The sequence below is a fragment of the Xiphophorus maculatus genome, chromosome 20 (assembly GCF_002775205.1).
Source record: "Xiphophorus maculatus strain JP 163 A chromosome 20, X_maculatus-5.0-male, whole genome shotgun sequence".
NCBI classification, from domain to species: Eukaryota; Metazoa; Chordata; class Actinopteri; order Cyprinodontiformes; family Poeciliidae; genus Xiphophorus; species Xiphophorus maculatus.
This window is the reverse complement of record NC_036462.1, coordinates 19,901,760-20,043,226: the sequence shown is the minus strand read 5'-3', so window position 1 is coordinate 20,043,226 and position 141,467 is coordinate 19,901,760. Positions and strand designations below refer to the sequence as shown.

Sequence of the window (141,467 nt, the reverse complement as noted above, 5' to 3'; positions counted from 1 at the left end):
CAAACAGGATGACTGATTTGCAACAAATGTTGGTTTGCAGAATGCAGTACCATCCCATGTTAGTGTGTGACCAAGCTGGTGACCAGCGTCAGGAGGAAGTGCCAGGCTGTTTGAGTTGTGAACACATTACTGAGGCTCCCTTTTTGGTGAATGTATAAATTGTTACATTTCCAATTGTTTGTTCAAACTTCAATAATCCAATCCAAAAAGTAGATAAAGTAAGAGGCAGTTACAGAATAAGCTATTTGTAAGTCTGTTGCTTAATAAAAACAATAGCATTTTCATAAAAAGTGCCACTCTATAAAAAAAAAACTAGGCTTTTATTGCATAGAGGCGTTAATTAATGCATCGTTTACCTGAGACAAATTTTTGTGTTTAGTTTAAATATGGACTTAGTTCATCCATGTATTCACATTTCCTCCTGCAATATAATTATAGGCTAAATATGTTGCTGATAAGAGTAAGGAGCACTTGCAAACAAAAACATGTGCATGATGAACTGACAGCTGACTCAAAAATAAACTGTATAAAGTCTGTTTGAAGAGCTGGAAGCACATTTTGCATAGCGATTACACTGAGCTTACACATAAAAACAAATATTTTTCCTATCCTCACAGTCATTTATGTCTGCAGTTTGATGGATTTTAGCATAAGTGGAACAATGCGCAACTTGCGTGGAAGCTATTGCCTCAGTCTGGTTTGAAAGGAAGAAGCGATGGGATGAATGAAGAAGTGTGAATGCAGAGAAGGAGAGGGCGAGTGTTAACACAGTGGAAGTGGCGCTGTTCATTTGTCAGCAGACGGATTGTAGCCATTGAGAGGAGAAGCTTTTAATTTGGCTCTGGTGTAGTAATTAGGTTTCAAATCATTGTGCATGCTAAGAGGAATGGGGAGGGTAATGAAGTTAGTCATCTCACTGCGTGTGTGTTTTTACAAAGGCAGAAGCCTGAGCGACATCGGAGGTTAAGTGTGCAACGTCTACATTTTTAAACGACCCTCTCCGGCTCTCTGACTAATTCATTGTGTAATGCTTTTTATTGCAGGTATCACTATACTTGTATACATTAGTTAAGTGGTCTCGGCACATTACTGTAATGGGAATAGACCATGAAAACACAATGAAACCCGATCCAGTGCTCCTCTCAAGCTCTTTCCTCTTCATCTTATTAGCCTGTCTCTTCACTCTGGACAAAATATTTCCTTTCAGTCTTTATCATCCTAATTATAGGCTGTGCTAAGGCCTATCATAATGCAAGTTATTATTCGATGTCTGTGTAACATTCATGTCCAGAATTTAAAAGTTGTGAATCTTTGCAGATGTGTCAGGACAGATGAAACGTAACATGTTTTAAGGGCTTCAAAAAATAAAACAGTTTCAACATAGGACCCCTTCACTCAGTTTGATATAGAGCTAGCAAAATTGTAATATTAAAGCTTTTCAGTGAAGACAGGGAAAGTGTTTTGGGATGTACAGTATAGACCAAACGTTTGGACACAACTGTGTGTCCAAACTTTTGGTCTGTACTCAATACAGACCAAAAGTTTGGACACACTTTCTCATTGAATTCAATGAGAAGGTGTGTCCAAACTTTTGGTCTGTACTGTATGTCCAAAGCCCAACCCATTGTGAGGTTTTACACAAATATTAATTTAATCCTGTTGAATAAAAAGGGATTAAGATGATCCAGAGGTTTTGAAAGATTGTGTGGCTGTGGCTTAATGTCAAGCTTTGTCACCTTGAAGCAGGAAATTACTATAACTCTAGACAAGAGCACAGGAAGCAGTGCAAAGACTGACTGAAATGCAAGTGTTTATTACTTTCTTTCCTTTTCTGTCTGAGTCGTCCTTGTGGAGCTCAGAACCTTCCCAAAATCTCATCAAAGTGTGAACACATTCCAGAAAATCAAACAGGAAATCAGCTATTTTGGCTCAAAGCTGCTATTTTAAGGTTTCACACATCGTTCTTTTAAAACCTCTCCTGACCTATTTTCTCATCAGCTTCAAACTTGGTCAGTATCCTCTTAATGTATGAGGCACTGACAGTTTTTTTTAAAACTTGTGTACACCAATTTGCTTCAAATCTCTAGTCCGGTCATGCAACACAAAGCTGAACACTTATTAGGGCTCTCGAAATACAAATGTTTCTATTTTGTTTCTTCTTGTGTTAAATTAATTGCATTTTTGGAGGCCGGTGTAGCATGTCTGGGTGAAGTGACATTTGTTGGTAATTGGGGTTTTTAGTAAGAAAAAAAAAAAAGTCAACAATTTCTAAACAGCGCCCCCTAACCTGCAGTACCTTGGATCAGTTTCATGTAGAGCTATGAAAACTAATAGAAGCAGAACTTTTATTTTTCGTTCACAGTTTTATAAAATTTTTTTTTGCTTTTATTGATATAACAAGCAGTCACGATCCTTAGGTGTTTTTCTTTTGTGTTTCTAATTACACTTGGGTTTATTATTGTTAAAGTCTTGCCATATTCAGTTGTTGTTGCCATATTAGTTCATTCTTTTGTTTAGTTTCTTAGGTTATTCTTGTGTTCTTTTCATTGTGCATTTGGACTTACTGCTCTTATATCAGTGTCAGTGTTTTCCCCTGGGTTTGTAGTTTCTTTGTCTGGTTCAACTTCCTGTTGGGTTAATATTCATCTTCTCTCCGTCTGCCTGTTTGCTCTTTTACAGCTGTTTCTGTCCCCTGATTAACTCACGTAAAAAGACGTTCAGGCTCTTTCTCCAGTTTTCTCTCGTTACATAAGTTAACTGATTTTCATTCTTTATTGCTGGTTCATTTGCTCACTCTGTTCAACACTGATTGATTCTGCTCAGGGTTTGTTTTTTTGATATATTTCAATTGTCTGCAGCTCAGGTGTTTTGTCTTTCTGGACATTGTTTTCAACCGCTGCTTTTGTGAAACAAACAAGTCTTTTAGGTGTTTGCGGCAAACTCAACAGGAAATTGTCCATTTTGCATCAAAGCCACCATTTTGATTTATTTTAATAAATCCGTGAGGCCAATTTTACAAGTAGGGAGAGCTGATACAAAAAATTATGCACTCATATTCTGACATTAAAGTCAATCAATCAATCAATCAATCAATCAATCAATCAATCAATCAATCAATCAATCAATCAATCAATCAATCAATCAATCAATCAATCAATCAAATTTGATTTGTTTAGCAAATTTCAGCAACAAGGCATTTCCAGGTGCTTTACATTATAAAAACACAAAAATACAAAATTGTTTACACACAGGTTTTTCAATAACTTTGCTGATGAATGGGAGGTTGGAGATCGGCTTGTAATTCTGCATTAGTGATTTGTCCAGATTGTTCTTTTTTATCAGTGGTTTGATTACTGCTGTTTTCAAAGCCTGGGGGAAAACGCCTGACGAGAGCGATGAGTTTACTATTTGGATCAGATCAGTAGCAATAACAGGCAGGACTTTATTTATTTATTTTTTTTAGGTTTTGTGTTGGCTCTAGTGGCCTTTATTTGAAAGTAGTTCGACAGGAAACAGGGTAATGAGAGAGGGGGAAGACATGCGGCAAATGTCACCAGACCGGGAATCTAACCTGCGACCACTGCCACGAGGACTAAGGTCTCAATATGTGGGTCGTGCTTTGCCTCTGCGCTACCACGGCACCCCAGGTAGGACTTTCTTAAAGAAATGTGTGGGTAGGACATCCAGGCAGGAACTTGAGCTTAATTTATCTGTAATTTCTTCTAAGGTTTTATAATTAGTTGAAATTGGGTTGTTTTGCCTGCATTTGTAATGTTTGGATATATCATTGATGATTTCTTGTCCTACAAAATGACAAGAAATCACTTGTTTTAGTTGGTGACGCCCTTCATTGGCCTTCTTCATTGCAGCAACTTTAAACTGAATCAGATATTGTATATCATGTTATATCAAAATCTGTAACTTTTAACCAGAGGGCTTGATAAGTGTGGCCATTTTTTCCATCTCCTTCCTTTTATCACCTTTCCTAATTTTGAACTGGTCTCAGACCAGTTATTGCTCTGAAAACATGGAGAAACGACAAAGCGGGCTCATACTGTGTGATGATTTCTGCAGGTTGTAGAATAAAAATAACCACTGGAGGCAGATGAAGACACAAAGACAAGCAATGACATTTTCTGTATTGATATGAACATAATATATGTAACAGAGCAGATGGAAAATTAAAAGCATTTTAACCCAGAGGGACAAATAAAAGTGAAACATGTCATGAGAACAAAGGGAGGATCTGTCACTGTTCATGTGATCTCAGTTTGCATATTAGTGTCCTCTTGTTAAAAGGTAATGTATCATAAGTGCCTTTATGTGTGTGATTGTGGGTGCTTGTGAGAGTATGCGTTTTTGTTTGCATTCGGCGGTGGGCACAGTAAGCGCATGACGACCCCAGCGTGACCTCCGAGAAGCGTGTAGGCGCCGGGTCCAGTCTGACTGTTGTCACATGATCCTCTGCTGCCCTCCCTCTCCGTTCACAATCGAGAATTAATCTGAACAGCACACATGCTCACGCACACCGACACACACACACACACACACATAGTATGTCTTACTATCTTCATAAGGACTTTGCATTGACTTCCATTCATTTTTCATCAATTTCTAAAGCCTAACCTTGACCTTCATCCTAAACTTATTCATCACTCGATTTGCATCTGGGTCCTAAATCTATCTCATAAACCAAAACCAGCATTTCTTGTTATGGGGCCCAGGCTTTGGGACCCATAAGGAAAAGTTGGTCCCTATAACATAGTGTGTGTCAGGAAACTAGTCCTTACAATATATCAAATTCAAGGCCACACACAGACATACACACAATGCAATGCACTGCAAACTAAAAAAGGTCCTGAAGTCTTTAAAAATTTAAGTTTTATGCACAGGCCTACTCATTCTTTTTGCAAACTTTCCCTCTTTCTAGTGTCTTATTATGAAAGTGGGAGTAAAATGTGTTGGACTTGTGTCTTCTCTCAATCATATTTACTTTCTTACTATTCAAAGTCCCCAAAATAATACAGTTTCTTCATTTACCCGCAGACAGGCCACTATATGCAACATAGCAACTTGATTCTTACTTCCTCTTACCTCTTCAGTTTCTCCCACGGTTGGGGGACAGGGCCTCCAGTGTCCCAGCATCCTTGGTGTGTGGGCTGACTCCAGCCTGGCTTCCTGTCATAGAAATTTGCGGAAAAATGTGTCACACACACACACGCACCCCGCCCACCCCCACACATATGTAAGAACGATGCAGTCATTGGAGAGTGTGTGCCATGTAATCTGTGTGTCACACAATAGAGGCCACACGTAAAAACGAAACCAGAGAAAATGGAGAATAAAGGGTGAATGGGTGATTACCACAAAGTCTCAAGGCACGTAAAGTCCTTGAAGATGTTCAGAAACAAAAGCCTTAGGTTAAAAGAGCATCTTTTTTCTTTTCTGTACCCTACAATTGATATTTTTATGTACAAAAAAAATTGGGACACTTTAGTGAATGTTAAATTTTTTCAAATAATATGTTAGCATGTTGATTTCTACTCTTAGAAAGAGGAAGTGACTGAAAACAGATCATTTAATCTTTGGCTCATTAAGCAAAAAATATCAGCAAACTGAGGAAAAAATTGGAACAATAAAAGCCAATATTAACCCCTGAAGTTGAAGTAACTTAATGGAGAGGTTTTATGCAGCCCTCTACCAGTTTTTGATGGTCTGAGGAGAGTTTGCTTTTAGTCCAGGTCCTTCTGCAGCAAAGCATCTACAACACCAAGAAACCTTCACCTCCATGCTTCAGTTTAAAGAGTTTTTTTGGAAATAAATGTGGGGTCGATCTAATTTATTCCTTGCCAACTTTAGCATTCCTTTGGCACATTTAATACTGCCAACGTTTATATTAAGAAATTATATTTCAAAATATGTTAGAGAAATACAGGCTGTTTCAAGGAGGGCATCCTAATTTTGTGCAAAATAGAGAGAGAGCAAGGCTGCTGAGAAATAAGCTGCAAGTTGCAGAAAAGTCATGACGTTCAAAATTCTGAACTGTCATCAGCGCATAACTCTAGAGCCAATAAAGAAGTCAGAGATCTTCACTGACCCCCAGGGTGAGAAACACCCCACCTTTGACAGGTGGCCAGTCCATCACAAGCTTCACATTTCTTTTGACCAACTTTGTAAGTAACTTAAAGGGGACCTATTATGTAAAATTCACTTTTTGTGCATTTTTATACATTCATTTGCATTTTAGCTGCTTAAAAAACATCCAGCCATTTTTTTTGGCAATAAATTAAAAAATTTAATGTCCAGAAAATTAGCCACTTCATAACCTTCTCTATTGTTGAGTCACACAGTATTGTTACCTAGCAACCCCAGTCCATCACTTAGCAACCCAAGCAGAGTTCATGTACATTTGGTCAGCTGGTTTTTCCGCTGCATGCACCGTACAATGTCGACTGGAAAAGAGAAGTGTATTGTTGTTGTCTCACCAAGAATGCAGAAACCACTTGCTGCATTCTTCTTGGATGTGCAGGAGGCTCCACTTCTGCTTTTCAAATAAGTATGGTGTTATAATTGAGCATCTATTTGCAGCCATTTTCGTGTGTGTACACGTTGAGTTGGGGGCGTGGCCAGCAGCAGCTTATTTGGATTTAAAGTGACAAGATGCTCTGAAACATCTCATTCTGAAAGTAGATCAAACTAGGCTGAACTGACCAGACTGAAATCTCATTACCTAAGAATGATTTTGTGCAAAAAAATGTAATGAACATGTTTTATATAGCCCATAGATTTATTCTAAATTGTTCAAAGAAGCATAATAGGTCACCTTTCAAGTAATCTATCATCACTAGAGAAAGCAATTTAAGCAAACCAGACATTTTAAAGTTAATATGGTCAGTTTCAAAGATAAGCCTCGGTTTGACTACAGTCTTCAACATTAACCTGAATTCTCCTGTCAGGACACAACCTCATGTAAGAATGACAAGCTCAGTTAAACTTCCAGTGAAGGTATGGTTATACTGCTGTGCCCACACTCTCATGGTCGTGAGGTGTAAAAGTAGCACATCACAGAACAAGGTTTAATTTACAGGTGGAGATGAATGGAAAAGCTGAGTATGAGATTTCAGAACATGGACTAATAACCTCAGTGAGTCACTCAATCCACAGCGATTGTCCTGAAGCCCCTTAGCTGCATTGTCACAGCAATCTGAACAATATTCTTCCCATATATGCCTAGGGCACTGGTGCATGAAGGAAGTATTTTTTTTAAAATGACAATAAAAAGTACAAAAAGAAGGTGTAAGTGAGCACTTTGATCGTGCTTTATGCACTAAAGATTGAGTTTAGAGAAGTCAGGTGGATTCCCTTTCACTCAGTGAGCTTGAATAAGGCCAGGCTTACTGTGTGAAACTCTCACACTGAATGCGTGCTCACATTGTAGATGTGGGGTTGTAACTCACACGTGCCTGTTTGTTGAGATGAGGTTTGCATTACAGCATTGGATGTTTTTGTCACATCGCTGTTTGGATTTGACTCTAAATTTTGTGTGAGTGAGGTTCTTCAAGGCCAACGTCTGATGGGGGTCAACCTGATGTGACATCCTAAGCGTGGCCCCTCTGCTTCAGCGCTGGTACAGTAAGCACATTGTGCTGAATCCGGTCTCCTACCCCCATCCGTCTGCTCGTTGCTTGATGGAACAGCGTAGAAGGAGGCTGCTGGGACGCTATCTGACTCTCACATCAGGTCTGGAGAACAAACCTGAAGAAGGATATGAATGGAGAGGAATGTAAAAAAGTTTTAGATGTTCACTGGGAGCCTTTCAGATTAAAGAAGAAATAGGAAACTGCCTGATATTTATTTTGTAATGGCTGATGTCCAAATCTCGCCCACTTTGTCGCCACCTTGTCCTATGCACTATGATAAAGTGCTATGTTAAAGTATTTACACTTTTTCACTTTTTGTTACAACCAAAAGCTTCAATTTATCTTGTTGAGATTTTATGTGAAATAAACACAAACTTGAAAAAATATATACATGGTTTCAGTATCTTTTTTTTTTTTTTTCTCAAAATGAAGTCTGAAAACTGTGGACAGTGTTCAACTTTATGTTCACAATCAGCAATGGAGATTGTCTTGAATAGTTTCAGTCCATCACAAAACGCCATACTTAAGTCTTAATGTGAAATTGCAGCCACCAGTTAGTCTATTTTCAGACTGTGGTAAGAAACTAAAGAGGAAAGTAGTGTGCATAAATTCAATGTAAAAAGAAATAAAATAAGAAAGAAGAAGAGTAAATGGGTGCGTGATTGAAAGAATTACAAAAATAAGAATAACCAGCACTCCAATAATATTCAAAGGTTTTAATGAGGGGAAAAATTCCTGTGAGTTGCTTGATGTCTGAGTTTGTAAGAAACTGTAAAACGTGGTAAACACTTTGTTATACTGGGAGAAAACACAAAAACAGCTTGGCAACCATTTTTATTTGTTTTTTTTATAGACTATGATAGATTTGTAATATAAACTTATATCTCTAACACAATCTACTCACCAAAACAAAACTGTAAAGTAAAAGAAGGAGGAAGGATTCTTGGTAGAGTCATAGTACAGGCATGGTACACTCTGTACTGGTCACCAATCCATCGCATGGCAACGAAGTAGACACACAAGACAAACAACCATGCTCACACTCACAATTAAACGCAATAAAACCAGCCATGTTTGTGGACTTTGGGAGGAAAACAGACTGGGCTTGAACCCAGGACTTTCCTTCTGCAAGGCAACAGTGCTACCAGCTCATCCACAGTGCAGAGTATATAGTCTTTAAATTATTTGCTCAGAAGAAGCTGCTGGAGCTGTAGGAAGGCAACGTCAAAGATGCAGCAGATTCTACAGCAGAGGAAGATCTATGTCTGTTTCTGCTGGATCTTTTTCTCTCCAAACTCACATCTCTGGCTCCAGTTTCTTTTGGCCTGGTTTCCATCCCTCACCCCATTTAACTGTGTTAAGCAGGTGTCAGTGAGTGAACAACCTGTTTTAAAGGGATCCATGATTAGTTGAACACGTTGGCTTAAATATGTTGTAATTGTTCTATTAACTAAAAAAAAATGCTGTTTGTGAAACGTAAAAACTCATAATTACTTCAAAAAAATTTATAATTTTTGTTGTATTTTTCAACCATGGCGGTCGCCATTTTTTCATCCACTTGGTTGATGATGTGACTTGATACATTATGTACTGGAATCTACAGAGTAAACGCAGGAAGGCTAACTTTACCCATTGTTTTTTTTAATCTTTTTTATTTAGTTGTCTTTGACTGAAGGTGGGGGCAGCAGCACAGCTTCTTTAGCCAACTCTTTCCTCTTCCTCCTTTTGGCCGTCTTCATCATTTAAATTTATAAAAACCAAACAGCCTAGAGTTTTTTTTACTGTACTGTTTTTGCATCTAACATAAATATATTTCATATGAAGTACTGTACAACTAAATGTGGATGCCATTAAAGCAATGCTTCATCACTGCTGTGCATTTTAAAAAATAAATAATATCAATAATTTGTAAGGAAAATGTAAAAAATGCAAAAAATTATGGAGCTGTACACATTGATTGATGGGTTAAAGAATCATATCTTGGAAATGATGAATGGAGAAAAAAAAAGAAAAAAAGCAACACAAAGGAGAGGAAATGAAAGGTAGCTTGATGAAAGTTGATAAGAGATGCACTCATCAAAAAGGCAATGAGTTCAAGTTTTTAAAAAGTGATGTGAGAAGGTTATGCATGTCTGTAACCAAAGTTGAATGTAGCTAAGTTATAACTTTGTGTGTAATTCTGGATATTATTTGGACCTGTTGTTTGGGGGTTTTATAATATGGAAAATTTTGCCCAACCCTAATCATATATACTTGTTTTTAATTTAATCAAAATGAACATAAATATGAAGTTCACTACTAACAAAAGAGTGGAGGACAACTCTAAATGTAAAATAAGAGTTTTGTACCATATTTATATCTAGTGGATGCAAATGCTGTGATTTAGTCTTCCACCTTTCCATAATCTAATGTTACAATTTAAAAGCTTTTTTAAAGTCCTCATCCAACACGATGCAAATGTCAAACTGATGTCATGGAAATGTTTAAGGTTATCAGTTTGAATATCTGATTATTTCCGTATCCAAGCTGCCAAAAATCCCTGGTTACCTGGCCAACACAGCCTTTGTTGGTGGTAAACATAAGTTTGAGATACAAGACTTTCAGACTTGTATCTGAGTTTCATAAAATGCACTAAATGCAACTTCTTGAGCAAATTATAAACATTTCAAAGTTTTTTTGTAAATAGAATTTGAGCTAGAAGTTCTCTTTTGTCTTAAAAATTAAGTTTAAGTTGATTGCATCCTGTTGGACCTGCAAGTCTGCTTTAAGCTCTTTTTTTATTAGCAACATGCCTGGGATCAAGTCTCACTTTATGACAAACAATATACAGTAAATATGATGTATTTTTATGGTGATAATACAGAAATATAAGATAAAAATGCATAAGATGGTCAAGCAATTCTGATTAAACAAAAGCTGTCTAACAGCAAATGATGTCTAATCTAATGGAAGATAAAGTTAGGACACCTTCCTCTGCAAGATGTTTGTGGGTTTTCATGCATATTCAGCCTAATTCAAGTCACCTAATGGCATTTCTATGAGATCAAGATCTGGACTTTAACTAGGACAAGACCTTCCATTTCTTGATTCCGGCCGGTATGGTTTGGGCCATTGTCTAGCTGCAAGATCCAGTTTGTCTTCACCTTTACTTTTCTTAGGTTTCTTCCTTCCACATCTTTGATGGAACTGTCCAGTATGTAGATATTTTACATAAATACTTTATATAAATACTACGGTAATTATTTATCTTACTGTACCTGCATGCACTTTCTTATCAGCAATTATATGTTTCGACTGTTTTCCTTACAGTACAATGGCTCACTTTCATTTCTTTTGACATATCTTATAATCCCGTACCAGACTAATAATCAGCACTTTGGCTCTCACTATGATGGTCACTCTCACTTCAACAATCAGAAGTAACTATCAGATGTAGAAACAGTGCAAATTAGTCGCCATATAAGGCACACAATGTTCAATCCAAGGAGAGGGTCTCAATATGGGTTTGTATTATAATTTATTTCTTAAATAAAAAGACACACACTGAATAATTTAAACTTTGTTATTGTTATTTTTTTTTCTTCATATGTCCAACTATGATAGTAAAAAGGTCAGGCTATCATAGGGTTTCCTAATCTTCACATGGCTGCATGTATCTAGCACTCTAAATGATTACACAAACTTTAGATGTTTTAAACACTGCCAGAGCATTCAACATGGATTTTTATAATTATACTTTCTAGTTTGGACACTTTGTGTTCTTTGACTGAACAGTGCACACTAAGAGTCAAAATAAGCGTCTTTTCTGGGTGCAAAAAATGACAGCTGCAAATATTACGTAAGCGTCAGTCAGGGCAGATTGTTCCTCCAATGTGTCCCTGTGTCCGAACGTATCCAGGATAGATCCTGTTACTTCTAACATGGGAGGGGAGGCCTGATGAGAAATGAAAAGCTACATCCAAAGAAGAGCTTTTAATAGTGAATAGAGCTTTTAATAACAAATAGTTGAAAAGCCTGCAAAAAAGGAAAAAAAAGTTAAAGGAATATAAATGTTTTATATTTTTTTTTCTCTGTTCCTTTTTCTTCTTTTTTGGCATTGGGTGTCTTGGTTTTGAAATCAAAGTTTTTTCTTAAAAAATAGCTTTATTTCTGCTCGACAACAGAAATAAAATTTAATAGTAAGCAAGAAAAACTAATATGTGATAAAAATAAAAGTAAAATAAAGAAATGTAATCTTCTCGGTTGTTTATGGCTGGAACATTGTTTGCTTTGTTCGTGAAAAGTCTCCAAAATAGTTACATTAATTTAATTAAAGTTACTCTGGCTTGATATTTTTTTCTCTATGGTCAGCTAATCTGGACTTATACAAAAAGAAGACCCTGAGAAAGTTATCTACTGCAGGCAAGACATTGACTGCTCACCACCTCTTCAATAAAACATATTCATTTAACTATCTAATCAATAAACCCTTTTAAATGAATTAAAATATTGCTGCACAAGCATAACCAAATTTCAAAACCTTCAAAAATTTATATTCAAACACTGACGGAAGTGTTTGAGTTTCTGTGGTGAGGATTTTTCCAGCAGAACAAGACAGGAGTTCAGACAAAAATGACAAAGACCCTGAAACATGCAATCATCTCTATAGTTAATGTACAGTAGATACTCATGTTACCCTGGGATGCAGGGTTTCTTGATGCTGTAGGAACGGCATGCATGTTCGTCCCCAGCTAAGATTTGCAATGAGCTTAATTGGACTGTGGACTCTGCAACTCATATTAATGTCATAAAACTGTTCTTTGACCCAGCTTATTCTAGTCACTTTCAAAACCAGAACCTGTAGATGAAACCCTATCCACACTTTAAGCCATTAAAACAATTCACAAATTGATGCATTGTTAAAAAATACTTAATGTTTAATATATAAAATAATAATAATATATAAAATGCTTAGATGGATTATTAAAAAATACTTAAGCAGTTTTGGAGACACAGCAAGCAAAAATGAAAAGACAGTCTTTATAATAATTAACATATAACTTAAACAATATTTCTGGGCCACAGTGGCCACTTGTGCCTTAGGCAAGTGATAGTTGAGGCATCAGAGAAACCTCTCAGTAAATTCACTTTAAAGTATTCGTTCAATTATTAAACTGTAGAGAAGATAATGAAGTATTTAACAGGTAACAGATAACTAATTTATAAGACTGGTTTCAGTTAGCTTTGTAGCTGTTGAAGTTGGCTTAAAAGTAAGCAACACCTACTAGATTATGGTAAGTGATGCTGACCTCTTTAAATAAAAAAATATTTTTTATCTAGACAGTGTTTGTAAAGATTTTCAGCGGAGAGCAGGTGTGTTCAAAATGCCCGGGTAACCCTTGTTGACATAAACCATCGTTTTCTAATAGACGGGCTGTTTCAGCGGGCAGCAGAGATTAGCCCTGTTGATGGAAACTGATCAGGATGAGCCATATGTTCCCCGTGTTACTCAACCACTTACAGCTGCTCTTTGAATAATACTTTTATGAAAGTGAAGCTTTCCGTTTCACGGAAGGTCAGTTACATCAGGTCAATGCAGTCATGATTTAAGATGTTGACATAAAACTGAATTCAGTTTATATCACCACTGGCATTGTTTGGGAATTTGGACTGGGACATGAAGTTCATTGGGTCTGGTGACTGAAAAAGATCTACATTTTAATATGTAGATCAACGATTCTCATTTATTAACAAGAACTGGCTCTGACTATAAAGGTTTTCAAGCCCTACCATACACTCACACGTGTTTTAAAAAGTAATACAACAGAAGTTGGATATTTTTAATTTTTTAATTAAAATACGTTTTTCTCTTTCAAATCCTAAATGTTTTACACAACTTCAGTCATATTCAGAAGAAAAACATTTTTATTATTTTTTTAAATATTTTTTAGTATTTTCATGTTGTTGTTTTTTTAGATAAAACCTTGTTTTTTTCAATCTCATTGCATTGTTTAGTTGTCTTTTGAGAGAGGCCTGTCTCATTACCTATCAGAAAGAAACTTCTTGATTGAATAAAAATCTTTTCATCTGAATAACTTTGTTTTATTTCTGCTGCTTGGTTGTGATTAAAATTAAATTGCAAGAAAGCTTTAAAAAAAAAATCCCAGAAGCTGAAACTTAAAAGTCGCAGGTATCACCTTCTTGGATGGTTCTAAATTAAAGTATCTCTAAAAACGTTTTGAATGGGCATCTATTGGGACTCCCTTAGATGTTCATAGGAACCAGTTCAGTCGTGACGGAGAACTTTCATGACTAAACCGCTGTGTGTCAAATTATTTTTTACTGGCAGCATCAAAGTCAGTAACAGTGCTGATTTCGGCTGATTCTGAATTGGTCAGAGCTGATGAATCGCATTGGCTCAATCAAAGTTGAGGTCTCCTTTTTTCTTTTCTTATCCAAAATGTTCCTTAAAGTCATGATGACATACTGGATGTTTGGACTTCCAAATGATGTGCTTACATTTAAAAGAGCGACATTGACTTGAAGCTGTAATCAGCTTAAAATGTTTTAATTCTCAGCTCTTTTCACAGTTTCTCACTAACTACTTTTATTTTATGTTATTTCTATAGCTAATCAATATATATCCATTTTTTAACAATATGCTTAATTAATTGTTCTACTTGTAAACAAATTCAATATTGAAGTTACTAAAATGTCAATATTATGAAGTAATAGTCATTTATAATTGACTCATTTATATTTGTGCACATTGTTTAATACTTTTGAAAGCTAAAGGAAAATATTTCAAATGACTAATACATTTTGTGACAGATAAATATACTTAAATAGCCTGATAAATTCCTACATTAAACCCATTGTTTGTAAGTCTTCATCCTTTCACACGGAGGGTTAAAATGCAAAAGTATCCTAAAACACTGACATTTATCTGGCTAGCATCAGTATAAATGTATTTACATCGTCAGCTTAATACTGTCTATAAAAAATGGTGGAACAATTTTTATCTTACTAATTCATTTATGTGTTGTTTATGCCACTTGTCTTGTTAAGGACTTTGGGTTACATTTGCGCTCGAAAATTACTATAGTAAATAAAGTTGAGTTAAGAAGCAATTAGTAATGCAAGCATTTAAATCAAGTTTCTTTTAAGCCACAAGTTTAGGGTCCATTTAAGTGCAGCTTGCCTCCTCTTTTGAAGACCTTACTGACCCCTTGTCCTGGAAGCACTTACTGTGTCATTCACCTGAGGTCACATACTTACTCTGGGATCCCATTAAAATGCCATCTTGTCGCTGAAAATATGACTTTGTAGTTTTCCAGTAAAGACAAGATAAAGAGAGGCCAGGTGCCAAGTGGAATGAGGGCTTTAGGACTGGGTGGGCATACTAAATCAGCTCCTTAGTGAAATTTATAACTCCCACCTTTGTGTGACAGCAACTCCTTAGACCGTTTGTTTCTCTAACAAATTAAATTACTGGAGTCAAAAACAAAGGCGGTCTCTAAAAGGGTAGATTAGAAAGCAGATGGTGATGTAGGACATGCAAGAAAAAAATGTTTTATTTACTAAAGGAAGCTGCAATAGATGTCAGAGTTGAGGGAAAAGTAACCCATCTGTATGGCGTCCGAATCAATGAATGCTAACATTTAAACTGCGGCTGGATGTTAAGAGGTAACAAATGACAAAGGAGCCAAGTGAAAGAAAAAGCTTGCATTACCAGTCTGCAGGATCCCTGGGGAAAAATTAGAGCCACCAACAAAACTCTCAGATCCTCTGGGGACTATGTACATACCTCGACTGTGTCTGGAAATGTGTCGCTATTTGTTCTGTCTTCCATCAAGGCAAACCACAATCATGCCTCTTAAAATTGGATATTTGAAAAGCAGAGACAATAAAATCAAAATATGACTGTGTCCAGGTAAAAAGATTTTCTTTAGTAAAGGAACAAAGCAGCTGAAGGAAGCTGTGTTCAGCCTTCAGCTGAAGGTAGCTATATGAAATAGTTCAAATGAAATATGTAAGTTATAACAACTAGGGATCGAATTGCATATTTTAATTCACACTGATGCAAACACAGAGTGGCTGTAGACTTGGCAGAAAGAGGTAGAACGTGCTGACACATGGTGTGTTTTCTCTGAGAAGTGGAACACCCTCCAACCACCTGATCCACGACTACTGACAAGTCCCTTTCAAACGGCCTTTCTTCTCCTGTCTGAGGCAGACAAATTCATCCCTCTTGTCCCCAAACAATCACCTCTTTTCTTTTGCCTGTTGCGCCAATGAAAGGTGGAGGGAGGCTCCAGGAGAGAGAGAGGGAGGGAGAATTACATCTGCCTGACAGTGCTACACTGTAGGCACTGGGTTAATGTCCTGTGTGTTAGGGCCCGTGGGACTGGGCGTTTGGGCCCCACTATCTTATAACACAGTTGACAAAGAGCCCAAGGCTCAGCCTTGAGGAAATCTGAGAGGCGGGCTATCTAGGCCGGGACGGGAGGACAGTGGGAAGGAAGGACAAAACATCTCAGGTACTTAGCTCTTTCCTTGCCCCATATATGTCAGTGTTTGCTGGAGCAAAGCAACTTGCATCCTTTGTTCCTGCTTCAAATACCCAGACCCAGTGACAGAACAAAATGCACATGCAGTGCCCTGCAAAAATATTCAGACTCCATGAACTCTTTCACTTTTTCTCATCTTATATTTATTTAATGTATGGGATAGACCAACACAAAGTATCATCTGAAAGCTGAAAGTCTTTTGGAGAATGTCTCTATTGACATCTAGAAAGTGAAATTTCTCACTCAATCAGACTTGATGGAGATAATCTCTCGACATGAGTTTTGAAGTCTTACTAGAGATTTTCATTTAAATTTAGGTCTGGACTTTGACTGGGTTATTCTGGTACATGAGACTGCTTTGAGCTACACTAATTGATTGTAGCTCCATCTGCATGTGTCATTATCCTGTTTTTAGCAGTATCCTGTTTCTAACATGAACACACATCAGTAGCGTGTACAGGGAAGTATAAAATGTTTTCCTCTTGGGTTTTGTCTGCTTGGCAACTCCCTTGTGATAAAACTATTCAAAGATTAAGTCCAGCAATCTGTCTTGTCTCAGGTCACTTAGTTCGGTGCATCAAATGGGTTTAAAATATGATAATTGACATGAATAAATTGATAAAACTCATTGCAGTGTTCTGATGTCCTTTCCTTCTAAGAGGTCTTCTTTCCAGAAACGCATGAAATTAGCTCCATCTGTCTTTCCAACAACTTTGACCACTTTCCTTGACCTGCCTGATAATAAATATTCCCACAGCTGCCGGCATCAAGACTGAGTACTGAGTGTGATCTGGAGTGTTAATTTTTCCTCACACATAGCATTTCACATGTAGGTTCCTTCTTCTCCACATTTGCTGCGTCCACATGTGGGAACCACGATGTTCTTAATACCGCTTGTCCAATATAATTGTTACAAAATTCCCACCCGAGCTGTGGATTTCTGCAGCACCTCCAGAGTTTCTAGACCTCTTCGCTGCTTCCCTCCCCTTGTTTGGCTGGATAAATGTTTCAACCTCACTCTGCTTCAGCCTTATCCCGCAACTTTAACTTGTTCTTGTATTTTCATTGGTATTCACGATAAGGTTTGATCACAAGTGTTTGTGGTACGGTGGCTGGCAGGTGTAAATGTGATGCAAACATGTCAATGATGCAAATTCCAAAACATATAAAACAAATGCAACAGAGAAACGCTGCAAGCAAAAATAGTACTGCAACCGCATAAAATTGAAGCAAAGGGAAAATGCTCCAAATCACAAAAACAAGTATAAAATGCTGCGAGTTCACTTCACAAAACGGAAATTCTGGCGGGAATCAGGCCTGGTTGTCGTCGGTGAAATTGAACTGTGCGTTCCCAAAAAGATATGGTTAATATCAGCTAATTTCAGTGACGGGAGGTGAGGTTCACAGCTGGTGAGGCACTGACTTAATCATAATCAGATTTACAAATATAGACCCCCTGCATGTTATTGTTTACATAAGGAAATTTCGCGCATGCGGACAACGCTGGAGGGCAAAAAGACAATTCTTCTACATGTGATGTTAAGCCGCGCTGCCGCCGTAGAATAATTCCGTTAACTCAGTCAAACTTGGAAATGTAGATATTGTTAATTCCGTGCTGTGCTCCACAACAAAGGGAGAAACCGTTAAAGTACAACTCAAAATCACGTCTTTCTCGCTCTCTGTATCAGCGCAGATACTGTATTGCTAGCTCGCTGTTACTGTCTCTTACTCTGCAGTCGTGGAGTCTCAGTGTCTGGGATCATGAGCGCCCCCTGCCATGAGGCAGGAGAACTGCCTGCCTGGCTCACCTCGAATCTGTTCTCTGCGGTTTCTGATCGCTCCTCTACGGTGGCCGACTACGGTGGCCGACAGGTGCAAATGCGCAGCAAAAGAGAAAACATGCAAACAAAAAAGAAGACACCCCCGAATGAAATGCAGCAAATAAAAAGAGAGACGCAAACACCCCCGAATGAAATGCAGCAAACAAAAAGAGAGACGCAAACACCCCCGAAAGAAATGCAGCAAACAAAAAGTGTTGAAAACGGAAGTGCTCCAGACCACTAGGGGGAGTCAAAGAAAATAGTATTCATTTCTATGGGACCAGATGCAAGATTCAGAGAAAGAAATTTGAAAGAAAGTAAAGGTATCTCTCTGAATCTTGCATCTGGAAAGTGTGATTATTGTGAGAAGTCTGAAACAATAGAGCATGTTATTTTAGAGTGTTGTAAGTATGAAGAAGAGAGAAGATGCATGCTGAGAGAGTGTGTAGGTATTAAAGAAAGGTTTAATTTAATAGAATTTTTGAGGAGAGATTTCGGGAGTAGACATATTCAAATAATTATTCGGTATCTTAAAAAAAACAAAGCTATTTCATAGGATATGAGTAGAGCAAGTTGGGTGTGAATGTGTAAAGAATATCAAAGAGGGGTATATAAAGTTATAAGCAAGTTGGATAATATAAGCAGATGTGTATGTGTGGGGGTATGTTTAATCAGGAGTTAATGGAGGGAAAAGGTAGAAAGTGAAAGTTTATAGACCATCTCGAACCACACTCCATACTGGTAAGTGGCGGTAATGCTACTGTAAGTTTGTTGCCAACCGCCAATAAATACCAAGAAGAAGAAGAATCTTGCATCTGGTCCCATAGAAATGAATGCTATTTTCTTTGACTCCCCCTAGTGGTCTGGAGCACTTCCGTTTTCAACACTTTTTGTTTGCTGCATTTCATTCGGGGGTGTTTGCGTCTCTCTTTTTATTTGCTGCATTTCATTCGGGGGTGTTTGCGTCTCTCTTTTTATTTGCTGCATTTCATTCGGGGGTGTCTTCTTTTTTGTTTGCATGTTTTCTCTTTTGCTGCGCATTTGCACCTGTCGGCCACCGTACTCCTCAGCACACGAATCACGTTACACACACAGTCGGTGACAAAAAACATTGTACATTATACACATAAGCTAAATTATGGAAAATCAGTTCATACATTAAATGTTTTTTTAGCCATTTTATTGGGGACTACAGACAGGAGGAATATGCTCTCATAGGATGGCAGCCAGTTAGCGAGAGTTTGCGCAATCGAAGGTGATCCTCACCGGCTTCGCTTCTGAGCATTTGAATGGGAAAATGCGAAAATCCAGCTATTTTGAAGAAAAAAAATAATCAGAATTGATTAAGCTAAATGAAAAATAGTTACTTTATAGTACAAACTACACGGTGAAAATAGCAATATAAACGATCTTATTATTATATATTATTTTCCATAATGACAGGTGAGGCTGCCTCCCCTGACCGCATATCACTGGCTAATTTATAGTTTATCAAAAAGGTAGTAACTATTTTTCCACAAGTGGACAGAATGCAAAATAATTTTCTGCAAAAAAAAGTAATGAAATTATGCATTTACTAATGTTATCTTTGTGATTTAAAGACAATTTCAGCATTAAAGAAAGCACACATCTATAAACAGCAGCAGTGTTTTTGTTGACCCAGTCTTTTGCACATCAAACAAGCAACTTTACTGCAAGTCAGCAAGGCCCTTAGGACCCAATCACTGAGAGGAGTTTATGCTGGAGGCCAAGTGTCTTTGCTGTTTATGTTGCCTTTCAGATGACCTTTAAGTGACCTGCAGAATATACAACAGCTCAGAGCAGACGTCCCTGTGGCACTGAACAAACCAGTGGGGAGAGAACAAGATGAAATCTGAAACATGGTACACCAAGAACACATAACAGACAGAAAGAGGAAGTCATGATGACAGACAAGCAAGGAAAGTGGTTGCACTGAGTTAGAGAACGATGCGAGAGTTTTGAAGGATTGCGTCCACTGGTTTATGCGATCAGATCGTCTGGAGTCTTTAGCATTGGCTGCTCCAGCAGTTCTTATACCACTCAGCCATTTGAGTCAGATTACGACTCTGATTAACACAATTTGCTCTGCAGTGTGTGTTTCACGTAGAAGCTCACTGGTAGCATACCACAGCCAGGAGTCCCTGTTGGCTGACTAGTGGCTGGCTTCAGTCTCTGGGAGCAACTAATCTGGATTATTGCAGAGAAATGAGAGTTTTTATCTACAGCAGGTAAACAATTGACTGCTGATAATGTTTTAACATAATCTTACTTAAAGAAAGTCAGAGCTTCAGTTTCTATCCACCCTTGGGAAGGTTTTCTACCGACTTTGACAACTAATGATTTAAAGTACTCTATATTCCACTTGTATTAACTTGTATCGTTATGATACACAAGACTTGTCACTCATTGTGTGTTGTCTTTGCTCTTGTCTCAGTCTGGACCCCACTGTTCTCCCAAGGCCCAGACGTCTCTCTCTCCAGCCACTTGGGCCAGTTCCTCCAAGGGATTCCCAAGATGTTCCCAGTCCTGCCAGGAAACATAGTCCTTCCATCGTGTCCTGGGTCTTCCTGCTGGAACCTTCACCTAACCAGGTATAGCACTATATTGTCCCATCTTACCGCCTTTACCTGAAGCAACTTTAGTTGGAGATTTCTACCAGTCTAGTGTGGAGGTAGGAGAAAGTTTCAAAATTAGTTTTGCCTTCATATTATTCTCAGAGAGCAAATGTTTCCTCACTGCACACTAGTGAAGAAAACAGGCCCAAACCTTTGCTATTAAAGTTGTTTTCTGGGGTTTCAGCTCATGCTGGAGGTTTTCATTTCACCAGCTTTCAGGCTGAACTTGCTGGAAAAGCCAGACCTCGGCAAACAGGCAGTTGTTTTGAATTTCCTTTTCTTGTCCACTTGATGATTCCAAATTATTTTCAAAGCCTCATAACCTACAACGACATTCCTTGTGAAGGCTTTAAGCAACTCTTTAGACAATGCTGGATAATTATGTTATGTTCACATGCACCTGATGTGTCCCATCTCAATGTCATTTATATAATTTTGAATGAATGTGGTGGTGTCCCAACTTACACCTCACCACATTTTTTCACATTTCACCAAAAAATTTAAAAGGTTTTCATTGTTTATATATTACTTTAATTCGCTAGTATTGCTAAAAGTAATATTACAATTCCACATATCCAAATAAAAACACATAAAGTTGTAGGCTTCTTCATAGGAGTATACAGAATAGCACCAATTATTTGACAAACAAATTATTTGCGAAACAATCGTTTATTTGCAGTTGTATTTCATCGAGCATAACTGAGATATTTGAGAGAAAATGCAGGTTGGGAAGCTGACATATCTAGGTAAGATGTTACTTAAAATGCTATTGGCATTTGCAAAGTCATTCATTTTTCTTGACACTGATTAGCTGAACCCTCATAAAAGGAGATCAAGAAAACTGTAGTCTTTAAGTTCTGCGATAGTACTAAGAAGGTTTCCACCGTGCATGTTAATGCATATCAAGATGTATTTGGTGTGTGAATTAATAAAATAGACAGTAATAAGTGTTCTTAGAAGGGAACTTAAGTAGTTGAGAATTTCAGCTATTTGCGGGCGGCTGTGGTTCCTTTCCCCCACGAATACAAGGAATCCACTAAAATTGACAAAACTAAGAATGTTTCCTTACAGCCAAGAAGTAAAATTTTACTTCTTTTGCTACATTTGGTACATTGTTACCTTAGAAATAAATGTGAAGAAATTATTGACACACTCTTCCATGATGATAGTTTTAAAGACTTTTTCTGAAACATATTTTAGAAATAAAATGCACATAGAACCAAATCCGTCAGACTGATACTGTAAATTGGTGATGGACTTCTATGTATTTAATTATTCTTTTCATCTTTGTACATTTTTGTCCATATGCGTCAGAATCCATTCTCACCCCGAAGACTCGCAGCACTGAACAGGCAGGAAAGATGGTATAGTGAACTTAATCTCTTTATTTGTTAGAGTATAAAGGTTGACCAGTTCAGACAAAGCGCCTCAGCTAAAAATATACTCATAACTGTGATAACAGTATCCATATTATAAATCAGATGATATAGACAAAAGAGGAAACAATAGTGAAAATAAATTATCTGAATAACAATATTAATTACAATAACAATATTTATAGTAAACAGTGTTAACATTAAAGTTCATAAACCTTTATTGTTTCCTCTTGTGGAAAACTGCTTTTAAAATCGTCCATGAGCCAAAAAGCCAGCATTTTTTAAGTGGTAAAAGGACTTTTTTTCTGTCTGGGATGCACCCTCCAGTCTCACACATTTACAATATTCACAGTTACTAGGGAACCTGCTCAGTACATGGTGAGCTGTGCCAATGTTCAGGCAGTCAGTGGGGACAAAACTACATGGTGCAAATACACGTTTTATGTGCCTGGATTAAAAAAAAACGTAACAAAAAATAAGAAGGCCCAATGTTTCTCCAGCAAATTCGGTACCTGTTGATAGAGGAGAAAAAGGGCCTTTCCTTTCACAATGTGTGACTGCTATAATCAATCAAGACACATGGTCAATAAAGACATGTGTTGCACGTCAGCAGGTCTTTACGTCCTGTTTTTTACTCAGACTCTTATCCCCTCATATGAAACCATTTCAGGATGCTAAAATCCTGTCTCCTCAGCCCATCGCCGTCACCATGTTGGAGTGGTGCGGGTGTCCGAATGACGGGTGAATAGGGGTGGGAGTGGGGAGCATGTGGTGTCCAGTGTGACTGAAAGGCGGCAAGTGGCCCATGGTCATGTGACCGGCCAGAGAGGTGAAGGAGCTCTTGTCATGCAGACTTTTGGAAAACTCCTCGTAGCTGTCGCTGGCCCGCTTGCTCTTTTTGGACTTGTTGGACATTTTCCGGTTGCGAGTCTGTATTCCTTCCTTTTTCATGGTAAGAGGCCGGTTCACCTGTTGAAACGAGGATAAGAAGAGGAGGTCAGTCATGCCTTTAATTAGAAATTGCATAAGAACATTTGTATAAGCATGAGCTTTTATCTGAGTCATATCTAATTATCTGTCATCAGAGAAAAAGATTCATTTTTAAGACTATAAAAAGATTTCACCCAACAGAATACAAGTTTGTTCAAGTGGCGTTCAGATACGTGCTGGTTATCAGTATCAATGCATAGCAAGTTTTTAAGTTGAAGTGCCAGAAGAACTAGAGGTTCCCCGGCTGTATAAAGCATAGAGTAAGTCAGTGCCGCCCCTCCCCCACCTGTTGCTTTGCACTACTAGTCTGCTGGCTGATTAACTTGAGTGTTTGGACAGGTATAGATGTGGAAGCTGAATGAACAGTGTCCAGCTCTTTTGTTGAAGCAACACTGTAATATTATTGGTCAACTATGATCAGATTGTTCATTAAGCTGCAGGATTGATACCTGAGAAAATATCCCCCCAATTAACCAATTAACATCAGGATTTGTTTATCTGTAAAGAGCAGCAAAGGTAGTGCTAAATTTGGATTTCTGCTTTAGTTTATTCATCAAAACAAACAAAGAAAGAAATAAACGTGATGTGTGAGCTTGTGGAACTTTCTCAATGTAAATTGCCTTCAAGGCAATGCCTTGAAGGCAATATGCGGTAGTATGCGTTTGCATGCGGCAGTATACGTTTTCTCCTCTAAAAAGAATGTAAAAACCCTTGGTTTCATATTGTGCTCTAGTAATTTTCCATCTTGTAATTTTTCAAAAATAAGCTTGATTCCTTTCAGATTAGGGTGGGTTTTCTAATTGCTATCACATCAAATTTAAATTGAAATTCAATTTGTCCAGAGTGTTTGGTCAGCTGGTTAACACAGAAACTTGATCAGAACTGGACATAAGCAACACTCTCAAAAACAATGGTTGTGTATCTTTCTAAAGCATTATGGGCCTTTAAGTTTTAGTAAGTACATCTCAAAACCAAACTGTGCATTTTTTGAGTCCACTCAGCTTCATAACGAGCCAACACCAAGGACACAAAGAAAACTTACGTTATGCAGCTTGTAGTAGAGGCCGCAGGCGTTGCACACCGGGTCTCCGTTTGCGTTGCGCCGCCAGAGTGTGGTGGTGCTCGTCTGACAGTTGGCGCAGCAGGTCCCCGCTCGTCTGGCAGCCGACTGCAAATTAATTAAGATTCAGGTTTGATTGGGGCTGAACACCAAAAGCAGACAAGCAATGAGTCTTTGAGAGAACACATTTACTTTTCTATTTCTGTTCATGTTTTTTTTCTGTTTTGCCAACTTGATTACACTGTTGTTAAATACAGGAGTTGCAAAAAAGTGACTTGACATAAACTAACCATATGAAGGCAATGACTACATTTTGACTGTACCTTGCAGAATCTGAACCTGTCTGTGTGGCATAACTGTTATTAGTGAACATGCACTAAATTCCTTTATTTATGCGTGTTTTCATATTACTAGAATTGAATTGGATCTGTGTGTAAAACATAAAACAATAACCTTTATAAATCATTTAGTTTCATGCAAACATGCTAGCTCCTGTCTTGAGTCTGAGGAACTCATTGCAAAAATACATTGGCGGTTCTATGCCAAATTTAGCAGGGGGATCCAGGAAGGACACAGTGTCTTGTCCATGGATGTACAGGACGAACAAACAAATCAATATTTCATTGTTTATTATAATAAATGAGGCACAGAGTCAAAGAGCCACTCATGGCTCCGGAGCTGCAGTCTGCAGACCCCTGACCTAACAGATGAGAACTGTGATCCTGTCTCAATATGGCTGAAGCTAAAAGTACAACATCATAATTTTTAAATCATTGTTCAAGTGAAACTCTGAAGGTAAAAACTTAATTGGTCAAAGAGACTAATTATATATTGTTTCTGTGCCAGCGCATAAAATAAGAAACTTATTTAGTGTTATTTCTTCCATACAGGGGCCACAAAACAGGCCAGAACCAGTTCTACTGGGGCACTGGCCCCTGTTGGCCCCTGTATGGAACAAACCATGCATACACAGCACACCGTATCTATGGTTTACATTAATTAGGTATGCATCCTAACTTACATAGTCAATTAAAAAAGTTTAACATTTTAGAGGTTATATGCAAATTCTTATTTTTGGTCTCTTTAACATCACCAAACAATTACAATCTGATTGAATGACACTGTTGCAATTTAGCTAATTTTTTGAAGTATCTTTAGCTGTTTAACTTAAAATTATGCTCAGAAGTATTGATTGGAATCTATCAATCAAATGAATGCACTTTGTTAATTTTTTTTTATTAATTAAATCCAACAAATTGTTTAGTCGGTGTAGCAGCAGCTTTACAAATCAAGCCTTGTTTATTTTGAGGACCCAATAATTTGACTCCTGATTTACATTATGTTAGAGGATGTAAACATAAAATCTGTTTTTGTTGTTGCTTTTTTCGCATAGTATAATTAAACGATGCCCTCTGACACATATGTCATCTTCCAAAAATGCCCTGCTGCGCCTATATTTTCTTAACTCCCTGCGATGCTCTGCCTCTGTGGTGGACGGAAAGCTTGACCACTGAAAAACTGAGGTGTAGCCCTGTAGTTAGGAGGCCAGAGGAGGAAGCCGTGTAGCTTTATCTGGAGCGGTCAGGCATCCGGATAGGAAACAACTGGAAGGCTGCTGCTACTGCCGCCGCTGAGCGAAAGGCACGGTGCGGCGCTGCGACCCCGGGCCGAGCTGCATACGGAAGACAGAGCTGATATATGACTGTCTCTGCATGTATGGGCCGAGCCAGAGACGGGGAGAGGAGGGGGGAATGGTCGTACAATTTGTATGAAACAGGCAGTTGTTTTTCTACTGTTTTTATTTTTAAAAGGATCAGTTCATATGTGTAAGCAAATACTCCTTAATGCAGGTGAATGAGACATCTTTACTGTTTATCATCTTATTCAAACCACTGGGGGGTTTTTATGCTGTAATTTTTTTATGGATTTTATCTGAAGTTGCAACATTGCTGCTTTTTTTTCATGTAAAAACAAAGAGAACAAACCGCTGATCTTAAACATTTTGGCAAATCTTCAAAAGACTTTTTTTTTTATCATTTTCCATCCCAGTATAAGTAGGTTGCATCACTACTAATCTGATAAATTCAAAACTAAATAAAGCGACGTTCATCCTTGCAGACCTTTTTTGGGTTAAAAAGGAAGGGTTTTTTTTTTTTTTTTTACTTTGTATCTATTTTTCATGCAGGTAAACTTAAAAGTATAGAAGGCACATTTCTTAATTTCATATTATTGTGAAATGGACTTAAACATGAACAAAAACTTATTAATATTCTATTCTACCTGTAATGTTGTTTTCTGTTCCTTCTTGTTATTTTCTATTTTACTTATCCGATTCAGTTGATTATTATCACATTCTAAGATGTTTGCTTATTCTCATCACCAAAACTGACATTTAAAGACAGCACATGATCTCTGATTCTGATCTCAAATGTAGCTGAAAATCTTTTAAAATGTTTCCTGAGACAAACAAACTTGTATTCAGTCATTGCATTAACTATGACTTTTAAAAGATCATCATCTGGAAGATAGGATGACTTTTTACAATCTCCAAAATAGTTCATATCACTGTGTGTGAAGTAATAGTAAAATAATAACATTTCACCCATGCCTTTATTACTGGGAGCAGAGCAGCACTCTCCTTTCAACATGTCAGCCAATGTTACATTTTTTAGTTCCAGGTTTAAGAAGCACACAGCAGAATTAAGTGTTTTGTTTGAACCGAAGTCCATCTGGCCTGCTATCAATGACAGTATCAGAGGTGGTTGTAATAATGATAACACCAACAACACAGATGGCCTCTCTCTGCTTGCTGCCTGAGCCAAAGGAGCAATAGGTGAGCGAGAAGCACAATTCCTGGAAACTGATTGGGAAAATATAACTTTCCAGGAATTGTTCCCTCTCCCCTCACCCTTCACCTTACACTCTCTTTATGTACTCCCTCTCGCAAAACACGCACACACAGCGACGTTGGCTTCTGCACAGAGAGGGTGGAGGACTCACCAGCCTGCGTTTGGGTTTGATGAGCGGTCTGTTCTGGCCGTTCATCTTGTGGTACAAGCCGCAAGCGTTGCACAGATAGTGTCCGGTGCTGTCCCGTCTCCACAGGGGCGTGGAGGTGGCTCCGCAGTTTACACACTCACGGCCCTCTGGCAAGGAACATGCATGCATACACGGGTCAGTTTATCAAGAAGAAATTAAGTTACTAAGTCAAATAGGTGATTTTTTTTTTGTTAACAGAAGGTTCTTCAGTTTTATTTAGCTCCAGCAGCAATAGAGTTGTGTGTTAAAATCTCAACAGTGAAGCGGAGCACTTGTACGTTTTTTTTAAATATATAATTTATGTTTGAAAATGATCAAGGAAATTACAACAATTGTTTCAAAATTACCCCTGGTGCTACACAAATCAAACACACTGGAAATAATTAAGGTCGGCATCATAACAGAAACTTTTGTTTAAGCTTGAAATCAGCATCTTTCTATTAAAGCTGAATAACTTGATGCTGAATAAGTTGTATAATTACGCTGCATATAAACCAGGAGCATGCTTGAATCTCTGGTCTGTAATCAAATAAGAGAGAGTCAGGACAGTGTCTCTGAACAATCAGGACAGCGCCTTATGTAACAGAGAAGTGACTCCCAGTCTAAATATCGGGTTTGTGGCTCCCACTCTTCTCAGCTCCGAATGTGGATTTTCCTTTCACACCTCTAGTCCGGATCCAGTTCTCTCTAACCTGCTGCTGCAGCTGCAGTCAGCTCAGCCGTAATTACACAGTCACAGTTAACTAAAGAGGGTTTTACAAGTCACTCTCCTCTGTCCTAGACAAATATAAACTACTCACTAATTCTGTAGATTGCAAGGAAAATGTTTTGCATTTTTAAAATGATTGTGAATTTTAGGTTTTAACTATTCATTGTTGAGGAATACGTTTTAAGTTTCTTTTATTTTCATCACAAAATTATGATATAAATTCGTCATTAAGAATTATAGGTTATTAATTATTATCCTGTCAGCCAATTGATGGACGATGGTTTTTTTTGTTGTTGTTTTGTTTTTTTAGTTTTATAAAACTGCGTTTTCGCTTGCTTTTAAAATTCGCCATTAATCATTTCATACATTTAACAGAGCGGTCAGTTTTTAACATTTTCCGACCTGCTGATGCTGATCTCGGCCCTTCGTCATTTCGTGCCTTAATAGATCTGGACATTTCGTACCCGGAATTAATTTCGGGATGCTTCTTACTCGCGTGAACGATTAAAATTAAAGTAATTTTCTACAAACTATTCGTAAGGTTTTATAGAGAGTCGCAATCATATTACAGTAGTAAATGATATTCATGAGCTGCTCACTGTGTTTTTGTTTTGCTCCGGAGTTGAAATTTTGCATATTTTAAAAACGCGTTAGATTACTTAAATACAGCTGAATTAAAACCACAACAAACAATTATATTCAACCGTACTTGAGATCTGGGCACTTTTTTCTGAAATAAATTATAATAATAAAATAAAAAGAAATAATCTAACAGGGTTAATATAACGATACACAGTAAAGAAGCACAAAATGGGAACGCGCATGAACTGGCGAACGGGCAAATTGGCCGGAACCCTTCGATCATGCTCATTATAATATAAATTTAAAAACAGAGTTAATCTGGTTCTCTTTATTATCTGATTTAACTTTAAAGGATCCCAACCTGCAGACCCTCCATAAAATCATCATGAAACCTACAGGCAGCCTTTTCTACACATGCAGGCTCTTTTTTCTTATTTCTTTCTCTCTCTTTTTTCTTTCTTTCTAAGAGTTAATACCCTTTAATTTATTTTGGATTTTGGACTGATGTTTGGTGTTCGCTCACCGGTGCAGGAGCGCGCCTTGCTCTTGCTCTTGTGGGAGAAGCCGGGCGAGGAGCCCAGCAGGCTGCCGGGGTGGAACAGACTGCCGCCGTAGTCGTGCGCCGCTGGGAGAGAGTAGGGGGCGTAAGTCGGTATGTGATGGTGCGTGGAGGGGGTCTGGGCGCTCATTGAGGCCAGGCTGCTTCGGAGCGGACTCGGGTCCTCCATCTTCATGCTGTCCGGTAAAGACAATTGGTATTTGATAGATTCCTTCTCGTCCATCCGGACTGCGGCGGCGGAGGAAGGGGAGACGGCTCCCGGGTCTGGGGAGACGTCTTTCGGGGGAGTAGGGGGGAAGGTGTACAAGTGGGAGTTGGTTTGGGACGGCGGCGTCAAAGAAGATGCGGTAGCCGCGTTTGAGTTGCTGCTGCACGGGTAGACGGCGGAGAGGGCGGCGGGGGAAGCGGAGCCCGGGTGGTGCAGGCTGGGCTTGCTGAACGGACTCACGGCCCAGGCGTTGTGGTGGTGGGCCGACAGGGCTGCTTTCCCTCCGTCCAGCCATGAGATCCCCGGGCTGTGGAGGAGATGAGGCCGGCAGACCTGAGTCCCCGTCAGACGAGCTGGGAAACAACAGCAGAAGTTTATTATAAGGAAGATGAAATTATTATGTTGGTTGAGGGAGTTTGGATGCGAGGAGACTTGTTGATTCAGAGGGTACGTTCCCCTTATTTACATGCGCATAAATATATAATGTAACCTAGGTTACTCAAGTAAAATAAAACGTGCAAGCTAAAAGAAGTAATTAAATGGCATATTTAAATCCACATATTCCCCCAAAAAATCTACGTTGAGTTACTGTTTGCAATAAAATTACACAAATAAAAATTTATATACGCCAATTAAGCCAAACTTTATTATCTTAATAAGAATTTAAATGCAAACAAAAAAAAACGTCATAGTTACAGTGTGAACTTTGTAAGAAGACCTATTTGTATTTTATTCAAATTACCGTGCGCTTGGCTGTAGGACACCCTGGCCCTGGCAGTGTTTGGGTAGTAAGGGTTTCCCTGCGAGTCCAGGTGATTAAAGAAAACGTCCACCTCGTCTGGAGGGAGCAGCTGTGTGGTGGGCTCCATGTAGCTGTGACCCAGGCCGGGGTGGTGAGAGTCCGGGTGTTGTCCGTTCAGCATGGCTGCGTGGGGATGCATCCAGCGGGGCTGATCAGCCGCTACATCCATCTCTCACTCTCTCTTTCTCTCTGGAGGTTCCAAGAAGCGCCTTTTCTTATTATTAACCAAGAGAATTAATATCCAGGGAGATTCTTGAAAATAGCGTCCTTTTAAGAGCTCTTGACAGTGTCCATGGGCTGCTGAAGACTACTGATGTTCTGGCTTAAATTCCTCTCTTGGGCATGGAGAAGCTTTACATTCAAAACCTGCAAGAAGCGAACATGTAGTTAACACTTTAAAGTTGAGCTTTGCGATGTTTGCATGCTTCTTGGTGCAAGTGGTGCCGTTTTTGAAAATCTGAATGGATGCATATTAAAGTCCCATCACTTGCAGACGCACATCGGTGTGCACTGTTTCTTTAAGCACTCCGCAGGCGGCCTCGCTCAAAGTGACAGTAACATAAACATGCCTTACCTATTTAGGCTGGTGTTTTGGACCTCTTTGGAGAAAAGGCTCCCTGTCTCCGCGTCGCGCTGCAGGTCGTTTATTAGTCAGTGTTTGTCAGAGTAAACTGCGTCCGCAGGGACTAAAACCAACGCGCATAACTGCGGCTGACTGCGCGGGGCCAGCCTAGTTAAGGAGTCAAGGGCGGAGTCTAAATTGGCTGGGACCCAGCCAATTGAAGTCTGCCTCCACACAAAACCTCAGAAGCAAAATCTCTGGCCAGAAAATCACGGAGATATATTTCTGTTATATTCATGAGTACACGTTGTCTGACTGCCGGACTTTGCGTAATTTAATAAATAACAACAGAAATCCATTTCCAATAGAAAATTTAAAAAACATTTCTGCAACAAATTGACTAAAAGTATTTGTATCTGGGCGATGTATGTAAACAATAGAAGAATAGGTCATATCAATGATAATCCACTGATGTTTTTTTTTAATTATTATTATCAACAAATTGCACAGGAAAACCTGCAACTTCTGCTTTGCCTGCATTTCGGTTAATGAGAGCAGATTTGAGAGCAGAAGTCATGGCTACAGGAAACCAACCCCAGACCATCACACTACCACCTCCATGCCTGATTGTAGATATTTTCTATTTTTGAAATGTTGGTTTTACACCTGACCCAATGGGATCCACACTTTCAAATATTTGATCAATCAAAAGTCTTGGAGATCATCGTGTTTTTTAAAGCAGTGGTAGACTGACTTTTGCTGGGGTTTGGGGGATTTAGCCAAAAAGCTCTATAATGGATCCAATTTTTTTTCCCAGTCTCATTCTTGAATCATGAACACTGAGCTTAACTGGAGCAACCAGTTAATGTAATTTTGTTAGACTGGTGACTCCTGGGAAGATTCCCCAATATTGATTCCTCTGTTTTATTGATTATGGCTCTCTCTGTTGCTCACGAGAGTCCCAAAACCTTAGAAATTGATAGATGTCAACAGCTTACTTATGTCATATGTTCCTTAATTTGAATGGCTACTTCAAACATAATGCTAATAAAAAAAAGTTACATCATATATTATTTATTATTAGAACATAAAATGCCAGTTCTTCCACATTTTAGATGTATGCCAAGCTAAACACGGCTTGAATGATTCAGTTCTGCTGATTCATGACTCTTTACGTAGATGCATAGATACAATACCTGGTAACAGCTGGATAAGATCTAACGCCACACGTTAAACTCACGCTACTGCCTTGAGTCTCAGTATTATTCTCGGTCATCGTATGCCACAGTCCAATTCAAATAGGTGTGCCAAAAATGGGCCGTAAAGCAAGAAAATCTTTTGAACAATGCAATTTTAACATTATTGGAAACTTACGAATGAATACATTTGCCTGCCCATAAAGTGGGGATAAAGTTTCATCTTGTCAGCCTACATGTCTCACTTTTAAAGAGTCCCCCAATTATTAAAATAATTGTGTTTTTAAAATTGCTTGATGAAATGAAATATTTAAGTATGAAAACAGCAGACACAGAACAAATGTGCAAAGTGACAAATAAAAAAATTTAAAACGTTGCATTTGAGTCTCTGGGGGTTGGCCCTTGTTGTTTAAGCCTTATGTGAGGTCACCAGCATGCAGAATCATTGGTACAACTTTAAATAATGATTTAGAGCATTATACCAAAACAAGAGGCTAACAAGTATTTTTAAAGGGACAAAATATGTCCTTAGTGGATTTTATTCATGTTGCATAACAATAAGCTAATAACTATAAGTGCTTTTCACTAAGTAACGAGAAAGTACGATAGAATAACTGTATTTATATACAGTAGGCAATGTTTTAAGTTAATTTAAATCTCTTAAAATTAAAAATCTGACGATAAAGGTGCAACATTAAAACACCACAACAATTTTCTCTCTCTCTCTCTCTCTCTGTCTCTCTCTCTCTCTCTCTCTCTCTCTCTTTGTTTCTCTGTCTCTGTCTGTCTCGTGCATGACTGACAGACAATAATTGTAGAGGGAGCGCGTGCAGTCCCGACTGGCCGACGCAGCCGCCTGCTTGACGCCGTCTCCTGACGTCACTGCATTTTAGAAAAAATAAAGATACAGCAGGACATGAACTTTCTCCCGCAGAAAGAGAACTGGAAGACCGAGCCGAGCGTAGAGCTGGACGGTGTGGGGGGCTGCTTGGTGGTCTTCTGCAGTCCGAGCGGATGAACGTGAGGAAGAGACACTGACATTTACGTCGTAGAAGCATTTATAATGCACAACAAACCCTGAATAACACACCGTAGAGAAATATTAGGTTACATTCGTTTCAATTCGATCAGTTTGGTTATATTAGAAATGTTAAATTAGTTTATCTTTTCATTTTACTAACATGTTTCTGAAGTGGCCTAATATCAACGACATAATTAATTGTAAATAAAAACAGACTCTATCTATCTATCTATCTATCTATCTATCTATCTATCTATCTATCTATCTATCTATCTATCTATCTATCTATCTATCTATCTATCTATCTATCTATCTATCTATCTATCTATCTATCTATCTATCTATCTATCTATCTATCTATCTATCTATCTATCTATCTATCTATCTATCTATCTATCTATCTATCTATCTATCTATCTATCTATCTATCTATCTATCTATCTATCTATCTATCTATCTATCTATCTATCTATCTATCTATCTATCTATCTATCTATCTATCTATCTATCTATCTATCTATCTATCTATCTATCTATCTATCTATCTATCTATCTATCTATCTATCTATCTATCTATCTATCTATCTATCTATCTATCTATCTATCTATCGTGCTTATTTTAATGTAGTTGTACTATATCTTAACTTGTTTCACATTCTTTGGGTTTAATTTTATTTATGTATTTATATGTTTATTTTAGCGTCAGTAGCTTGACAGTCTTCGTTTTACCAAGATTGAAAATTCCCTTTCTTTTCCTGTAGATAAAGCCTGTTTGGAGGAAATCCACCAAACAGAAAACAGTGAGCGTGTATTAGAGCTCATCAGCATGATAATGTAGGAAGCAGACACATGCTTGGACTGTGACCCCCCTCCTTTCTTGATCTGGTATAGGCGATAAAAATCCTTATCAGCGGAGAACATCCACTTGCATTTTTTTGTTCTTTTTTTAAAAAAAAAAAAAAGAAAATAATTTCACATGAATTCAATCCACGCCTTTATTTACGCGTCGTTTTTCCCTCACGTGAGTCCAAAAACAAAATATACTAGATTAAAAATAAAAAAGATTAGAAAATTATTATTATTATTATTATTATTATTATTATTATTATTATTATTATTATTATTATTATTATTATTATTATTATTATTATTATTATTATTATTATTATTTAATAAAAATATCTACATTTTGCTGTATTTAAAAATTTAGTATCAAGTTATAATTATGTTATAGTCCAATATATTTATTCTGTTGAATAAATCGGTGCCTGTGTCTGGGTGAGAATATCACAGAAAGAGAACTCCATGGCTGGTCTCCTCGGATCGCACTGATTATAGCCTATCCCGGGGTAATTTTTCATCGGTGCCGCCTAATCTTTGTTCTTTGTGAAGATAATAAATAGCCCAATCGTTATCAGCGAGCTGCTGGAGGTGTCGGGGAGAAAAGGAGCTGATCGGCCCGGGCAATAGGCTCCAAAGTGCCGCGGAATAAATGACATTTCTTATCTCTCGCTCCCAGATTATCGCCGTCTTTTCAAACTCGCAACAACAAATACAGCTAATGCTGCGAATGCATCACTTACTGGACCAGATCTGCGAGCTTGATTGATAGATGGGCAGATAGAGGAGGAGGAGGAGGAGGAGGAGGAGGAGGAGGAGGAGGAGGGGGGTGCAGAAAGAGGAAGGGGGATTGCGCTTTTGGTTGTTAATAACAAGTGCAATGTTCTGCATGTGAAAAAGTCTTTATTCCGCGAATTTGACAGCATCAGTGCGGCTCTTTGGTTTCTCATTATTTCCCAGGTTATCTGCGAAAGTCATCAGAGATTCAGCGTCTTTGTTGCGGTATCCTGTTACTTTCATCTTGGATTTGACTGAATACGAGCTAAACAGACGCAGCGGACTTCATCCAGGGGGAAAAAAAACAAAGCATATTTGAATAATATTTGAATGTGTCGGTAATTTTTGCAAATGCAAACAACAATAATATTAAGTAGTTGGTTCGCACTCAGTCTTTAAGTCTTTATTTGATAATTTTCAAACTCACGGACGCAGAATGTTACTTTTGTATGTTATTTATTGATTCATTCATTTTTTTTCTTTAACTAAGCAAACATGGTCTATTTATAATAATGATAATAATAATAATAATTTTCTATCTCATAAAATTAATTACTCATATAAGTAAAATGTGCTTTTTAAAATGCATTGTGTCCTGTATATTAAGCATATGCGTAAACCCTTTATATTTAAGCATATGCCCTTTATACTTTATATTTAAGTATATGCATGTGCTTTTAGAATGATCTGTCATGGCAGGGAAAAGGTATTTTTCCAATCTATCCCATAACTGGATGCTTAATAACTTGGCAGCTGCAGCAGCCCTGCTGTGTCTGCTGATGGTCTCCAGGGTAACAGAGATAACAGCGTAGTCATTTTCCATATCTTACAGTCTATTATATTCAAGGATTAGTTCTCCTTCCCGAAAAGGTCAAACCTAAAGTCAAGCCAGGCAGGAGTCCTCCTCCTACTCTTCTGCTTCTTCTTCCTCCTCCTCGCAGTAACAGTGCATTTACCTTTTCTTTCCATTTATCCCGGTTGATAAAGACATTTATCATTTATCACATTTTGATACACAATGGCCTCCAATCTCAAACAAAAAAATTCCCTGAATGTTTTTCAGTATATTATGTTTTTCTTGTTTTATCTCGTGTAACTCATCACATTTTCCCGTGTTTGTGTTTTCTTCTGATTCACGCAGGTATTGTTTGCATTAAATCTGTATCATTTCACTTGAACTGTTCATTTTGACAAACGTTGTTTTACGTTTGACTCAAAGGATAAAAATGAGGATCCAATGCCTCATCACTGAAATGCCGAGACACGCAAGATTTGTTTGTGTTGTACAGATACAGATGTTAGATAACAGGCTGTATTCACTAAAGACAAGGTTTGAGTATTTTACAGTAAAGGCATTTAATTCTGAATAGGCTTTAAAATTGATGTTAAGCATAGTAGCCCTTCCTCAGTCAAACTTGAACACAATTATTTTAATGTTATTTATGTATCTTGCTTTGAAACCCTAATATTTTTTTTTCTTTAAATGGGAAATAGGAGAAATGTCCATGAGTAGTTGAAAAATACAGCGTTTCCTAAAGATGAAGTTGAAAAAATTACAAGTTGTCATGAAAAATTATATTTTGGGCAACTATGTTCTCTGTCATACAGAAGTTCATAAAGACATACACGCTTTAGCAGTTGATTTTATGGCCATTAATGTCTCATAAAAAACAATTTTTTCTCACTTTTTCCTTTTAGCAATTTTTAAGGATTATTTAAATAAAAATCAAATCTTGATTGGTTTTGATTTTTATGTTATTTGACATTTCCTTTTATCCTATATTGACACAGACTCCCCACTGGAACAGAGAAACGGACTTCAATCCATCTCTGTGACAGAACTCGCTGCTGCTTTAAAAGATGCAGAACAGAATGAAACTTACTGCTTTGAACCAGAGTTCCCTTTAAAGAGGATTCCTACTGGTGTTTGTAATAGTAATCAGGTGAACAGTGACACCTAGAGGAAGGTTATTGGTCTGTTAATCGTCACATAGACGGAGAAAAAGCACCTGCGTCTTAATTTCATCAAATGTACTGTGCTTTGCAATAGCTCCAGTTTATTTCAGTCAAAAAAAGAGGTAAAAACACGACACTCGCAGCTGTGCCACACTTGATGTGTGTGTCATAATCTCCATAATGGACCATTTTGTCCAGCTAAATGTAGCTGTAATGTGTCGACGGCTCAAATACTGTATTCCACCTATTTTGATATTAACACTATTATTAATATTATTTGAAAATTGGAGTTGGACTTATAAATAAATATAAAATGAAAAAACACAAAATCCAGGTAGAATCCAAATTTTGGGATTGTAATAAGAGATTTTAAGAAAATTTTATTATGAGCAGCCAGAAAATATTTAGTTAAAAACAGTTATTTCATAAGAATTTGTATTCATTTGACTTACAGCAAGTTTTGTTTGTTTACTAAACTAAACATAATTGTTAATTAATAATAAAAGAATTACAATATTATAATCTTCATATATTTTATAGCTGTTTTTGTTTTAAGAAAAAAATTTTGTGTGGACACACTAGAGGAGCATCTCAGTGAGCCACATCCTGGCATTTTCCTTATTTGTTGGTTTTATGTGATAGACAAATAGCAGAAAGATTGAATGTGGTGTTTTTATTGGCTATAATCCTTAAAATTTATCGCTATATCACAAATCTACACAATACGGTGAAAGCATAGTTACTGTGTTACAGAATGATGGTGAGCCACATGTTTTTGGGAAAGCTGAGCTGAATCTACATTACTGATATTACTCATGCAAAAGCCTAAAAAATTTCTAGCAACAAGTTTTTTAAACATTTTTATCTGAGCTTTGGTTCTTACATCAATTACTACCAGACGTAATGTTTATGAAATAGGCTACAGAGTACTGCAGTAATATTTGTGGGTCTGATACAAGTTAGATGAACTTGTTTTGCCTCGAATTGATCAAATCCTGACGATGTACCACTTCAATTCATTTTCTAGATTACATTTTTATTTTGTCCACCAACCAAATAATCATCAGTATCTTTAGCAATTAATTGCAATTGAGCCTACTTGTTCTGGCTTGACATTGTGGCCACGAGAATGATTACAGGTCAAAGGTTCAGTACTTCACTTCCTGCCCAGAAAACAGCAGGAAGTGAGAGTTTACAACACCTCATCATCAGCCAGCTGTCAGTCAATCTCTGTTTCACCAGAGGTGTTTGGGGAGTTGCAGAATTCATAACAAAGTCGCCGCCAGACCCCGTCGTCCCGTCTCAACTGAAACCTGTGAGGATTCATCAAAACTCACATCAACAGACTTTATTTTGTCTTTGCAGGAGTCCATATCCTGCAGTACTGTCTAGTCTGAGTTCATGTATGTGTGCATACTTTACATGCTTACAAGTGTGTGATGGTTTGTGGGCAGCAGAGTGAATTTGGCCAGAAAAACAATATTTATTCATTAGGAGTTTAAGTTTCTGAGTCCATTTTCTAGCCTCCATTCTCCTGACTTCATCATCACAGCACAACTTTTATTTATATTCGGATATGCATTGCCTTGAGGACTATTTTGTTGTGTTTGTTAATTTTATTTTTGCTCTTACGTTTTTCATTTTTGTATTTGACTTTTATTTTATGTTGTTACATTGTTTTCTGTCCATCCATGTTTTTCTCTTTCTTTCAGTTCTCTCCTTACTTATGGTCCAGTCTAAAGCAGGTGTTTTAAACACTTGCTTTAGACTGCAATCCAAAGAGCCATTTATGAATTCAGTCCAGTTAGAAACACAAATGTTACACATTTTGGAAAAAGACAACTTTTTTACATAAATATGTACTATAGGAAGTTTATTGTAATTTATAAAGTAGAATAATTTTATCAATAGCTTTCTGTTTTCATATAAAAACACTTTTACAAAAATAGGATTCATACATTTCAATATCCTACATCAAAATAATTTTTTAACCAAAGTTATTAGTAGATATTGTGGAAGCTCAAAATATCTATGGTCCTAGTTTACTAAACATCACAATCACTGCTTGGGGGGGGGGTTGGACATAGAGGATCTGAGAAAATTAAAATTTCGGTTTTTAAATTTTAATTTTTTTGCTTCAGTTTTAGTAATAACACTCAGGGCTGCATAATCAAGAAATCAGTTAAGGAGAGCCTCTCCTGAAATCCTGAAAAGATCTCAAACAGCAACTCAGCACACAAAATTCAAAAGCATATGAGAAACATAGTCTCTGTTATCCATCAGTCTTAGGGGATCACAGGCCTTTAAAATGATTTGAGGCTCCAGGGAATCCAAGACATAGACATTTCCGGCAGTGGCTGGTCTACCAAAATAATCCAGGAGTACGTCAAGCTCCAACGAGAAAAACCACATCTAGCAGAAAATCCCACAGTTCCATCTAACAAGAGCCATAAAAAATTATGAGACTTTTTAGAAAAATATGTTTTGGACTGAAAAGACAACACTGAAACATTTTGGAAATTATATGTTCATTATTAATAGAAACATAATTTTTTCTCTTTACGTGAAGTACCTGAAGGAGAATGGTTTAAGGAGACCCGGGTTCTGCAGCAGGATAACGATCGAAAGCCGAGGTTTTACAGTCATCTGGTGTGGTTTGATCTGAAACAGTTTGTTTTTGTTCTCAAAATCCATTTGATTTGTGAGGAAACAGTCCTGCACAGTGGCATAAAAGGCTCATTGCTGCATACCAGTAATGTTTGAAAGAAATAGTTGACACAACCTGTTATTACATTTGGGACAATTACTCACTCAGACAGGAAATCCCCATTTGAAAACTGCAGTTTTTAAAATGCATTTTGTGTTGTCTTTATTTGACTTTAACATGTATCTAAAGGTGCAGTATGCAATGTTTATGAAGAAAAACGTCTCTTACATATTTGTTAAAACTGTCACCATGTCGTATGTTATGAGACAGATAATCTGTGAAAAGATCGATCTCCCCTACCTCCCCCCTGAACCATTACTGCCATCTGAATAAATGTATCACTCCTGAGATGTCCTGACCTAAACAACCAATCAGAGCAAGAAGGAGGGTGGCTGCGCTGTCAATCAACCTAATGTACTCACTGCTAAATGTGCTAATGGTGGAGAAACAACTTACTGTTGGAGGAAAACCATTTCTCTGCCATCATCAGTTGCCATGCCAAATAGCCTGAGCAGGGGGACATGAGCAGCTCCACACAGAGGGTGATTGACAGCACTAAGACCTTTCTGCTTTCTCTGATTGTTCCATGAAAGCGCTGGGAGAAGGCAGAGGAGCTTGATTTTTTTCGCAGTTTATTTTTCTCGTATTATACTGCCACGACATGATGAGAATTTCAACAATTGCAAAAAAAAACAGTAAAAAATTAAATAAAATATGGAAGTTACATACTGCAGCTTTAATAATTTGAAATGTCAGTTCTGGTTCCAGGTATATTTTTAATCTCTCACCCTGTTCTGTATTATTTTCTTGCCGTTTTCAGATTATAACTCCTCTTATTCTCCACAATAAAACTCACCCATCCATGAAAAATACACACACCAAACAAACAAGATGTGATCCATCTCTTGTCTCACTTGATCTCCTTTTCGCTCATTGTTTAAAAACAGGAGCTCCTCATATGCACACGTGCAAACACAAACGTGCACAAAACAATGCGAAAGCAGAGTTTAAAGGCATTCTGATGAGTTCATCCTTTTCCAGCTGGTGAAACCACAGTGGGGAGATTTTTTTTTATCTGTCGGTTTTCATCATTTTGCCACAAGTCTGCAGGTGGAAATTACAGAGAAGAGAAACACAGCTGCCCATTGAGCTGCTTTACCACATCCTTTATATTTTAATTTGCCTCTTCCACAACACATACGTACAAATACCCCCCCACACACACACACAACACACACGCTCTTCCCCTTTATGTTTTATGATTTGACAAACACAATGTGCATATTTATTGGATTTTACTGGATTAGGATGAGCTGCTTCTGACCTTCTGGATTTGCTTTCTTGTCAGCGGGTATTATCAGATTAGATAATCCTTTGATTTGCCTCAAATGAGTCAGCCTGATCAGCATCTTTTTCTCCTTTCTCTTGCCATTCGCTGCCTCTTATCCTCCTTTGATTCACTTGGTGGATCACAATGGAGCAGCAGCTCCTTGGGAAGACGGTGAGCTGTTGGGCAAAAACTGCTTTACCCTAAAATATCTGAATAACCGAGGCGACGGCGGGTCCCAGGAGTGTCAGACAAGAACATTCTGCTCCTGCACTGGATAGAGTAAGGGGACCTTACAAAAATAAATAAAAAAACTTGTTATCAAATATCACACTGATTTAGGTGTCACTTTATAAGTTTTAGACCAAATTGCAGTCTGAAAATGGATCTAAAACTCCAAGATAAAAAAAATAAAAAACAGCTTGGCTGAAAGTGAGATAAATACACCAACATAAAATACCAACATTAATGCATAAAGCATTAGATAATGGAATACTCATATTCAATATATTAGCATATGCACTCAGACGAAGCCCATTTGTCAGATTAAAAGTACATTTAGAAAATAACGACTTTTAAGCAGGTATTAAGCACTGATAGTTGAAAAACGTCTCAGCAGCCTCCCTGATCAGTGTCTGTTTTATCTTTATATGAAGTTTAGAAAGGGAAGGACATCTAGTTTTCTATCATATTTTCCTTAGTTATTGTTGACTTTCTTCACGGTCCTATGGTATGTAGGAATACAAGGAAGAGTTCTTCTGACCTTTTTGTTTATTGGTCTCTAGATTCGAGTATTTAATAACTGATTTGCTTTTGCTGATGTTCTGCTGAGGGGCCAGCAAACACAAGGCAATAAAATACCCACAAGTTTTGGCAGTGAAAACGAGTCGGTTTCATAAGAAGCAAGAGTACAAGACCAAGTGTGGAGAAGATTTGTCCTGGGATGAAGTACGTTGTGGTTGATGAATCCTTAATGTGTCATGCAAGATTGGAAAAAATAAAACCCTGGAAAATGGCGGACAGGGATGGCCATTTTAGTTTTTCCTTGTAAGCAACAAGAAAATGCTTTCCAAGCCTTTTCTGTACATTTTTTAACTTTCATCTTTTTCCTTACATTTCACCATCATTCGCTGTTTTGTTTTGATGTTTTATTTGACATTACAATGCACACATAGACATGTATTCTTTTTTAACAGGACAGGAAGTGAAAGACTGTGTGGGTCATCGTTAACTCTGTGAGGCACTTTGAATTTCCAGCATTCATGCAGCATTTTAGTGATGTTGTGTCCAGAAATGTAAAGTCCCAGAACTGCAACTTCATCACTTTGGCGATCTCTTCTGAATTTCTGATATAAAAACATCAGTGCTTAGTTTCAAAGTTTTTCTGCTTTAATATAAAGAAAGAAGATTTATAGCATCCAACCTCAAACTGGAACAGACCAGAAAAATTGGAGCTACCTAATTTGCATGATTATCAGTCATTAGGAAGCATCTTTTAGAACAACATGTAAATAATTACAGTGAATTAAAGTGTCTGCAGAGCTATTGAAAATGTTGCAGATCATTAAACAATAGCATGAAGTCCTGGAACCCTGTGCTGTATCTCAGACAGGTCATCTACCAGAAGGTTAGCGTTAATCACGTAAATATTTCTAGTCATTATTAATTAATTTGTTGTTTGAACCCCAGCACCGTCTCTGGCTCCTCCCCCTGCCTGCAGATCCTCCATTTTGACGTTCAGATTCAGCCGAGCCCTGGACTGAGGCCTGCCACATGGCGCTTTCTGTGTCCCCAGCCCTCCTCTCCCCCGCCTCCCCTCCCAGCTCCTCACCACATCAGGATACACTTGTTCTTCTGAATTCCGGTTTCAAACGGAACGCTGCCTCGCTCTGGTTTTCTGCAGGATCAGTATTAAAAGCAGGCACTGTCTCTCTCGGTGGTCCTGTGGTCAGGGAAGGGGAGGCCCTAACGGCCCGTTATGCTTAGACACCTTTCAAACCTCACCAGCTCCTGCTTCCTCCCCACACCCTGGTCTTCCTCCCCATCCTTGGCCCTGACATCTGCCACATGCGCCCTTATCAGAGCGAGAGCAGGTTATTAAAGACTGGAGAGTTGAATTCCACTGAAGGCCGCCTGGCTCGTCGCTTCCACCCGCCTCTTCTGGGCTGTCACGACTCCAAACTGCTTTCTCCACATATTCTGCACGTTTTCACAGATTTCTGCTCATGCATTACCTCAACCTGTGTTTTCAAGTCACAAATGCACCCTAACATATCTATAACTGCTCCTACTGTGAACGTTGCTTGCCCTTTGACCCACAGCATCGGTTATAGTGCTCCTAGTGGTGAAAACAAGTACTGCAGCTCAGATTTCTAAGCCTTTTAATTCAATTCTATTCAATTCAGTTTTAGTTATATGGAACCAACTGTTGTCTCCAGACACTTTCCAGAAAAATTATTTCAATGCAATTATAAATACGTTTCAACTGATACTAGTTATCAAACTAATAACTTTTCTGAGTTACTATTCAAGTAATTTAAAATGTTTCTAAGAAAACCCAGCAGATTTCTGGGTTGCTGATTTAATAATAAGAATTTTGTTTTATTGTCCTTACGTATTTTCTAACTATATCAGATCTCATCAAAACATCCAATTCTATTTGTGCATCATATCACTTAAAAGTCTATATTTAAATTCAGTTCAATATTTACATACTGATGTGTCACTTTTATGATATTCAACATAATTAAAGTCCTGTGCACACAATGAGTGTATTTATTAGAGAAGCATGCTTATTTTAATTCTGGAGGATCTGCAGGGAGCCAGAGCTCAGGCGGAGGAATCAGTTGCACTCTAGAAATCTGAACTTTGAAGAAGTAATTCTTTGATGGAAGAAAGCTTCTTTAAAGTTTTCCAATCAGCAAAGCAGATATATGGGCTACATGCAAATGTTACAAGTAGTAAGATTTCTCTGAACATGTCATCTCCTATGATGAAACATGGTGGTAGCAGCATCATCCTATGGGATAGTGTTCTTCGCCAGGGACCAAAGTCCACCGCTGATTTAGAAACTAAAGGTTCAGACTTCAGACCATGTAATCAGTGTAGCTTTAGTCTATCACAGGACAGATATTTACCTTGGAAAAATGACATATGACAGTAACTTATTTTGGAATATACCTGCAGCTTTTTTAACCTACTTGACATGTTATTTCACATGTTAAAACAGAAATGTTGTTCTTTGGTGACCTACATTAAGTTACCAAACCAGCCAGTCAGATGAGTAAGATAGGACATCCCTATAAAAGTAAATATAACTCAAAATGTTTAGAAAATATTTTGAGTTTCAAAAAGTAATTTTGTGTATCATTCTTCGCTTCTTACATGTATTTAGGTTTTGTGTTAATTGTCTTGCAGAAATACATACAGGACAAACATTTTCTCGTGTCTCTCAGTAGTAAATAAGGTTAGACAGAAAGTTTCCACAGTGGATCACTGTGTTTATCTAAAAGGTCGTACTGGCTAACCGCTGCCCAGTCAGGGGTTTCGGCCCTGGGAGCGGTGGCGGCTCACAGCCCGCAGCACCACTACTATCACCTCGTTCCAGACACTGTGCCAGGATACTGTGGTGACACAACTCTGGGCTTCTGTTCCTCCCTTGTCAACAAGACTGATGAGGGAATCGTTGCTGTCTTCATTCAAGAGATAATGCGATACATTTTATTAGTACATCTCATAGACAAAGTCTTCAATTATATCACCAATAAATAATCATTTCAGTCTGAATTGATTCTGTGTCAGTTTTATCAGCTGGACTTGAGATAAATAAAAAGGTTGACTCAAATTCCCCAGAAACGTTCTGGCCACCAGGGGGCAGAACAAAGTGACCCAACACTGACTGCGCTCAGACAAAGATGCACAGACACCAAAATCAAAGCAGAAAGCCGATACGTATGTTGGTTGTAAAGGGTGACTGATTACCTATGGCTGACCGCTCTGTATGTGTGTTAGTGTGTGTTAATGTAATGAAACACAGAAACCAGAGCAAGAGGAGCTTATGGTTGTTTAACAATAATTAACTCACCATATAGGGCCCATTTATTTTCATGAAGCCAAGCATATCATGCTCCTCTTCTACTGAGAGGGAGATGAATTTGAAATGTGTGTGTGCGGGTGTGTGTGGGGGTGGGTGCGCGTGGGCGTGTGTGTGTGTGTGTGGGTGTGTGTGCGTGTGTGTGGGTGTGTGTGTGTGTGTGCGTGTGTGTGTGCGTGTGTGTGTGTGTGTGTGTGTGTGTGTGTGTGTGATACAGTCACATTCATGTGTAAGCAGAAGTACCTGCATTACTTCTGCTGAGCTGATTTTCTGCCTCGGCCTCTTACCGTTAATATTAGACAGCCAGCTTGTTGGAGACATTGGCTGCTCGTTGTGAACGCTCCTAAAATAGGCATTTACACACACACACACACACACACACATATAAAGAAAAAGCTTTGGGAAGCACAGCCACGGAGGAAGCAGCCGACCTGACGCCAAGTGCAGATAGCAGGTGAGGCCGAGTGTGTGTCAGTGGCAGTGGAACGATTCTGAGAAGACAAATCAAATCCTGATGGTCAGGATCAGTGTGTCAAGAGCTTTGAAACTTCCTCTACTGATGTAGCACAATGCTCTTTTAGCATATAATTGAAAACGAACAATATTATTATGTCTGGTAGTGATTGTACACCATTTATAAAGGCATTGTAACTTAATTTTTAGCATAAATAAGTAAATACATATAATAAACAAGTTATTCAGGAGACAGGAATCATTTCAAGCATTAGTTTCTAATTACCCAAACCGAAGCGGTACTGTAATAAGTAAAGTAAGTAAAGCATGTGCATGTTCTGCAGATTGATTGGTGTAAATAACAACATTAAAACTATCCTCATTTTTCCCCCCATTTGGTAAATCAGACCAGCTGTAAGGTGGTCAGTCAGGAATGCTCCCCAACCATCTTTCTGACCACTCTGGTTGAGTGTGCATGTGTTGCTCCATGGTTACACAAAGTTTATGAGTTTATGAAGTTTATAATTACCAGGCAGTTAAGAACAGGCTGTTCAAAGCGGAGGTTTTTTTTTTTGTTTTTTTGCCTCATCTCTTTTTTTCTTTTTCAAATGTGCATAAACAAGACCGTGGGCCTCTCTACTCACTGCTGGCCACATGAGACAAAAATGTCTGTCTTAAATCAAACTCTGTGGATCAACTGACATATCTGAAAACTCTACAAAGATGGCATGGTCACCTGGAAGGCAGTGAAACGCGATGGCTGCATCATGCTGTGGGAATGTTTTTTTCTTCTCCAGGAACAGAAAAGCTATTCAGAGTTAGTGGGAAGATCGATTAAGCTAAATGCAAGATAATCATGGGAACTTTGATATTAGGAAAAAAGTTTGCCTTCCAGCAGCAAAACAGCCCAAAACATCCAACCAGAGCTACAATAAAATGTTTACATCGAAGCATTTTATGAGAAAAAAGGTCTACTCAAAACCCAGACATCAATCCAATTAAGAATCTGTGGCAAGACTTGAATGTTATGACAGACGTTCCTGAAGCACACTGACTAAGTAAATCACTCTTTACAGAGGTGCAAATCTGGTTGAGTCATAACCCTGTAAATGTATTAAAGGTGGTTCTACTGGGTATCTGAGTACCAATGCACACCACACCTGTAAAGTTTTTTATTTGTAAAAAAAACAACAACATAAAAACTATATTTTTCTATGCATGTCACATATATGCAACTCTTTGTGTTGGTCTGTCACACAAAAGCCTAATAAAAATACACTGATGTTCTTCATTCTACTGTGACAAATTGTGAAAAGGCGCAGGGCGTATGAATGATTTTGCATCTCACTATATTGTCTTTCATCCATTCACTGAAATCCATGTAAATCTTAGCAGGAAGTTGTTTAAAATCTGTCATCTATAAAATAAAAGGCCTTGCATCCTATGAATATACTGCAGTGATCCCTCTCAATTTGTGTTCCTCACTTGGTTCCCCTAAAGTTTTTGGGTCTCGTCTTCATCTCCACCCTCTTGAAGGAGTACCGCTCCCCAGTCCTTCCGTCTGTCAGGATGTACCATGTCCCCCAGTAGATCCCGTTGGTCAAACCCGTGTAACGGCCACGGTAATATCGCCCATTCAGGTTGGCTGCCAGACAGGCGTCGAACCACCAGCCTGCCCCATAGTACTGACCACAGCTTCCAGAGGCGTAGCGATCGTTGTCTCTGTCAGCAGTGCTGAACGGTCTGCCGTCGTGGTTGTAGCGCTTGCTGTAGCTCAGAGAGTTGCCAGCATCACCAGAGTACTCGTGGGCTGTCAGACGATACCTGGAAGAGAAGATGTGGTAACTGTGTGGCAAACTTGTAGTAAAATATTGTTTAAAGGTTTTTATACTTGTGTAGTGCAAAGTTTCTCTCTCCAACGCCTTCTAAAGGCTCTGTCCAATCTGACTGTGCTTGTGATATTTTGCAAATATAGGTGAAAACATTTTAGTTTCTAAATGTGTAAAACTAGTGGGGATATTCTCCAAAAGAAACAAATAATTCAGTGCATTTTTCTAAATAAATAAAAAAGCATTTCTGTTGCATAAAATGCAATGACATATAACATATGACAAAGTGTAAACAGGCTTTGCAACACTTTTTATATAGTTGCTCCATCAGCTGCTGTCCCAGGCTGGATGATGTTTGGGCACTAATAACTCTTAACATTTGGAGTTGCTCAAGAATTGGCCCAAAAGGTAAAAAGCTTACATACAGGAAATCTAACAGAACAACATGCTGAACCATTTAATCCAAGCAGCCAATATTTTTCCACACAGCTTTAGTCTCATCTTGTTTATAGTTGCATTAGTGATTAAAAGGAAACAGGTTTAGCTTTTGGTCAACTGAAATAAAAAGCTGCTACTCCTGATACAGCCCTAGGTAATTCAGAGCCTCTAGTGTCTCTCTGTGCACCTTTCTGTTTCCGAGGCCACCTTGAAGTTGTTGTAGGTTGCCTGGCGCTTCTGTTGGTACCAGTCCTCCAGCTCAATGCGAAGCTGGTGCAGGCCGGTGGAGGTGAGGGCGTGCAGTGCTGCGTTTCCCAGCCAGTGCTCTCCCTGCAGACTACCAAAGCCTTCCCGGTATTCCTGCCAAGTCCTGTTAAAGTCCACTGAGCCGTCCTGCCGATTCTGGATCACTGTCCACCCTCCGCCCGCTGTCTCCATGTCACATTTAGCCTGGGCCAAAGCAAAGACTGACATGATTTAAGGCTTTTCCACAAATAGCGCTCAGCTTTTTGAAGATTACTTTTGATGATCTTTGTACATTACAATACCTCTAATGCTGGTCCATGTAGATCAGGTTGGATGGTATAGATGCCAGTCTCTTTGATCCCAAGACTGTAAATCTCTGCACAATCTTGTGGATGCAACCTCTCCATGGGAGCAGCTGAAGCCACACAGGGGGCACATTTCTATTGAGCTTATTACTCCACCATTCTCAGGAGATGCACACAAATGTTTCCCTCACCTGTAGGTGAATACTGTGTGATGCTCCTTAGGAAAAGCAGCAAGTCTTTTTCACCCTCTTTGCTTCCCAACGCAGCACTCTCTAACAACCCAGAGCAGCAGCATCAATTTATCAACATGACTGCTAAGTTTCATATGCAGTACAACAAACATATTTTAACCAACATGCACCAGACAAGGACACACAGTACTTCTCTAGTTTATAATTCATGTTAAAGTAGGACCTCTTGTTTGTACGCAAGCATTGTTATTCTTATATTAATTTCTATCTGCTGAGCCTGAGCGTATGTATTGTCTCCTAAAATACATATCCCGGTTGTCACATATACACAAACTACCTACAGTAAGTAGTTTCAATTGTTTTAACTTGGAAATATATTTTACATGGAAGTGTTTGCTATTTTCTAACAATATTCAAATATTCAAAGATTGAATTTTTTTTTTTTATTCAATCTTTAAGATATCAGAATTTGCACATCATTTTATATTTTTTCTGCCTGACATATTTAAACAGAGTATAAAATATGAGGTATTATGGTCAAATTACTTAGTACTCAAGTAACCAGGTTATAAAATCCTTTTTTACTCTTACTCGAGTCATTTCTTGGACAGTTATTTTTGTAATTCTACTCATGTAAAAATATGTTAAAATAGAACATGTTTTGCCTCCTTGCATCATTAAATTCCTGTCCACTCACCTTCGACACTATGCAGACAATTGTTTTCTATCAGAGGAGTGACTGCACTGGCATAATTTCCTGTGTGTGTGTTTCTTGGGGGTTATAAACACGTGTGACCCACCCAGTCGCTTGGCCATCTCTCCAAGTGCTTGGCTGTGGCAGTGGAGGTCACACTCTGTCAGCACAGCTGCCATCAGAGCCAGGATGGCCCCCAGAGAGCTGCTGTCCTGGTCCCTGTAACTCTGGGGGTCTCCTGATTCCTGGAGAGAGCTCATGCAGCTCTGCAGCTGAACCAGGCGCTCTTTAACACCTCCACTCTGCAAGACAGTACTTATAGGTTAATGGAAAATATGGTTGCAGAGTAAGGGAAGCCTTACTTAGCATGCCGTAGGGTGACAAATGTGGACAGAAATGTTTGAAATCTGTGAAATTATGAAGGCACATATTCAGATTAGTCATCAAAAGGGAGCATTATAACTGAACCATAAGATTTATATCTTGATATAGAAAAAATATTGTAATTTTTGACAGAATTCCAGGACTTATCTAAACTGTTTACACACTTTTGAAGTTCTTCCATTTTATCACCTTAAAAACGGAAGTCTTCAATCAATTTTATTGGTATTTTCTGTGATAGACTAACAAAATATGCATAAAAATCCAATGGTAAAATGCATAGTCATAAAGTGAGAAGAATTGATACCTTGCTTTCCAACTGATTTGCAAATAAGTGTCTGAAAAAAAAGGGCTACACAGTGGCGCAGTTGGTAGCACTGTTGTCTTGCCGCAAGAAGGTCCTGGGTTCTATTCCCGGCCCAGGGTTTTTCTGCAAGGAGTTTGCATGTTCTCCCTGTGCATGCATGGGTTCTCTCTGGGTACTCCTGGGCTTCCTCCCACAGTCCAAAAACATGACTGTTAAATCTTCAAGGTAAATCGGTCGCTCTAAATTCTCCCTAGGTGAGTGTGTGTGTGCATGGTTGTGTGTCCTGTCTGTCTCTGTGTCACCCTGCGACAGACTGGCGACCTGTCCAGGGTGAACCCGCCTCTCGCCCGGAAAGTTCGAGATCGGTACCAGCACCTCCCAACCCCACTAGGAACAAGAGTGTAAGAAAATGGATGGATGTCTGCAAAATTTTATTCAGCCCCCGTTAGTTTGATACTACTAAATAAAATCCAGTGCAAACAATTTCCTTCAGAAGTCAACAAATTAATGAACAGCGTCCACCTGTGAGTAATTTAGTTTATTCATTTCATTAGATGAAACTAAAATTAACATTCTCATGATTAAACAGGGTGGTGACACTATCATGCTGTGGTCATGTTCACATGAAGCTTTTATTTGTGGTCACTAAACAACTTTTTTTTTTTACCATTTATTCCAGACCTTGAAAAGTAAGAAATGTAATTCAGGGGGGGAAATGATATGTGCATATAGTCCCTGAGTCAGAAAGACATTACATATTAAATATTAATCCCCAAACTCTTGGCTCGGTTTTCTGTCTCTCCTGCTTATGTCACTCATTGTGATCAGGTCCCCAGCACCTGTTGCAGCATGAGTTCACCATATGACGAGACATTTTTAAAGCTCTCCTAATTTTATCCCCTCTTTGATCGCCGACAGTTATTTCTCGGTAGCTGTTTGGCGGTGCCGAGTTTAGCATCTCCAGCCTGTTCTCTGATCGTACGCCGCCGACTCTCACTGGTACATGTAAAAGTACAGTCAGGGATCTCATGTCTGTCCAATCTTTACACATTAGCAAGATGGAGTCATTTCATATTCATAGGATTAGTGAAACAAATTACTTTTTCTCACTCCTGTCTTACTTACTTTCAATCTAGTCTGAGGGAAATCCAGTCTTTGCTCTTCCCTTTCAGGATTGTCTGAAGCAACAGGAACAGAAGCACCCAATCTGCATGCACTTGTCCCAGCTTGACCCTCACTGGCCTTGGTAGTCATTGCTGCTCCTGGCCCTGGAGAAGCAGGTGTAGCCACTAAAGTGTCCCTGCAAGGTGGATGTAAGCAGGCGGGAGACGCATCTGAGGACAGCAGTGCTCCCACATACAGAGACAGCAGGGTGAGCATGATGAGAGAGATGAAAGAAACCATGAGAATAAATATTTGGTTCAGATGCTGCAGGGTTTTCCTGTCATCAATTCCCTGGAAAATATTTTTTCTCTTCTTTCTATGTCCAAGATGTGCCTCTGCAGGCAAGAGGTTTTTGCATTTCTATCCTTTTTGTTTAGATCTTTGTAACGCTGGCCCTTTTCATCCAGTTATCCTCTCTGCCTTTCTTCCTCAGTTCATGTCACTCCTCGTCCTCCTCTTAGTCCTGCCCGGTCTGTGTTTGTGAGGCTACTTTGGCTCGGATTCCTAGATAAATGCAGCACACTTTGGTGTCTGACACGGACCAATGCACCCACCCCCAACACACACACACATACACATACCAATACACACACACACACACACCCCTTCTTCATCTCCCCAACTTACACTCCCACTTTGCCACACACCGCAATGCATGTTTATGCATATATTTGCGCCAATTTTTCTTAAACTATTAATCATCATGACCGTGAACATATTTTCCACGTTTCATGTAGCATGTGTGAGCTAACATCTCCTAGTTTTCACCCTGGCCATCATGGAGTTGCTTTAGCAACTCAGCTGTTTCCGTCCTGTGAACAACTTCCTAAGTCTCGTAGCCTTTGTGCCGCAGCGTTTGTGTTTGCAAACTGAATTCCAAAGAAGCCATAAAGACCCAACATTGAATAGGTAAAGAAGACAGGAATCCTTTTCCAAACAGCAGAGTTATCCCATCTGCAGAGACACACTCCCAGTAATAAGGAAGATAAACATGTGGCGGTGCATTCAGTCGTGAATAATGAACACTGACAGGACTCAACCTTATGGATCACTGAACACTAAAACTGAATCACAGTGTTAAAATGGTAAATAATGAAAGCTAATTATCCAGGTTTAATATGATATTTGTTACAAAGTAAAAGAAAACTTTGGGCTTAAAACACTCTGAATTGGCATGTGGGAGTGTGACAAGTTCCAGATTATGGCACAGTTGTTAGTGTTGTTGGGCTGCAGCTAGAAGGTCCTGGGTTTAAATCGCAACCCAAACTCTTTAAGGAGTTTGCATGTTCTCCCAGTGCATGAGAAGGTTTTTGTCAGGTACGCCGGCTTCCTCTCAAAGTCCCAAAACGTAACTGTTAGGTTAGTTTGTGAATGGTGACTGTGTTTGTCCTCTGCATCTCTTTGATGGACTGGGGATCTGTCCATGTTGGATGTGTATTTGAATTCACTTCCCTTAACTTTAAATTCACTGCAGTAGTCAATCACTCTCAGAAGTCACCTGGTTAGGAAACAGAGTCCAGCTGTGTGCCACATAATCTTGTCATAAGACAGAAAACCTCAGGTTTTTGGGCATCTTATAACTATATTTACTATATTTATTTTATTTTCTGTTCTTTTATCCATCACACAATTTATATAGAGCTTTGCACTCCCCTTAACTCTATGTAAGTACTCTACTCACATTTATAAAGTTTAATTTAAAAAGTCCAAACTTGTTCACATCTCATCTTCTATGAAATTATTCATCACATTTTTTAAATACTATTTTTTCTGTTGAGAAAAGTGAGATGACTGCAATAATTTGAGAAACACCAAGAGAACCACAATGTGTCACAAAAGTACTTATGCCCCATGAAATTTTTCACAATTTGTCAACAACCAAAAAGGAAAGGACACATGGTATGCAACGGTTTTTACAACTAAAATCTGAAGAATATGGTGCTCATGAGTATTCATACCCTATGTCAATAGTTTGTAGAACCACACTTCGAAGCAATAACAACTGAAACTCAGTCAGATTTTATTTAGAGTTTGTGAGCATCAGTTTTCAAGTCCTCCCAGTTTTCAAGTCTTAACTTTGACTAGACCATTTTAAACACATAAATGAGCTTAATCTATAACCTTTGTAAGACCTGGAGTATGATTATGGCCATTGGAAAATTCAGCCAAAAGCGGAAAGTGAACGTGTCGGTGTGTAATTTAAATTTCTACATTGATTCATTAATGTAGCACAGGGGTGCCCAAAGTCGGTCCTCGAGGGCCGGCATCCTGCACCTTTTAGTTCTTTCCCTGGTGGTAGTAACAACCTTTTCAGCATATCAGTGTTCTTCTTAGGCCTCTAACAAGCCATCATTTGATCCAGGTGCATTAAACCAGGGAGAGAACTAAAACATGCAGAATGCCGGCCGTGGAGGACCAACTTTGGGCACCCCTGAATTGTAGCGAGTCCAAAAACCATCCAAAAACATGTCAACACTGGCCTCTAGTGGCGAATGTTATTTCCCTCTTGTGTTTGTCATGCTGATAAATCACTGCAACGAACAAAACAACTGAATTAAGCAGAATATCACCAATATATGGTAAACATTGTAAATGGTCTGTACTTTATCTACTCCGGAGGATTCCAAAATGCGTCACACTACATTCAGTGTCCTGTATAGTTTGGGGGCAGTCTGACTGAAGCAAGAGCGCCATGCACCAGCGCCACTGACCCTCTAGTCAACATCCGCAGGTTAGGCAGGCGAAGTGTTTTGCCTAAGGACACAACGACTAAGACAGATGGAGCGGGGGTTCAAACCAGCAACCCACTGGTTACAGGACAAACTCCTACTATCGTCACTCTCACACAGAAGTGTAATACTTTTAATATAAATAGGGTTAGAGCAGTGATTTCGACAAGTTTGATCTTGCCACTTTTAAATAACTAGATCAGACAATAAATATAAAAACAGACAAATTTAATTCAGCGTCAAAGTTATTAAATTGATCTGTAGGAATTATAATTTAACAGAAATAAGAGCAGGATGCTTTTAGCAGCATCGCTTTGTCAAAACTGTACATGTCAACATAGTTTATTTAAATCCTAATTGTGGACTGATGTAGAGCCTATTTGACTTTTAAAAAAATTAGCCCTTTTTGTGTATAACAACTTTAAGGATGGAAATAACATATCAGCTTATATAAAACCCTGAAACCAAATCTGCATGATATGGAGGATAGAAAAGCAGCAGGTGTTAAATTAAAGGCTGGAGATCTTGGCTCCTTCAGTTCATTCGAAGATGAGAGTGGATTTCCTGCAAGTGTTTAGCTGTTAAAAACACAGACACATAAGTAAAAAGCAGATTTGGTTAAAGTATTTATAGTATGTGTATCTGACAACAATTATTCTGTCTGTTGAGTCAATAAAGTTACACTGGACAACCTTATCTCGTGTTAATTTCATTTCGATACTTAAGGACAGTTATTACCTTCTGATTATGGGAGGTTTCTAAACACTTCTTCACATCTGGATCTTACAAATCCCAGTAAGACAGAAAAAGTTATTGCAAAGCCATTTGTTTTGAAAGCAGTTCTTAAGAAGCATGCTGGATTTCTGAGGAAACAAAGAAACTAGTTTGAAGCTTTCTGTCTGTTATCATTATCACACATTTACAGATATGTCTCTGCAAGACTCAGACATGTCCTGACTTGATTGCATGTTGTGTTGTTTTCTGCTGCGCCTACAACCAGAAGAAGCTCAGCTTGCAGCCTCAGCATGTGTAGACCATGCACACAAAGTGAAACAGGACTATTCATGTGATTGTGGTTCAGTTTCCATTGGATACCTTCAGATGAGGAACAAAGACCAATATGTATGCAAAATCAAAATTATTATTATTATTAATGTATTTTTATGCACCATATGTGTCATATATGATACATAAGTTTCTGTGGTCTCCTCTTTTTTTTACACCATGACCAATACTTACCATAACAACCTATTGTACATAATTTGAGACTTGTATTTTGCCATCTACTGGATTATCATTGCAATGCAGGCAGAGAAACAGCTTTTTTTTCTCTTTTCAAAATGTCTTCTTGCATGAGATTGGTCATACGCATTTTCCAAGAAAGCCTTTGACAATTTTAGACAACTTACAGTAAAAATAATATATAAATTGTTATTCACTTTTTTAAATTAATGTTTTATGTTTGGAAATAATACACAATTAATTAGAAATGTTTTTGTTATATTACATTTAAATTGTGTTAAAATATGTGTATCATATTTGGTACTGCAGGTATTTAGGGTGCTTTGCCACTGAACAGTATTGTAATATTTTTATAAAGTAATCAATTACTCAATAATTATCATTGAATGCCATTTCAAAATATACTTTTTTTTTCACAATAGTAGTTATTCTAAAACCATAATCTTTATGGTGTATTGACTAGTTATGTATATTTTAGATATAAAAAAGTGTAGAGGAGGAAGAGAGAGAGAAAAAATACTTTGAATAGCCATCAACATGATCATGTACGACAATTCAAGCTACATAGAGAAGATGATGAGGATTATGATGAGGACTGGACTGTAAAATTTGTTGGTGGAAAAAAACTAAGAGAAAAACTTCCTAAAGTGTTCCATATTTTCTAAATATTATAGGCAACATTTGGTTTTTCATCTGAAACTCACATTGTTGTGAGAAAAAAGTTCTAAGAAAAGCCTGCTGTATCAAATGTGACACAAAAAGGCTTTATGAAGATCCTAGTTCTAAAAAAAATTTATTTTCTGACTATTTTTTTGATGGGTCAGGTTTTAAAGGGTCGAGAGTAACTTTGTTTTATCACTTTCTTATTCTTAGTTCATCAGTGTATGGCATCGTGAATCTCCATTCCCACAACTGCATATTCTATTTTTCTTGTGACAGTGACACTAGAACTAAAGGTGTATCCACATTGGTTTGATTCTCCCATTTCTGACTGTGCTTTCATGGTATTGCACAATGGAAAACAGTTGTGTTTGCATTCACGTTTAAGGTCAGTGTGTTATTTTTAAAAAAAAATCTTGATTCTTTCATCATGGAAATGTTGTTTTTAGTTACCTGTACAACGGCCTGAAAGAAATTGTTGAAGTGACAGTCTGTGTTTAGTCATATGTCGACTGTCTATTTATGCCTAACACCTCTTTTCTGCATTAAAACCCCAATGTTTTTTCAATAAAAATACAAGGTATGCACATTTTTGATTGCTCACTTGAAATAAATTGAACAATCAACACCATGTAGTAGAAGATGTCAAAAAAGCGACCTCCTCCATACATAAAGGTATTAATTTGAGTTAATCCTGTGTTATAGGAATAAGTTAGAAAGCTAAAAGATGCACTGTTCATGGATGCTTGGATTAACAGAACGAGCTTTACTTTGTAACATTATTTCTGCATCCGTTGGACTCTACATATTTTGTAGTTTTTAATACAAATTTCTACTCTATTTTATTAAATAAATGTCCTTTCACAGCAATACGTTTTACATCAAGCTGTGAAAGACCAACAATTTATATACTGTTCAAATGTATATTTTTAAGTTTCATATGATCGTTTCCTGTGACGTGATTGTCTGCGTCTGACGTCACACGAGACGTGGTTGTGGAGAAGGAAGTGAAAGGAGAAGCCAGATCATAGGCTGGGGTCCTGGGTAGTTAGCTGATTGGGAGACGAGAAAGCTAGCTCTCTGGCAAAGTGCTAAATTTAAAACTATTTATTTCTGTATTTCTTTCCTCAATTTACGATAGGCTTTAGTTTTTTGGTGTTTACGCCAAGGAAAGCACATTTTTTGGGGGGCAGTTTGAGCCGAGTCGTTCCCTAATTATCGCTGGTCGACCAGTCGAGCTCCGGAGAGCTAGCTGGCTAACGCAACGCCTAATTCGGTTAGCTTGTCTTGAACAATAACAGCTAGTTAGCTCGCTGCCCGGCTCCGAAACGGTCCAGAAGTTGGCTCTAAGGAGTGTTCGCAACTTTAAGGTGAGTTTCAAACGCCAACAGTTCGTTCATGTTGTTTAAATGTCTGCTTGGTGGCCGGTGAACCCTGATGTTGAAACCGTTAATGGTGGTGCAGTGTTTTTTTTTTTTTTTTTTTTTTTTTTTTTAAGAAGCTGGTTGATGTAGAAAAAAAAACAAAAAAACAAGGCCGGCCTTTGGCTCAGTCTGGGTCGATTCCAACGAGGAAGGAGAACCGGTAAGGGAACATCGTGAAAAGAAGCTTTATCATATGTTCGACGGTTATTTCTTTGCTTACATAACAATATTTAAAATGCCATGTATGTGCCGAGAGATGGAGGGTTGGTCACCAGCCCATTTCCAAATGTTGGGCTGGTTTTGGACCTTATGCTACAGTAAACTTTATGCTGACGGGGGTCCAGGTTTGACGCATCACCTGACAGCTGGCTGCGGGAAGCATCTTTTTTATATTTTTGTTTTTGTGTTGCCAGGCAGTGGAAACTTGCCAGTGTTCTGTGACAAGTACTTGTTGTTTAGCTTATGAGTCACTGAGTTTGCGGAACAGATCGTGTACTTTAATCTTAACTTTTACAGTTTGGTTGAAAAATTTGGGACTTATGAGGAAGTCGGTATTAAATCAAGTGTACTTTTAAACGACATCTTTATTTGTTGATTAGCGATAGCTATGATTGCTTCCTAGTTGGTACAACTGAACAACTCTTCTGCTCTGTACCACTTCCGTTTTCCAACGCAAGAATTTAGACATTTTTAAACATATCTGGTATTTATTTTTGATTTATTAAAACAAAATAGAAGACCTAAGATTTTAGTTCATTTGTGTCCCTCACTTTTACATTGCAACTTGTTTCAAATTAATTTTTACCCAATATCACAGAATATTATAAAGGTTTAAATAAATATTATTTAGCTATTACCATGAAATATTTAATAATTTGAAGTTTTTGATAAACGTTATGCCTTTTTGATACAAAGAATATCAGAGACTATTAAGCTCAAACAACAGTGACATCAAGTCAGTTGGATTTCCCCATGTTGGCACCTAAATACCTGAATGGTGTTTGGGTTTGTAACTAAAGTTGTTGATGTCACCTTCATCGTCCATTTGCATTTCATTGAGTTTCAGCCCTTTAGCAGGTCAGATTAATCAGAGGATAACAGAGAAACACAACATGAATGTTGGAAAAGGATGTGGGCATTTTGATAGATGGATGGTTTGTTTGAACAACTTATAGGGAGATGAATGGAAGTATTTTATCAATCAGTAATGCAAAGGAAAAAAAGCCTTCAGGTGTTTATGAAAGAATTGTAAAAGTTTAGTTTTTAAATTTCCAAACCAGTTATCAGACGGTACATTTTTGTTTAGTCTGTTTGATTTTCTCAAAATCTAAATTTAACCTTTACCGGACGGCCCGTCTTCTTGCCTCGTGATGTGTTTTTAATGATTGACTGCTGTCATTGGCAAACATTCCCAGAACGTAATCAACTTCTTAGTTTACTCAATACCAGTGAATGACTCAACATACCAGCCTGTTGTCTTGGAATGGCTTGAATTTTGCTTATCGCTCGACTTTGTTTATTCAGTCCACAAGTTTAACATTTTAGTGTCTAATGCTGTATATTGTGCCTTAAAAAACAATTCTAAACTACTTTCCTATTTATTCGTTTCTCTGCAAATCTAGAAAATACTGAATTTGTTACAACAGGTTGTTTCTGTTTGGCTCTTGTGCTAAAAAATGATCTCTGTTCTTTATTAGTTTGCTTTTTCAAGTTATGAAAACTTACCTGAACCCTTAAAAGTGATCCGACTCTGAGACAAACTGAGCAGCGAGAAACATTTTGCCTTCTATGTTTAATCCTGCTTGTGTGCATTCTTAATCCATGTCAGTGAGTAGATTTTAGCTGCTCTCATCTCAAATATGCAGTCTGAAAGGAATAACTTTGCTTAAGTTCATTGAGTCACATTTTTCAACACATTTCCCAATTTGGATTCAAGAGCAGTTATGTAATATTGTACAGTTTTGGTGCAATGAAACACTTTTTTATTGTTACTTCAACCTACAAAGAAAGGGTTATAATTGACCAGAATAATTAGTTGGGAAATTAAAAAAACTTGTACAGATAAAATGTATTGTGCAAATCATTTTAAGTAGTCATGGGCAACACAGATGCGTCAAGCCCATCGACAAAACCCCGTGTCGGTGCGTGTATTGCTTTCAGCAAGTCACATGACCGATACAGGAACTGTTTCCAAATGACACTGGCGCGACAAACTGTGTTTATTAGGAAGCAAATCTGTCAACGGGATGCATTTGCCAAAAGAATTCTTCATCTTTTACGGTACAGCGTCAACTATGGAGCAGCCTCAAAGCAAACGAAAGATTTCGTAGTTTGGTACCATTTTGATCTTACATCAGAAAATAAGGTATTGGTTATCACTTCGTTGTTGTTTCATTCAGTTCTTTTCAGTTTCTACTTGATCTATCTGAATCCAAGTTCAGCTGAAATTGACTCTTAGTTTATTTTCATATTATGTTCTGCAGGTTAAGTGTTGCATATGTTTGACAGAACTGTCTTATTTAAATAAATCCACCTCCTCAATGCTGATTCATTATAGGGCCAGGCATCAGAATGAAGTCCCAGATACACCTAGAATAAACTCAGGTATACAGCCATTCTACAAATTACTCAGTTGCTTTTTATAAATTATTTTATATAAATGTATTGTTTACTTCCTTTTTTCTACAGCAGGAGAAGTTGTGTCATAAAAGCGTAACAGACTAAATTTCAAAATGTTGGAAAAACTTATTTTTTTTTAATGAAAATTTGTTGAAAAACAACCCAGTCTACAAGCATCCTCATTCCAAACACGTTCACTTAAATTTTCACTTTATGATACATGTTCACATTATTTATTGACTGTATCTAAGAATATCAAATATATTTTGAATTTAACTTAATTTAATATTGCATATGACATAATGCAATATATAATATACAATAAAATACAATGACTTAAATCTTATTGTATAGACTAAGGTCATCAACTCAGTCTGTCAACTACGTTGCCTGTAGGGATTTTTAATGTCCAGCAGGTGTCAGTATTCAGTGACACAGTATCAACACAGTTTTGCTATGGATCGAAACACTTCCTGACGCCTCATTTACCCATCACTATTTTTAAGCATTAATTCCCACCAGAAGTAGGAAACCTGTTGTTACAGCTCAGTAAAACATTTAATTATTTGCCACTTTGATTTTTTTTTATGTCAAAATGACATGAGCGCTTTGTCAAGCCGACTTTCTTTCGTTTAGAAACACATCTCCTTTCTCTCAGCTGTGCTTCAGTGATACCTGATCTTGCTTTGTTCACTACTCATGTGACTGTGGTCTGAACACATATTCACTTCAGGTGCTTGCTGTTGTTCCAGCTCCTGGCGTGCTTCACAGGAATGTTGTCACTGGAGAGCGATGCTTGTTCTCTTCATGTGCAACACAAGTTTACTTTGCTGCTCTTGAGGGCTACAGCTCAAGAGTTCTGTCTTTATTATTATTATTATTGTTTTCTTTCAAACAAAACTTCTTGGTCTAGAATTGATTTAAACACAAAAGAATAACAGTTGGGACAGTTTTATTGTCCTGCCGTTCATGCCAGGATGTAAGTTGACCCGGAGCTGATGGGAAGTGGTAAACTTTTCTGTGAAATTGTTGTACAGTCCGTTATTGTGTTTCACTGGATTGAAAAAAAAAGAACAAAGCAGACATGTATTTCCTTTTGTACTAGCAACAGAGGTGCTGGATGATGATTATCAAATTGAGAATAATGAGTGTTTAACTATTTAAAACATCTCTGGATAAGATATGAAAAACACTTATGTATCTGGGACATAAATGGAAAACACTGCTAGCTATTACAAGGTGTGCAGCAGTTTCCAACTTGATTTTTTTTTTCTTTTCTTTACTAAAGGAATGCAGCGATTCCTTGCACCTAAACCAAATTTCACAAACGTCTGAGCAGAGATAGAGCAGACTTTTATTGAACCGTTGCTTCTTTAGTCTCTCTCCTGTTTGTGGAGAGAAATGTTTAAGATAATCCTTGGAGACTAAGTGTATTCCACTGTGCATTGGTGGTAGCTTTGAAGATCCACCATCAAAACACATGTCCCAAGCCTTTATTTGTTGTTTTTATGAAACTTAAAAAAAATATATACATTAATGTATTTGGAAACTGAAAATAGTATTTTTTCCCTGTTTTTGTATTATTTGTCCTCTTCATACAAGGAACATTCCGAGATTGAGTAGATCTCTAGTTTTAGAGCCTTTGATAAATGCTTTGAGAATATCTACTTCACTTATTGGTTGTGCAATTCAGGGATTCATTTTATTAGCCTTAATAAAACAAAAAATAATAGTGCTGAATTTCCTATTTTAAATTTTTTTAGCTTTAATAATTCATAATATACTTTGTACTGCATATCTATGTCTTCTATTCTGCAAGGACTTACCTATCTAATAAAATTAAATACTAGGATAAAACCACAATTTGATCAACCCATCTTGTCTTGTGCAATTTACTCGTTTCTTGCAGTCACTCATGTATTCTCTATGACGGCCCGTTTCTGCTACTTTTAACCCCAAGTTACGTTGATTATGGTTTGTTAGAGTTAAGGTCCAGAACTTGGAAAATATTTGATCCAAAATATTTAACTACAAATTTGTTCTAACATGGAAGACCATTTCTAAATTAGAGTTAAAACATGATGTTTCAAGATGTACCAATCAGTAGAGATCAGAACCAGCCAGTTTTCCCATGATCACCTCTAATCAACAGTTCACAAGTCAAATAGTGAAAAAAATAATTTCCCCTGTATTTATTAAGTGTGTCAATAGGTAAAACTCTTCCCATTTATAAATGCATCTACTTCCAATCAAACCTTTTGTTTTTAATTCTGAAATCAGATTAAGATTTGAAATGTGCTTGGATAAATAAATTGGGAAAATCACTTTATTGAAAACTCTTGCAGTTTTCTTTCATTTCCTCGTCCATAGACAAAGTCTGAGCTGTCAGGCGAGGCCAACCATGTAGGTTGTAAAAGCAGTTCAGATTGTCTTCCTGAGGTATTTCTGATGTTTGCTTGGGTCCTGGAAATGTGTTCTCTATCAGGTCATTATCTCTGTGCCGGTAATATCTGCAAGGGTTGACCCTGTGCAACAACTTCCTGCTGTCTGCGTGTGTAAGAAAGAGAGAGAGAGAAATAAAAGGAGAGGGATGTGTGCCTCGTGATTTGCTCTCCAGCTTAGGAAGCACATGACTGGAATAAGTCGCATTCAAACTTTACTGCCGCAGGAGCGTAAAGACTGAGCTCAGATTTCTACGTTAATGTTTCTCAATAGGCCAGTGATCGTTTAGTTAACTGTCAATTTTTTTTTATCACCATGAAGCTGATTAGTTTTTGATCTAAAATGAATAGGTTAGCGGGGATATAAAGAGTTTCAACAGTTTCATTTTTTTCTTCCTGCAGCTGAACAATGACGTCTAGGAAGAAAGTGCTCCTTAAAGTCATCATCCTGGGAGATTCTGGGTGAGTCACAAGATGGTCTATTATTCTTCTTCATGCCAAATTCAGCGGGTTGAAGGACCACACAGATCACCACTAAATATAGTTTGGGGAAAAAACTTACTCTTTTTTTTTTCTGGTAGCTTTTCTGGTTGGAGCGAAAGCTCAGTGCTACTTCCTCATTGGCGTCAGCAGTGGCCATAAGCTGTATCCAGGCAGATTACCACCTCTGCTTTCTCTAATGATTTTAGGGTTTTACCCGTAACTTAAAAAGCTTGACTTTTAATCTGCGGAACTGTTGGAACATGGCCACTGCTGTCATTTAGAAATTTTCTGTGTTTGTTGTGACCATGAAGCAACACTTTATTTAGTGATTTCAGTTCCATTTTCTACCAGAACTGAAACTATTTTTCAGGATACATGTTTAGTTATCAGTTTAAAGTAAATGGCAAGAGGAAGCAAGTTAACTTAGCTAGAAAATTGCTGCTTTTTGATGTAATGCAGTTCCACCTTTCACTTTAAAAGAGAAAAGTGAACATTTTGAGATCCTAACAAACATGAAAATGAAATTTATTTGCTTTGTTTGCCCCGTTTCAGCAATAACCAAAACGAGTTTTTACATTTGGGCAGCTGAATTTGCAATTGTTTTTACAGCAACGTTCAACCTTTTTCACTGAAAATGAACTAGATCTATTCATGCAGCTTACTTTCTATTTCACTTTCAAAATGACTGGCTTTATTTGCTTGTTCAGTTGTTTTTTCTTTCACGCAGCCATTTTGTTACTTTATTACTGTTCTTCTACTGCCACCTGCTGTCTGTATTATTTAGCTTTGTCTATTCAGACATGCAGTTGGTGGAGATGAGCTTAATATAGATTTTTTTACTGAGCAAAATTTTAATAGGCTATTTCATAATTGGAAACACAGTTATATGGAGTTGACTAGACCTGTTGGCTTTACATAAAACAAGAATAAAATAGTCATGACATGTCATTGCTTCAGATTTAAAAGTGAGTGAATTTTTGTTCACTCACACTTAGTTGCAGTTCGATTGTTTTGCATAAACTTTGCTTTACGTCTTCCGTTTCCTTCAGCACCAAAGATGTTTTTCATGGTAAAATTAATGTTAATATTTGCTTAATATTACTATAAAAAAATACAATTGCTTGGATGTGTGCAAGTAATATCATCTGTCATATCATCTGTTTAAAGCAATTTATAGTGTCATCATATTTAACGTGTCAACTAAATGCTCACGACTTATAATGGCAAAGTTTTGCACAGACTCCTCTCCAACAATGTGGTGGTCGATGCAAACAGCATCTCAGTACACGGATAATATTTCAGTCCCATTTAGGAATCAGTACTCTATCAAATACGCCCTTCTGCTATGCAATAAAATGTCTAATTGTGATAAATTTGCATGAAATAATCAATTATGCAGATTTTTTTTAATGTGGTGCTGTAATTCATTATTTTTAAATGCTCATAAATGTAATAAAGTCTGTTTTAACATTCTGAGAAAAGCGTACTTCAAGTCTTGATGCTTGACAGAAGTTGCCAGCATTGCACAAACTAAAATCTGTTTAAAATATTGTATAAGTTGTTTTTCTCATGTTATTTTTCTTTCACTGAGAATCAGATTTTACTGTACAAATATGACGGCATGCTTTTGCCTTATTTAGTGTAACTTAAGGAAATAAATCTTTGTTTTACATTTGTATGCTATATGCTTCAAATTGATTTGTTCCCATGCCTGTTTTAAACAGAGTAGCTCTCATGTTTAGTTTTTTTTTTTTTTGCTTTCTCTTCAGAGTTGGAAAGACCTCCCTAATGAACCAGTATGTGAACAAAAAGTTTAGTAACCAGTACAAAGCAACAATAGGAGCAGATTTCCTCACCAAGGAGGTAATGGTGGACGACCGACTTGTTACAATGCAGGTACATTTCCAACTTGATGACTCATTTTGTGACATTAAAGTATTGTTAAAATAATTTGTTATTTTAAAGTATTGACATTGTTTGAGTTGATTTATTCTGTTTTTTCCTCTTTTTTTTTTTTTTGTCAGATCTGGGACACAGCTGGCCAGGAGAGGTTTCAGTCTTTGGGTGTTGCGTTCTACCGCGGGGCAGACTGCTGCGTGCTGGTTTTTGACGTGACTGCACCCAACACCTTCAAGACGCTCGACAGCTGGAGGGATGAGTTTCTAATCCAGGCCAGCCCCCGAGACCCCGAGAACTTCCCTTTCGTGGTGCTAGGCAACAAGATTGACCTGGAGAACAGACAGGTTGTTATCGGTTCCACATTCCTGAAACAGAGACCGTGTCTAATGCCCACTCTGAAGGACTGTGGTGCAGGAAATGGGTTGCCAATCTTCCGTCCGCATGTGTGCATTCTTATGTTTATGACTCGCTCTCTACATTCTGTTATAATTCTTCAGGGCGACCATAAAACCCTAATGGTTTTGCTGTGTGTAATTTTACTTATGAAGACATGACTGTAATTCCTCAGTGGAGATAGCTGTAAAGGAGCAAGTGGTGACAGCACACAAATAATTAAACCTTTCTGATGGGAAGTAAAGCATTTTGCCCAGATCTGAGGATATTGCATCAATATACAGTATGTCTTAAAAGTCTGTTATTGAATTTGTTTAATATGCTCATTAGCAAACAAAAAACAAACTGAAATGAAAAATATTTTAGGAATCAAAAAATAAAATGGTTGCAGTTTGCATTTGAACTGGGAACAGGTGAAGGCAGGTGGATGCATCCGGACACTGAGGCAGGAAGAACTTCCTTTATTTGCTCTCATGTCAGCAGTGCTGCTCTAGTTTCCAGCGTATTTTAGGATTCAAAACTAAACTATTTGCATGTATCCAAAAATAAGTTGCTAACAAGTAAGATAAAAGTGGGGTATGATGATGCATGGTTAGATTGTAGAATATCCTGTTGTTGTTCTGTTCTCCTCAGCAGAGCCACCAGTTTTATTTCCCTCCTCTTCCTCTTGTGTCGCTGCAGTCCAATTTATCTGAATGTTGTTTTTGACCTGTATGTTACAAAGCAGTTTTTAAGTTTGGCAGAACAGTCTGAGTCTAGTTTTTATTGGGATTACCTAAACATTTGGCCAAAATGCTCCCCGTGATAGCTAGCATGAATTTCACATATAGTTTTGGTCAAAATAATCCCAAGTGTGTTTTAAAAATCGTGGGTTTTGCCATTTGTTTCTGGATGGGGTGCTGAGGCGGTTGGTCATGTGGTTTGTGTTCAGTCATGTGATAGTGATGCAGAACAGGATTGTGGGTAGTTCAGCTGAAGCAGTGGTGAAGTCAGCGGTGTGGTCGATATTTTTCAAAGGTCGAGGGAATACTGAAGTTTCTATGTAACATTGGCCTTAAAAGCAGTATTAATACCGTGTATTGACATCAACCCAATTTTTCATAGAAAAAACTAAATGTGCTGTGTTTATATGTTGCGATGTATCCGTCCTGGTTTTGTAAACATTTTATATTTTTCTATTTTTTTTAAATCAGTTAAAGGAAATAAAATTTATATTGCTGTTTGCAATCCATCAAAAAATAAAAATTAGAGGAACATTTGTGTTCATGCATCAATGTTAATGTCCCTAATCATTTTGATTTTTGTCTAACTGCAATATAGTGTGGATCACTGCATACCCTGTTTATTGGTTTACAGACTATTAAGGGTAGTTTTCAGTTAATAACAAAAAAAAATACATAGCCTCCTGATCACTGAGAACTGGCAGCTTTTAATCACTGTCCGCTACTCGGTACAAACTGGCTGTTTAGTGAATTATATTCTTTAAAATAACAAGTCAGGCGATTCTAGTATTCAAACTTTCCATATCATCGTTGATGGATGTGTTTTTTTCTTTGTGTTCAGGTGACCACTAAAAGGGCTCAGGCCTGGTGTCAGAGTAAGAACAACATCCCGTACTTTGAGACCAGCGCCAAAGAAGCTATAAACGTAGAACAAGCATTCCAGACTATCGCACGCAACGCTCTCAAACAGGTGAGTTGAACAAAAAACCGGAAATGTTAACATTTCAGTGTATATTTGTACTATTAATTAACAGAGAATAGTTGCTAATTTGTGTTTTTTTTCCTGTATGCTTCTCAGGAGACAGAGGTGGAGTTGTATAATGAATTCCCAGAGCCCATAAAGCTGGATAGGAACGACAGAGCTAAACCTTCTGCAGAGAGCTGCAGCTGCTGAGGGACAAACTGGACCATCTTCTCTCATCTCATCATCACCCTGTTACATGTCATCAACCTCGCTCCCAGGGAAAAAAAAACAAACAGTTTCCTTATCGGTCTTCCTCACACACCGCTCATTCCATTGACACCACCCCTCACATGGATGTACGTCCTCCCGCCCCCAAACCTCTTTCTCGTTCCCCACTTAGTACATAAATTAATACACTAGTTTCTCCCTCACATATAAAACGATGACAAATCCAGCGCAGTAAAATCACGAGAGAAGAAACACACCCTTCATGACCTCACACCCATGACTCAGTAGTGAGTGAACTCCTGTATTTTGCCATGTTTGTCAGGTTTTGCCCCTGACTCACTCTGAGAGGGCGAGGTCGTGGAGCCATGTTCAGGGTGCAATTAGGAAATCTGGACGGACTCCAGAGCTCTCAAAGCAAGCTCTGTTGTGAGGTGATGTTGACTTTTCCCAAGATGCAGCATCCCAAATATCATTCTCTGCTTTCTACTCGTTTTCTTTTGCGCCTTTCTCATGAAATAAACTAGCAGAACTAAATAAATATTTGTTGTAATTGGCGGTTAATTTAAAAGCCGATCTTAAACATTTGTGGTTTTGCACTTTTCTTTTTATGTTTTTTTTTTTTTTTGCCTTTAAGTGTTATGGAGGGATGACTGATTTGTTTTTGTTTTTTGTTTATTTTTTGGGCAACATCTCCTATCACATGCCTTTTGGTAAGCTCTAAATTTATACCTCCTCCCTCCTTCGAATAGCTCCTGAGAATCTTCTGAACAATCTGATGATTGTATTGCCTTTTCACTTCAGGATTAGGGTTTCTAACTGCCTCACACTGCTGAATATATGTTACTGTGTCAAGTAAAAGCTGATTAGGCAGTCACAGTGTAACAAGTTAAAACCTTGATATGTAAAGTTTGCCTTTTATGTAACATTACTTGTACTGCTACTATTACTGCTGTATGTGTTATGTCCTCCTTATCAGACACCTTTCAATGGTAAAGGGTGACCACATGCATCACCAACACTGCATACACCCGTCTCCTGTCCCGTCTTTCACGATTGCTGTTCTATCTTATCTGCTTGTAGCTCAGGTTGGCTAAGTACTTAATATTTTTAACGGATTGTGTATTACGGTGTATAGATGGTATAGAACTGAAATGTTTCTTCTTTCCATTTAAAGAAAATATTCAACAATTTTCCCTGGTATTACTCTTATTTTTTTTTTCCTTACAGAAAACATTACAGCAATGCCAATGATGTTGTAAAAGAAAATTTGAACGTCAAATAATAAAACTCTTGAATATATGAAGAGATTGGTGTTTCATGTCTTACAGGTGCATCTTATAGTGGATATTAAAGCGTTAATTTCAGTAATTAAAAATAGGACTGGACGCTTAAATAATTAAATTAAAATTAAATACTTATTTCCAGAGAGAAATTAAATGCAGCTCATATTACATAATCTTCAAAGAGCTGATGTAGATGCTGTGGGCAGGAAGAATCTCCTGTAGTGGTCTGTATTACAGCAGTTCAAAAGAAACTTCTGACTGAAGACACATATGTAACAGTCATGAAGGGGACGCTTACGGCTGCTAGTAACATTTTTTATTTTATGTAGAATCCTTCTGTGCACAATAGTCTAAAATTAAATTATCTTTATGCTAACCTGGATGTTTGTACCAATACTTAAAGTTTAATCTTTCCAGATAAAGTAAATACAAAAAGAATGTTGGTAATCAGTGGACAACTTCTTAGTTGCTGTCTGTCATAGCAAGATGCTAAATGCTGTGAAGGTTGTCTGTAATGTCATTGAATGTGACTAATTGCATAGAATGTACACAACAGAATGAAATGTTTTTGTTTTACTTCCATCATTACGCTGCATTTTGTTCGTTTAACTGAATCCTTAAAATATAAATGAAATATGTTTTTAGATGTACAATAAATGGGAAAACAGCATCTAGAATTGATAAATTAGCTCATTACTAAAATGTGTACTGTAAATTAAAGATTTCTTTGCTATCCTATTTTTTGTAAAACCGTCAAAATTCAAATGACAAAATAAAATGGTTATAGTTTAAATGCAGAAGATACATATTTAAAAATTTTTATACCTTGTGAGGTATTTATATATATTTATTCAGGCAGCCGTGGGCACTTCCGGTGTGTTCGCGGAAAACGCAACAGCAGCTACTTCCGCGTTTAGCTCCCTCTGCTGAAACTGAGAAATGGTGAGAGAAATTTGACATATGTCCGAATAAAATGTCCAATTTTAACTATTATTTATATCAGATTTTTTGTGGTTAGTGAGTGTTTTGATATTACTTCCGTAGCTAATATAGACGGAGGTTATTTCTGTCCATCCTGTTGTCATTTGAGACATAGCTTCGCTGCTAACGATGGCTAATCGACAAGCTAAGAGAGATTTTAAGGTTTTTCCTAGTATCAGGTTGTAGCAGGAGGACGTCTTTAGTTGTTTTAGTAGACATCGCTTTGTAGTGACATATTATAGTAATACTTTGCAGTTTAAAACAGGGCTGCAACCACTTAAAGGAAAATTATATTTGGTGAAGCTTCCTACTTCCTTTTTCATTAGACCTGATGATGGTAATAATGATAAAATTGAAAAAGATGTAATGTATGTTCTCCGTCTAGAGCAGATTTCTCCCCATCATTAACAATTGTATGCTAAATATTTATTTAACCCATGCAAATAAAGGCGTTTCACCAGATTGCTTTTTATAATCTGTTTGAGTTCAGAGATTTAACCACCAGGAGTTTGTTTCAGAACGTTTATTTTAGCGTCGTAAAATAAAATGTACGCTACTGAATTTAATGTAATAAATAAAATCTAATTTCTTATTCTGGGAATTCAGAAAACAAACATGTAACACAGGAAATGTTTAGTCTTGAGTAATAAAAGGGGTCTGTCTGTTCAGATCTGATTTCACTTATAAGACATTTGTAGTTGTGATTATTTCAGTGTGAATAAATGAAATGAAAACCTTCCCTCCTATTTGTTCGGTAATCCTGTGGGTCTGTTGTGTTATAGGAGGTGTTATCAGTTAATACACTTTGAATCCTCTTTCCCTTTAGACAAGAGGACCACTATGTGTCAGTGCAATCCTCCAAAACATTTCTAATGTAACAGAAATGGTCACTTTGGCTTTGAAGGGATTAGAAGCTGTTGGGAGGTTTCAAACACACCTGAATCACATGACTGAATTACTTCAGCATGCCATCAGGTTTGACAGAGGCCTGGCAATGGGCCATTCATTTGCTTCAGTTGTGTTGGAGCAGGAATGTATCTAAAAGTTGCAGAGCAGTAGCAAGAAATTTTGGAGGAATCAGCAGGTTAAAGGTCTCCAGTTATTCTTAATACACAGAGTGAGAAAGTATCTTTTGGAAAGCTGGTTATTCATCAACCAGAAACATGTTGAATTCTTTTAAACCAGTTCAATGTGTGGTGAGGTGCATTCATTTTTCTTTGGAAAGCATTTTTCCTCAGTTCAGCTTTTTGTTTTCCACCATCAGACGGCCACTCTGCGTCCGTATCTCAACGCGGTGCGTGCCACGCTGCAGGCCGCTCTTTGCCTGGAGAACTTCTCCTCTCAGGTGGTGGAAAGGCACAACAAGCCAGAGGTGGAAGTCAGGTGAGACAACCGTCACAGTTGAGAGAAAGATATTCAGTTTGCCACTCATGGTGACGTGCACTTTATTGGCGTTTCTGCTCGTGTCCAGGAGCAGCAAAGAGTTGCTCCTCCAACCTGTAATCATTAGTCGTAACGACAAGGAGAAGGTTCTGATCGAGGGCTCCATCAACTCTGTCAGAGTGAGCATCGCCGTGAAGCAGGTCAGCCAGATTTCTGTCCAGAACCGACGCAACGATGACCAAGACCTGAACAGCTTCCTGGCTTTAATGGGTGCACATTTTATTTGCTGCTGCAGGCAGATGAGATCGAGAAGATCCTGTGCCATAAATTCATGCGCTTCATGATGATGAGGGCGGAAAACTTCTTCATCCTGAGGAGGAAACCAGTCGAGGCAAGTGACTGAAAATGCCATTGAAACTATGCATTCAGTTTTATAGCAGACATGTACAAAATACTTATGACATTGATTATGTCCTGTTAAACTCTTCTATGTCCACTCATGCTGTGTAGATGCATTATTTTTTCTTTAGGAGATGAACTTTAGTTACTTTAGGATATTATTGAAATATTAACGACATTATGACTTATCGCCGTCATGATGAGATCAGGAGTAATCTTGTCATGATGGCGTCTGGCATTACCCTGTCCATGTATATAGCCTTGTTTTTTTAAGCTTTTGTTTCATAAATAAATAAAGTCAGTCAGGAAGCAATCTTTTCCATTAGTAATGATATTCAGAGTGGAGCTCTGCAAGCTAAAATGTTCAGTCTTGACACTTTTCTTACTTTAACAAACTGGTAAGTTTAATTGCTTAAACCAAAGTTACCTTTTTTTCAAATATATAATTTTTAATTTTGAGCCTTAATTTTTTTTCTTCATGCAAGAAACAAGTGAAAAATGTATCTTTGTAATGATATGAGTATTTCACCGTACTAATCTCGAATATTTAATCATGACATTTGTGTTTTTGCAGGGATACGACATTTCTTTTCTCATCACCAACTTCCACACTGAGCAGATGTACAAGCACAAACTAGTGGACTTTGTTATTCATTTTATGGAAGAAATCGACAAGGAAATTAGTGAAATGAAGCTGTCCGTCAATGCCAGGGCTCGCATCGTCGCAGAGGAGTTCCTCAAAAACGTACGTCCGGTTTTCAGTTGCTCTTTCATTCTGTTTTCTAGTGCAGCATTTTCTGCAGCTTAAGCTTGAAAACGGCATCTTGTTTTATTTCTGCAGTTCTGAAAGCGAGCGAAGACCCAAGAACACATTCCTTTTGCAATACTGGCAGTCACTGTGGAGTCGACTCACGGCACGGCAGGCCTTCGCTGGCGTTTTCCGCCAAGAGGAGAAAAGAAGAAAAAGAAGTGCAGTGAGGCTGCGAGGGCCAATGGGGCTTTTCCCTTTAACCTGAAACTTGTCCTGTGCTCAAATTATTGATGTTTGTGTTTAATATTCCCACCACACCTTCATTTCTTGCTGTGAAAGGTCAACATAGCCTCTATAGTATTGAGCACAGGATGAAACAGATTTTTTTTAAAGATAATTTAAATGTTTTTAAGTATATTTACATATATATATTATATGCACAGAAATTTCATTTTGTTACCACAAACATTGAACCATGAGGGCAATCAGTTAATGTTTTATTTCACATGCAAACAGATGAAACAAATTTACACATCTGGCAATTAATAAAAATAAAAATAAAGTATACTTTGTATTTTAGTGGTTCTTTTTCATCTGTTTCACATTTCCATTTCCAGAGCTGAATATTCAGCACAGTTACGTACAATAACAGGTAGTAACATGATAGAGATGTGCGTCTACCACACTTCATACTTTAATTCAGAAAGCAGACCAGGAACAGGACTGTAGATATATTTTCGGTTTAGTATCTAAGCATGAAAATCAGCTACACTAAAAGTCCTTGATTTTACTGCAGTTGTCACATTTTGGATTATAGCAACAAAAACACATTTAGAGTCTTCTGTAGTTTGTCCGTCAGTGGAATGCATACGGTTGATCTGGCTCTGTTAGTTCTTGCGGCACCTTTTTTTTTTTTCCTTTATAGCTTCAGTATAAAATATAATGCAGTAAGTAAAAAAAAAAAAAAAAAAAAGCAATGATCTAAAAAAAAGAACACGTATTTGTGAAATACACTATTATGAGGTTCTTCTGGAGTTCTGAGTTTTTCAGTTGACTAAAAACATCTTCCAAGTCAACGGAGCGCTACAGTCACAGATGATACTGATGACATTATTTTAGCACCAGTAACAGTGGTCCCACAGATAAGGAATAGGTTTCTCCCAATAGAAACTGAAAGTACTGCACGGAGTCGATTGACGCTGCAGAGCAGGCGTCGTTTACACCGAATGAGGTTCCTGCTGGAGCAGCGATGCCAGATATTAGAGGTGAGCTGGAACCGTCTGCAGAGCATCTTCGGTGCTGCGCTGCACGTTCACGTTCTGCAAGAAGCAACAGAGGGACGGTCGTTATCACAACCTGTTAGATCTGAAAAGTACTGACACAGTAAAAGAAACCTTCGAAACTAAAATCCTGCATGAAGCGAATGCTGGGTATGATCTAATGAAAGAGGCTTTTAAATGTTAAACACTATTTCAGGTTATGTAAGAGAAATAATCTAAGCAGATTAATTTGTATATAGCGTATTAAATGTATATTATGTCCATTTCAAATGCAAATGAGCAAAATTAGACATTACAGACCACTAGAGGGCAGCAAAGGCCTTCCACTAGGAGCCTTGTGGTGTGTGGAATATGCATTTTCAGGCATAAGTGGCTTTGGTTGTTTCTAGGTGTAACTAGATATATAAAAATCAGAGACAATATGAAGAGGCTGTAGAATACATTTAGTTGTCTCCAACCTTACTGCTCTGAATAAAGTGCTGAAATTTTATGTATAATGAAGAAAACAACTTTAAAAATATAAGCCACTATGTCTGCTTTACTTTTGACAAAATAAATGATAATTTGGCCAGAAACAATAATTGAAATGAACTTGTTTTATTTATAATGCACAAACGTTAACAATGTCAACATAAGACAAATTACATTCGATTGAGGTATAAAACACAAACTTCGAAACTTAACAGCAAACTGAAAACATTGCTGGTAAATATCACAGGTCAACCGTTAACATTTAAAAACAATACTTAGCTTAGGCTCAAGGTGCAGCTTTAACAATGACTCAATAGGCAGGACAATTGTGCGTCGTGTGCAGCATGATTCAGGTTAAGATTTCAAATTGTGCGTACAGCAGCGACAATAAACAAAAGCTATAAATAAACTAAAATTAAACTTATGATGAAACAGAGAGGTTTGAAGTAGAGATTAACCACAAGCACGCATACAAAGAAATACAGATGCACCAGTTAATTATCCAGAGATTGAAATATGATAGTTTTCTCTTTATCAGCTCTAATCTGCAATCAGCTGGTTAAATATTAATGTATGTTAAGTGCAGTGATTGTTTGTCCCACAGGACTCTCCGTACTGTATTGATTTGTCACACTTTGTTTATAGAAACACAAAGCTGAATTATTTTCCTAACACTGGAAACAAGAATGAAATGATGGGTCAACAGATTGGGCTGTTTTGTGATACATTCTTCATATTCTGTCACAACAGGAACGGGCTGAACTCTGACAGCTGAGCTGCAGGGGGATTCGGACCTGAATATGTAGGATGACGTGATGTGCCTTCTGAAGAGCTTAGGCACAAAGTCACAGTCTGTGCGTTTAGAGAGAGGAACCCCCACCCGACCCGACCCGACCCCGGCCCAGATCTGGACGAGGTTCACGGACGGCGTGAGGTTGATGACGCAGCGAAGTCAACGCTCTGCTGTCAGACTTCTCAGTATGCTGTTTGTGATACCCACCTCTGGTCGGTCTCTGTGTGTGTTCACAGACTCCACGCCTAAATACACAGACTCCACTTTACATCCTGAGGAGGAGAAAACAAATAGGAAAATAATACATTATTCAGAGGAAATAAGTTTTGTATCGGCATGATAATAACCTCTGTGCTCATCAGGCTGCAGCTGGTCTCCTTTAGCTCGTGATGAAGCTGTTTTCAGGATTTCCTTAGAGTTTCACTGCTTTAATTTCAAGACTTCCTAGGACTCTTGAATTAAAATTTAAATGCGCTGTATTATGTATTTTCCAGGCATGTAGAGCACAATCAAGTATGTTAACTCCAGCTGTTATAAAAATGCTAAATATATATATCAAACTTGACTTAAAAGACATTTGACTTTCCAATTGGGTTTCCATCACTTTAAGAAGCTCCTGCTCTGACACTCTACCTTCAGGAAGTCATCACAAACATACTACTCCATGATGCCGTTTACAATCGTTCTTAAGAGAGTTTGTATGATGAGCTCAGCAGACACACGGTTACACCAGGTGTTTGCTAGTTGCTGCTGCTGCTAGTCTGGTGGAGCTGAGTGAGAGAGGAGCAAGCGTTTAGGCACCCCCAATGGCTGCTACCAGAAATTCAAGGATTCTTCAAACATGCATGAATCAAAGCAACACTCCAGTTATGTTTTTGATGAGGGAATACCATTATAACATGACATAAAGCTTTAAGTGAATTATAGAACATAACTTCCCAAAGAAATTTCTACATACTTAATAGCTGATAATATGAGAATAACTTTCGTAGCAGTTACTGATGACAAGTTTTAAATGCCTGTTTTCAAGCCTAACCTGTTTCACACACACTATCCAACTATGAAGGAGCTGTTAGCGTAATGCAACCAGAATGCTACACTGCCTGAACAAGCAATACGGCAATTTCAGATGCGGAATGACTTCACGGGGAAGGCTGGTTGTCCACAGATCTTATTGCTTCTCTGCATTACGAGGTTCAAATTTGTCAGTATAAAAAACATCTCAGTTCCAACCCAGAAGTACAAAGTGTAGAAGAACGAAATGCCACACACTGTATAAAAAAAAACAAGTGGAAGAAGCTAAAAATAAACACATTTTTGACCTAAAGTGGAAATTTTGTGGGGTTTTAAAACCTAAAATGAAGATAATCACATTAAATACCTATTAATGTCGAAAGCCTCTCAATATACAGCATAATCTGGCTGAAAGAATACTTAGAAAAACATTTATAAACTCCCCAAAAATGCTCACCATAAGCAACGGGTGTCAACTTTAAGACAGTGTGCAGAGGACACTTGAGATAAGGCAACTCATCTGTAGGAAAGAGAGAGAAGCAGAAAATCACAATAAGTCCTGGTTGGAGTTCACTTCAAACCATGCAGGAGAGGCTGTAATATAAATGTATATCTAAAACAGCTGTCGTTTTGTATTTAAAACAACAGCTGACTCCTTATAATTTTAAGCAAGAGTTATTAAGAGCCATTATTAAAGCTCTGGAGCTGCAGGCTGCAGGTTTAGATTGAGACATACTCATTAATTTAATTGGCCCAGTCAAAGTCCTGACTAAAATTCAGTTGAGAATCTGTGTAAGGACTTAAATGTATGCACTCACATGCTCTCCATTAAGTATCTGCTTGAGCTGGTTGCAAACAATTGTTTATGAAATGGCTGAACACAAATGGATGGCAGATTCCAATTTTTACTTGCATACAGACTTGAAACCATATAAAGTTTTCCTTCTGCTTCAGACTTACAATTCAAAAGATATGAATAGACATGTTTTAAAGAGACACAGTCTCTCTTACGTGAAGTCTTGTCCAGGAAGTACGCCAGCAGGCAGCGCATCACAGCCTGGTGACAAATGACCAGGACATTCTCCTGTCTCTCCAACTCCATGATCACAGGCTCCAGCCGCTGCACCAGGTCTTCATACGACTAACACAGAACCACAAAATACTCAAAATATACCACAAAAAAACTCGTCTAACTCATGTAAAAATACAGTAAAACATTCAGAGAAATCCCTTTAATCACCTCTCCTTTTGGATAGCGGTAGCGGTACTTGTCTTGGTCTCTCAATGCGAACTCCAGAGGGAAATGCTGCTGGATCTCCTCATACATCATTTCTTCACACACACCCTTTGTAGAAGGAAGAAAACAGATTTTAAAATGATACTTTGGCAATGATAGCTCTTCTTAAGGGATGAGACCAGAAGTGAACTTACAGCGTCGATCTCGTTGAGGGATTTCCATTGTTCATATGGAATGCCAAGGCACTCTGCTGTCTGGATGGTTCTCTTCATCTGGCTGGTCCAGATCTTCAGATCCTTGATTTTCTGCTCTTCCAGGTAGCTCCTCAAGTGTTTAGCAAACTGCATGATAAGAAACCATTTCATGAAGATTTTAATCAAGTTTAATCCAGGAAGTTACAATTGCAACCATTCACTTCACATTTGCAAATTTTGCACAGACTTGTATACATTTTTTGTACAGTTTTGGCTTAATTACTGCAGTGAATAAGTTCTTCTATTAGCAAACAACCTTTTGGGGGATTTTAAGGTCCGTATGGTTGATGATTAATTGATTACTAAATTAATTGACATTTATTTCAATAATCGATTCTTCACAATGAATTTGATTAATCATTTCAGCCCTGTCCCTTAAATGACTAATAGGAAACAATCAAGTTTCTTATGCCTTTCTTCAATGAAAGCCTAAGGAACGTTTTGCACATTCCTATATGTTTCAGACGTGTACAGAAACTGACCTCTTTCCCCCTGGAAGACAAGCCAGAGTCTCCTCCGATGCGTCCCTTGATGTTGAGATCGCTCTCGCCATGACGACAGAGGTAGATGGAGCGTGGAGTGATGTGGATATTCATTAGGTAGTAGACGATTCGGCTCTGGATGTGGTCAACAACGCGGTTCACCAGGTATCGACGGCCCACATCCATGATCTTTATGTAAGACATGTCGCTGAAAAGAGAGGAAAATCGGTCAAACTTCCTCAACACTGAGGTGATTTCATCATCGGGTCGGTTCGTTTGTGGATCTTCACCTGTCCAGATCTTCGTCCAGAGGCTGGTAGGAGGTCTCGTAACACTTTACTCTCTCCATGAAGTCTTCGATGGCCTCCTCTGAGCTGCAGTTCATGTAGTCTGGGTTTCCCAGCTTTACTTGCTTCAAAGAGAAAACAGCATGTGAGAGAAGGAAAAGCAGGAAGCAGACGTTGGCTGAATCAAAAACAAACACGTCCGCTCGCGTTTCTAGAAGGCAGAATTACACAGCTGCATATTATTTGATATAAACACAGAATCAGAACAAATGGTGCTCACCACGATGTTTTGTGCAATGACCTCTGGGTCTTCACACACAGACTCCACAAAAAATACCTGCATTGAGAAGAACATACTGTAAAAAACTTGGAAGCTATCAACTCGAAGTTAAAAGCAGATCAATCGATCATACTTTGAACCCGTTCTGTTCAGCGAACTTCATGATGGTTCCTCTTCTGTCTCTTGTCGTGTTTGTGGCGTCAAACACCTGAAACAGCAGGAAAGAATTATTACTGCAGCACTTTCACATAATTGCTGTGCAGCTGCTTTGCTTGCAGACATCAGTGAGGAACTGAAGGACTTACAGCAACTTGTCCTCCTTCAACACTCAGATACTGCCGCACATCATTCAGCGCAGACATCGCACATTGACTGTGAAAGGACACAAGAGGAGATACTCCTTAAAACAATTTACAGATGAGTCCGTCAGGACTCACTGAAATGTACAGAAATGGATTTGGACATTTTCCAAGTCGGGGTATGTGGGGGAAAATGTTTCAGTTTTTAGAGTTTATTCCTTTCTCTGTTGATGAATATATTAAATTCAGCATTTCAAAATTAATAAATGACTTTTTACATTGATTTCTATCTAGACTGCTTCATTCATCAGCAATCTACTCACCAAGAACAAATATAAAGGCACACCCATTAAAAACTTTCAACAAGTGGGAATTTTTGTGCGTTTGTGTCCTCTGGGCCTCTTATATCATGATTTAAAACTGCATTGTGGTTCTTAAACTGCACACACTTTAGATGCTAAACAAAGCACAAAACTATCAGTGACTTATATTTCTTGTAATTTTCACAAACAAGATAAAAGTATCACAGATCAGAAAGTGTCTCCATTCAGTCTAGATTTGACAAGTACAAGGGTTAAAAATTTTGAAACAGAGCTGATCCACTTTGGTCCAGATGCCAAAATAAAATGGAGCAAACGGCTTTTTCCCACATTGCTGCATGGGAAGCCAACAGTTTCTGATGATCTTTGTAATAAAACATCCTAAAAACCAATGAGGTTTTGTTTAGCGTTTTACAAAATAATCTAGGAATTTAAGCTTGGAAAAAACTAAATTTCAAATGGAAAATCTGACCAGCTCAGTGTCACTCTATTATGTTTCCTCTCCGCCTATGTGTCTGAATACTTTAGATCCTTAAAACGTCTGTGAAAACTCACCGTCTGATTTTAACGCCCTCTTCGTTATCTGGACGGAAAAACTCGAAGGACTTGTAGATCTTCAGACACTCTCTCCGATAATCACCGACGTTGAACTCTGACAACCAGACAGTCGCGTTTCAAACCAAAGAGAGCAGCTGCTTTTCACTTTGCCCTGCGGATAATTGTCAGGATAACTGCTCTCATACCTTTGGTTGGCACTCCTATCCAGTTCAAGTAGCGGGTGAGCTTCTTTGAGATGTACGTCTTTCCTCGGGCAGGAAGTCCGACGGTCACGATGAGCGTTGGGCAGTTTGTCATGCACACTGAGGGAAGACGAGAAAAAAACGGAAAAAGGAGTAATTCAAGTGTCTTACATTAAAGTGGCCATATTGTTAGTACTACTAAGTTAAAACATATGAAAAAGTAGAGAAACAATTGGGCCCAGATTGGGTCCAATCAGACTTGTTAAGTGACTAAGCAGAGACATGCTCTTGTTAATTAGGGGCAGCGTTTCAGATGTTGGACAAAAGCCAGGACTGAGCTTTACAGTTATTTAAAGTTCACAGCTTCTATGTTGATGCTCCAGGATCAGGGAAATATTTAATTGCAATACTACACCTGGACACGGCCATGTCAATATTTGAAAACAATTAACCCATATTTTCCTGCCAATTTCCTGGTTTTACCATTACACAACTCTCAGCCGGCTTTAGCCTCTCAGCTTAAGGAAGACTAGAGTCCATCCACAGAGTCCAAATATTTATAGGCAGCCCATAAATCCCCAGCCAATAGCGTCCAGGCAGTCCTTTGAAATTCAAATGTTGCACATATTTAACCACTGGGATCTGATAAAATGTGCAGCTCTGCTGGATTTCTCACAGTTGTTGCGATTTTGCATAGTAGCAATTTACTCAAGGCATAAACGAAACTATCAAGGCTTTCGCAAAAGCTCTCCACTTTTTATACTCAAAACAGATTAAATTATGTTCTAGAGGAATAGTCAGCTGTAAATTTGACTTGAAGGTTAAAACGTAGGTTGTGTAAATTATATTATGTCATTTTGGATGTACATATTTTCCCTTTATCCTTGTTTTATTTTATATATGTCTGTGTACTGTGAGCGCTTGAAAACCAAAGTTAAATTCCTTGTTTGTGAACACAATCTTGACCAGTAAAGCTGATTCTAATTAAAATAATTCTAGTTTATTTCATATTCTTTTATTAATGTAGGATTAAGGACAAACACATGTCTTCTAATTATACAAATTAAAATATTCAGAGTTTAACAGTCATTTTTATCTAATTTATGTTGCTGGTTCAACAGTGTTTTTTCTATATGGTTATATTTTTGCTTTTAATTATTGCGGTTTATGTTTCACTAAGTTGTAAGCAATGTTATACTTTGTTCAGGACTTTAGTAAATTATGCTAATTTAAAATGTGATACAGAAATAAATTTTGACTTTATTTTATTGGTCAATCATTTACGCTCATTGTGTCCGTATCAGAGTCGCATTCATGCACTTTGCTACTGAAAGTTATCTGTATAATAAAAACACAATTTTCCATGGCTGCTTGTTAGCAAATGGAGAAAATCAGAGAAATAACCATATCTTCAAAACTTATTTATGGCTAATTATTTAATAATTAACATGAATAAATTGAGGGTCAAGCAGTTTAATTGTTGGCTTGTTGTCGTAAATCTTGAAATAAAAGGATGATAAATATGTCAAAAACTGAATCGTCCCCAGGCACTTTAAACAAAATGTTACAAAAGGTTTGACAGATCCATGAAGTTAGCCCTTACATAATGTTCACGTCCCTTTAGTGGAAACCAGATGCTGCAATTTGAATTAAACTCAAGTCAAGTCCTACTTGACGTTTTGGTGCATCAAAAATATCAAATAGTCACTTTGCTAGTTATTGGTATTGCAATGTGCAGATATAGTGGTAGATAAAGACATTTGTCCCTTTGTCAAAACCTTATCGGATTTCTAAGTGATTTCTGATCAAATTATTTGGAATCAAATTATTATTATTTGTTTTTATTTTGTTGATGTTCAAAATGAACTTTTATGGGTCATGAGACCCATTAAAAAGTTCAAATCTAAGCTGACTATTGTTTTATTAAAATGAACAAACTGACTAATTGATTTTCTGACTATACATTTAATATAGTGTTTTAATTAAACTATCAAATGGCAAAATGCATTTCCTTATTTAACATTTTTTTAAATTTTCTGATGATTTCTCATTTGTTTTTTATTTATTGGCTTTTTGCCCTTGATGTTTATGAATTATATGTTATAGTTATTAAATGTTTAATAAATAAAAGTGAAAATTCCTGTGAGACTAAGATCATTCTAACAACATTCCTGCCATTATGAACTAGTTCCTTTTAATCAAGGCTACAACCACCTGTTTAGTTTTTTTGAGTAATAATTATAAGAATAATAATAACTGGAACACAATCATTCTTGATCATTTTGATGATGGTTGCTTGTTTCATAATTGGTTACTGTATAATGTTTTTATTGTTTAAGGCACTTTGGACTACCTTAAATGTGTTAAATAGATTTTACTTGACTTTGTTGTACAAATTCAAATTAAAAATACAGTGTAATCTCAGGCTAAATCTTCCTGTGAACAGGAAGATTTTTTTTACAATAGAAGCAGAATATCGTCACTTTTTGCCAAGTCATTTTGGCAATAAAAAAAAAAAAATCATATATATATATATATATATAGCCTCTGTCCTCTTGCTGAGGTTGTTCATTAACGGATGAACACCTGAGACAGACTCTGGTGCCTTCACTTCAGCTTTACTTTATTTCCAGTAGCAAAATTATGTAACAGTTTTCCTTGTCTGATATCAATTAAAAACGTACATACTTCTTACTATACTGCAATATCCTTTTATGCCTTTAATCCCCCTTCAAATTGGAGTGTCTGTTTTCCCCCAGAAGGGGGTGCGACCATTTTAAGGAGATGGGATTAAATTTAAGTGGGACCCCCAAATGAAAGTCTGCTCAGGGCCCCATACAACTTTTGGCCAGCTCTGGCATTTTCTAAAATAAAACATTACATCTTTTTTTTTTAATTACTGACAAAATAAAGTTACTAAACCATTTATAATTCAGTTTTAAAAGGGTTTAATCGCAGCAATCTTTGCATTGGAGCTGCAGAGGGTGTTGTCCTGTCCTGGACTGGCTGCAGCTATTAAAAAAAGGAAAGCAGAGTTTTGAGTCAGTAGAAACAGGAGCTGCAGAGAGAACAAACCAGACAGGGAGCAAAGTGCCGTGTGAGATTAAAGAGCATCTGCCAAGTCTCACACCCAGACAGGTTAGTGCTGTTTCATGCTAAATTAAGTTCCTTCTCTGTGCTCCTGAATGCCTTTCCTCTAATCCGTGGAAGCACCGATTGTGCTTCCACGGATTAGAGGAGCATGATGCAACACTTCCAGCCTCACCGAGCAGCGCCTTAATGAGTTAAGAAATCAATCTAACATGAGGAAAAATAACACAAGCCGAAAACGGACGCAAATTGAGCAAAAACAAGAAATAAAAAAATAATAAAATATCGGCAGATGTCTGTCCCGGTCGCATCTTGTGTTGGCGCACTTGCAGTGGGGGTCAGCCGCATCTCTTACCCCGTCTGTGCCCGATGTGGCTGTTCTTATGCGGCATCCAGATCTTCTTCAGCGGGTTCTGGGTGAGTTCCCGCGGGTGGTTCTCCAACAGATGGTCCTCGTTGTCCAACATCTTGGGTCTTAGGGTCGTTAAAGCGCCTGTCTGCAAAGTGAGGCGGTGGGCTGCTGTCCTGTTAAGTCCTGACTGAGGAGGCTGCCGGGGAGTGGATGCCTCATATCAGCTGAGAAACAGCAGTTTCTCGTTACCGTAAGAAGTGGAGGCGGAGCGCAAGGAGAAAGAGGGAAGGAACAAAACATGCCCGGGACAAAATGTTGATGCATGGCTTGGTCCTCTCATCTTAAATCACCCGCCTGCGTGAGTTAATTTTTAGAATCATGTGTTTATGTTATGTTTTTGTCTGGAAAACACTTATCATATATATCCCCCATAAACTGTATATATCCTATATAAGACATAAAAGATACATATATATATACATTTTTTCCCAGTCGCTATAATGCACTTTTTATAGTGCATTCTAAAAATATAGCTGCCATATTTTTTTTGTCTCTTCTTATTCTGTTTATTTCCTTCAGACAAACCAGAATCTCCATTAATCTTTTTCAGTGGATTTTTTAAAATAATTTTTGCCATTTTGTTGTGTAATGATAGCAATACTGATATATGAACATAAATCTTGAGACCTGTGCCCCCTTGAACATTTGTGAGGCAACATCTGCTGTATTCGTTGTCATAAAGAGAATTTCTTCCTATACATAGAAATTTTACAACTTGAGGAACTAAGAGCATTGTATTAATAAAAGAAACCCTCCTATGTTCATGTTATGAATGCACCATTTAACAGCCTAATCCACTCTTTTTGAGTTTAGTAAAAATCAAACAGGGCATATACATTGATCTTGCAATCGCATCACTATAAGTTAGATTAAAAACTCCTACCATAATAAACCCAGACTTTTATATGATTCATGTTAAAATCCTTAAAAACTGAGAGGAAAACAAAGGAATTTATATTAAGTGTTGTGAAACAATGTAAAAATAATGAATATACAATAATTGAAACTCACTGAAGTATGTCCTTTTTAAAACTAATTGTACAAATGTATCATAAAATGATCTAACTGGTGAAGGGGGATGTAAAAAGTAACAGCGGTAGCCATTACAAAACATTCTGCACTTGAAACTCCTGTTACCAGCTGTTTTTCCTGCACTGGTGTGACGCTGTTTTGAATGGAACCATCCAGTGCAGTGCATGTTCCGGATTCCTTCAATAAAACGTACTAAAAAAACATCTTCAGTACCAGGATGTTCGGTCCTCCTTTCTGAGAAAACGTGTTTTGAAACGTTACCGTAATGTTTCAAGTACGTCGGCAAGCAAACATGCGAGAAGAAAATAAGCGTTCTGTTGTTCACATGATCCACACATGGACAGCGAATGCAGCTCAGAAATCAGCCAATCAGAGGACAGAGCAGACGCTCGGCAGCCAATCGGAGAGGAGTAGGGATGAATGGGAGGCGTGCTGCCTGTACCAGGCTCACGAAAACACATCCACATGAAAACTACAAGTCTCGGCTTTTACACGAGCCCGTCACGGGCCCCACGGAGTTTTCCTTACACTAAGTAAGCAGCTTCTGACACGCTCCCCACTCTTAAGCAAACAGAAAGAAAGTCATGATGTAAACATGTTGACTTTCTGCTGTCAGACAACGTGAAAAATATCAGATTGCTTTTCTTTGTTTGCGCATGTACAGTATGTTGCAGGTCGTCAGGTTTATGAAAGTATAATGGAGACTGCAGTCAGTCTGCTATTTTGATATATTGGACAATATTTTACACAGAAGAAATTCCTAAAGATACTCAAGTTACACTTAAAAATCAATTTATTTAAATGCATTTTGTCGTTATCAAGCCACAACACAAAATGCATTTCATTCCGCTCATGATACCACACATTGTGACTCCGCGTCTGCAGAGCAAGAGACAGAGAGCTAGCCATACAGTAAATAAGTGAAGCTACACGCAACGAGTCTACGTGTAGCTTGGCCTATACAGAGAGAGGGAAGAAGGTGGTTTTGAGTTGTACTTCAACTCAAAAGTAGTTGGGTTTTCCCAACATTTCCCTTTCCCTTTGCTGTGCAGCACAGCACTAAATTAATAATATCTATATTTCCAAGTTTCATTGAGTTAACGGAATTATTCTACCATGACAGCACGGCTATAGATGGCATGTGAAAGTATACTGTAGTCTTTTTGCCCTTCAATGTTGTCATGAAATATCCGTATGTAAACAATAACATGCAGGGGGTCTTATGATTTTGACTAAGTCAGTGCCTCACCAGACTAGTCTCAGTATCAATCCAGTTGTTCTGTAAAGATCTTTTAGAGAAGATTGAAAAGCATAAAGCATCATGAAGACCAGGGAGGGAATAAATCAGTGATAAAGTTGTGGAGAAGACGATTGGGTTATAAATCAAGGGAGTTCTGTTAAATTATTTATCCAGAAATGGAAAGAAATGCCATAACTTGAAACGTAAAAAGAAAAAGCTGTTCACCTGAACTGCTGCTGCCCGTCTTTTTACCAACATATCTCACCTGTTCTGTCATCTCTCCCCTGTCTGCCTGTGTGACAAAGAATTGGTTTTAAAATCTTTTTCTTAAGTTTTGAATGTGTTATCGATCTCACTCTTCCATACTTCTCTGACCTGCTGCAGCTTTATGTTTCACCACAGGCCCTTTAGCTGACTGAATCAAGATAAAGTCTTTTCAGTCGTACTTCCAAAACTAAAAGCTCCCATTACAAAAAAAGGACACTTATTTTTAATGGCATTTGATACGGTATGAGTTGGTTTGTTGTTGTTTATTTCTATGGTACAAATCCCATTTTATTCAGCTTTTATTATTTTCTTTCGTATTTTCTTATTATTTTAATTTGTATCTTGGTTTGATCTGTTTTAGTACTGTACAACACTTTGGTTAAAACATATAAATTTTTAAACTAAACACTATTTAAACAACGAGAAACATGAAATCAACTTCATACTGTTCTTGCTCTAGCTTTTCATAAAAGTCCCACTATTAATGTTCTGATCTGACTACAAGTTGTTGTTTGTATTATGTATGTACTTTGGTAGCCTCTGGATGTTTAGGATATTATAACTAAACATCCAGAGGTGCGCTAATGTGATTTTAGATAAAATTATAGTCATGTCAGACTGACTCATTCAAAGCCAAGCCCTAAATCCAGCTGATAATCTGCGGTGAGTCTTGAAATGCGACATTTCAAGATTATATTTTGAATATTACTTTCCAAAGAAAATGGGCTAGAATGACAGCTTTTGGATGGACAAAAGATTTGTTGCATAAGTTGCAGTGGAAGTATTCACTCATGGGGGCATGCCACACTTTTCAGATTGTATCCACTTAAAAGCTCCGTACTGCTTTGTGCTACAATGATGCTTGTGGTTGTAACAAGACAAAATGTGAAGAAGTTCAAAAGGCATGAATACTTTTGCAATTGTGGTGTGTTGCTCCTGTTGTTAATTTATTTAAAAAGTACAATATTCTAGTTAATTGGTAACCTTAGCAAACTGACCTTAAAGAAACTGACTGATTTTACTGATTTGCAAAACGAACAGTTTTCTGATTGTCATAATTTAAAACATGTTTGACATTTTTATTTCTAAAGGATGAAGAAGGAGCGTGGCCATAAATGAAGAAGCTAACTTAGACGTCTCGCTGCTCTCCATTACTCTCACACGTTGTGTGAATTAAGGGTCAGCCACTCAATAAAGTTAGCTGGTTCAAGAAAAACATCCTGTTCTTTTGGCAGCTTCTCATCCTGAAGGACAAACAGCGTAGTGCTTCAGTAAAATCACTAGAGGGCAGTGTGCTACCACACTTAAAAGAAACATTTTCTTTTAAGTCTATTTCACCAGTTTATGCACAAGTTACGACAGACATGGGTGTCCTGTGTGAGAACAAAAGAGTTCACAGCTGATCAAAGCTTTGTTATCAACTCAGCTTCTGTTGTGGGATGGATTGAGGTCAGAGGTCAGAGGGTATTACATGTGCCCTCCATGTCACCATGTCAGCAGGATTAGTAGTGATCTGTTAAATTTACTACAAGACTTCTCACTAATCCCATAAACACACACAGACGTGGTCGCCTCACCTGCTGTAAAGGGAATCTGTACATCTGAGTACATAAACAGTGGGATGGATAAATTACTAAAGTTGTTTGAAAGCATTTAATGGCATTAATGCACAAATAAAAACTAAATATTCAGAAGCACAAATAAATATTTAAGTCAATAATTTTTTTTAAAGATTTTTTTGAAGAATATATATGTTCAATAAGAATGTAAAATGAAATTATCTCCAGACCCAAGTAATCCACACAAACAAAGAAATCAACACAAATAAATCCATTAATTACGAATTCAAAATGCCTGCAGCGGAGAACCCAGTCACATGCTTTGCTCAAGTTTAAGGACAACAAGGTCAATGTTTTGGAGGGGCCATCGCAAAGCTGTGATTTCAGTCCCATGGGTAGTTTCTGGGCAGAACTAAAAAGGTGTGTGTGAGCAATGTGGGCTACAAAGCTGACCCAGTTATACCAGTTCTCAAGAGGAATGAGCTGAAATTTAAGCAAGAAGTTTGTGAGAGGAAACTCAAAACACCTGATCACAATATGAAGCTTGAAAGACAACTCTATCAAATAGTAAGGAAATGTATGGCAAGTTCTGAATATAAAAATGGGTTTATTTGAAGACACTCTAAGTTATCTCTATAAACATAAATAATTTTTGTCCTTCTAGCTAACCTAATAAAGTAAACATTTAAGTTCTTAATGTCAGACAGAATGAAAAATAATATATATGTTTTTTCATACAGCATTTGGTTTCAATAGTATACTTAGTGAGAAGACCGACTGACCACCACTCTTGTTTTTGGACAGTTGGAGAGCAAGAATACCTAGAAAGGATGGACAGAGAGAAAATGCAAATGCCATGCACAAAGACTCATTTTCTTTTCTTTTGAACCCCAAACTCTCTTGCTGCGGCACAACAATGCTGCCAACTGTGCAGCTCATTTTACTGAGCCAATAAGATTCAAAAGGAGTTAGACCAAGGCTATAAACTTTTAAAGTACTCTTGACATGATCGACAATGTTTATTGTTAGGAGTAAAGCTAATACCAACATACATGTCTTGTTTCCTCTAATATTTAAATGCCTTTTCCACTTGAACAGGCATAACATTTTCCGTTACACATATTTTAAAGTTAATTATCTAGCTTAAGTTCAATCAAAACAAAGGTTTCTATTACAAAACATGCTAAACCTGTTGCAAAGGTGTGTCACTTCGGACTACGTGCAAAACAGGCGCATTCATCACTGTCTTGACATGTTCCTGCTGTCACATGTCCCTGTAAGATAACCATAGTTTTCACTTTTGTTCTTTGAAATCAACCTAATTTTGCTCCAATTTCTTGGCAGTAAGAGAAAGTGCAGTCGAGACTGGAATAAAAAAAAACACAGTACAGAGTTTACCTTAACTTTAGGGCGCCACTTTAAATATTAAAAGAACAATAATAAACCCAGGTGAATCTTGTTTCTGGGTTAAACATAAAACCTTCACAGCTATCCCTGAGACACAGAAACAAAAGAACAGTGGTGACCTCATTCTGGATTAGAGTTTCAGTGATAAACAGTGACAGGCTGAAAGTGTGAAGCTTGATTAAATACTGTTTTGATTTTTTCACAAGAACTGTAAAACAGATAATTGCACATATATTGAATGCAGTCAATGCTTTTCATGTGGCTACTGGGAAGCAACAAGTCAAGAGAAGGGTCATTTTTGTAAAAATCCCACAACAAATGTATTTGAACGGATAACAATAATTTGTTTGAAATGTAAATAAAGGTCTAATTTGCTGTTTATTGAGGGAAAGTACCAGCATGGCAGTGTTTGTGGATTAAAGAAAGAAAGTTTCTTCTAGGGTTCAATGCTGCAGCATCAGTAAGAAGTTTACATACATGGGGCGTCGTGAGGTCAGAGCGTGTGCCACGTATTCAGAGGCGGGACGACTCAACGCGGCCGTCCTGAGTTTGACTCCCATCCTGGGTTTCCTTTGCCACATGTCTTCCCCCCTTTTCTTTGCCCCCTGTTGTATTATTGTCAGATAAAGGCCACTAGTGCCAAAAAATCTCTTAAAAAAATTAAGTTTACATATTCATCATGCACATTTATCAAAATGGTACTGTGAATGGAACAATGAAGAACTTACTCCAAAATCTTAAGTTTCACCTTAACTCAACGACTAGATGATTGAAACACAACTGCCCAACTTAATTGTTGAATTATAACCAATACACCAAACTTATTTAACCCTTCTAGGACTACCATTATAAAAGTCCGCATGAGCATCTTTTTACATTTTTGGATGCTGCAGAGTCATTATTAGGAGCACTCCAATGTTCTTTACATCTATAAAATCCTTATAAGTCCTCCTTTCCAAGTTTGTATGCCATTTATCAATAATAACTGATTAAAAATAGAAAATTTGCAAAACAATAACAAGAACTCCATCCGTTTATAATTTTTTTGACATATTTTTGTAAATATGAAGAGTTTCCTAACTTTATTTACCAAAGTTCCCAATACAAAAAAGTTGCACACAAGCCTTCTAAACCAAACACAATTTATTTGGAGTTTTTTCAAAGCTTCGTTTCAAAGTTACAGCCAATTTTCTAAAAACAATAAAACGAGGGAAAATAAAAAAAATGCTTTTATCAGTGCAATCAGAAAAAAGAAGTGCAGAAGATACATTGCACATTGTACATCAACAATAAAATACAAACATTTAAATGAAAGTGTGTCAGTCTTTGTGTATTCACATGAGAAAATGTCTGTCCACATGACAGACATTTGCAAGAGCAGAGCCAAATAGCACGTGCAGGAAACGGAAATGACTTTCATGAAATCTCACCTGAAGTCATGTGACATTTCATGAAATCTCGTAGTATTTCATTCTGTCAACGTCAGAACAACACAGGAAGTGATTGGCCAGACCCGAGCTGATCTACAAATAGAGGGATGGATGCCACATCATGTTTGTGGACCCATCCTTTTTACTATAAATCTGTGAACTCGTCTGCGCGCGCACAGCAACTCGGGGGGGATGTTTAGGGTCGGAAAAGGAAGCGCAATTCTTACAGTTTAATATGCAAAAAAAAAAATTGCTCTACCTTACGTGGTTCGAATTCTACCGGCATTTGAAAAATATGTATGCATCTCAGATCGCCGGCGATCTGGTAGCCCGAATCGGGTTAAAGGAACTTTGTCAATCGTTATATAAAAACTGACCCAATATCAAGGCCGGATTATTATACCAGAAGCTTGTTGAAGACAACAAATAGTTACATAATCTTGTCCAACATCAGTGTCTGACCTCACATATGTGCTTCCGGAAGAAAAGTCAGTTTAAACATACAGTATGTCTGAACCTTGTAGACAGCCTTCTCAGAACAGTTGAAGTGGCTCTACTTTATTAAAGCCTTTGTATTTTGAACATTGTCATACAATCCCAAAAAGAATGGTTTGAATGTGTCTCCATAAAAGACGATAATTAATTAAACATTCATGCACCTGAATTGCATATTCTACTACATTCCTACAGCTAATTCAAATAAACAAAAAAATACCATAAATCAATGCCAAGCTGTGATGGTCAAACATGCCAAAGCGTCAGCTGTGTCTGTGCAGTGCTCAGCCACACAGTTGCTGCACTGCCACAACACAGGCCCGCCTGAAGCCGTTAATGTGATTCTGTGCAAGCGGGTGAACTTTCCCCCAGATAAAGTCGACACACACAGAGAGGGAGGGCGGAGTGAGGGAGGAGAGGAGAGAAAGCTCTGCTTGGAAGGACAACAGTGATCATCGAAGAGGGCGATTCACAGCAGAAATCTGTCACAGATATGAATGCAAAAACAAAGATTTTTCATAAAAAATCAAATAAGGGAAGACAAAGGAAAAATAAGGCTTTTTTACTTCAACCAGCCTCTAGCTAATGGCATATACAGCTATTGTTGTGGGTATATAATTTCATAAACACTACTGAGGTCTGCTGCACCATCTGAAGTGCACCACTGCACATGTAGGGAACAAAGACTCACAGTTACGTCTGGCACTCTAGTAGCTGACATAAATACCTACCTGTATCAAAGTGAAGGCGTTTAAATGTCTCAGAATACATAAAGCAGTCTCCACAAGAAGCAAGATGCACTGTGGTGTGTTTTTAGGCACAGCCCCTCCTCTCAGGACGTGTAAAAATGGAGCACATCTCCATGCATCTGCCATAGCAGCCATCTAAACCACTGTTACCGCACTCGGATCTGTCTGACTGCATGCTGCTTGGTAAACATGACAGCACAGCAATATTACACTACAGAAGCTTCCAGGACATATGACTCATGACATTGCATAACAAAACCTTCTCACAATACATGAGACTCTATATTATATAGGTCAGAGTACAAATCCTTCCCCAGGTGCATCATGCTTACCTTTCTCCTCAAAGAACTTCTCAAACATAAATGATATGGTTGGTTTTATTGTTTTAAAGTAAGACACACAGAAACTTAGTGGCATTCAGATGTTAATGTAAATCTGATAACACTGGAACACATTCTGGATTGGATTTCAAACCCCAAACTAACAAGGAAATCTGCTCTCCATCTGTCTGGTCCATGCCAACATATGTTACCTGCAGCAGGTGCAAACAGTGCTTGTGCCATTTCACTGTGGGTCCAATTCAACCTATTTTATACAAGTTTTAAATTAAAGCCATAAAATTTAAACCTTATTTATAGTAAGTGCTCAAAACATAAGCGTCATGTAGTGTCAGGGAACTAGGATGCACAATCTTTCTGCTAAGAAATGAAGGACTATGCTTTAGTGAATTAAAATATTCTCTCACTCCTTTTTTAAAATTTTATTTTAAAATGATTTTTTGCAATAATAATAATAATAATAATCTAATGCATTTTTCTAAATTATTTTTATTAGCAGGATAAATATTTGGGGGGTTTTCATTTCATTCGATGAAAACTTTTGTCAACTTTTTTGAAATTTTTTATATTCATAGATAATCTATTTTATTGTTACTGTTCTAAATGATTTTTGAAAAATGTATTAATTTTCTGTATAACCTTTTTTTATTTAGTTGCGGAGAACATTTTTTAAATATTTTCAGAAGAATGTTCTAAAAGTGTATTATTAAGTGTGCTTCTTTAAGTATACATTTATTTATTTGCGTAAAAAAAATCTCTTATTAACTTTTTTCATGCATTTATTGGGTGACTTGCTGGAAACAGCATTTTTTTTGTTTGCTTTTTGAATAAATTATTTACTTGCTGAAGAAAACATCTCTTGTTTACTTCTTCCTGGTAGCTCCTTATCAATCTAGTTGCAGAAATAAACAGAAAAGCCTCATTTTTGTTTACTTGTGAATATGGTATATTAGTGGCCTATTCGTTTTCTGAAAACAAAATCTTTTGAAGTAATATTTATTCACTTATTATCCTGCCTTATTTACTTAATGGAGTATTTATCTTTTGAAGACATATTACCGAAGTGATAGTGAAGTTAAATTAGTCTGTGACAAACTTACTGAAGCTGAGTTCCGACCTTATCATGCAATGTGTTTCAGAGGAATAAACTGCATGCATGTGTAGCTTCCTTCAGGAATCAATTTACACTTTCTAGATTTCCCTCTCCAAGCAGTCAGCTGCTGCAGCCAGGCTAAGCAGCTGATGATGAGCTGCTAACAACAAAGTCCTCTCCATTTTACCAAGCTTTCTTTCCACTATATAAACCCGAGAACAACATCATTTAGCCAATTTCACGGCTGTAAGTGGCAGCCTGCTCCGCCTTCCCCACCCGTCACCTCTGAAGGAAGCCTACGTGACACTGGCTTGTTTACTTCATCCGCCTGCTAACCCAGCTGTAGCTCTGTCTGCACACAGTGTTCGCTCCCCAGCAGCTCCACAACGTGAAAACACATGAGAGCGCGGAAAGGATCCGGTTCGGTGCCTACCTGTCCTGTCCCGCGGGTTGTTCGGGTGGCAGGAGCCCCTCATGGTCTCGGTTTAAAGCCTCTTGCTGTCAGTGTGCAGAGCGGCTTGAGTGGGTGATGTCCACAGCAGAGCGCAGGCAGCGATGAATGAAGTGGGAGAGCGCGCGCTCAGCATGCTGTTCCTTGAACACGGGCGCGTGCATGTTCCCCTCCACGCAAACACAGAGAGCACACATATGTTTGTAGCTGAGTGACTGTGCGCGTGACCACCGTCACTTACCAGTTTCTCCAGTTTTTCCACGCGGAAATACTGAGCTGAAATCAAGTTTCTAGATCTGGAGGAGCACAGCGAGAAAGAAAAATACTGAATAAAAGTTTGTTTTATTGTCCCAAACTTTATGTTTCTTTGTGTTGCATCCATGCGTTCATCCTTCCACCCCGTTGAACCATTCTGCAGTGTGAAATTATTGCAGGTTCTTCATGTTCTGAGACAATTATTGTTGAAGTTGTATATTAAATAATGAGAACTCCGGAAGTTTGAGTCTGGAAAAGTAGATGGAAAGTCAAATCAACCAGACTGAGATAAACACAGAGCCATGGTGTGAAAATGGTTTATATATGTGTATATTTTGTTAACTGTTAGTCTGCCAGACTATTGTTTTAAAATCTTCCACACTCTGGAAATATTTTTTGTCTTTTGTATTGTCGTTGTCCTACACCAGCGACCTGCAACCTACGGCTTTGGCCCCTCAACTGTGGACCTCATAAAACCAAAACGAAAATGTTTTTGATTATGGATGCAACAAGAAATTGGAATTTTAGGACCTTCTTGTATGTTCTTATGCAAAATGTGCTTTCAATATCTACAGCAGGCTATTAAAAGTAACTAACTTCAAACTATCCTACCTATCTTACTTTGTCACAAAGTTGATAAAGAATTAATTTTCTTCTAAGATTTGAAAATAGAATAAAATTTTAGTTTAATTTTGTTAAGTTTCCATCGCACAATATTTTATGTTGTTTAAAAATGGTTTCTTGCAGCTCTAGGCAAATTTTATTTTGTGGTAGCAGGGGCAAAAGTGGCCCTTTGAATGTAAGAGGTTGCTGAGTGCTTACGATTGTCCTACCATCATTAATAGGTAAATTTGCACATTTTGTTTTCCTTTCAAGCCCTTCTGTGACATTTTAAAGTTATTTTGTTCAATATTTGGATAATTTTTAATCATTTCATCTTTGTTGTGTCACATTTGTCTCTCACTTCAATCCTTTTTGTCTAATAATTATCTTATGTTTGGTCACGTGTAGCCATTGATTGGAATGTTATTTCTCCTATCAGTTTTTGGATGTTTTGCACTATTTTATCTTTGAGTGCTGCACTAATCTATTCTTGGCAGTGTTGTGTGTTTGGGATGGGTTCAGTTTTTCCCCGTACGCCTTGTTGACAGTTTAGCAATTCATTTACACCTTAAACCCTGGGGGAGCCTCAATGGAACCGTTTCACTCCAGTGCCGGTTCTTTTTAAAATAGGTTAATTACCTTCATATATTTCCAAAACACCGTTAGAATGTTTTTGTTGTGACTGCCGTTTAAAACTAGGTCATCTAGAATAATGTTGGAAGAACTCAATGGCCTGTATTTTTATGTGCATTGTAATGAAAACATCACAAATAAAAAGCCCAAAACAGACTTCTAGAACAAATTCAAGCTAACTACTGTCTCGCATTTCCCATGTAAATGTTTTATGGCTTCTCTGTAAATAATCCCCAAATGGAAAAAATGATGAAGTTTTATCAACAAAACATCACAGAAAATCTTGGACTTTTCTATGTTTATTGTGAGAAGGTGAAATACGAGTGTTCAATTCTTCACAGATAAATGTGTGGCCGTCACAATTCATGATGCTTGGAAACATTACAAACACTGACGTCAATTAAACAGTTAAATAATTAAATAGAGAGCCTCCATGGATCTTGTTCCAATTAACTGACGAAGTAGTCAGTTTTGAAAGCTATTTTTAAAACTCCCGCCATAAACAAGAATCCAACAGGCATCATTTCTGCATATTTTTATTTGAAAGCTTCTGTGGAAACTTGCTGGTGATCTTTAAGTTTAAAGACGTTAAGTTTACTGAATTGCAGACGATCATCACTTTCACGTCCCACCTATTACCTCCAGAACTCTCTTGCTGCTGCATTAATGACTTTGGGTGAGAACAACAAAAATCATAATCAGCTCATATATTGTAAGTCTTGCATATCTTAATGCATCTGCTGCTCCACCATCTACCTGGCTTCCTTAATGTATTTCTGTTTTCTTTCTTAAGTCAGCTTAATTTTGAAATTCTTGTGAGGTTTGCCGGAGCATCTGCTTTTGATTGAATACTTCTCTCAGCGCCTTCAGGATGAGATCGCTTTTTTGTGGTTCTGCTGACGAGCCCACCTAAAAACACAAAGCAGTTGGCTTGGTCTTTTAGTTTAAAGAAATACAAACGCAGACAGACAGAGACTCGAGCTCCTCTTACATCTTTAAAACTGGCACTTCTTCTCAATCGTCCAGGTCCGGGAGCAGCAGGAGGAGTATCCTGACTGTCACCTGTTCTGGTTGTGTTATCTGTTGTCTGCTTAGAGTTTTGGGTTGAGGGGACTGGTGGTAAAGGTCCTTTCTGCAAAGCGAGGGAAATGGATGCCCCTGCAGATCTTGGTAAAGTCTGTGAAACTGTACCTATAAAATGTACCAGAGAAGTCACTCAGACTTATTCAATTGTTGATCTTTTTAAATAAAAAAGTTAGTAACTGAGAGAAAATGCATTGTTTCTAAAAAAAAAAAAAAAAAAATCCTTTCGAGAGAAAAATACCTTTCTTCTTCAGCTCTTTTTGCACAGCTTTCAGTCCTCCAAACTGGTTAATGATGCAGTCGACAACTTCAGCAACGTCTTTGTTTTTAAGGTCTTCCTCGCTTAGTCTTGCCTCCATCAACAGCTTCTTCATATCAGGATCCAGATCTGAGAACTAACATCAGAAAATGGAAAGATGTATAGAGATGTTACAGTATTTCTATAGCGTTGTTGCAGTTTTACTAAGACATTATGTTTGTTATGTAGCCGGCTCACCAAACTTGGAGAGGCTGGAACCGGTGGGAAGCAAACTGGCTTTTTGTACAAATGATCCTCTTGTTTTTCCCTACAAAACACAAGCAGGGTGTAAACTGCCTTTTCAAAAGATTTCTCAGTCTTCTCATTAAAACATCAATAAAATGTCTTACTCCAAAGCAGGTGGGTTGCTTCTTGAGAAGATCTTTTCTTCAGTTTTTGACTTCCCAATCATGGCTGTCATCTTTTCTTCAAAAAGAAACATGTAACAGGAGATTAACCAGGAATATGTCTCGTAACAGTTTCTCTTTGAATATGATATGTTATGAAGAGGACCAAACACATTTCATGTGAGACAGGACAGACAATTGATCTGCTCCTTTTTCTAACCTTGAACATCCTCCACTGCAGACTGAAACTCCTCTGCCTCAGATTCGTTTGCAAAGTTGAGACCGACCTGGTCGGCCTGCAGGGAAGGAACAAATATTCCGATGGTGAATTACAAAAGTATTCGTTTCTCATTCTTTTTTGTTTGTTTGTTTGTTTTCAAACTAGAGCTACAAACTTTAATGTATCATGCTGGGATTTTTATAGACCGACCCCATTGGGACATGTTTTTCTGTTTTATTACTAAAAGTGTGGAAAGTTTGGTGTGCAGACGCCTTTAATGTGGTCCCAATAAATAAAATCTAGTGCAACAAATTTCTAATATAGTGGTCATCTAATAAGTAAACACCCTTAATATTTAATCTAAGAATAAACATTTTTTTCTTTAAAAGCACCAGAGGTTTGTTAGAAAACATTAGCGAACAAACGGCATCATGGAGACCAATAAACAAAACAGACTGGTCAGGGATAAAGTTGTGGAAAGGTTCAAAGAAGCATTGGTTGAGGAAGTGCGTAGGAATGGGACAAAGGAAGGCTGTTGTTGAAAGAAACGCATAAAATTGGTGGTGGCAGCATCATGCTTTGCCGATGCTCTTTTTCATGGGAAAATGAAGGGAGCTACAATTGAATAGCTAACATCAAATCATAATAATATATTTGAATGGGCTCAGTCAAAGTCTAAAGTGACAATTCTGTGACAATATCTGAAACTGTGAAGTTTACAGATGTTCTCCGTCCAATTTGAGGTTAGACTTAAAAATTGGATTCAAAATTCAGTCTCCAAAAGCGCAAAACTGTGATTAAAAAAAATAAATAGTATGGCTCCATGAATTACTAACAAAGGGGTGGGGATTAAACACCCAAACGTAAGTTAAAATTTAAGGCAGGAATGTGACAAAATGTGAAGAAGTTCAAATGGTACGAGTGCTTTTGCAAAACACGCCAACACACTGACAGGCTATTCAAACAAAATGACTTACTTCTCCAGGGAAAGTATGGAAGTATGCTCGACTTGCAGCGTATTTGAAAGGAATGTACAATTCCTGCTCCCACAGTAACTTGGTACGCTGTAGTAAAGGGAGGGACAAAGCAAAAAGAAGAAGTAAAAGTGCCCGTAAACTGTGAGCTGTACGTGCAACAGTGCAGATGCACCAATTTAAACAGGGCTCATTGTTTGTAGAGGAAATTGCAGATTAGAGGAAGCTGACCCATACGTGCAGCTTTGCTTTAACACACAAAACAAACCAAAATGGCTGCCACTTCACAGAGGGGAAAAAAACCTTGTATATTTCTGCATATGTGAGTGGGAGGAGCAACAAGCTCTCTACTGTTCTACTCACCTGGACACAATAGAGACGCAGGAAGAAGGACTGCAGAGACGTGTCCTCAATGAGGCAGACCACACCGCAGTCCACACGATGCCAGCTCCGGCTCTCACCCTCTGTTGCCTGGAGTATCTGGGCAACCGTAGTTTTGACCAACTAGAATACATTTTTTAAGTTACCACATGCAAATATATATTACATATCTTGTATTTGACTGTGACATTTATTGCATCTCCAGTAAAGATGTGCAAAAAGCAAAGGAAACAATGATTACTTTGTATTGCAGCAGCATAAACTCTCTGTCTGTCTTTTTTTTTTACCTCCCTTTTTATGCTCACTGAGTTTATTGACAAAACAAACATGGATCCATGTTTAGTCTAAGCTGTCACAGTTTGAATTGTTTAAACCTTTTGTAATTACTGGTTCGTCAGTAAATATGGTCAAGTTTAGGTGTGCAATCATTTTCTTTCAACTATTTCCTGAATTATGTAGATCACTATTGATCACCTTACCTGAATGATATGTTTTCTTGTATTTCCAATTTGAAGAGTGGCTATAGAAAATATCCTTCTTAACTGGGTCACTATGTTTAATATTTATGAAATTTTAAAATACCTTAGTTATATTTTGTTTGTAGTTATGGCTAATTCTGGAACTGGTGACTTTATGAAAATATGTGACTTTATGGGCTTTAAATCGACATTTGTGCACAAATATTCAGTAGGACTCATATAGCTTTGTTAAAGGAGGAGTCCTGCATTGAGTTTATGCATACACATTTAATCCACGTTGTCAAAACAAAACTAGGAAAAAATTGGAAACATTTTCATAACAAATCCTGAGTCATAAAATCTCTGTAAAAGAGAACGATCTGTCAGTCTATCAGTCTGCAAATAATCTCTCCAAAGTCTATTTTACTAACTGTTGCTAATTTGTTTTCGCTGTTTTTCTTAGATAGTTCAGTTTTTTTTGTCTTTTCATTCATGGTAGTCGTTCAGAGAAACTTCTCTGAACAACTTTCTGGTTCAGTTTCAGAGTTACAGAGCAGACGGGTTGCCCTACAGAAGACAAATGACGTCTTGGTATTAAACCTGAATCATCCTTTTCAATAATATCATAGTTTATTGCTTTGCTTATTGAAAGTGAAGTCTAATGAAACTTGTATTTTTTAATAAAACAAACATCATTATTTTAAAGAACAGGGATTTAATTATTTTTAAGTGGACACTGGGCACATGCAACATGTTTTAGATATGGTGTGCATTAATGATTACCACTAAGAAATTGCAAGTTTACTTCATTGATTTCATAAGACCATAAGAGTTGGTACCCAACATTATTTATGGCAATGTGAGGGATCAAAATCTAATTAGAGGTAGAGATGTTTTTATTTCTATCTGTGGAGTAAACAAAAAGGATTCAATAATCTGCCTCAAAGTTGATCTTAGTTTCAGTGGCTTTGGTCATCCTAACGGTGTCACCAACAAAAAATCGGTGTTCCAGACGGGGGCCGCAGGAAAACTAAAGCCCATTCACCCTGCAGACCTCCTGATAGAAGCAGCTGATAACATAGAAACTGTCATTACTATAGGAATCATGCTTTTATAGGAGCAAAAATCAACCACATAAATAAAGTTTTTGTTCTGTGTTAAATTTTTCTACCTATTTACCACATTTGACTAATTTGGTTCTGTAAAGTCGCTCTAAACTGAACTGACCTTGCAGTGCGGCTCCAGCAGACGAACGAGGATGCCTTTCTCACGAATCGTCAGCAGATCACTCATTATATGAGACTGGAAGATCTGACTGAGCGCCATCACTTCCACTTGGTCTTCTGCTCAGCTCAGCTGCCTCAAGCCTTTCCTTGCGTCCTTTCTAAATGTGTCCATTGAGTCCTTTCTGATCTTCATACCTGCTCTGAATGTCTTCAGTTCCCTCCCGTGAAACCAGCATTTATGCAAATTTATGGGCAGTGGGTGAACAGAGCACATTTTTGAATAGGCAAATCTGTTTATGTGCTGTAGCTGTCAGAGAGCCACCATGAAAGAGTTCAACCTGTTCAGCTCATGCACACACATGTCCACATAGAGCTGCAATCATTACCGATTTAGCCCAAGCAAATGTTTGAAACTGGTGTTGCATTTCCACTTGGGTATTCAAATCTGAACTACAATTGTATTTTAAAAACTGTTAAATTACAAGAATTCCATTTGGATGAAGTTTGTTCATTTATATATTATTTTTGCAGGCTTTAATTCACATTTGGGTCAAAACATTTGTTTGTCCTGCTGGAATCTAATTCTGTTCAGCCTCTAACAAGTTTTCTTTGAGTATTGACACTTATTTAACCCCATCCAACTTCCCATTGAGTCTACCCAGCTTCTTTGTCCCTGCTGAAAAACAACATTCCCACAGCATAATGCTGCCACCATCCTCCAGATGAAAAACCATTCAGCATAGGAAATTAATTTGTGAAGAATAATCTTGATCCATCTAACCTTCCCAGACCAGAATGCTCTTCCTACAGAGACGTACCGAACCTCCAAAATGCTACTACACAACAAATTCTGCAGAGTTATTTCAACAATAGTTTGAGCAGTTATAACTTTTTTAAATGTTAAAATTAGTCAATTTCTTGTTGTTTTAACTCTGAAGAATTTGCTTTGTACTACTCCACAAAATGTGTTACTACAGCAGTATGCCTGCATCATGAATGTCTTCAAAGGATTGGAATCTATTAATAAAAATATCCATTGATAAACTGTTAGAATATTAATAAAATGCTGGGTCTGTTATCCAAGGAGCACTTTGTAAAGCATATACAAATAAAAACTACTTTGATTTCATCGATAAAATAATATCTAAACACACAACTATTAACTGGAAGGTTCTAATTATGTGACCCTTTAAACTCTCCAGATAAATAGTTATGTTATATACAGCTCTGAAAAAATGAAGATCCCACTGCACTGAACCCCAATGAAAACCTCCTGGTTGTTCCACCAAATATTGATTTCTGAACTCTTCCTGAATTAAAACATTAGTTTTGTTGTTCCTAAATGAATACAAACTTGTTTTCTTTGCATTATTTGAGGTCTGAAAGCGCTGCATCTTTTTCGTTATTTTGACCATTTCTCATTTTCTGCAAATAAATACTGAAGTTGTGATTTGAAGTTCGGAGACATGTTGTCAGTACTTCATAGTATAAAGGAACAATGTTTATTTTACTTAAACATTTATCTATAAAATTTAAAATCAGTATCATTTTGCAGCAATCTTTTATCTTTTTTTCCAGAGCTGTGAACCATTATATTTAATAAACACCATTTATCTTTTTTACTCTCATTTGCAATTTTTTTTGCTTTTGTTAGAGAGTAAACAACTTGTTGTGTGCGGATTTATCTTTGGTGTAAAAAGTGACACGGAATGTGTTAAACAAAATTTATTTTTGTGCTTCAGAGCTAAAATTGTTCAAATACAAATGTGATTTTTTTTCTACTAATGAGTAATGAAACACAAACAATAAAGACACACAGTAAATGATATGTGGAGGGAGTATTGCGTACAGCTTGGTTTTACACTAATTTTGTCCAGAAATTGTTTTACCATGCTCTTCATTAAAGGCCACCTCGTTCTGACTGATGCACCCCACGCCTCAGTCCCTGCTGCCCCTGTCTGCGCCCTCTGCATGGCCTGTAGCGCCACCTGCTGGCCTGTTGCGTCTCTTGTTTAGCAGAGGGTTGTTGGACGTGTCCAAGTCCTTAATCTTCACCTGGTCGTAGTCCACACGCATGGTGGCCAGAGCGCTGGTCATTCCCTCCTGCAGGAACAGGTTGAGATATAAATGTGATCTGGTACGTGTCTGCCACCTAGTGGCAATTTTCTAAAAATGCACACAAGAAAAACTCCATGCAGAAGGACCGAGCGTCACCTTCACATCGTCCCACAGCTCCATGTCTTCTGTCAAAACCCGAGACGTGTGCAGAGGTGTTTGTGGGACCGCCATCGACTGCTGTTGGGTCAAAGCATAAACATCACACACAGAACAGACTACTGTTATGATTTAGAGACAGAGAGAAAGCAAAGTATGAACTTACACTGATCCAGGGATGGTTCATGAACTGACCGATGGTCATCCTCTCACTGGGGTCTGTCTTCAGCAGCTGAACAATCAGTTGTTTGGCTGCAGGTACAGAAGCAAACAGCTCTTACTGTAATGTGCTTTTATGACAATGCATTAAGATGCTACAATTAACTGAATTCAAGCAAGATATCTGTTACTTCCAAAACCAGAGAAAGCATTATGTTCCCTAAACATGCAGCCTGTTTTCAGAGCTTCTGTTCTGTGCTAAAACTTTAAATCTTTACTAAATATCTTTATATGTTGCAGCTAATAAACTTTGAACTTCTCAATTCCTTCAGTTTAGTCAACTAAATGTTATATTTGATCTTATGCCTTGTATTATTGGCATTCTGTCACAAAGACATTCTTATTCCTTCTTGGATACTTTATAAATTTTTCTTTTAAATTTTGACCCAACACTGTTTAATCTGTTAGTGTAGCAGGTAACACTGACATGGTAATGGACAGAAAATAAGCAAAAAAAACAAGATTTCAAGGAAAGATTCAGCAAGTGTTGATCCACAAAAAAACTGAACTTTGGGGTTTTTTGCAGGTTAAATATCTCTTTGAGTTTTAAGTGCATAAGATCTAAAATAAACGGTTTAATAATTATAACTCTGTTGTGTTAATTCAGGATATCCTTGTGATTAAAATAAATAAAATATATGTTATTTACTTATTTAATTTGTGTGCTGTAGTAAATGGTAAAAATACTGACCTTCCTCAGAAACGTCAACCCACTCAGGGTTGGGAAACTCATACTGGCCCAGTCTGATCCTCTGTTTCATACCTGGAGAGATGGCCTGGCCTGTGTTGGAGTAGAACGGGGGAAATCCACAGAGTCTGCAAAACAAACAAACAAAAAAACAAATCAACAGATAAGGGGACAAAGGAAGAGAAAAGAAAATGGAAACAAATAAAATAAAAGTCAGAAAAAAGATAGTAAATTAAAATTAAGAAGAAAATATTAGAAAGAACAGGAAATAAGAAAAGAAATAAACAATGAAAAGGAAAAGACAAAGAAAAAAGTAAGAGACAAATTTAAATAAAACATCGGAGAAAATTATTATTTTTTTGTTTCAGCAGCTGAGTAGCACATCTATATAATAAGCTGAATGAGGTCGAGACATACATGATACTCACAGGATGTACATGATGACCCCCAGAGACCACATGTCACATGACTTGTCGTATTTCTCCGGCCCGAGCACTTCAGGCGCTGCATGGAGAAAACAAGAATAAAACAAATCAGTAACGAGCAAAGACAGATGCTCCAAAGTGATGCAACATAAAAAGTTGACATCAATCAGTCATATAACGGCTGATCGTAGCTTCCAGTGGTGGTTAAAGCTCTCACCAACATAATACGGGGTGTAACACGGGGTTTGGAGGGAATTGTGCATTTTAGTCTCCTTTGCAAAGCCAAAGTCGGTCAGTTTTAACGTAGCATTGCTGTCCTTCGTCGTGTAGAGCAGGTTCTCAGGCTGCAATAGTAAAAAAGAAAAGTGAAATATGAATCCTCTTTTATGCTTTACTAAGGCTGGACAATAAATCAGTAACAATATCAATAGATTATACGTCTGATCAATAATTTCACTGAACTCCGATCCAAAGCCGCACAGCATTCTGGGTGATGTAGGTAGAGGAAAAAGCTTTATCTGCTCAACCCTTCGTAGACAGCTAAGCTAAGTGGGTGGCATCAAGTAACTCACCCACTCTTTGGTTACCTAGCAACAATCTGCTGAGTAACACGCACTGCAGCAGTTTAACGTTTGCAAACATGCCGCATAACTGCTTTAAAAAAAAAAACCAATGACGTCACTAGCTTGGCTAGTATATAATTTAGTAATTTCAATATATTTCATATATTTAAAACAATTAGGTAATCGATAATTATTGATATCGACTGATATAACATCCTTATATCATGATTTTTCACCCGTATTGTCCAGCAGTGTTACCTTCACGTCTCTGTGAGCGATGTCCACATGGTGGAGGTACGCTATGGCCGTGCCAATGTCGTGCATGATCTCCGACACCTCTGAGGGAGGGACAAGTTCAACGTAAACACTGAGGCGAATCTGACGAGACGTGAATCAGGCGGCTGAACAGAAGATCTGACCCACCTCTCTCAGTGAAGGCCTGGTCCCCTCTGACCTGGATGCGGCTGAACAGCTCCCCTCCCTCCATGCTGAGACAAGGTGGACAAAAGAGATGAGAACTGGGACAGAGTGGACACTCTTGGCAAACGCTTACGGGACGGTGCTCCACAGCACATTAGAACAAAGCAAACCATTGTGCCTGGTCAATTAGTGTTTAGAGAAGGTCACTCTTCAGAGCAAAACCAAACTCAGTGCAGATTATAACACATATTTAACACGATTTATATAAAAAAGCAGAAAAGCTCTGCAAAAACACAAAATCTTACAAAGTAATTTTGGTCTCGTTTCCAGGGCAAATACAATAGACAAAACTAACTTACAAGTAACTTTTCAGCAAAATCAAAGAGATTGTTTTACGCCAATTATTTCTTAATATTGATTAAAAATTCCTAGTACCACTAGGAGATTATTTTACTTACAGCAAGACATTTTTCCATGTCGTCAGTGAAAACATCTGCCAATGTAACTAGTACTTTTTCATCAACATTAAGGAATTATTGCCTTAACACAAGCTCCTATTTCTTGCTGAAAAGTTACTTGTAGGTTGTTTTTGTCTTATTTCAAGTGTACTGAGATATTTGCACACACAAAAACTAGAATAAAAATACTTGGAAAGATTTTGTGTTTTTGCAGGGTAAAATGTAATATTTTACAAGTGATTTCCAAATTACCCCAGCTTTATTTGAATATGATCCATATATTACTTGTGCTCTCTGTACACAGCCTTACTGTCTGTTTCAGGATTTTGCTGCTTGGTTGTAAGAGCCTGGATATAATAGCTCCACCTGAATAGTCAGAACATTTACACCAACACAACCCAATTAAAGCTCCGGGATTCAAAAACTAGCTACTTTTGGGACATTTACAGAGTCAGTGTCAAAATCAGAGGTAAAACGTTTTAAAGGTGGCTGCAAATCTGTAGAACAGTCTAGTTTTGTTACTGACGCCTCCTACAGTCAATCATTTTAATTTCCCTAATTAAAACCCATTGGTTTTCAGTCACTTTTAATATTAGTTGAACATTTTGCTTAAATTACTTTTCATTTAAAAAAAATCTCATTTAAATGTACTTGTATTCAGCTGAAACTACATTAATATACACTGTGCAGTGTATATACAAGCAAAAGACAAATAATATTTCCCCCCCATCACTGCTTAACTTAACTTTCCCTGTTTTAGGTCAGTTATGATGAACAAAATTATTTCTATTCGCTAAATATGAGAATGATAACAAAGAAGATTTAGATTGAGATTTTTTTGTTTGTTTCTTCAGAAACTTAAAAAATAGAAAAGTATGGTTTATCCTTGAGTTCAAGTTCAAGATGCATGAAGAAGCCACAGTCCTCTGTTCCAACAACTAGGGAGGCAACCGATTTGATATACCCTGAACCTCCAGGATGGGGCTCTGTAGCAGAAGGTCCAAGAATGATGGATGGGATTCATTTTCTCTATAATATATCCGAGGTTAAGCTTTTCGACCGCTCATTTAAAAGGGACTTAAGCTTCTGCAGAGACATAGAAAGCAAATTCTCCAATCAATGTTATATTTTATTGTTAAACTTTTTATGTTAGAAGTATAACTGTTTTTTTATGTTTTGGACCTCAAACAGACACAATCACAACACCCTAGGAATGTTTCTCAGTAACACTTTCCAGGCACGTAAGGCCATTTTATTGCATAATCAAGTAACTATGCCGTCTTAAGCTATTATACGATGCTGTATACTGTATAGCAAAAAAAAAAAAAAAATAATTACTTCGCAATCTGACGCCTTGAAATTGGGCAACCGAATGGTTGCCACGGGAGACTAAACGGTTTCTCAAACAAGCAGGAAAGAATCAAAGCAACACTCCAGATATGTTTTTGATGAGGCAATTACATAACATGTTGTAAAGCTCAAAAGAGTTGATTTTACATAACTCCGGCCCTTTCAGACAGAAAGAAAAAATAGGGAATTACCTTAATTTATTACATGTTTGAAAATTAAGAGTTTTCACCGAGTTTAGAGCAACTTCTATGCAAAAAAAAACAACAAAAAAAAAAACGTTCTGACTACCAGTATTGATGTTGACGTATTTTTTGGCTCATCACTTTAGTGCAACAGAGGTAGTGATGGCAGAAGCCTGCAACCATTACACTGAATTAAAATACAGCTAAAGTTTTGGAGTTTTGAGTGACTTTGTATACAGTAGGTTACAGAGTAAACCCTCACAAACTTGGCAGGTTTTAAGCTACTGAGGAGGAGTGATTTGGGTGAGTCTGTCAACATCAGATCATGTGTTTCACATAAATATCAGCACTAATCAAAATGCAGACCAAAAACAGTCCAGGGTGAGATTAAGGGTTCAGGGTAAACAGGATTCAGAGGATAAACGTTCAGGACAGAATAACAGTAACATCCCTTAAAGCCAAACTGGGCCAAACCAGAACAAGCAAGTTTAATTTATAAAGAACTTTAAAAACATCAGACACTGACAAAAGCACTGATAATTGTGAATAAAATAATTAAAAAGAAACAGAATGAAATATTTAAAAGTTTAAAGTGACGTAAAGCAAAAGTAAAAAAAAGAAACATGTTATAGACACACAAAAAACCACATTAAAATAAAAAACTTCTGGTTCACAGGTGATAGAAAGGTGGAAAAATAAATATTGATCTAAGTCAGAGATCAAGTTGCTGTTTTTAACTTGAGAGCAAATGTAAAAAAAAAAAAACAAGGCATTTTGTGGCCATATTTTTATTCAAAATAGCTTGAATTTAGTTGTGGGAGTTGAGACACAGGTTTTGTGGAAATGTCTTACCTCTAAGCTTTTTAAGAGAGGAAAAAGTGGAGCACACCAGAACAAGTTCTTCTTTTAAACAACTACCAAAAAGCCATGAACAAATAAAAAGCAAGCCGTGTTGATTACGCCTCGGTGAATCATCTGGCATTTTTCTCCCTGACTTGCATTTATGAGCTTTCTGTTGTTTAACTTGATTTCACCATCCTTGTTGCCTGAAACAAAGATGGTGACTCTGGTTACAGAGTCCCAAAAACATTCAGACGTAATACAATGACAGGGCAAAGTAAATTGTCATTTATGGTTAGTTTTCTGCTTTTGGTTTAAACATTGTTTAGGGCCAAATTTGAATGAAACCCCAGTTTTTAGCTGTGGAGTTTAAAAAGATTAGGAGACTTCTTGTAGTTCCAGGTAGTTATTATCTGTTTGGCACCAAGTGGTAAGCTGTTTATGTCTGAACGTGTTCAATTGTTGGTGACACTCACCACTCCATCACAATGAGCAGACATTTCTTCCCCTGGTGCATGTTCTCGTACAGGCTGAGGATTCGCACGATGTGGGGGCCTCCTGACACTCGCCAGTGAAGCTCCACCTCGCGTCTGGCTTTAGGAGTGTCATAGAGAATCTGACGAAACACCAAAAATACATGTTCTCATGTTCATGTAAAACCAGAGTTATTGTTAGTTCGTCGTCATCCAAAGCTGCAACTTCACATAAAAATGCATTAGCACTGAAACTATGAGACTGTATTCAGTAACATGATTCATTTATGAGGCGAAGGGCATGACGTTTCCACCCCGGATCCACGCTTCAATCCTTGAGAAAATCACAAGTGCAATCTGAATCCTGGAAGAGCAACGAATGTGAGAAAACGTTCCGCTTCACTGGAGGAGTCTGTCCAAGTCCACTCTGCCAACACATAACAAGCAGCGCAGGGGAAGTTTATCCCAGCCAACAGAGCGAGAGCTGAAAGTGTTTCCTGTTGTCAGGTGTTGCCTCAAATTAGGTGCAAGAGCCGTCTGAGCAATAATGATGTGTTTATAGGTATTCAGAAAAGTAGCTTTCGAGGTTTCAGTGAATGTTATGTCTGACAGCTGAATGCATTCAGCTGGAATAAATAACGTGACGTAACAGAAGATTTGAACAGGTCGTGTACAAATGTTTGTCGGGAGAAAAGTTGAAGGCTAACGCAAGCAGGAACGTTATCTACAGAAAAGGCCTTAGTGAAGAAAGAGGCACTTAAAAGCGCACCAGAATTTTTTTCTAAATATAGAAAAAAATTTAACACATCTGTTTGGTATTATTCCACAAACACAACAAGAATAAACATTTAATTTCAGTTTGTTTGAATGAATAAAGGCATTTTAAAGCGGTTTGTTAGGGTTGGAGAAAAACGCAGTTCTCGCTTTACTGCTAGTTCATTCTAAGAAGAAAAAGAAAACACAGTTTGAAGGGAAAAAAGTTTCTTAAAAACCAACAATAATTGAATAAAGAAAATTTTAAAAGTTGTAAATGTTTGACTACAATTACTTTTTCAATTCTATTGAAAACAATCTTCCTCTGACAAGTTATTTCACCTGCAAAATTTGACAACCACTGAATGGAAATGAAAATTCAGTGTGCTAATTTCAAACCCAAACCCGTTTTGTTCAGTCCAGGCCCAAGTGAGGAAAATCACACTAACTAGGTGGGGTTTTTTTAACCAGCTGTTTTGAAGAGTGTGCTGCTCATAAATGAGTCCTGACCAGGAATGCAGGAGCTCCCAACATTTCACCATAGCTGTTTAGTCATAGCTTCAACAGACTTTCCAAAGAAAAACTCTTGGACGAAGTCACTTGCTCTTCCTGTTTATTGTTTAGGAAGCTCTGCTGCAACGTGCTACTTGTTGATTAAATCTGAGCTCATTCCTGAACACTCACTGTGGAGCGGATGAGAGGAAAATTACAACTTTTGTTAAATGTCAGTCATGCAGATTATTATGCAATATCATTACAGAGCGTATCATTGTCCAGGCAGCGGAAAAAAGGGGAAATAAAACAAAGAGAAAGCTGAAAGCGACACAGACAGCACATCACTGCCGGGGCAGTCCGCTGACAGATTTGTTATTGGATTACTGCTTAAATTTTATTTATGTAATAATTATATTTGAATAAATATAATAAACAACAAGAAAGTTAATTATCCTACGCTAATGTTGGACATTAAAGCATAAATAAGAAAGATTGAGGGGAAATTCGTTATTGATGGTTTTTAATATATTGAATGAAAGGAAATACAAACCTTCAGGGCGCATTTCTCCCCCGTTTTCTTACAGTAACACTCCAGCACTTTGCCATTGATTCCCAGACCAAGAACCTGAGACGTGATCTTATAGTCATCCGTCACCGCGTTTCTCCTAAACTCCACTTTAGGGTAAGCAGGTGGCAGGAGCCCCGCTGTGCTGCTGCTGCTGCTGCCCAGGCTGGAGGAGCCGCTGCTGCGGAGCGCTGTCCCGTGTTGTCCGGGGCTTGGAGTCCCCTCCTGCTCCTCCTCCTCCTCCTCCTCCTCAATATGAAGCATTTTCACTTAAAACCGAACCGACTGAAGCTCACTGCCGTCTCCAACAGGAGCAATCCAGCGGCATTGTGATCCAACAAGAGGACGTCGGTATTTCCAGACTGTTTAGACTGCAAAAGCAAAAAACAAAAAAACAAAAAAAGAAGAGGAGGCAAATATGAAAATAAAGAAAAAGAGGTTCTCAGAAAAGGGCGGAGGTTTAGGCGGAACCGTTATGTCCGCAAAAAGTAAAGATAAGAGCAACTTAAAACTTAATTTGAAACATTGAAAATGAGCATAAATAATAATAGGAAAATCAGTTCCACCCCCTATGCGGTCCTCATTACAGATCCCTGCCGCTTTCTGAGGGAACATCAACCTCTGTAACCCTTTACGTCAGCGCGGAAAGCTCAAGTTCAGTCACCATTCACAGATTTCTTAAAGGAACAGGCGCGTAACGACGGACAACCAGCAGGGACGGATAGAAAGCTGAGAACAGTGCTGGTCATCGTCCGACCTCACGGCTGCTGAAACGGAAACTTGATCCCTGGAAAAAATATCGCAGCCAGCGGGAAAACATTAACTTATGGCAGGTCATTGTTACATATAATCAAACCACAAACAGAGGCGTTGTTAAGATCCTGAAGGATTGGGGGCTTAACCTGGCCCCAAAATAATAAGTTATGCTGTATTAAAATATTCTGGAACATACTCCAGTCTTTTCCCTGTAGGCAGTTTTTTTTTTCTTTTTACCAAAAATGGTAGAATTGTTAGAAGTCTTTGAACATGGGTTAAATAGTATTTCATTTACCATTTCATTTAGAATGGCTTGCTTTAAAACAAATAATTTTTGGTGATATCTTAAAACATTTAGACTGATTTTGCTCGTGTAGTCAGAAAAAATGTTTTCAAATGCTCAGAAGCCGTTCTCACCCCACGTCTCTTATAAATGTTATCTTCTCTTTATCTGGCTTAAGTTCCTGTTTAGATCTAATGGTTCCATCAAAGTTTTACTGTCCTCTGCTTAGGTTCCTCCTTTTCCACATCAATAACAAGATAATAAAAAAAAAATCTAACTATTTCTTTTTTCAGAAGAAAATATGAACAAGAAATATTTTACCAAGACAAAAAAAAGTACCTTGCCAAAGAAAAAATAGGCGTTCATTGGAAGGAGATGAAAAAGTAATTTGCATGTTTTAAGACTGTTTTTGTCATTAAATGATCTTCATGTTTTATTCATCTTCCATGAGAGAAGAACTTCTCACCGTTTCTATAAACAATGACAGAAAGGTTTCAGACCATCTTCATAAGTCAGTCCAGATGAAATCTGTCCAACTTGATCATGTGGAGGAAGGATCTCAACTTGAAGGAAAAGGACCAAACATTTTTCTCCTCCACCAGGCTCGGCCGCAAACCTCTGACTGATAAAAAAAACAACCTGATAACAACTTCATGACGACAAATCTGAGACACTGTGATAGTAATCACCTGGTGGCTGTCTGTGTAGTGCTTTTGTGAAATAATAAACCTGTTTAATTTAACATTAATAGTGACAAGTTGATGGAAGGGAGTTGTATAGAAATAAAATGTTTTATTATGGAACTCCAATTATGTCTGAGGGTCTTATTGGATCCTTTTAATGTAGTTAAGGTGATCTGGACATATATCAAAAAACAAAAGACATCCAGTGTTTCAGACCAGAGAGCCCGGGTCCCTTTGCTGCTTTTACAACATTTTAGTTATTGCTCTGAATAATATGCAACCTTAGTCAAATAAACTCTGTTTTTGCTGGCTCATGAAAATCAGCACACATCTAACTCCCTTTAATGACATGTTTTACTGTTGTTCCCTTTGTGAACACCGAGTTGCAGCGAAGGAACTCTGCGTAACTGCACTGAAACAGGAAGTTACACATTGCTAATTAAGTGATCCCAGGCTCTTAAAAAACAACAACCCTAAATGACACTTTACATAAACGCTTCAGCTTAATTTGTCTTACAGGGTGCCAGTAACTGTAAAGTTGTTTCGTTAATCCCTCCACCCAATAAACTCAAGTGAAAGGCAGGATTTTAGGTTTCTGGTCTTACTACAATCAAAAGATTGTGCTAATAAGCAAAGAGGACTGTGTAAAATGCAGATTTGCACAATTCAGCTCTTTCTAGTCAAAGCTGATATTTTAGATAAACCTTTCAGGTGTTTGAACTTTTGCTGACAGAGAATGCTATTTATATATTTAATTATTAGGTATTGTGCCCTAGATATTCAAAACTAGACCCCAACTGAAAAACAAACAAAAAACAACAAATTCCCAAACAACAAATTCTCATATTTTATTTATTTGTATAAATGTTAATAACACTATTTGCTATTGCTCCTGTTTTAAGTTAATATGACATTTAATGTACAGAGGCTTAAGGAATATTTAAATAATATCTTTGTCCTGGATTTTTATTTTGATTGCAAATATACTATTGCCTGAAACTACCTTCAAACAAGTCATACAGTAAATGTTGCCCATCCTGGATGATAACTTATCATCCAGGATGGATAACTTATATCTGAAACTGTTTTTCATGTCAAATGTCTAGTTGAAAATGTCTTACTGGGATTTTAGATATCTGGAATGAAAGTTTTCCCATTAAGAACGCTGTAGTAGATACCAGCAATTACTAATCTTGATAGGATAATGTACTCCAGATATATTTTTATCTCAATAGGGTGGGGAAAAGTGGTCAAATTTATCCTTGAAAAATTGTTTGAGAATCTAGTTCAGTTATTTTATGATAATGTAGCTTTCCATATAAATTATTGTTGGAGATGTCTGAGTTAAAGAGAAACATTAACATTTCCATCCTGTTGAGACATGAATATCAGGTGTTGCTCTGTGTAACTGCGTCTTCTATGTCTCTGTTTGGTTTCCTGCCAAAACACTTTTTCAATAGAAAAAGACAATACTTTCTTACTAACTCATAAACTATTTATTGGTACAAGGCTGCTTTTACTTAGGCAGGAGAAAAACATCTTGTTTTATTCACGGTTCACCACAAGTAAATGACAATTAGAGTACGACATTATGAGACACAAACAGCCATTTAAATCTTCAATATTAAAACAAACATTTTATTTATTAATTTGCAGCACAAAAATAGATAAAAGTGATCAAACATGATAAAAGTATTCAATTGCATTGAACCTTTCCTCTATATAATGGCTTTTCCTAAAAGCTGTCCAGTTTATTTTGTGGGTGACTTTATCTATCCATCCACTTTAGATGGACCATCTTAATCACGTATATTAGTATCAATATGTATTATTAGTAATATGCATTGATGGTCCATCCATTGAAAGTTGGAAACCATACGATCAGTGCAGGTTTGTTGCTTCTTGTAGTTTTATCTCATTCTTTAAAACAGACATTATTATAACACACACATTTTCAAATCATGACATTAACACTGTGGGTGATTCTTCTTAATCTGTGTAATTCATACCGCTGAGTAAGGTCTCATTTCGATAAATACACTTAAGTAAATACATCTACTGCCTTCCTCTGCTCTCTGTGTCTAATTAGTTTAAATCATCACCAGTCATCCCTGCAGGGCTCGGTCCAGCACATGTTCATCCTGCACTGGGAATGGCATGGTGACGCGGAGCTGCCTGTTCTCCTCCATGGTGCGCTGGATCGTCTCATAGGCGTTTGTGTTTCCAGACCAGCAGCGACGAGCCACCTGCAACAAGCAGAACCACACAGGAATGCAGCCGACCAGAGCAATGACTCCACGCCGATGCATCAAGCTGCTGCTCCGCCTGCAGCCTCACCCCGTTGGAAACGTCCCAGTTGAGCATCAACCTGGCGCGCTTTGCCGCCTCGTCGGAGCCGTCCAGCAGCAAACCAAATCCTCCGTTTATTACCTCTCCCCTGAAGGTGAGAGACAGACATGAATACACAGTGATTCACATCGACACAGCCAGATTACTGTTTACTGCCCTCACCAGCCAACACCGCCGCCATTATGCAGAGCGACCCAAGTGGCACCTCTGAAGGCATCGCCAACAAAGTTCTGGACGGCCATATCTGAAGAAAGGAAGCACCGTAAAAACTAAAATGTCTCTTTTATTCTTTTATATCATGTCTACAGTTGAAAATTATAGACAATCGTACAAAACTGTTATAATTTTAAAAGGGTTTTCCAAAAACAGAAAGAAAGACAAACAGCTTTTCGTAACAGCTGAGGTTTATTTTGAGTGCATAATTACCGTATTTCACTTTGCACCCATAAATGAAATGATTAAACAAAAGCCAAAAAAAACGATTGGGTCAAAATTGTTATTCACCCCTGATCTTATTAGTATACTCTAGTTTTCTGGAGGCAGAGCCTCTGTGTTTTGGTCTTTGCCATGTTGGAAGAAAAACTAAACCCAAACCAGATTTTGCTGCAAACTACCTCAGGGCTTCTTTCAAAATCTTCACAGTTTCTTCTACAGAAGAAATAAATAAATAAAGGCATTGTTATAAATAAACTTAGCATATTTACTCATTAACATAACAGAAGTTACGTTAATGTTTGACAGCTGAAAACCTGAAATAGTTTCAAAAAGTAAATTCATGAATGATCAGCTTTGTAAACTTGAAGTTGTAACTACCTGCACATAATCAACAAACTATTTAACTATTTTCTTTTACAGAGCCAATAATTACAATACATTAATTGCACTTATTCACATTTTGTCATGTCATAACCTCTAAAGTCATTGAATTATACTGGGATTTTATGTCACAGACCAACATTAAGTAGCACATGACTTTGTGGTGAAGGTGAAACATTGCATGATTTTCAAGGGGTGTGAATACTTCTGCAAGGTGCTGAAGCATCAGAAGGTACAAGCAGCAAAAATCTCAAATTTCCATCTCAAGGCAGATTCATCATCTTAGCTGTGTATAAAACACACACCTGCACAGAACGCAGAGCCGTCGTACACGTTAGAGGTCTCTCTGAAGGGGCTGTCTGTGCCGCTGACATCATGGTGGTCTCTGCTGATGACCACCGGAGCCTGAAGAAACAGAACAGAAAACAACAACACTAAGATTCACGTGTCAATTCATAATTATTAAGACTTCAGCTGAGTTCATCTTCTTACTGAGACTCTTCCGTCAGCAACAGCCCGGTTTATGGCTAAAGCAATGCACACTCTTCCCTTCTGGTCCGAGTACAAAATCCTAGCTTGAGATCCAACAACCTAAAGAAACAACACAGGTTAAAAAAATAACCTTTTATTTTTTTTGTCTCCACATAATTCCCTAATTAGAGATCTTCTTTAGCTGACCATTTTGTGCTTTCCAGCCTCTCTGATCCAGCGGATGTTGTCTCTGTACTGCTGTCTTACACGTTCCGACACGTTGGCAGCGATTTCCTCGAGCACTTTAGCGGCGATGTCGTCGGTTACAGCCAGGTCTTGTGGATCACCAGACGTGCAAACCCAGCGAAACGGCCCAAACCCCAAAGAAAAAATGTCCCTGCAGCAAGAATCTATTACTAAGCTGTACTAACTGGACCAACAAATCACTGGATATATACTCACCCCATAATATGTTGGACATAAGACGGATACCGGAACTCGGTTGCTCCTCCACCAACTTTGCTGACCTCTGCACCTATTAAAGCCAAAAACATGTTCCTGTTTACTGCTCAAATCTTCCCGGAGTCTGATACTCTTTGTGTCATGTTTTATAAATAACTCACCTGCTCTTTGGGCCTCCAGCAGGAATGCATTGCCGTAATCCCAGAAGAACATACCTGCATCTGATAACTTGTTGATGGCCTTTATGTGTCTTCTGAGACTGTAATTGCATTGGTTACATGGTAGTAAAAACAATATGAGCATTGAAATGCTGCACACGGTTCAGCTCTGAGATTAATTGAACTGAACCTCTCTTGGACGATGCTCTGGAAGCGTCCAGGATCTGTGGACATGAGCTGGTTGGCCTGGCGGAAGCTGAGTGAGGCGGGGTAGTAGCCCCCGTTGTATGGGTTGTGCAGCGACGTCTGGTCTGAACCCAGATCCACCAGGAGTTCCCCTGTCCTCTCAAACTCCAACAGCAGCCGTTCCCTGATTACAAACAGAAAAAGTGGACCAATTTCAGCAACAATTGAGCTAAAGGGTTTTATTTTTAACACAGACCCTGACTGTGTCTAGTGAAAGTTTTCACAGCTCACTCACCACAAGTCTACGACATTCCCATGGTATCCCAAACTGAGGGGCGTCTTGGAGTTCCTGGCTTCTCTGAGAGACAACAACAGAGAAATATTAAAGATCCTTTCACCGGAAAATTTATCAGTTTTCAAAATACATATCCTTCAAACTTGATTGCAGTTGGATTTGTAAGATAGATTTACTTTTTTGTTTTGTTTTCAGTGCATATCTGAAGATGTATATGAATATCTATGTACTATTGTATTTTCTTGGCTTGTCTTTTTAACTGTATGACCTGAATCAGCATTTATGTATTTAATGTGTTTCTGGCCCAATGATCCTGACAGAACTGGTACAACTAACTCACGTTTGTGGGTTGTGTTGCTCACAGATGTCTCTTCGACATTGATTTTGCTGTCCTTAAGAAATTTAATACAAGCAAAATCCTTACAGAAAGACCCGAGCTAGGATTTAAACTCAAGACCTTCTTGCTGCGACGCAACAGTGCTAACAGGTACCGTTACTATAGATAACATTTTAACCATCCAACAAAGATATTATTTGTGGGAAATGAATTATGACGATGTGTTCTTCTGTTACCGGATGCGTTTGATGCATTGCTCCAAGCTACTGGTCACCTCCATGACCCAACCCTGCTCATGTCTCTTCCTCAGTGGAGCTTCATCCACCTACACAGGAAATGACAAACATTTTCATTTATTCTGGGTCTGAAAAGTGACTTTCAATGAGACACAGGAACGACTGGAAACCAATCGACCTCGGCAATCACTCCGACACAGCCTGCGATGACGGTCGCTTTGGCCTGGGCGCCGCTCATTCCGCCGAGGCCTGACGTCACGAAGACGCGGCCCCTCAAGTCATCGGTGCCCAGGTACCTCCGACCTGCGTTTAGCACAGTCAGCTGCACAGAGAAAAGATATTAAAAAATAACCTTCAGTTCATTATGTATATGCTACGACAAAATGGTGCAGCATGTCATGATATGGATTGGATGTGAGGATCTTCTTCTCTTTTTTTATTTTATTTTTTACAAACCACTGTGCCATGAACGATTCCTTGAGGTCCAATGTAGCAGTAACTGCCTGCTGTCATTTGACCATACCTGTATGCAAGACACAAATTACACCATGTAGCCGTAACACAATATAAATACCGTGCTGGTCAGAAGTTTATAAACAATAATTTGCAAGAATGCCAAATTAAGTTTAGGCTTTTAAAGGTGAGGTATGTAACTTTTATAAAAGTATGTTTTTGACATATTTGTTAAAACTGTCACCATGTCAAAACAGTATGGTACGATATAGGTAATCTTTGAAAAAATGAGCTATTATTCCCAGTGCTAAATACAAAATTACAGCTCAGTCTGGAACAATCAATAGAAACCATGGAGAGGGTCTCAGCACTGTCAATCATGCTTGTGTACATGTAACTCACTATCTAACTAGAATAATAACCATATCAATTTGTTAGAAGGGGATCTTAAATCAATAAAAATAAATAAATACTTGAGCCCAGCATGAACTGTAAGTTCACAACGTTTCTTAGCTATTGTGACGGCATGAATGATACTCTGGTTATTTAGTGGTGACCCATCTACATGATTCAGTTTCATTTGATCGCAGTTGGCTTGTTTAATTTACAGAACTGAGACATTCAACTTAAGAATCACAATCTTCACACATACCAGTCTATATTTTTGTGCAGAGACAAATAATGAAGAGGAAGGCAAATATTTTTAAGCTTATTTAAACAAGCGCCAAACTATTGCATTTAAGTATTTCGAGAAACGTGTCAGTAAGTTTTTAATGTGTCTTCTGGACAACTCAAGATCCAGAGAACAGGCTCCTGTTCAGTGGTAACTAAAAATGTTCCCAAACACTGAGTGTGGTACAAGACAAGAGAAAACTGCACAACTCTTTGCAAAGAAACAGTCCATGGCTGAAACACTCTGTGTTGCAAGGTGATATTTTGACTGCACACATTTTTTTCTTTCCTGGAATCAACCTTAACGTCTGAGTCAGAGTTTTCCAGCAGGAAAAGAGCCTTATTTAAGAATGCCAGGATTTAACTTCACTCATAATAAGGGCAACACATGAGAGAGATGCATCTGGGTTTTGGAAATAGTCAAGAAGGCAGAATTAGTTTCCATTGCTAGAAAATGCTTCCCCTGATAAAACTTCAACCAGCCCTTGAATAAAACTTTACTTCTGCCAATGGTTATACTGTTGCTTGAGCATTATCCAGTTTATAAAGATTCTTTTTTAAGTTAACCAATTTTTATTAACCTGAGGATCATAGCTTAGGTAAAACGTCTAAGAATGTCTAAGAAAAGCACAACACATCACAAAGGACACTTCTCTCCTCGGACATTCTCTGTTCACACACTGCTGCCTTCAGGCAGAAGATACAGAGCAACCAGAACAAGAACCAACCGTCTCAGAGACAGTTTCTACCCGATAGCAATAACAAAACTAAATGCAATCAAAAACAACCATTAATCATCATAAATGATGCATGTGAGAATGTGGCTGTTCTTATTTATTTATTTTTTTTGCCAGTTGTTTGTTGATTCTTGCGTTGTGTGTGAATTGTGAGACAGTTACTTTTTGTTTTTGGGCATGTGCACCGACTGATGGCACCCTTTGAATTTCGTTGTCCTTGTGACAATGACAATAAAGATTTATCTTATCTTATCTTATCTTAAAACCTGAAACCTGCATACATTTAACAGGAGCAAGATTCTAAAACACACATCAAAGCTGGTTTTTGGATGGATGAAGCCAACAAACATTAATCTTTAGTGTGATCCTGTCTTCATGCCTCCACTGCAGTTTGTAGATTTTCTTTCAACCAAATCAACTGAATGAAAATTTCTATAAGCATAGAAGATGAATATCCAGCTGGAATTATAAAAGAACCCTATTGAAGAATACAAAAATGCAGGAGTGAAGCTATATCTGAAAAGGTAGATTTATTTAAAGAGTAGTGGAGGTTTATATCTGTAATTGATTCAGTAGGAATGATTTGAAATCTATATGGATTAGAGAAAATCCACACTAAATCTAAACTTGTGGATGGAAATGTATTTTTTTTGGTTTCAATCATTGCACTTATGAATTGTAGTATCAGTCCACCCCAGAAAACAGAGCAGATAAAGTGCATTATTGAAGGCCCAGCATGTATGCAACCTTCTGACTGTCTTCTCTTTCTTGTTTTCCATCACAATCAGTCCAGCAGCTTAGAAAAGACTTACATTGACACACCAAGAGCGAACATCCTCTCATATTGTTCTCTGGAGGAATAATTTGGAATAACCTGAGGAAACGAACAGAACAAACACACAGAACCAAATGTGAGTTTGTTGTTTGTGTCTGTTGTTAACACGTGGTGTGTGTTCTGCCGGTACCATGCCGTTAGTGATGATGGCCCGAGGAGAGGAAGGCAGGCTGGGAAACAAGCCCATGGGGTGACCGCTGTACATGACCAGAGTTTGCTCCTCAGTCATCTCACTCAGGTAGCGCATCGCAAGGCGAAACTGGACTCAGATGCAAACAGTTACTATTCAGCTGTTTTAAGTCAGCATATCATATGAGAGATAAATTATATTTTGGGTTTGCTCAGGACTCACCTGGGCCCAGTTACTAAACACCTGTCCGTTCCCTCCGTACGTGACGAGCTCCTGGGGAAACTGCAGGAGGAGGAAAGTTGGTTTCCTTCATGCCAGGGCTGCCCAAGTCCGTCTACTATCCTGCAACTTTTAGAGGCATCCCTGCTCCAACACCTGTCACATGACTGAACTTCCTCCTCTGTAGACGGCTGGTTACCAACCGTTCCTTTACTCAGTGATATTGGAGAAGGTTTGCACCCAAACATTGTAGGATAGTTGCTTCTGAGGCCTGAACTTGGACGCCCCTGTTCATGATATTAAATTAGACATGTTTAGTCAAGCAGAGCACAAAATGTTCACCTGAGCAACAGCTGGGTCCAGGTTGTTCATGATCATTAGCATCATAGCTGCTGCTTGTCGTGTGTGGCACGGATACTGATCAATAGGATAGGCTCTGCAGAAGAGACAGGGATTCACGTCGTAGCAGCGGTGCAGGAAATTACCTTCAGCTTCAACAGTATTTGGATACAATGCTGGTTAGCAACTTAGATTTTTTATTAGCATGAAGCAAAATTGGCAAAAAAAAAAAAAAAAGTATTTCATTTTTGAAGATATGAATGAAAGCTGATGTAAAAAATCTAAACAAAACCTTTTTCAGATTTTGTCACGTTACGGCTTCCTTCCTTTCATTACAATTTTTTGTGACTGACCCACAAAAAGCCATGAAAAATTGTGGAAGAAAGAAAGAAAATCGTCACATTCTTTCAAAATTTGTATCTATAAAAATCTTAAAAGTATGTAAGCTATCAATTCTCAAATAGATTTTGATCAAAAAGGTGAATATGTTTTGATCCAAACCATTCTGAAGCTCTGGTTGTTCACTTATTGTCACTGGAAGATGAACCTCCAACCCAGTTTGATGTCTTTTACTGCCTCTAACAAGTTTTCTTCTGAAATCTTGAAATTATCGCCATGTATTTCTGAAAAACTTCCCTGCCCCTGCACAAGAAAATGTGCAAAAAGTATAATGCTGCCACTACTATGTTTTATCTCAGGTTGACGTGCATTGTTCATTTTCCTGCATACATGTAATCTTGCATGCAGACCAAAAAAGCCCATTTTGGTTCTTCCAAATTTTTGCTTTATTGCATACTTAAATATTTTCCAAAATTATTTTTTTATGATGTTTCTTTTTTTAACAGTCATTCCCCTCCTCCCCCCTCCTTGCTTAAAGGCCAGATTTTTAGAGTGCATGAGTAATAGTTGTCAGTTAAACAGTGTTTTCCACCCATGTACCTCTGTAGCTTCGCCAGAGTTACCACAGAGTCTCTGTTGCTCACTGAATAATCCTCTTTTTGATGTCCTTCTATGTCAAATTTTCCATGTTATGATTATGAATTGAATAGTTCTCTTTAGAAAGCTCATATCTAGGGGTATCATTTTCTAACCTCTTGTTAATGTTCTCTAGCAAACCTCACAGCCTTTAACAGAGTAGCTGCTGTACTCGTGTTACTGGAGTCTTGGGTCTAAATGGCCGTTTTGGTCTAATTTTGAATTTACCCTTATATTTTCACCATAAAAACTATTTACCTTACCTTGTTTGGTATCATTATTTTCAGAACATCCTAAACTTTGTGATTTTACAGTGTTTGTTTCATTTTGACAAAATTTATTATCACATTGGAGCAAAAAACACACACAGAAACATGACGTCATGCCCGCCACAGGGCGGGCGTCGACCTCAAAAGGTTAAAGCCTCTGAGATTAAAATAAATACACAATGACTCCATTTACTGGCTAGGCAACTTATAAATGAAAACTGCTGCATGTGATTCTATTTAAGGGTATCAGTGTAACTAGGGTGACCACATCTTTCAGATGTCCATGTGTAAATAAAATGCGTATTTTGTCTTCTATTTTACAATTATGCACTACTTTGTGATGGTCTATTGCATAAAATTCTGATGAAATACATGGAAGTTTGTGGTTATAACATAACATAAGACAATTTGGAAATGTTTGAAGAGTATAAATACTTTTAGAAGGCTCTGTTATATAATGACTTAATTCAAACGTAGCATTTATGTTACATTTGTTATAAAACCTAAATATATGGCTTTAATTTTTTTCAACGTACTTTATTGAAATTTAGATGATTATATGAAGTAAAGGGAATTTCAAGCCATTTAATCCTGTGAAACACTAATGTCTAACTTTGACCCATTGAAAATCTTAACCAGGTCTTCATTAGGGGCCCCGTACCTCATCCGAGCCGCGGGGCAGAAACGGTACATGTATATATGTCCGTACTGCCGGAGCTCTTTAGCAAATTCAGATGCGAGAGTTGAATGGTGGGATGATGGGAAGTAGCGTAGAGCATTTCTCAGTGCCAGCTGTAGAAGGATAGAGACAATTTACTGTGAGTTAGTGAAAGCAGAGCCTAGACAAACCTGTCATTCCTTTTTTATCAAGTTTTCATGTCAGACATAAGCTTTCCCTGCTTCCCTCTTTTAATTATTGACTGAGGTGTTTTTTCTGAGTTTGTGCAATCATTTTAGGACCTCTGAAAATAATCAATTTAGAGGTTGAACCAACAGAGAGTGATGCAAGAAAAAATAGAGTGCAGATGAGGCTCTGACTACTGCTCTCAGCTCTATCACTTCCATGGCAAATTTTGATCTTTTAACAGTGTTATCATTCATACATTATTAACAGGCAGAGATGTAGTGAGTTTTTACATTTTAAGGGGTGTTATGAAGGTTTCAGTTTACAGTGCATATTTGAATGGTAATGGTAATAGAATCAATGCTGAAATGCATGCAATAATAACTACAGCCAAAACATCTTCCAACAAAATACTTCCATGAAAGAACAATGTCAGGAGTTACTCACTCGTTCCTCCTCAGCTGTGAGGTTAGGAGTCCGGACCGGAGCGTGTGGCACATTTGGATCTCTTCCTCGGTTTGGTGGCAAAGGATCCAGGGGTAGACCGCTGCAAAGCTCCTTTAAATCCGACATCCTGGAGACTTTTCTCTGTTATACGTTTGCAGCAGAAACCAAGGAGGCAAAGTTCAGGCCACACACCGATGGCAACTACGACTGATGCAACAAACAAGCATCTGTGTAGAGAGAATCTGTGTATTTATTGAGGCCAGTCCCTCTTCCCTTTCCGTCCCATTGGTTTTTACGTTACCTTTGATCTGGAAGGGTTCACCAATGAAAATACACTAACTCCACAGGGATGTTTGATAATTATTGATCCCTGAAAGAGGCTGAAGTAGCACAGACTGAGCAGACAAACATGGAGACCAACCTCTGTTTTATAACAAAGTGTGATACAGTGTGTGACAAAATCTGATCCTAATCATTTGGATGTACTCTGATTGTTCACAATTTCTGAGAAATAATGAATTCTCCAAAACTGAAATGCTTGAAATGCTCATTTACTGTTTCAGTGCCTTGATTAAATAGGCATTATTAAATATTGTCTTAAATTCTGTTTATAATGAAAGTGGAAAACATTAGCCATCATAATTACAACTTTTTATACAAAAGCTCAAGCATGAAATCATACAGAAGCAGTCTGGTCATATTCAGTATTTTAGATTTTAAATTAGACTTGATTAATTCAAAATGTAAAAGATGTGCAAGAAACCTTAAAGTTTGCACCAAGCTGGAAGTTGCAACTCAAATGTCCCTCCAGATTGACTGAACATGCAGAAAAGCAATAAAAAAATACATAGTTGGGGCCCTTATGATACCCCACATTTGATGCTGCCCTGGACAGTGAGCCACATTACCAAAATCAAAATTAATACAATTTAGCAGGCTTGAGTTCTGACCTTAATGCTGACCTGCTCATCTGTCGTGTTCTGTTTTTTGCGCATTGCAACATTAGCGCATGCAGTAAAATAGGTCCATAGCATGATGCTGCCACCACCGTGCTTGATAGTTGGTAATACTTTGGAGTATTCCAGGTCCAAGTAAAAACATTAGTTTTTGATGGTCAGGATAGTTCCAAGTCAGTTTTACTTGGTTGGTTGCATTAATATTTTTAAAAAATAAAGTGCAACACAATGAAAAGTTACAATGCTTTTTATTGCAAAACTGTAAGCAATTTTCACTGCAATCGTTCTTTTGCTGCACACAAAAGGTTGAGTTTGGTTCAGATGAAGGAAATACTTCAAGTCTGGTTATAAATTAAGAAGAATAAGTGCAGCCTGAGAGGCAACAGTGGAAACAACACTGAGGAGCTCACAATGAAAAGTGAACAAAGTATTCTTCAGTATGTTAACTCTTCATATCTCTGAGTATTCAGTCACAGGACGGTGAAAATAAATACTTTGAGCTTTCTATGAAATTTTGCAAAATCTATCTGTAAAAAGGAGGGCACAACCAAAAGTTTAAAACACAAGTTACTGCAATTTTACAGTTTCTGAAGTTACGATCAATCAGAATAGACAGAAAGGCAAACTGAAGTATACACAATGTGCACCCGGTGAGCATGATGAGCTTGGTCCTGAAAGATCACAAACTAAAGTCAAGTAATTATCTCCCGTTTAACCCATCTTTGACCTGAGGAAACCACAAACCTTAATGAGTTTTGATAATCTGTAGCAGAATTGGTACTGTAACATTTCTGCTCCATAAATCCCAAGAAATGAGTTCTGTTCTGCAGAGAAACCACTGGCCAATAGAAATGATTGTTGACTTGACGGTAGCTGCTGCTGGCCTACATGATCAGCTTGTATGATATGAGCTTGTTTTGTTTACAGCGAAACAAGCCCTTTTATCTTAGTACTTTTAATTCTGATGAATATTAATTGGAGAAATCTGTATGTTTTCTTTTTTTCCCAGATGTATAACAAGACGCCTGAATGTGAAATGAGCTATGAGCTCCACAGTAAGGCTCAGTATTAGCTCTCTGCTGAGCTCTCTGTGTTAGACAGTGTGGGATCGGAGGAGTCCTTCTCAGAGCCAGCTGCTGGGTCTGACGGCTCCGCAGACCCAGCAGATTCCTCAGACGCCTGGCTGGATTGTGCATCATCCTCCTTTGGGTAAAGCTCTGGGTAGCGCTGCAAGCACTCCTGCATGGTCCTGAACTGCTCCAGGCAGTCAGAGCCTTTCACCTCCTCCTTACTGTAGTGGAAGCAGGAGAAGGCGTCCTTGAATTCAGTCCCACAGGGACCGCTGGCCATCCCGCCCAAGCAGGGACAGTTCCAGTTTATCTCCCCACTGGGGAGAATCAGACCTAAACGGAAAAGAGTGGAAGTCCAGGTTGAGACGTTGCATAACAGAAATCAGAGACACTCATCCAGAGACCGGCTCACCTTGCTCCTCATACGGATCATTGGGGTCTTCCTCTACAAGCTCAGCACTGCTCGGTGTTTCATGATCCTCTTTGGTGACAAATATGATTTTGTCTTTACCTGCAGCAGAAAGCAAAAAATATTTGACAAACTAGAAGACATCACAATACCAAATCAAAGCGAGAGGTTAGAGCTTTAATCTGTTACAATCTTGTTTAACAAATTTCAGCTTTCAAAGTTAAAAACCCTGAAATGCTCTTTATGAGCATCTGCTCATTAAGAGTAGATGCTAAATAGTATGTCACATGTTAGGGACATACAGGGATGTTTCCATCCTAATGGATTAGTATCAAAATCCGGTTTCAGACGGAAGCTAAGCAACCTTTATTAATTTAATCTTAGATATGCGCTAGTTGTGACATGCATCTTGTGTGTGCTCAAGGTTAAACCCTGAGATGACCACAGCAGGTTTTCCGTCCGCTGCTAATAGACTTCAAAATGTCCCGCCTCACATATGACAATAAGTTATTGTTTAGACACTGCATAAGAACCCCAGCGTTCATTTTCTAATCACACTAATAAACTTTAGTGATAGCCTTCCAGAAAAGTTAGCCGCCGGCTAGCTCAGGATGCTCACCTTCCTGTCGGACCGAGCTCATTTCTTCCAGCTGGAACAAGCTACAGGCCTCGTTTAAATTCACTTCAGCAGCCAACAGCTCCCGGAATATATGTTCACACTTCAAAAATTAAAACACACGCAAAACAGCTACACGTTTCACTACATAACAAAGTAGCTGTTTCACAACTATCCTTGTTAAAGCATGATGCGATCATCTTCTTTTTTTATCGTTTCCGGTAGCGTCAATGCTCTGCTGCCCCCTATAGGTCAAAAACGCCAGAAAATATCAAAAGTACGCTATTTAATGATTGGTGCAAGTTGCATTTCCATTACTTTAAGAATATTCATCTATATATTGAGCAAAAAATAAATATTTATTGTAAAAATTAACCTTCTAGGCCAAAAAAACAATTAATGACAAAATAGAATTTTTAACTTTTTTACAAATGAAAAATATGACCTTAAACAAGCTGTACTTTGCAATAATACATTTGTAATAAAAGTGATAAATGCAAATGTGTGTAAATCACATAGTATGGATTACATCCCCAAATAACTAATTAGCAACTTCTACAGCCAAAATGAAATAAAAAAATAATTTTATTTTATTTTAAAGCATATCCAAAATCAAAATGTCTCAACTGCTGCTGAAGGTTTTGAAATCGTACATCAAAATAATTACAATTTAATTACACACTGGACAAGTTATTGAAAAATACTTTTTTCACAAAAGTCTCTTTTATTCAGAATGTTTTTTAAACAAGTTTGTTCTGAAATGTTTTAGTTTCTCTTTACATATTCAAATACTTTATTTTACTCTTAAGACAGAGTCAACATTATTCAATGTTGAATAACATTGAATAATGTTATTCAATGTGTGGTCTATGTACAGAAACATAATAAGTTTGTCTGAAAAAAAGCTATAAGAAGAGGGAACAATTTAAAAACAAAAGAAGAATCCCCCAGATGTGGCTAACAGGAATGTTGATGAGGTGTGAGTTAATACTGCAGATCCCTGAATGCCACACATTAAAAGAACAAGAACCAACACTTAATGGATGAGTGTTCAGAGCACCCCTCCTGAGGCTGGAGCCCAATGTGAGCTCTGAGGCCTCAGGTCCAACTCAAGGTTACACAAAGGAACATTTACAGTATTTGAATCAGCACTTGACAGGTCAGCTTCTGTCCGCACCCTAAGCTGATTGGCAGAGAAATAACTAAGCTGAGAGTAAAAGTTTAACCAAAGACATACCACTAAGCACCCAGGCAGCTGGCAGCCACTTCCTAATTGAGTATGCCTGCATACTGAAGCACTAAATCCTGTGTGGGGAAAACATGTAAAAAGAATAAAATATCACTGCCAGAAGCTATTCAGAAAATCTTGGTTTGAATCTTGGTTTGGAGTTGTGATGATATCCAGCTGAAGTGGTGTTCTCTTCATCTCCTTTGGGATTTCTGAGGAGTGAGTAAATGATGTGAAAGTAAGCATGGCGTTCACTTCCCCAAAGCGTCCCATTTCAGCTGGGACTCCTGAGGGTTCCTCAATGTCTTTAGCAGAGCAGATATTGTTCATAGATGTAAAAAAGAACAAAAATGAAATACAGACAAAACTCAATAAAAGCTGGCAGGAGATGGCAGGATCACAGCTTCTTTTTTTTAGAAGAACATGGCCGACATGCTGCCTACTTCACTTTGTTCTTTCACAAAGATTTCAAAGTACTGATAAATGATGGTGACAGCCAGTAAGATACCGGTGCCAGAACCGATGGCACCGAGAAAGTCCGCCATCACCGATAAACCGCCGATGCAAAGTCCACCAAAGGCAGCAGCGGTTGGAATGTACCTAAAAACAAAAACATTTGGGGAAATTTACATGGCTGAAAACATATTAACAAATACAGTCAGAAGTAAGTAAAGAAGAGTTTAGACAGTCATCATGGCCAAATGATTTATCTGACCAAATAAACACCATAAAGTGAAAATCATCATTTTACCTGTTCAGTTCATGAACCATTGAGGTTTCTCTGTGTCCTCTCATCACCATCTGCTGTTCCTTCAGCTGCTTTGCTACCTGGATGGTGATGAAGAGCACAGCTTAAATACAAAAATGACATTGAAAACAAACCCACACCTCCACCACTTGACAGACTGCAGTCATGACTTACGTCTTTTGCAGAAGAGCCTGAAACTTCAATCCAAGTTTTGGAGAAAAAGGCACATGAGCCGAGCATGAAAAAGATGTAAATAAGTGCATGGACTGGGTCCTCTAGAACAGAACCAAAAGATTCTGGTGGAGAGAAGTAGTAGCAAAGTCCTCCGACAGGATAGGCACGAGCTGGGCCACCTGATGTTACATCCTGTAATCGTGAACAGGCAAAGAATATTTTATTAAACAAAAATGTCCAAACATCTAGAACTATATGAAATACAGGCTTCCTATAAATTATTTTGCTAAACAAAAACCTTGGTAATAGAAAGATGTCTTATGGTTGGGTTATGATTTTAAACCGTATAGTCAACAAGCAATTTCAGTGTAAACATAGACGATATGCAGCAACTTTCAGTGTATGAGGAGCTCTGTGATAATGATAAAAGACAATAAAATATTACCAAATCATATAGTGCCAACATTTGTCGAAATTTCCTGCTTTCAAACCCAGATAAGATTAATATGTCAGTTCAGCAGCCAGCCAAACTTGTAATATTTCACTCTATGGCATGGGTGCACCGATTTATCGGCCAGCCGATTTATTTGTGCAGATTTTCTTAATTTTGGGAGATCGGCCGATTTTTATATGTGAAGACGATCTTATCCACAGATTTTATCAACCTCAGCAAAAGACTAAAAATCAATCACCGTGCTTTTCTTTTCTTCTGTGTTTGACTGACAAACCGGCCGACCAGGTCATGTCTGCACATTTACAGTTAACAATAGTCACCCCGTTATTGCCAATTCAGTAACTTTCTCGATACATTAAGCAACATTTCAGACAAAAAACTGGTATCGGCCAAAATCGGAATCGATTAAGTTAGGCTTTTTAGAAGATCGGTAATCATCAATCAACCAGAAAACTGCAATCGGTGCAGCCCTCCTCTATAGCACTTCAGTTATTCTGAGTTCTGAGAATATTTGTTTAAGATTTCCCAGCCAAGTTTGATCTTTCTACATTTATATACTAAATATTGTTTCGTCATCTGTTTTACTATGCATCTTCACATTTGGATCCTTATACAGACATGACCATGTTACATCCTAATCACCTGTTAGTATATGGTAGAAAAAAGAAAAAAATAACATTTTAAAATAATATTTTTAAAACACACAGGGAATCATAAAGTATGTTTCAGTGCTTAAAAAAAAGAACTTAAAGCACATAAATACTGGTGTACTTACAGACCACGTTCCAAGCAGATTCACCAGGAAATTTCCACTGAAGCGCGTGGAAAGCATCTGGGAGATAACATACAGGTTGGAGACCAAGGCAGACTGCAGGATGATGGGAATGTTGGAGGTGTAGAAAAGCTTGATGGGGTATGTGTTATATTGGCCACGGTAGCGAGCAGATTTGATGGGCAGATCCACTCTGAATCCCTATAAGAAGATCAGATTTTTGTATAAGATGAGGCTCAATTAATACTGTAGAATCAGTCACAGAAACCATCTTTCCATCAACTTCTCTAGCGCATTTCAAAGCATTGCATTCAAAGTTGGAACAAAACAGCAAAAGTAAAAAATTAATAAAATCTTAAATTTCGCAAAAAACATTTGTAGGCTTGCTTGGTTTTTCCAGAGTTAATATGTAAAAAAGGGGAGATGGAAACATATGCTCCAAATAAGTTCTGGCATAGCGAACTTTTTCCTCCACTGAAAGGTCTGTGAATGAAACTCCAGAATGGAGCGGAGGACTGTCAGTCTGGGGTGACCGGGGAGAGGCTCTCCTGGCTGAGCTGTGAGTGATGGAGTTCAGTCTTTGGTTGGGTTTTTAAACCGTGATGGGAAAATCTGAAGACTATCGATTGATGAGACATTACAATTCACACATAACTTGGTACAATTTGAACTTTGCAGAGAGTATGTTGTGGAAGTAACCCAATTAATCAAAAATAACAAAAATTTCCATCTGAAATTAATCTCTGATCATAACACTGAACTAAAGGCATCTCACTAGTGGAGAGCTGACAGAGTGTTGAAGAATTTGGACAGATCTGGTGCAGAAGAAGTGCATTCTCATTCATTCAGAGAGTCTTGTCAAGTTCAGATCTTTTCAATTGGAGAACATTCCCTGATTTCAAAACTTTAGCTAAAATTCTGCTTGTAATTCCAGTTTCCATTGCGGCTGCTGAGTGTGATTTAGCCTCCACATCAGTATAAACATTGAGACATTTGTTTATGCACAAACAGGAGAACAATTCATGTCCATGTTCATACTTTAAAAGTAATCATTTAATTTTAATGTTTATATATATTTACTAGACCACAGTCAGTGTTTTTTGTCATTACGGAGAAAAAGTTACATGTATTCATCTACTTGATGTAAGATGTGCACAATTGTTGAATACTAATTCAAGGGAATAAACATGAGAGGTATTTGAATTTGACATTTTCATTTTTTTTTACCCCTTCAGGGGGTCTTTTGTGGGCTCTAGAGTCCCTTTTTACAAAGTAGGCTGACAGGAAAGGGGGAAGGAGAGGAGGGAAGACATGCGGTAAGCGTCGCCGGGTCCGGGAGTCGAACCCACGACAGCCGCGTCGAGGACTTGAGGCCTCCAAATGTGGGTCGCGCTAACCCCTACGCCACGCCCCGACATTTTCATTTTTAAAAAAATGACAGGAAAAAATAGTTTGACAGTTTTTTTTTGACTGAGTCAAATCAAATTGATGAGCAACAAAAATGTATTTTGGGTAGGATGCTCTAATCCACTGATGGTTTTGTGTCTTCATAGAGGCACTAAAGTTGGAGACATTTCTACATTGTATTATTTTACAGCCAACATCTGACGAAATAATGCTTCATGTGACCTGGTTCTGTCTACTGGTTTGAATAGCCTCAAACCAGTAGACAGAACACAGGCCTAAATTGCATTAATTTTGTTTTTGGGGGCTGTTAAAAGTTTGCTCAAAATTCGCTTGACAGTTGGATGGAAACACAGCTAGAAACAGAAGGAAAGCAACACACCTGAAAGTATATAACTACAGCAAAGACAAACACTGTAGCGATGAGGTTCATGAGGTTGGGGAGGTTCTGCCTGTAGAAGGCCTCCCGGAGAGCCCGCACTTTGTCAGTCCTCGTGGCGAGGAGGTGAAAAAGAGCGATGACTGCTCCCTCAAATTCTGTTCCTGCAACACAAAATTACAAAAGTAATAAATATTTCTGTCATTTCCAGAACAAGTTTGAGAAAAGCTAAAAGAGGCATATTTAATACATCAAGAAATTTATTGGAAGAGTGGTCTCTGGTTGTTTACCTCTTCCAGTGTTCACAGTGGTGGGACTAAAGGCCTTCCAGACAATGGTCTCGCAGATGTTGGTGGCAATGAACAGGGAGATCCCTGAACCGAGGCCGTAGCCCTTTTGGAGCAATTCATCCAGGAGCAGCACAATCAGCCCGGAAACAAACAGCTGCAAAGACGTACAACCAGTCCAATTAATACAAATATATACATAAAAAAGATGACTGGGAGCTTAGCTGTCTTATGGCATGAGGTTTGCATTCTACAGAGAATAAGTCGATGTTAGTCAACATGTAAGGAATAGCTTGATGCAACTGATATGCACTGTTTGGCAGACCTCTTCTAAATTTCTTCAGAAATTTTCTAGTTTACACATCATACTTTCAAATGCTTTGATCAGTCAAAACACTTTTTGTCATTCTTACCTGAATGATGATGAGCAAACAGATCCCTGCACCCATCTCTGATGGATCTCCATACATGCCAGTCATCACATAAACAATGGCCTGGCCGATGGTGATGATCATCCCAAACACTGAAAACATCAAAAGATTAGACGACCCAAAATACAAATGAAATTTTTAGATCACAGCCAGGTCTGTGTTTCATACATTTCTGAGCTCCATTAAAGAGCGCTCTATCCTTTGGGGTGTCTCCAACTTCAATGATCTTAGCTCCAGCCAGCAGCTGCATTATCAGGCCTGAGGTGACAATGGGTGAGATACCCAGCTCCATCAGAGTACCTAGATGAAGGTAGATTTGTTAGCTCATGTCAAAAAGACTTTAGTTTTGCTTAGCATGTTGGACCAATACCTCTATTTGAAGCCATGATGACTCTCATCCAGTAAAATGGATCTGCAGAATCTGAGGACATTATGCCAAAAAGCGGAATCTGAAGGAACAGAGTTCATGAGAAAGACTGAATTAGTTAGTAGATAATGAATAAAGTAACTTTTTTCTAAAACTATTCATGACATATATTGACGGTAGGAAATTAGCATCTGCCGCAGATGCCAATTTTATATTTTATATGACACAGACAATGTCACATTCAGCTTTGTAAAAAGATGAACATGACAAAAACTGAATAAATATAACTACTTTTTATGAAATATATTTGTTAGAATTAGAGATAAATAGCACAATCAATTAAAGACATAAACACAGCTTTCACAATGAATTGGATTTGGAGGAATTTTCATTTTATTGTTTGCCAGAGGTGTATTTAGGGGAAAATATGTTTAGGTAAAAATATGGAGTTTGTCAATTACAAGTTTGTAATTGACAAACTCCAAACTGTAGTTAGATACAGATTAACCTGTTATTTCTAGAGTCAAAGAAACAGCAATGCTTGGCATAATAAGTAGACTGTAGTACGTTGAAAGCATTTTTTCTAATTACCTGGCAACACACAAGAAAGATGAAGAGAGTAATTGCCGTCCATAGCACCTTTTCTCTGAACTGGATCTGTTGGACACATATTGTCAGGAATTACAAAAAGAGGAAGCTTCATAAACCAAGATTAAAGGTCATTTAATAACAAGAAAATAATAACAATATAAATGAAAAACACCTACCTTTCTTTCAGGTTTCTGGATCTCTGGTAGCACCGCACAGAACGGCTTTATTACCTCCAAGAATTTAACTGGAAACAATCAAACATGAGAGTTTTGACTGGGAATAATTGGTGGGATGAGTAGGACGTGGCATTGAGAGTGGGGCGGACTCATGGGAAATTTAAATACACAAAATGCATAATATTATAAAATATTTATTATTGCGCTGTTGCTGACTGTTTTACAAGTATTCATCTATACCACGTGATTGTAGTACCTGATTTTATTGACAGTGAGATAAAGATAAGAGCAGGTCTGTTATGCATCGTCATCACTAGACTGTCAGTGTTTGAATGAGTGGTTAGCTCATTATAGGTTTCTAGCTAACTCGGTCTGCAGCTTAGAACTTTAGAACAAAAATAAAAAAATAAATAAACCGCATTTATAAAATATTTCTAGTTCGCTGAATTATTTCCACAAATAGGTTTTTGTCAGAAATATTTTATAGCGGCAAAAAAGCAACAATTTACACGTTAGCTAGCAGTAGAAGCTAAAGTGAACCCTAATAGAGTTAGCTAACTAAGTTAGAAAACGGACTAAACAACAACATGAGGTTTTCTTCAGAGGCTACAGGCATCAGGCTGATGAAGATTCATTCAAAAAGTAGTACTTACTGCCCATGATGCCTTAACAGTGGTCGTATAGCCTTTCCCCTCCAGTGAAAATCAGCTCGGAGTGAAACTCAATGACTGACTGACTGACTGACTGAGCCACCGGGAGGAGGAGGAGAAAGACACGTCACCGTTACAGACACGAAGCTCAAAGATTTAAAGAGACAGCGTCCATTTTAGCGGCTTCGCGTAAAACGTATTCGTCAGTGGCCATACCTCCTGTTCTCATTGGGTTAAAAGATCAAAGTTATGTTCGTAGGGTTTTTCCTCTCTCCTTAAAACGGAAGTACTACTACCGCATTGAGCAACGTGGAAGTGTTCAGGTTTAGCAAAGAGTGCCAGCACATCTTGAAAGTCTGTACTGCAAACAAGTGCAGTTGATACAATCTTTACTAAAAACGCAAGGAACCGTATTTTTTTGGAAACAAACAAAACTAAATGCACAAAAAGGAGACGGAATTAGTTGAGAATATTTTCATTTACATTTAATTTATATATATGATCATTTGAGCTTCATTCAATTTATTACAAAATTTTATTTTGTGTCGATAATTTATTGAATAGGCTACTCAATTGAAAACTTGTGCAGCCTAATTTATCAAGTATTGTGCATTACCTTTTTGAATTAAAATCAAGTTTATTCACTTGAGTATTTATTTAGCACTTTCGCTGCAGATCATAACAAAACTAGAAAATTCCTGAAGAAATTTAACCGGGGCCTGCCAAAGTGTGCCCGTCGGTTTGGAGCCAGCGTTCTGATGCTAAACATTTGCATCAATGCGACCACCTAGCACTATAATGATGCCTTGGCTGGCAAATTACACTATTTGATTTGGGGATCACATAGACTATAAATATGGAGCATATGTTTCTTGAGAACTAATATATTTATTTGAAAAATTATATCATTTGAATAGAGTATCCCATGTAAAATAAGTCTACAAGCCCTCTAATGTAGTCGGAGGTGAACTGAAAGTCTGAGCTGCCAATCTCCTTGTCTGAGGAAAGTCTTCAAGCCCTCTAATCCATTTATTCATAATCGATTAATCCACAATATTATGTAATATAAACAATATAAAATACATTCTTCAGGGGTTGAGTTAATACTGCAGATCCCTGAATGCCACACATTAAAAGAACAAGAACCAACACTTAATGGATGAGTGTTCAGAGCACCCCTCCTGAGGCTGGAGCCCAATGTGAGCTCTGAGGCCTCAGGTCCAAATCAAGGTTACACAAAGGAACATTTACAGTATTTGAATCAGCACTTGACAGGCCAGCTTCTGATTGGCAGGTTAACAGAGATATAACTAAGATGAGAGTTAAGGTTTAATCAAAGACATATCACTAAACACAGGCAGCTGGCAGTCACCTCCTAATTATGCTTATATTCTGAAGCGCTAGCTCCTCAGTCTACGGAAAAACATGTAAAAAGTAAAAGAGATTTCTTCGAGAAGCTATTCAGAAAGTCTTGGTAGTTATCTGGAGTTTTGAGGATGTTCAGCTGAAGAGGCGTTATCTTCATCCTCTTGGGATTTCTGAGTGAGGAGAGAGTAAATTATGTGAAAGTCAGCATGTAGTTCACTATCCTACAACATCCCCTTTCAGCTGAGCAGATACAGTTCATGGATGTAAAAGAGAGTAACAAAAATTGTTGTAACAGCTTTCTAAAAAGCTGTTATCTTGCTAAAAAAAAAAAGCAAAGTAACAGCTTGTTTTAGAAGAGCACAGATGCCATGCTGCTTACTTCAATTTGTTCTTTCACAAAGATTGTTAAGTACTGGTGGATGATGCTGACATATATCAGCATCTCGGTGACGGAGCAAAAGGCACCAAGGAAGTCCACCATCACCGTTAAACTGCCGACGCAAACTCCACCAAAGGCAGCAGCTGTTGGAATGTACCTAAAAAAAAGATTTGGGAAAAATTTACATGGCTGAAAAAATGATAAATGCTGTCAGAAGTAAATAAAGAAGAGTTTAGACAGTTGTCATGCTTATAAAAAACATTACTCTGTTTTTAACTATTAAGATGATATCTTATTTTACATTCAACTTTAATGTTAGTTAATAACCAATTATTACGGTAAATGTTTCTTAGCAAATTGCAGAGAAACCACACAGTCCTTGTAGCCATCAACAAGCTTCTGAAGGATATTTGACCACTCTTCCAAACTATTAAGATCAATTCAGTTTATTTACACAGCACAAATTCTCAACAAATGCCATCTTGGGGCACTTTACAAAGTCATTTCAATGCAATCATACATAGATTCCAATTGATCCTAGTTACCAAACAGTTCAGTAAGCTCAGTTAATTATTCAAAGTAGCTTGAAAAGTTTATATTTAAGGAACAGCAGATTGCATTGAGTCACTGACTTTCAGAATTCACTTCTTTCTTTATGGGCGGCAGTGGTAGTTCATCCTGCAATCGGTGCGTTTGATTCCCTTCTATCCGGTTTGATCCCTACTCTGTCTGCCTCTGTCATTGTGTCCTTTGGCAAGACACATCTCCTTGCCTACCAGTGGTGGTCAGAAGGGCCGATGGCACGACATGGCAGACTACCCAAGTAGCTTGCAATCGTCAGTGTGTGATTGTGTGCATGAATGGAAATGACTGATTTCATTGTAAAGTATCTTTGAGGGTCATGAAAAGCACTATGCAAGTCAGAGGAGAGGAAAAAGAAGCCTCCAGCAGAATCTGGCTCACTGCAAGAGGCCATATGCCATGACCGACTTGGGGGTTTGAAAAGACAGGGCAGAATGCACAAAAAGAAAGAATTATTTTTGCTCTTCATGAAAGTAAAAAGTTAATAGCATTAGAAGGAGAATGATTAGTTGATGGCAGCATTTTCTCAGCCGATGTCCTCCAGGAAGGTATCACAGTCAAAACAAAATACCAGAATTGCCAGGGGTTATTAAACTTAGGTCGTTTTCTTATACTGATAGTTTGTACATGGAATTATGTCCTGCTGGAGCTTCAAACTCTGAGAAAGTTTCAACCAACTGGCTGTCGATTAAAAGAAAACCTGGAGGTTGAAGTTGTCTTCCTACCCACATAGTGCAATGCTCCAAATATGAACATTAATGAAACTGTATCATGCTACCTCCATCTACAAGAAGGGACAGAGCAGATTGTACTTCTCGAGGAAGCAAAGATCCTTCGAGGTTTGCACCAAGATGCTGCAAATCTTCTATAAGTCTGTTGTGAGAGTCATCTCTTCTGCCGTCATCTACTGGGGTGGCAGCATTAGAACCAGGGACCTAAAAATCCTCAACAGCCTGAAAAAAGAAGGCTGGTTCTGTTCTGGGGACGACTGTGGAACCTCTGGAGAAGGATTCTTCATAGGAACACAAAAATTATGGACCACCGTGACTATCTTCTTCATGAGCCTACCTTGGAAAGGCAGAGCATCTACAGTCAGAGGCTTCTTGTTTTTCTCTTATCTGTAATAATAAAATGTCTTCTCTTGGCTTGTCTTTTAACTGTTTGCTGTATTGACTCATTAATCAAGATGGTTGAGGTTTCTGTTTGCTTAGTTGATTAAAACCCCAAATAAACCCATAAAGTGAAAATCTTGATTTTACCTGTTCAGTTCGTGAACCATTGAAGTTTCTCTGTGTCCTCTCATCACCATCTGCTGTTCCTTCAGCTGCTTCGCTACCTGGATGGTGATGAAGAGCACAGCTTGAACACAAAAATGACTTTGAAAAAAAAACCCCACACCTCCACCACTTGATAGACTGCAGCCATGACTTACATCTTTTGCAGAAGAGCCTGAAACTTCGATCCAAGTTTTGGAGAAAAAGGCACATGAGCCGAGCATGAAAAAGATGTAAATTAGTGCATGGACTGGGTCCTCTAGAACAGAACCAAAAGACTCTGGTGGAAAGAGGTAGTAGCAAAGTCCTCGGACAGGCTTAATACGGGCTGGGCCACCAGCTTCCTGTAATCATGAACAGGTAAAGAATATTTTATTAAAGAAAAATGTCCAAACATCTAGAACTATATGAAATAAATGCTTACCACAAATCACATATAGTGATACAAATATGTTTTATATTTGGGCTATGATTTTAAATGAACAAGCATACTTCGTTTTATTTTTTAAAATTATTTTTCACTTTCTCAAGTTTAGACATTGTACTTTCACTGTCTTGATTTTATGATTTTGGAAACCTAAACTATGTCTAAATTTTCCAGCAGCAACCATGTAAGCAGACATGAAAATCCTAAATTGAACTTTTAGTAAAAATAATGATAGATTGTCATATTACAGTAACAAACTTGTTATATCTTAATTTCCAATATATGGTAGAGAACAACTAAAATAATAAGGACTGCAAAATTTAGAGTAATATGAAGGTGAGGCTCAGTGCTTTAAAATCAACTTAATTAAAGCAGGTAAATACTGGTATACTTACGGACCACGTTCCAAGCAGATCAACCAGAAAATTTCCACTGAAGCGTGTGAAAAGCAAATAGGAAATAACATACAGATTGGAGACCAAAGCAGACTGCAGGAAGAGGGGAATGTAGGAGGTGTATAAAAGCTTGATGGGATATGTGTTATATTGGCCAAAGTAGCGAGCAGATTTGATGGGCAGATCAATTCTGAATCTCTGTGAGAAGATCAGATTTTTTGTTTTAGACAAAACTCAATTTCTAATGGAGAATCAGACTCACAAACAGAAGAAAGCAACACATTTCCAAGTATATAACTACAGCAAAGACAGACACTGTAGTGATGAGGTTCATGAGGTTGGGGAGGTTCTGCCTGCAGAAGGCCTCCTGGAGAGCCCACACTTTGTCAGTCCTCGTGGCGAGGAGGTGAAAAAGAGCGATGACTGCTCCCTCATGTTCTGTGTCTGAATCACAAAATTACACAAATAAATATGTACGTCATAGAAAAATGAGTTGGAGAACAGTTCAAACAGGCATGCTCAATTCATCAGGAAGACTACTGAAAGAGTGGTCTTTGGTTGCTTACTATTTCCTGTGGTCACAGTGGTGGGACTAAAGGCCTTCCACATGATGGTCCCACAGGTATTGGTGGCAATGAACAGGGGGGTCCTAGAATCAAGGCCATAGCCCTTTTCAAGTAATTCATCCAGGAGCCGCAAAATCAGCCCTCCTACAAACAGCTACAAAGGAATACATTCAATCAAGGGAAGCTGTGTAAAAATGTTTCTTATTTGCAGTCAATGCACATTATTAAATTATTATTTATGCAATAGACCCTTTGGCTCTGGGAATTAGTCTACAGTATATGTTTAAGTAAAACCCATGTAATCAGTGACCTAATGCATCATACTGTCTAGTTGCAGTTTGTCATGACCAGAAATTTCAGGAAATCTTATTGGGACATGACACATATTTCACACATTCTAAAGACAATAAATGCAGTGAATATTATGTAGAGTTATCAGACTAAGGGGGCTTAAATGCTAAATACAAGCACGCACCATGCTTTTCAAATTTTTATTTGTCCCAAATTGTAAAACGTTGAAGTGTCGGCTTATGAGGTGACAGTGCAGATAAAAAAACTCAAGAGGTATGGATACTTTTCTAAAACGCTGTATGGTAATTTCTTCTCTAAAAATGCCTCTGTACTAACTTAAAGATTTTATAATTTACATATTATCTTTTCAAATGCTTTGATCAATCAAAACACTTTTTGCCATTCTTACCTGAATGACGATGAGCAAACAGATCCCTGCACCCATCTCTGATGGATCTCCATACATGCCAGTCATCACATAAACAATGGCCTGGCCGATGGTGATGATCATCCCAAACACTGAAAACATTAAAAGATTAGACGACCCAAAATACAAATGAAATTTTTAGATCACAGCCAGGTCTGTGTTTCATACATTTCTGAGCTCCATTAAAGAGCGCTCTATCCTTTGGGGTGTCTCCAACTTCAATGATCTTAGCTCCAGCCAGCAGCTGCATTATCAGGCCTGAGGTGACAATGGGTGAGATACCGAGCTCCATCAGAGTACCTATGAAGATATGTTTGTTAGCTCATTGTCTGCAAAACTTTAGTATTTTATTTTACTTTATTTTGCTTAGCATGTGTTGGATGGATTGGATACCTCTTTTTGAAGCCAGAATGGCTCTCATCCAATGGAATGGATCTGCAGAGTTTAAGGACCTTATGCCAAAGATGGGAATCTGAAAGAACAGAGTTCATGAGATAGATTGAATTAGTTAGTAGATAATAATTAAAAATATCCTTATTTAAAAAAATATATATATATATATATTTATTATCTCTATTCAAGGTAGGAAATTAATATCTGCCACCAAAGAAATTGGGGTTAATTTTTCCATCAATTTTCTAACACCCTTGTCCCTAGTGGGGTCGGGAGAGGTGCTGGTACCTATCTCCAGCTAACGTTACGGACGAGAGGCGGGGTACATCTTGGACAGGTCGCCAGTCTGTCGCAGGGCAACACAGAGACAGACAGGACAAACAACCATCTCACAAACACTTACAATTCTCTAGGGAGAATTTAGAGAAACCAATTTACCTGACAGTCATGTTTTTGGACTGTCAGAGGAAGCCGGAGTACCTGGACAGAACCCACCATGCACAGGGAGAACATGCAAACACCATGCAGAAAGACTCCGAGCCGGGAATCAAACCCAGGGCCTTCTTGCTGCAAGGCAACAGTGCTACCAACTGCGCTACTGTGCAGCCCTAGGTACATTATATTGCATATATTAAATGCCAAATTTGGCATGGCAAAAAGAAACTTAAAAATATTTTAATTTAATGACCATCATTGGAAAAATAATAGGACAATCTAAAGAAACAGCTTTTATAATAAACTTGATTTAGGGGAGCTCTCAAATTGCATTTATTGAGGAAACTATATTTATGGAAAAATAATTTGTTTGTCAATTATTAATTTGAGTAATTACATACATCCGTAAGTATGTGGATACATACTTACTACATAATAATTAACTATTTAATAATTGACAAATTAAAAACTGAAAAACTTATTTTACCTGTTATTTTTAGAATTAAATATTTAGTAATAACTGTAAGACCAGGCATTTATGTAGTATTTATGTAGAAATACTAACGTTTTACATAAATACTGATGCCATTTTTTCTTACCTGGGAACCCTCAAGAAAGATGAAGAGAGTAATTGACGACCATAGCACCTTTTCACTGAACTGGATCTGTTGGTCAAGCACACATTGTCAGGAGTTACACAAAGAGGAAGCAACATAAACCAAGATAAATGTCATTTAATAACTTCAAAATTATAGCACTGTAAGCAAAAAATAAATAAAAATAAATATCGACCTTTCTTTCAGGTTTCTGGACCTCGGGTAGCACCGCACAGAATGGTTTTATTATCTCCAAGAATTTACCTGGAAGCAATCAAACATGAAAGTTTTGACTTTGAATTAAAGGGTGGGGTGGGGGGCGTGAATAGGACGTGGCATTGAGAGGTTTAGGGTTATGAAGACAAAATAGATATTATAAATAATTTTATTATTCGACTGTTGCTGACTGCTTGTAGTAGTTCATTTTTGAGATAAAGATAAGAGTAGATTGATGCTCCAACAGGAATAATAAAAAAAAAACACCATGCAATGTTAGCAAAAGTGAATAGTAATTAGAAAACATGTTAAGCAACGTTTCATTCGTCAATCTTATAAAGAACCATTTAAATCTGACAAAGATTAATTTAAAAGTAGGGCCTACACTATATGGTCAGGAAGAACTTGCTGTCAGAAACTGAATTTGAATAAGTTCTGCTCGAATATGTATTGCTCAACTTCAAGGAATAAAAACGTAATCTGAATTAGCATAATCGGAAATCCATTGTTTTGGAAATTATTGTCTATGAAGTGAAACTGAATTAATTTGCTTTGAAACTGTATTTCGTCTTTGTGAAAATTCAAGTCTCAAAAATGTTCAGTCTCTGTTTTCACCATTCACTTTCAGTACTTAAAATCAATGTTTTGGGTCGCATGGTAATCAAGCGCAGATTGACCAAAATACGTTGTACCAACACATTCTCACTCCCGAATCGTCATATATTGACGAGTTGGGACGATTTCTGACCACTTGGGCAGGGTCCTTCGGCGTCACATGTTGACGATTTGGGAAGGTCACGTCTTTTACGTGGATTATTGACGCGAAGGGTTCTCGCAACCGCTGCCGAACCTTCAAAACCCGACGATTTGGTTAGGTTTAGGGCAAAAATCACGGTAAGGCATAGGGTAAAACCCCTCGCGTCACATATTGACGCGAAAGGGGTACCCTGCGCGTCAACATGTGACGAGGACGGACTTGAGCGAACCGAACGCAGATCGAGTTCATTCTTCACGTCGAATGGGCTGCGGTCTGAGACTAGACGCTCTGGTTTGTAACAAATGCATTACGTGTCCAGGAAGAAGCGTATTGTAAACAAACGATAGCCTAAAAGTAAATGTTATGTTAAGCTGATAAACCCTAACTTAGCTTTCACATGACAGTTTTTCTTATAATTGATGTGTTTTACTGAGCCATTCCACTCCATTGGCCAGATCTATTGAAATGTCCAACTGAAATTTTGTGGTAAAAACAGAAAACGAAAGTATTTGAGAGCTGAAAGTTTACTAGCATAAAATACAGTTTCAAAGCAAATTAATGCATTCAATCTTAAAATAACTAGGATAAAACTCCTTAAGATAAAATATCTATAGCTATTACAAGAGTGTCCTGACAACAATATTTAGTTAGCTATAAAAAATAGAGCGCAATATTAATATTAACGCCATTAAATAAAACACATTCCACTGACGTGAATTTAGTGGCATATTTTGTTTCTGCTAAATGAATTCAGTTTGAAAATATTAATTTCAATTTCAATTTCAATTTCCCTTTAGAGACAATCCTTTCCAAACCTATACACTGGATTTTAAATGATGTAAATTCGGCATTTATTGTATACAAATTTAATAGAAAATTGAAGAAAATAGAAGCTACTGAAATTCAGTTTCTGATGGCACAAAGTTCTGCCCATATTTAGTAGCTACTCACGGCCCATGATGTTTTAATAATGGTCGTAAATCTTTTTCCAGCTCTGATTGAATCTCAGTGACTGCTGCTGCCTCGGTGCCGTATGAGAGTTCTGACACTTAGAAAGAATCAAAAGCGGCAGTGAGTCGTTCATGAACGACCTCTTCAAATGAACGAATCACTTTAAGTGAACAAACTGAAGCAAATCCCATCATCAACAGATTTGTTGACTTGAGAGTTGCGATGAGCGCCAGCTGGTGGAACCTTTGCGTTCTGACTCGTAATGATAAAGATTCATCCCAATCAAGTCGTGATGCGTTCACGCTCTGGAATTCGCAGTGTTGCCAGATCCCCACTAATTTAAATAAATAAATTTTTTTAAAAAGCAGAATGATGAAGAATCAAACAAGTTGCACGTCTCTGCTGTAAGATTATTCACGAAGTCATGAATTGGCCTTGTTTGATTCCTTTTAGCTAATTAAGTTTATTTATACTCATTGTTCACTATAAACAGGGATTAATTTGTCTGTCTAGAGTCGACACAGACAAGACAAAATAAACCAATA

General features: G+C 37.9%; 11 protein-coding genes across 13 annotated transcripts; 2 read left to right on the top strand and 9 right to left on the bottom strand.

The window, feature by feature from the left end:
* Positions 1-22,010: 22,010 nt before the first annotated feature.
* Positions 22,011-30,667, bottom strand: LOC102230974 (GATA-binding factor 2). Its single transcript, XM_005799826.2, has 6 exons — positions 30,545-30,667; positions 29,911-30,336; positions 28,925-29,521; positions 27,072-27,217; positions 24,054-24,179; positions 22,011-22,990 (listed from the first exon to the last, which is right to left on the bottom strand). Exons 2-6 carry the CDS (start codon positions 30,137-30,139, stop codon positions 22,712-22,714), a joined length of 1,377 nt encoding a protein of 458 aa, XP_005799883.1. The 5' UTR covers positions 30,140-30,336; positions 30,545-30,667; the 3' UTR covers positions 22,011-22,711.
* A 15,417-nt stretch (positions 30,668-46,084) lies between these two features.
* On the bottom strand, positions 46,085-50,924 carry LOC102228354 (fibroleukin-like). Its single transcript, XM_005799898.2, has 6 exons — positions 50,419-50,924; positions 48,712-48,907; positions 47,912-47,992; positions 47,718-47,830; positions 47,357-47,619; positions 46,085-46,726 (listed from the first exon to the last, which is right to left on the bottom strand). The coding sequence occupies exons 1-6, from the start codon at positions 50,695-50,697 to the stop codon at positions 46,384-46,386; spliced, it is 1,275 nt and encodes a 424-aa protein (XP_005799955.2). The 5' UTR covers positions 50,698-50,924; the 3' UTR covers positions 46,085-46,383.
* Positions 50,925-56,085: 5,161 nt separating this feature from the next.
* Positions 56,086-67,564, top strand: LOC102230535 (ras-related protein rab7). 2 transcript variants are annotated; one of them, XM_005799824.3, is made up of 6 exons: positions 56,086-56,458; positions 61,975-62,034; positions 63,825-63,951; positions 64,080-64,298; positions 65,911-66,039; positions 66,148-67,564. In XM_005799824.3, the coding sequence occupies exons 2-6, from the start codon at positions 61,982-61,984 to the stop codon at positions 66,241-66,243; spliced, it is 624 nt and encodes a 207-aa protein (XP_005799881.1). In that variant the 5' UTR covers positions 56,086-56,458; positions 61,975-61,981; the 3' UTR covers positions 66,244-67,564. The 2 variants fall into 2 exon arrangements, with proteins under 2 accessions (XP_005799881.1, XP_023180961.1); XM_023325193.1 differs by lacking the exon at positions 56,086-56,458 and adding an exon at positions 56,654-56,672.
* An 844-nt stretch (positions 67,565-68,408) lies between these two features.
* Positions 68,409-72,031, top strand: LOC102230269 (actin-related protein 2/3 complex subunit 4-like). Its single transcript, XM_005799823.3, has 6 exons — positions 68,409-68,486; positions 69,790-69,908; positions 69,997-70,108; positions 70,204-70,299; positions 70,882-71,052; positions 71,149-72,031. The coding sequence occupies exons 1-6, from the start codon at positions 68,484-68,486 to the stop codon at positions 71,152-71,154; spliced, it is 507 nt and encodes a 168-aa protein (XP_005799880.1). The 5' UTR covers positions 68,409-68,483; the 3' UTR covers positions 71,155-72,031.
* LOC102230006 (6-phosphofructo-2-kinase/fructose-2,6-bisphosphatase 4-like) lies at positions 71,544-92,193 on the bottom strand. Of its 2 annotated transcripts, none has more exons than XM_005799822.2 (14): positions 92,061-92,193; positions 78,519-78,635; positions 78,331-78,427; positions 77,462-77,528; positions 77,290-77,364; positions 77,157-77,213; positions 76,880-77,001; positions 76,590-76,797; positions 76,048-76,194; positions 75,857-75,961; positions 75,628-75,757; positions 75,074-75,136; positions 73,810-73,874; positions 71,544-72,377 (listed from the first exon to the last, which is right to left on the bottom strand). In XM_005799822.2, exons 1-14 carry the CDS (start codon positions 92,101-92,103, stop codon positions 72,318-72,320), a joined length of 1,356 nt encoding a protein of 451 aa, XP_005799879.1. In that variant the 5' UTR covers positions 92,104-92,193; the 3' UTR covers positions 71,544-72,317. The 2 variants fall into 2 exon arrangements, with proteins under 2 accessions (XP_005799879.1, XP_014324539.1); XM_014469053.2 differs by lacking the exon at positions 92,061-92,193 and adding an exon at positions 81,961-82,358.
* A 1,731-nt stretch (positions 92,194-93,924) lies between these two features.
* Positions 93,925-98,738, bottom strand: LOC102228105 (wiskott-Aldrich syndrome protein-like). Its single transcript, XM_023325480.1, has 9 exons — positions 98,558-98,738; positions 96,855-96,995; positions 96,495-96,581; positions 95,518-95,593; positions 95,301-95,376; positions 95,149-95,218; positions 94,894-95,047; positions 94,561-94,760; positions 93,925-94,478 (listed from the first exon to the last, which is right to left on the bottom strand). The coding sequence occupies exons 1-9, from the start codon at positions 98,654-98,656 to the stop codon at positions 94,368-94,370; spliced, it is 1,014 nt and encodes a 337-aa protein (XP_023181248.1). The 5' UTR covers positions 98,657-98,738; the 3' UTR covers positions 93,925-94,367.
* Positions 98,739-100,266: 1,528 nt separating this feature from the next.
* LOC102227849 (MAP kinase-activated protein kinase 2-like) lies at positions 100,267-108,979 on the bottom strand. The gene is made up of 10 exons (XM_005799896.3): positions 108,187-108,979; positions 106,392-106,531; positions 103,089-103,153; positions 102,924-103,003; positions 102,320-102,446; positions 102,106-102,181; positions 101,681-101,805; positions 100,937-101,022; positions 100,771-100,851; positions 100,267-100,659 (listed from the first exon to the last, which is right to left on the bottom strand). Exons 1-10 carry the CDS (start codon positions 108,463-108,465, stop codon positions 100,495-100,497), a joined length of 1,224 nt encoding a protein of 407 aa, XP_005799953.1. The 5' UTR covers positions 108,466-108,979; the 3' UTR covers positions 100,267-100,494.
* Positions 108,980-111,540: 2,561 nt separating this feature from the next.
* On the bottom strand, positions 111,541-121,385 carry uroc1 (urocanate hydratase 1). Its single transcript, XM_005799821.2, has 19 exons — positions 121,154-121,385; positions 120,524-120,654; positions 118,622-118,715; positions 118,283-118,342; positions 118,061-118,189; positions 117,908-117,969; positions 115,690-115,756; positions 115,412-115,555; positions 115,234-115,322; positions 114,661-114,723; positions 114,370-114,549; positions 114,183-114,280; positions 114,022-114,094; positions 113,767-113,956; positions 113,581-113,679; positions 113,394-113,493; positions 112,435-112,516; positions 112,261-112,360; positions 111,541-112,169 (listed from the first exon to the last, which is right to left on the bottom strand). Exons 1-19 carry the CDS (start codon positions 121,277-121,279, stop codon positions 112,029-112,031), a joined length of 2,028 nt encoding a protein of 675 aa, XP_005799878.1. The 5' UTR covers positions 121,280-121,385; the 3' UTR covers positions 111,541-112,028.
* A 955-nt stretch (positions 121,386-122,340) lies between these two features.
* Positions 122,341-124,418, bottom strand: LOC102227596 (mitochondrial intermembrane space import and assembly protein 40-A-like). The gene is made up of 3 exons (XM_005799895.2): positions 124,208-124,418; positions 123,592-123,690; positions 122,341-123,512 (listed from the first exon to the last, which is right to left on the bottom strand). Exons 1-3 carry the CDS (start codon positions 124,227-124,229, stop codon positions 123,178-123,180), a joined length of 456 nt encoding a protein of 151 aa, XP_005799952.1. The 5' UTR covers positions 124,230-124,418; the 3' UTR covers positions 122,341-123,177.
* A 239-nt stretch (positions 124,419-124,657) lies between these two features.
* Positions 124,658-132,151, bottom strand: LOC102227331 (protein transport protein Sec61 subunit alpha-like 1). The gene is made up of 12 exons (XM_005799894.2): positions 131,869-132,151; positions 131,216-131,283; positions 131,040-131,105; positions 130,452-130,530; positions 130,250-130,381; positions 130,064-130,173; positions 129,654-129,807; positions 129,367-129,527; positions 127,584-127,781; positions 126,355-126,546; positions 126,184-126,260; positions 124,658-126,032 (listed from the first exon to the last, which is right to left on the bottom strand). Exons 1-12 carry the CDS (start codon positions 131,873-131,875, stop codon positions 125,846-125,848), a joined length of 1,431 nt encoding a protein of 476 aa, XP_005799951.1. The 5' UTR covers positions 131,876-132,151; the 3' UTR covers positions 124,658-125,845.
* Positions 132,152-132,977: 826 nt separating this feature from the next.
* On the bottom strand, positions 132,978-141,083 carry LOC102227074 (protein transport protein Sec61 subunit alpha-like). The gene is made up of 12 exons (XM_023325281.1): positions 140,923-141,083; positions 139,195-139,262; positions 139,002-139,067; positions 137,968-138,046; positions 137,743-137,874; positions 137,557-137,666; positions 136,857-137,010; positions 136,553-136,734; positions 135,627-135,812; positions 135,454-135,530; positions 133,613-133,769; positions 132,978-133,403 (listed from the first exon to the last, which is right to left on the bottom strand). Exons 1-12 carry the CDS (start codon positions 140,927-140,929, stop codon positions 133,344-133,346), a joined length of 1,278 nt encoding a protein of 425 aa, XP_023181049.1. The 5' UTR covers positions 140,930-141,083; the 3' UTR covers positions 132,978-133,343.
* Between the last annotated feature and the right edge of the window lie 384 nt (positions 141,084-141,467).

Excerpts from the sequence above, each read along its gene's own strand:
- LOC102230974 (XM_005799826.2), bottom strand. The coding sequence starts at position 30,139 with ATGGATGTAGCGGCTGATCAGCCCCGCTGGATGCATCCCCACGCAGCC. Across the intron at positions 27,218-28,924 it reads CAAGGCGCGCTCCTGCACCG|AGGGCCGTGAGTGTGTAAAC; the intron begins GTGAGCGAACAC and ends GTTCCTTGCCAG. Across the intron at positions 22,991-24,053 it reads TCTACTACAAGCTGCATAAC|GTGAACCGGCCTCTTACCAT; the intron begins GTAAGTTTTCTT and ends TCGTTTCAACAG.
- LOC102228354 (XM_005799898.2), bottom strand. The coding sequence starts at position 50,697 with ATGGTTTCTTTCATCTCTCTCATCATGCTCACCCTGCTGTCTCTGTAT. Across the intron at positions 47,831-47,911 it reads CACACAGTATTCACCTACAG|CTGCTCCCATGGAGAGGTTG; the intron begins GTGAGGGAAACA and ends GTGTGGCTTCAG. Across the intron at positions 46,727-47,356 it reads GTGGCCTCGGAAACAGAAAG|GTATCGTCTGACAGCCCACG; the intron begins GTGCACAGAGAG and ends CTTCTCTTCCAG.
- LOC102230535 (XM_005799824.3), top strand. The coding sequence starts at position 61,982 with ATGACGTCTAGGAAGAAAGTGCTCCTTAAAGTCATCATCCTGGGAGAT. Across the intron at positions 62,035-63,824 it reads ATCATCCTGGGAGATTCTGG|AGTTGGAAAGACCTCCCTAA; the intron begins GTGAGTCACAAG and ends CTTTCTCTTCAG. Across the intron at positions 66,040-66,147 it reads CACGCAACGCTCTCAAACAG|GAGACAGAGGTGGAGTTGTA; the intron begins GTGAGTTGAACA and ends TATGCTTCTCAG.
- LOC102230269 (XM_005799823.3), top strand. Across the intron at positions 69,909-69,996 it reads AAGCCAGAGGTGGAAGTCAG|GAGCAGCAAAGAGTTGCTCC; the intron begins GTGAGACAACCG and ends GCTCGTGTCCAG. Across the intron at positions 70,109-70,203 it reads TGAGCATCGCCGTGAAGCAG|GCAGATGAGATCGAGAAGAT; the intron begins GTCAGCCAGATT and ends TTGCTGCTGCAG.
- LOC102230006 (XM_014469053.2), bottom strand. The coding sequence starts at position 82,072 with ATGTTGGACAACGAGGACCATCTGTTGGAGAACCACCCGCGGGAACTC. Across the intron at positions 78,428-78,518 it reads GATAGGAGTGCCAACCAAAG|AGTTCAACGTCGGTGATTAT; the intron begins GTATGAGAGCAG and ends TCTGGTTGTCAG. Across the intron at positions 73,875-75,073 it reads GTTGACACCCGTTGCTTATG|GATGTAAAGTGGAGTCTGTG; the intron begins GTGAGCATTTTT and ends TCTCCTCCTCAG.
- LOC102228105 (XM_023325480.1), bottom strand. The coding sequence starts at position 98,656 with ATGGCGCTCAGTCAGATCTTCCAGTCTCATATAATGAGTGATCTGCTG. Across the intron at positions 95,377-95,517 it reads TGCAGTGGAGGATGTTCAAG|AAAAGATGACAGCCATGATT; the intron begins GTTAGAAAAAGG and ends TTCTTTTTGAAG. Across the intron at positions 94,479-94,560 it reads GAAGTGCCAGTTTTAAAGAT|GTGGGCTCGTCAGCAGAACC; the intron begins GTAAGAGGAGCT and ends TTGTGTTTTTAG.
- LOC102227849 (XM_005799896.3), bottom strand. The coding sequence starts at position 108,465 with ATGCTTCATATTGAGGAGGAGGAGGAGGAGGAGGAGCAGGAGGGGACT. Across the intron at positions 103,154-106,391 it reads CTGCTCATTGTGATGGAGTG|CATGGAGGGAGGGGAGCTGT; the intron begins GTGAGTGTCACC and ends ACCTTGTCTCAG. Across the intron at positions 100,852-100,936 it reads TGAACCATCCCTGGATCAGT|CAGTCGATGGCGGTCCCACA; the intron begins GTAAGTTCATAC and ends TTGACCCAACAG.
- uroc1 (XM_005799821.2), bottom strand. The coding sequence starts at position 121,279 with ATGTCGGATTTAAAGGAGCTTTGCAGCGGTCTACCCCTGGATCCTTTG. Across the intron at positions 118,343-118,621 it reads TGGACCCAGCTGTTGCTCAG|TTTCCCCAGGAGCTCGTCAC; the intron begins GTGAACATTTTG and ends CTCCTCCTGCAG. Across the intron at positions 114,550-114,660 it reads GGGAATGTCGTAGACTTGTG|GGAACGGCTGCTGTTGGAGT; the intron begins GTGAGTGAGCTG and ends GTTTGTAATCAG.
- LOC102227596 (XM_005799895.2), bottom strand. The coding sequence starts at position 124,229 with ATGAGCTCGGTCCGACAGGAAG. Across the intron at positions 123,691-124,207 it reads GAGCTCGGTCCGACAGGAAG|GTAAAGACAAAATCATATTT; the intron begins GTGAGCATCCTG and ends TTTCTGCTGCAG. Across the intron at positions 123,513-123,591 it reads TGATCCGTATGAGGAGCAAG|GTCTGATTCTCCCCAGTGGG; the intron begins GTGAGCCGGTCT and ends TTTTCCGTTTAG.
- LOC102227331 (XM_005799894.2), bottom strand. Across the intron at positions 130,531-131,039 it reads TCTTTCTTGTGTGTTGCCAG|ATTCCGCTTTTTGGCATAAT; the intron begins GTAATTAGAAAA and ends CTGTTCCTTCAG. Across the intron at positions 126,261-126,354 it reads CAGGCTCTTCTGCAAAAGAC|GTAGCAAAGCAGCTGAAGGA; the intron begins GTAAGTCATGAC and ends ATCACCATCCAG.
- LOC102227074 (XM_023325281.1), bottom strand. Across the intron at positions 135,813-136,552 it reads TGTGTTGCTTTCTTCTGTTT|GAAGCTGGTGGCCCAGCCCG; the intron begins GTGAGTCTGATT and ends TCATGATTACAG. Across the intron at positions 133,404-133,612 it reads TTGTGAAAGAACAAATTGAA|AAATCCCAAGAGGATGAAGA; the intron begins GTAAGCAGCATG and ends CTCCTCACTCAG.